This window comes from Alligator mississippiensis, chromosome 2 (assembly GCF_030867095.1).
Source record: "Alligator mississippiensis isolate rAllMis1 chromosome 2, rAllMis1, whole genome shotgun sequence".
Lineage (NCBI taxonomy): Eukaryota > Metazoa > Chordata > Crocodylia > Alligatoridae > Alligator > Alligator mississippiensis.
The window spans coordinates 13,684,921-13,828,346 of NC_081825.1; the positions used below are offsets into that span (position 1 = coordinate 13,684,921).

A 143,426-nucleotide genomic window follows, 5' to 3' on the forward strand; every position below is an offset into this window, starting at 1 on the left:
GCAAGAGGGCCACGAACTTTTTGTTCTAGACATTGTACAATACCAGACGGGAAAAGGGAGCTCTGCCATAAGGTCAGAGATGGAGCCAACCAAAAACATTTGGATATAAATAGGTCCTACAACAAGGCAAGATTTATTTTCATATGTCACCAGCCTCAGAAAATACTGACTACTTCTAAACTGCTGCTGAAAGAAGGAGGTTGTGAGCAAGGGAAAAAGGGATGTAACATGAGTTTAATATTTACAGCCAGGGTCAGTTAATGAGCTGCAGTAACTTTACAAAGACCTGAACAAGCTCTTAAGCTCCTCATCTGTGTGCCATCTGCATCTCCTCCTCTGCAATCAGGAGTCCCAGCCCGGTTCAGCATCCAAGGGTCTGGAGCAGACTTCTCTCTCACCGGCAGCAGTGCTGAAGCCCAAGATGCTGGGGATTATTACTGTCGCCAGACCCACCACAGCCTTCACTCAGACCACAATAAAAACCTGTCCATGTAGTTCACAGCTGCTTCCTCCACTTTCTCTCCATCTGTTCAGCAACTCCATTCTGGGCGAACTCTACCTCTGCTCTCCCTTCCCGTTCTCCTCTCAGCTGCCCTTCACTCTCAAGAGAAGCCCCCATCAAATGACTCCACACAAACAGCACTTTGGTAAGCCTGCCAATACTTCTTCCCATTAGGCTGGCTACTATCATCATGGTGATCCCGTCTCCTCCTTCATTCATCTGTGTGCAACCCTCTTGTCCCTTGTCTTATACTTCAAGTGTAGGTTTTTTTTCAGACAAGTCCTGTCTATTTGATCCATGGTCATACACTTCCCCCAACACAATGGGATCCTGGCCCATGATTCAGACCCTAGGACGCACAATAATATACATGATAAAGTGGCTAAAATAACTAGTGGGCCTAAGGTGTTGGACTTTAGAAGGGCCAACTTTAGCAAGCTTAGTAGGCTAGTTAGTGAGGGGATGCAACTCAAGAACATAGAGCAAATGGGGGTCCAGGAGGGTTGGAGGTATTTCAAGGGAGTGATCCTACGCGCTCAGAAGGAGTCTATCCCACTATGTAGGAAGGGAGGTAAGGGGGCAAAAAAGCCCCCTTGGCTGAACAGGGAACTCCAGGAGAGCCTGGGGGCAAAGAAAGAGGTGTATAGGCAATGGAAGCAGGGAGCAGCCACCAAGGAGGAATATCTCTCCCTGGCACGCTATTGCAGGGAATCATTGAGACAGGCCAAGGCGGGCTTGAGCTCAGGCTGGCTTCAACAATCAAGGACAATAAAAAGTCCTTCATCAGGTATATAGAGGGCAAAAGGAAAGCTCAGAGCAACACAGGGCTCCTGCAGGACAAATCAGGACAGTTGGTGGTTGACGTGGGGAAAAAAAGCAGAGCTCTTCAATGAGTCCTTCGCTTCAGTATTTCTACGTACCAACCAAGCCAATTCCCCCACCTCGATCACTGACGGATGCCCACATGGCACCAGTCCGCCTACGGTTAGTTCTGAAATAGTTAAGGAGCTCCTGGAGGACCTGGATAGGTACAAGTCAGCAGGCCCGGATGACCTCCATCCACGGCTGCTGAAAGAATTGGCCAGTGTCACAGCTGAGCCGCTGGCACAGCTGTTCGAGCACTCGTGGTGCTCCGGCCAGGTCCCTGAGGACTGGAGAAGGGCCAGTGTGGTGCCCATACTCAAGAAAGGGAGAAGGGATGAGCTGGGTAACTTTAGACCAGTCAGTCTTACCGCTATTCCTGGGAAAATGCTAGTGAAAATAATTAAAGAAGACATTTGTGCAGGCCCAGCAGGAGAAATGATGCTGAGGGGAAACCAGCACGGGTTTGTCACAGGTAGATCCTGCCTGACAAACCTTGAAGCCTTCTATGACCAGGTCACACACTGCCTGGACGTGGGAGCCAAGGCTGATGTCATCTTCCTGGACTTTAGGAAGGCCTTCGACACAGTTTCACACCCTATCTTCATTGGGAAGCTAGCAGGCTGCAGAGTGGATGCCTACACGGTCAGGTGGGTGGCCAACTGGCTTAGGGACCGCACCCAGAGAGTGGTGGTGGATGGCTCCTTCTCGGCCTGGAGGGAGGTGGGCAGTGGGGTCCCGCAGGGGTCGTTCCTCGGACCGATATTATTCAATATCTTCATCAGCAATTTGGACAAGGGCGTGGAGAGCACCCTCTCCAAGTTCGCTGATGATACCAAGTTATGGGGCAAAGTTAGTACACCGGAGGGCAGGGAGTAGATTCAGGCTGATCTGGACAGGTTGGATCAATGGGCAGAGAGAAATAGGATGCAATTTAATAAAGATAAATGTAAGGTACTCCACCTGGGAAGGAGGAACCCCCAGCACACCTATAGGTTGGGGAGTGTCCTTCTTAGCAGCTCGGAGGCAGAGAGGGATCTTGGAGTCATAAGTGACTCCAAGATGAACATGAGCCGGCAGTGTAACGAGGACATCAACAAGGCCAATCACACCTTGCCGTGCATTAGCAGGTGCATGACTAATAGATCAAAGGAGGTGACGCTCCCCCTCTATGCGGCACTGGTCAGGCTGCAGTTGGAGTACTGTGTCCAGGTTTGGGCGCCGCACTTCAAGAGGGATGCAAGGAATCTCGAGAGGGTCCAGAGAAGGGCCACTCACATGATTAGTGGCCTTCATGATAGACCCTATGGGGGGAGCTTGAGAGAGCTGAATCTCTTCAGTCTTCACAAGAGACGGCTGAGGGGAGAACTTGTGGCCGCCTATAAATTTATTAGGGGAGGTCAATGGGGCATAGGCGAAGTGCTGTTTACTAAGGTGCCCCAGGGAGTGACTAGGAATAATGGGTGTAGACTAGTTGAGAGGGGATTTAGGTTAGATATTAGGAAGAAATTTTTCACGGTAAGGGTGGCCAGGATCTGGATTCAGCTTCCAAGAGAGGTGGTGCTATCACCTAGCTTGGAGGTCTTCAATAAGAGGCTACATAGTCACCTGGTTGTTGTCACCTGACCGCAGTCATCTTTCCTGCCAGGGGGAGGGGGTTGGACACGATGATCCATTGTGGTCCCTTCCGACTCTACAATCTATGAAATTATGAATGATAATAGCACTCCAGGACAGCTAACGCATTTGACACAAGGCTATTTGTAGTCTGAGCAACCTGGTTCTCTGCGGTGAAAACGGACTTCTCCACTGATTGTACCTATGATCCAAGCTTAATACACATTTGCATGTTTTAAAAAACATCCCCTTTGCAAGTGTGGACAGGACTGCACTCCTGGACTGGCTTCTGATCAAGGTTCAAGAGCCCAATCTCCTGATCATGGAGTAGACCTCATTTCCACAACTCTTGGTGGCATTCCCTCTGCCAGGGATAAAACTAGCGCTTCCCTCCAAGCTGCTCTTCTCCCCAAAGCCACTGGCACCCTCGAGGTGGCCAGGTTATACAACTGCCACCCAGCATTCGGGGTTAACAGTGGCAGGTGGTACCGTCTACTATAAATTACAGTAGCAAGAGAAAAAGGCCTCATATCATGTTTCCATATCTTTATAGCTAGAATGTCAGGTATAGATCAAGGAAATAAATTAATGAACCCCACATTTTAATTAACACATCAATTAACCACACCTGTTAGACTAGGTACATGTTGGAAAAGGTGGTTAACCTTAGGGTTAAACTAGCACACCAGATGATAATCAGCTTCTACACTATGCCCAAGAGATGGCAGCCTGTATCTTATTAACTGGAGCATTGGCTATTCTGGCGGCACACCATCAGGACAGGAAACACAAAAATAGAAAACATTTTGCACGGTCTAACTATGCAAATCCCGTGCAGGATACAAGCAACTGTCCTGGGGCGTTATTCAGTTCTCACTTCAACAATGTTAATGAGTAAACTGAGATCAGGCTGAAGTCTAGTGACTGTAATGTGCAGTATTTAAAACTCTCCATAGAAAACACCAGTCCTTATACAGCAGATGCTGAGATGACCAAACCTGCATTGACATAACTGACTGATTTGTTTTTTCTCTGGGCAGCGAGGAATCACAACGCCTCCATTTTGCTCTGTGCTCAACACTGCACAGCTCAGATGCTGGAGAACATTCCTGTTACCACTATCATCATCTGTTGCTCACAGGGACAGACCATAAGGAAATGGGGCGGCACTGCTCAGTTCACTTTCTGAACAGTCATTTCCTCTGTGGAGCTATTACGCTCCGTGTCGTGTCCTTCTTGCACACTCACTTGGAGAGTCAGAGATCTCCCATCAGCCCACTATGCTCCAGTCAACGGTGCAGTTCCCAGTGAGCAGGTGCTCCAGATGGGTAAGGGGGTGGAGAAATCTCTAGTCTAATAAGGGAGTTTTCATGACAATGTGGAAGGGGTTGGTATTTATATTGTGTCCCATATAATTGTGGTGCCTGGGAAATTGTATCATTCCAGATCATCATGGATTAGTTACTAGACTTGGGCATTACTAGTATGATTCACGACTCCTTCCTCCTGGGCTGGAATAAAAATGCTGTGGGTCATCACCTCTTGCTCTTTTATTCAGAGCATTCATGACTCCCAGCTAAATCATTGAAAAAGATGATCTAACCTGAAACCCCATTTGCTTTGCTTTTTCACCTGGGAGATGGTTTGTGGGAAAATCAAACAAAAAAAACCAAAAAAAAAAGACCATGTGCAATGAAAGGGTCTTCCAGGTGAAAAATGATTTATATGGCTGGAAAATCCTCTAGAAGGGCCAAATTCATAAACTTCCTCTTTTCTTTACGTTATGCAAGATTTCTAAGTTGAAGAAAAAGAACAAGGAGCGAGGAAGTCACTTCCCCTATGGCTCCCCTAACACAGGAACATCACCCTAGTCACACTGTGTCCAGCAGGACATGTCTAATAGGAATTAAACACATTATCGCCCAAACAAGTATGAGTTCACAACCCTCTTCCCACCCACTTGTGACAAATATCAGCTCAGCACAAAGTGAAGGGGCTCCTGTGAACCCGCGGTGTCTGCCCCCTTCAACACCACGTGCCTTTCATAGCTTATTCTTAGATCACTTGCAAATCATCTCCGAGCCAAATTTGCATGTTTTACACCCAGTCAACGCCCTCCTCATGCTCGGCGCCAGTATAAGTGCTCCAGGCCAGTTTGTACCAAACGGTGATCGGTGCCAGGCCAGGCAGACGTACCAAGATGGTCTCACTAGCTCCCCTGCTCTGCCTCGTGGTGCTCTGGGTCCAGGGTAAGCAGTAAACGCAGAGGGAAGTTGTGTCATTATAGCAAAACCATCCTTTTTTCTAGAAGCAAAGAGCCCAAGGAATTGGCTTTCTCTGATGCTTGAAAATGTTCCAAGAAATGCACTGCCTTGGCAGGTAGGGACTGCAACCGAGACAAAAGACTGACTTAATCCCCAATACCAGGATCCAAAGCCCATTGGAGTGACCAGAAGTTTTTCTGGGGATTTCTAGGGGCTGAGGCTGTAACCTAGATGAGCAATAAAGAAAGGGCTGCAAGGAAAGAAGCAGTTCTGGCTGCATGTTAGCATTTCAGCCAGGAGAAAAACTCACTTAATTCTGTAATAATGAGCACAAGGAACATTGCTAAGGCATCCAGATTGTCTAGTCAGACTGGTTACTTGGCTTGCTGGAGGCACTATGTTAATTCAACTTTGGGGGTTTTTTGTGTTTTGTTTTCTTTTTACATCTAGTTTGCTCCGGGCAGATTGTGCTGACTCAGACCCCAGAGTCCCTGGCGGTGTCTCCAGGAGATCGAGTGACCATCAAGTGCAAAGCCAGCTCCAGCCTTATTTCTTATAGTAGCTCTGGGAATACCTATCAGGGCTTAGCCTGGTACCAGCAGAAACCTGGGCAAACTCCAAAGCTCCTTATCTATAACGCTGTCACACAGCAATCAGGAGTCCCAGCCCGGTTCAGCGGCAGTGGCTCTGGCACTGATTTCACTCTCACCATCAGCAGTGTTGAAGCTGAAGATGCTGGAGATTATTACTGTCAGCAGTACCAAAACTCACCTCACACAGTGATACAAACCCATACAAAAACCTGCCCTGCTGCGCAGCCCAGCACCACAGCTGCTTCCTGAAGAGACACGTGATCGGCACAACTGCTACACTCAATACCAGCTCCGGGGTTTCCCTGGGAACCAAACACGTCACTTGTTGAGCCACAGATACCGTCACGCTGCCCCTGCTGCCCAGCCTGCAGGACAGATCAGCCCAGGTGTGCGGTCCAGGGGAGTTTGCTTCTCAGACTTTTCAACCCACCTGAACTAGGGGTTCATTTCTTCTTCTAGCATAACATTTATTTGCACCCTGAAAACCAACCAATTCCTTTTCCTCCCAATGCCACAAACACCGTGGCAGGCAGGGCCAGCCTGGGGCTCTGCAAGCGGTGCTGCTGCAGGGAGGTGTGGCTCTTGGTTGGGACGGCTGCAGAGGCAGCAACAGAAAAGTCCACGATGCTCTCGTCACCCAACACAGCAGATGCATTGAATGCCATTAGCAAGGTAACAGGGAGGCACACACACCCTCTCTCCAATCCATGCAAGAAGGAATAGGGGCATGGACACTTTGGAGAGGGGAAGGGGCAGAAGATGGGGTATTGTTTCATCTCAGAGAGGTTGTGGTAGGAGTTGCTTTACTTGGGTCTCCCTTTTCCACCCTGTAGGACTGGTCTCTGCATCTCTCACCCTGCAATGAGTTTCTTCCAGCAGGCTGACTGCACCTCAAGAACGTAAATACTTGCTTTCCTTGGAGTATTTCTTCTTTTATACTTAGTCATTCAAGCCACTGCTCTGGGTTTCTTCTCAATGAGATTCCCCTCCTCTTCCCTCACCTCTCCCTATCCCCAAATCCTTTCAGCATGAAAGAGCTAGACACGGTCACAAGGCACATGTACCACTGAACTGCTGTTTTTGGGGGGCTTGGAGATACAGTCACAGGAGGTTGCTTCTCATGTTCCCATGGGAGAATACTGCATATTTCCAACATTCCTCCAAGCAGGCATCGCTGGTACCGTTACACACGGCAAAAGACTCAGACCGGGCTCTGTCACTCTAAACACCCCTCTGCCATCTCCCAGCTCTCTCCAGCATAGTGCTGTTGGCATAGCCAGGCTGCTTAGTCTACGGAGATGCGACTTGTGACCTATGCGATGTGATTGGAAGGGAGACACTAACACCCGTACAAAGGTGCTTTGCAGCCTCACTGCTAATAGCACCTGCATCTGCAATGGTTTCTCTCTGTTTGCACAGCATCCTACTCTAACTACACCAGGGAAGTGCTCTTAGATCAGACCTGACCCCAGTCTGCTTCTCAGATGCCTGAGGACCTGGGTTGAAAGAAAGTGAAGCCACAAAGGACAGATCAAGATAAAGAAATGTAAACTGTTTTACAGGGTACCAAATGGACAGTATAGCATAGGTCCATCACGTGGTATACAGGGGTAAATGGAGATTCAGGGCTTTAGGGTCAGATAGCACAACAGACTTGTGGACCCAAGGGAGAGATCTATACACTCCTGCTTAACTACTAAAATACCAGAGCAACCCAAGCCACCTCTGCTTCCTGGCAGAAGTCCTACTTCTGCACATGCCAAGAAGACTGCACAGCAGACACCCTTACACATAAGCTCAGGAAACAATTCAGAACAGATGAGAACATATGAATTGGGTAATTTTTGTATGAAATATCCTCTTTCTCCATTAAAAAAAAAAAATCAGAAGGATTCTATGAAAAACAAAATTCCCCCAACTTTTTTCCCCAACAGGGAAATGTGGTGTGAGTATAAAGCAAATCAGTTAGGAAATATTGGCTTAGCGATTGGAAAATAGAGAAATGGTTATACCAAGTTTGTCCTGTTTGAGAAACAGTCCAGTCAGCTCTAAATCTTCTGTAAACACGAAGATCACCTTCCGCCTCTGAGCCATGAGATGGTACCACAAGACTTTCCTTTGGACTTGAGACTGTCCCTTTTAGACCCTCAGGATCAGAAGTCCTTGCCCTTCTTGTATGCGGTACTAGAAACCATCCAAAAATTCAGGTTTAAGGTCTCCACAAGTCTGAGTGCATTAAACAGGTTGGCTAAAGTGTCGACTCAAAGCAGCAGCAATAAAGCCACAGGGCCTGACTTAGAGTTTCGCACTGCAGTGTTCGCCTAGGAAGGAGAGTCACAGCATTATCTGCACAAAAACTAAGCTAATTAAATGGAAATTGGTATTCAGGCATCGGTGCACAGATGGGAATAATTTCCTCTCTACCCCAACACCCATCCCTCCTTAGCTCACTCAGTGTTGGAAAATGCTATGTCAATGCAATGCAAGGAATAAGGACTGGGTGCTCCTATGTTTTTGTGCAGCCTTTACCACGTTCAGGCCCTGACTCGAATGGAGTCTGTTTGGCACTTCCACAGCGGAAGCAAGCAGTGAGAGCAAGAACAAGCCACCTGCTAACACAGCCTCCTGGGTTGATCTGTTAAACTTGGGTTGAACTCACCCTCCTATGCCCAGGCACCTGTCCACTCTACTCTGAATCTCTTCAGACAGGATGGAAATGTTCATATCTAACCAAGTTTGCATCTTTCGGTCCTGAATGACATCCCTGAGCTGCTCAAATCCCCGACTTGAATAAATCAGGCCGCTCAGACCTCTCTTGTTGTAATAGTAAGGGCTTTGCTTAATAGTCATAGCAAGAGTTTTGTATGCGGACTCCATAGTAGGCCAGTATTATAGCACGTTGCTTTTTGCTCTGTCAGAGTGACCGAACCATGAACCTCGATAGTCGAACGTTGTAATACAGCGGCTTGTGGTAAACACCAGGTGTGTAGGATCACGACTCATCCCCAGATTCTTAGCTTGAGATAACCAAATCCCAAATGGGTAGTTATGCGTTTCCCATGTGGTCAGAGGTGGACAATATCCAAAACCCCATAGAAATCCATGGGGAAAAAAAAAGTTCTGATCAGGCAACATTGAGGTTTTTTTCCAACTTATTTATCAAAGGAACAGATGCTGTGCAAGAGGTATAAAGAAAAGAACCATCTTTGTGCTACACTTTCATGAAGAACCTTATTTACAAACACATTTCCAGCCTTTAGTAAAGCCTTGGTCAAGAACATTTGTCCATTCGCTGGGTTACAGAAAAACTCCCTAAATGGGAACTCCAGCAAGAGCAAAAGGAAGGAAGACAGAAACTTTCACGTATAGCTCCCCTGCCTCAGGGAGCTCACCACAGCAACAAGATTGCAGAAGTTGGCTTCTGGTATAAATGCTACTAACTCTGCACCAGAAATCTGGATGTGCCCAAACTTCCTATCAACCGGGCTTCTCCCCGCGCCAGCCCCGGCCCATAGCAGTGGATCTGAAACTGAGTCCATCTCACAATCAACGGGGTTCAGGCTGAGTTTGTAGGAGATTATTACTGCCAATGTATACCCAACTTGTGATGGCAGGATTCAGTCACCTGTTTCCTAATTCTGGGAGGTAAGCCTGCACGTGTGTAGCATTTAGTATTTCACACAAGTCTCCTTATTCTGTACTTCCTTCTGGCTGGCCTTGGTCCCCAAATCAGGCCAATTTTAGGTGTTTAAATATGGAATTTGGCATCTAACCTCAGGCCAGCAAGTTCAGAAACCATTACCCCATGCTCAGGCCAAGACTATGTATTGTTGGAGATTCACAGCTAAGGTTACAGCAAAGCATCTCTTATTATACAGGGTTTCTGAGCAGGTTGTCAAGAGAGGCAGACAATGTTTCTTAGATCATAAAGAGGTGGTCCTAACGGCCTGCAACAGGGGAAATCAAAATATCCATGGCATCACAGGGAGATTTCGTATGCAATACTGAGACAAAGTAGGTTACCTTCAAACTAGCATCCAGGCATTGGTAATGACCTGGGACCAATGCTCCTAGTCAAACCTGACACCTACCCATCTTCAACCCACTTACAGTTGGAAAATGCCATTAAAATACAAAATGCAAAACAAGGAGCACGTGCTCCTGTGGGCTTGGCAGGTATCTACCACAAAGGAGCCCTGATCCTGTGTAAAGCCAGCTCCAGCCTTACCGACTCAGGAAATGGATACTTAGCCTGGTACCAGCAGAGACCTGGACGAGCTCCTAAGCTCCTCCTCTGTCTGCCATCTGCATCTCCTCCTCTGCAATCACGAGTCCCAGCCCGGTTCAGTGTCAGAGGGTCTGGAGCAGACTTCTCTCTCACCAGCAGCAGTGTTGAAGCTCAAGATGCCGGGGATTATTACTTTCACCAGACCCACAACAGCCTTCACTCAGACCACAACAAAAACCTGCCCATGCAGTTCACAGCTGCTTCCTCCACTTTCTCTCCATCCGTTCAGCAGCTCCACCTCTGGGCGCGCTCTACCTCTGCTCTTCCCTTCCCGTTCTCCTCTCAGTTGCCCTTCAATCTCAGGAGAAGCCCCCATCCAATGACTCCACACAAACAGCACTTTGGTAAGCCTGCCAATACTTCTTCCCATTAGGCTAGCTACTATCATCATGGTGATCCTGTCTCCTCCTTCATTCATCTGTGTGCATCCCTCTTTCCCCTTGTCTTATACTTCAAGGGTCGGTTTTTTTCAGAAAAGTCCTATCTATATGATCCATGGTCATACACTTCCCCCAACACAATGGGGTCCTGGCCCATGATTCAGACCCTAGGATGCACAATGATATACATGATACTAGCACTCTAGGTGAGGTAACGCATTTGACGCAAGGCTATTGGCAGTGTGAGCATGCTGGTTCTCTGCATTAAACAGGGGCTTCTCCACTGATTTCACCTATGCCCCAAGCTTAATAACCATTTGCATGATTTAAAAACATCCTCTTTGGAAGTGTGGGCAGGACTCCGCTCCTGGACTGGCTTCTGACCAAGGTTCAAGAGCCCAGTCTACCTGATCATGGAGTGGACCTCATTTCCACAACTCTTTGGTGGCATTCCCTCTGCCAGGGCTAAAACTAGCACTTCCCTCCAAGCTGCTCTGTTCAATAAATGAAAGGCCAGTCAAGAAAGAGAACTGATTAACTGAGACATTAACTGTGTGGTGGAGAGGTTATAATTAATTAATGACTAATCAAGAAAGGTAATTGATTAGTTAAAACGAACTATGTTACATGAGTTTCTTTTTTTTATTTAACTAAAGTCTGATCGAGAACTGTAAATTGATCCATTAGAGCACAAGACTGCGCGGGTGCTGCAATCACTTTCAGACTGGTCAAGGAAGATAAGAGATTGATTAGGGCAAGTACCATAAGCAACATTGAAATTCAGTGCGGATAACAAAATTGTTCCATTGACTAGAGAAGGACTCAGACTAACTTGTAAAATTGTCGGTGAGACCTTGTTCCTAGGGAAGGCTCAGGTGGGATAACTGAGCCAGGTAAGAAGTAATTTAAGGTAGTTTAATCCAGATCCTTCTGCCTAGCAAGTAACCTTCCTAGAGGAGGACCCAGAGGGTTACACCAGGAGGAAAATACAAGGTAAACCTTAGAGTTAAATCTGCTATCCAAAGAAACACCATTAGGGAGTGTGTTGGACCAGGGTGTAGGGAAGGAGAAGCCCTGAAAACACACCACAAGAACTTACATAGTACGACCCACTAACTGGACAGCTGCCTCCCCTTCTTGTCCATCCAGTATCATCTCAGTGCGGCGGGGAAAAAAAGAAGAGCAGAGAGGTGATAAAAGGGTCGATTAGTGGCTAATGGGGAACCCCTGTTACCTGTGTACACAGGCAATATTTTTGTACATACAATGCAACCGCCCACTCAATTATTGTCAGTGCAGTTTTGATTTGAGGCTTTTAAAGGTATTAAATCCCTTGGGTCTCTCCCTGGATTGCTCAATTCTCCTCTCACATTTCATAAGGGGAAGAGCAGGTCAAGGTCTTATTCTAGACTTACCAATTTCCTTTCAAAGGGAAAAAATATGCCCTTCCTAAAACCAAACCAGAAAATGGGGGAGAGAGCACTAGACTTAGACGCAGAGCTGAATTGTAGTTGGAGCAATAGGGTGGATGGATGGTCTGCGTTACTTATCATTTTGTTTGCATAGTCAGACTTTGAGCGGTTCATTTCTCTGATTTGGGCTCCAGAATCACTGGAGATCAGGTTTGTTTGACAAAATTGTTTTTCATAAATCCACATTGGCTGCTTGCAATCAGTCTTTCCTCCTCCAGATGCTTTTTAATGGACTTCCGGTCCCGCCCACCTGTCACATTTGCATTGAAGGGCGGTGAGCCTATATACTACTGCCTTCCTTAGGATATGCTCCAGTAACTTCCCTTGTACTGAGATGAGGCTAGCCAGTCTGTAGTTCCTCAGTTCACCCTTCCTGATTCTTTGGGGTTTTTTTTAAAGAGGGGCACTACAATGGCCCTTTTCCAGCCCTCTGATACCTGGCCCATCTTCCACAACTTCATGAAAATCATTGCCAAGGGCTCCAAGATCCGCTCTGCCAGTCCCTTCAGGACCCTGGGATGAAGCTCATCCAGCCTTGATGACTTGAATTCATTCAGATCCAACAAAAGCTCTCTGACTGGAAACAAGTTCTTCCAGACTGTGGACAAATACCAGGGTTTTCGCTTTAGTTGACCTAGGTGCTATTTCATAGATGACGGGACTTTCCACCTGGAGACCTGACAATGCTTTTTTCCTCATTGCTTTACAAACATCACATCGACAGCTCAGGTGTGCGTACACAGAACCTGATTTACTCCCTCCAACCCCCCCCCCCCACACACACACACCCGCCTATCTCCGTATTACAACTTTTTCATCAACTGCATTGAATAATCTCTTATCCTGCTGAGGCATCAATACATCCATTTAACCCTGGGAGAAGAGGGACTCTACATCCCAGCAGGCACAGATTGGCATCCGAGGAATTGCACGGCTTTCTCACAACTGGCTGTTTGCCATGGAGATGCTGGCAGCCTCATTGGACTTTCCTTTTCAGATCACCCATGCCCTGATCCCTAACAATCAGACACTGGTCCTCCAGCTAATGGCGCAGTTGTTTGGAGAGATGCATGCAAAGATCAAGGGTTGTGGACACCCCTGGGTTTGTGGTGCTACGCTGCACTCCACAGGATGCATTTCACAATGGATCTCCCTTGCCCACTGCATGTTGACTGGAGAGTTTTGCATATTCCACCTGGCCTGACAGTCCCCCAGGCATTGGAGCAGAAATCAGTGTTATGGTTTAATGCTTCTGTGGCTCAGATCAGGATCTGTAATTTGGGATGTAGCCAGATAACTGCTAAAAGCAGGTCTTCACTGCACACTGTGGCTGGCATAACTGTGAGAGGTCACTTGGGAACAACAAGACTGTGCCAGGCACACTGGTTATTCCAGCTCCAGAAATCCTTTTGATGTTTCCAGGAGACAGAATCCCTATGAAGCTTGAAGCCTGGAGCTGGCTTTCATCTCCTTTGCCTCTTAGCAACACAATCCTGTCCCCTCCCAACATCCTTCCTCTACAGCTCTTTCCCAAGACCATAACAGTAATGTACACCCAGTGGGCCCAGCCCCGACTTCACCCTCGACTGCATTGTAGACCCGACTCATCCAGTTATGCAACAGATTGAGACACACAGGCTACTTCTAGAAACCAGGGAATGGCAACCTCCCTTACAATATCAGTGACAATCAGAGACTAGACAAATGTTGATTTTCCATTAGATCTTTACTTGTATCTCCCATATCTCCTTCCCATGTGTGACTGTGTGTTCACATACACATATAGGCTCTGGATTTCTTCCTTGCCTTCTGACTCCTGCTCAGTCTGCTGCTCTGCTTTCCCCTCCTTGTCCTCTGTTGCTTTACTCCCTGCTCCCTCCCTGATCTCCTACATGCCACTCCCATAGTACACTTCCACGAGTTGGTCACCCCCAAATCTGGATGCAGTCAGGGAAGGCTAATGCACTTAACGTTACAGCTTCTTTTACACACACACACACACACACACACCCTAAATTTAGACTGAGCACAATGATTTCACTTTCTGCATTTCCTTTAATGCACTTTGCAGTCAGAATTGCAGATGCTCCAGGGTTGATTCATGACGTGTTGCCATAAATGTCATCCTCATTATCATATATATCTGGATCAAGCATATTTTAGAGAAACTGAGATGAGATGCTTTGAATAAATATATCTGACTTATCTTTCTCTGCCACACTGAATAATTATGAGGGTTTCAATCTCCTCTCTGTGCTTATTGATCAGCACTGGACAGCTCAGAAACATCAGGAAAATCTCATTGGCACAGGAATCAGAACTTGTGGTAGAGGTGATATCTTATATTCAACCAACTAGATACTTGGAAAAAAAAGTCTTTATCTGCAAGCTTTTGGATGAAGGCACCCTTCCTGCCTGCAAATAAAGATTTTTTTTTTTCCAAACATCTAGTTGGCCTTATAAAAGCTATAACAAGTAGATATCACCTCTACCACTAATTCCTTTTGCCTCTAGACCAATACGACTACAAACTGGATCATTGGTGCAGTTCACTTGCCTGTCAGTGCTCTGGACCCAGGGTATAAGTAGGTAAGTAGGGGCCACAAGGTGAGTCTCTCCCCCTGCCTTGAGTGCCACTCCAATCTTCCCCTGCTTTTTCTGCTCTGCTTTTCCCTGCCCTCTGCTCACTCCCCAATCTGCTGCTCAGCTTTCTGCTCCCTGTCGTATCTACACTGTGCTCCCTGCGCCCTCCCTCACCTGCTGCATGCCACATACAGAGGCTGCCTGAGCACTTGTGTCATACATATAACAGATTGGCCACCCCTGAAATAAAATAAGAGTAGGCGGGATGTAACAAGTTATAGCTGCTGCTGATGGTTTGAAAAGTTTAGAAGCACAGTGGAGTAAAGGCCCAGCATGACTTCAGGAGTGATACAAACCTTGGAGCCCTCTACTTCAATGCAACATTAATTCAGAGACAAAGTCCTAAGGTGAAATGTGTGCTACAATAAACTTGAAGTCCCATCTTCAAATAACACACACAAAAAAAAAATCAGGGGTTCGTATCAAAACTCAGTTTTCTTGTTGACACTTAATGTCAGGGGTCAAAAGGAAAAGGAATAAAATCTAAGTGGTTTTGCCGCCTGAAACCTGACTTGAGCAGATCAGGCTTTTCCCTAATTTGCTGAAGGCTTCAACACCTGTCCAGACAGAAAACTGGACGCGTTCTACCCAGTCTCTTTTTCAAAAAGAAAGAAGCACTTACACTGCTGTGGAGAGGAGACATCTAGTATAACACTGACACCAACCAGCCCTGAAGCAAAAACCATCAGCGGAGAACCGTTCCTGCAGCCCTGGCATGAGCCCTGAGAGCCCATCCCCAGGGATGGAGCTGGCCACCTTCACGAGGCTCCCTCCCCTTTGCCCACGACACGGCTCAGCAACGGACGTTCATCTCTGACCCAGATTTGCACAGTTCACAGGCACAGAGATTTCCCTGCTTCTCTGCCCTCTTATAAATGCTTTGGTGCAGTTCTTCTGGGCTGGATGATCAGTGCTGGGTGCCAGATGCATTATGAAGATGTCCCCAGCTCAGTTCACCTGCCTGGTTGTGCTGGATCCAGGGTAAGAGCAGTGCCCTTTTGGCTTGTTGTTCTCACTATTACTATTTGTGCTGCAATAACAGGAAGAGGGCCACGAACTTTTTGTTCTAGACACTGTACAATACCAGACAGGAAAAGGGAGCTCTTCCATAAGGTCAGAGATGGAGCCAACCAAAAACATTTGGATATAAATAGGTCCTACAACAAGGCAAGATTTATCTTCTTATGTCACCAGGCTCAGAAAATACTGACTACTTCTAAACTGCTGCTGAAAGAAGGAGGTTGTGAGCAGGGAAAAAGGGATGCAACACGAGTTTAATATTTACAGCTAGGGTCAGTTAATGAGCTGCAGTAACTTTACAAAGGTACAAACAGGAATATTTAAACAACCATAATGCCGTTCAAATTAGTTGTCTACTTCATACAGTGAATTATAATTTTTCCTCATGAATTCAGATGCCAGCAGGGACTTTGTACTGACTCAGATGCCACAGTCCTTGGCAGCTTCCCCAGAAGACAGATTCACCATCTGGTGCAAAGCCAGCTCCAGCATTACCTACTCAGGAAATGAATACTTCTCCTGGTACCAGCAGAGACCTGGACAAGCTCCTAAGTCCTCATCTGTCTGCCATCTGCAACTCCTCCTCTGAAATCACGACTCCCAGCCCGGTTCAGCGTCCGAGGGTCTGGAACAGACTTCTCTCTCACCAGCAGCAGTGTTGAAGCCCAAGATGCTGGGGATTATTACTGTCTCCAGACCCACAACAGCCTTCACTCAGACCACAACAAAAACCTGTGAACTGCATGGACAGCTGCTTCCTCCACTTTCTCTCCATCAGTTCAGCAGCTCCACTTCTGGGCGTGCTCTACCTCTGCTCTTCCCCTTCCCGTTCTCCTCTCAGTTGCCCTTCACTCTCAGGAGAAGCCCCCATCAAATGACTCCACACAACAACACTTTGGTAAGCCTGCCAATACTTCTTGCCATTAGGCTAGCTACTATCATCATGGTGATCCCGTCTCCTCCTTCATTCATCTGTGTGCATCCCTCTTCCCCCTTGTCTTATATTTCAAGTGTAGGTTTTTTTCAGACAAGTTCTGTCTATATGATCCATGGTCATACACTTCCCCCAACACAATGGGGTCCTGGCCCATGATTCAGACCCTAGGACGCACAATGATATACGTGATAATAGCACTCTAGGACAGCTAACGCATTTGACATGAGGCTATTTGCAATCTGCACACACTGGTTCTCTGCAGCGAACACGAACTTCTCCACTGATTTCACCAATGCCCCAAGCTTAATACTCATTTGAATGTTTTAAAAACATCCCCTTTGCAAGTGTGGACAGGACTCCGCTCCTGGACTGGCTTCTGACCAAGGTTCAAGAGCCCAGTCTACCTGATCATGGAGTGGACCTCATTTCCACAACTCTTTGGTGGCATTCGCTCTGCCAGGGCTAAAACTAGCACTTCCCTCCAAGCTGCTCTTCTCCCGAAAGCCACTGGCACCCTCGAGGTGGCCAGGTTATACAACTGCCACCCAGCATTCGGGGTTAACAGTGGCAGGTGGTACCGTCTACTATAAATTACAGTAGCAAGAGAAAAAGGCCTGATCTGACGTTTTCCATATCTTTATAGCTAGAATGTCAGGTATAGATCAGGGAGATAAATTAACGAACCTCACATTTTAATTAACACATCAATTAACCACACCTGTTAGACTAGGTACATGTTGGAAAAGGTGGTTAACCTTAGGGTTAAACTAGCACACCAGATGATAATCAGCTTCTACACTATGCCCAAGAGATGGCAGCCTGTATCTTATTGACTGGGGCATTGGCAATTCTGGCGGCACACCATCAGGACAGGAAACACAAAAATAGAAAATCTTTTGCACGGTCTAACTATGCAAATCCTCTGCAGGATACAAGTAACTGTCCTGGGGTGATATGCAGCTCTCACTTCAACAATATTAATAAGTAAACTGAGATCAGAATTAAGTCTAGTGACTGTAATGTGCAGTATTTAAATCTCTCCATAGAAAATACCAGTCCTTATACAGCAGATGCTGAGATGACAATCTGCATTGATATAATTGACTGATTTTTTTTCCCTGGGCAGCGAGGAATCACAATGGCTCCATTTTGCTCTGTGCTCAACACTGCACAGCTCAGTGGTGACAGTAATGTTCCCCAGCATCTATCATCATCTGTTGCTCACAGGGACAGACCATAAGGAAATGGGGCGGCACTGCTCAGTTCACTTTCTGAACAGTCATTTCCTCTGTGGAGCTATTACACTCTGTGTCGTGTCCTTCTTGCACACTCACTTGGAGAGTCAGAGATCTCCCATCAGCCCACTATGCTCCAGTCAACGGTGCAGTTCCCAGTGAGCAGGTGCTCCAGATGGGTAAGGGGTGGAGAAATCTCTAGTATAATAAGGGAGTTTTCCTGACAATGTGGAAGGGGTTGGTATTTATATTCTGTCCCGTATAATTGTGGTGCCTGGGAAATTGTATCGTTCCAAATCATCATGGAAAAATGCTGTGGGTCATCACCTCTTGCCCTTCTATTCAGAGCATTTGTGACTCCCAGCTAAATCACTGAAAAAGATGCTCTAACATGGCAGCCCCATTTGCCTTGCTTTTTTACCTGGGAGATGGTTTGTGGGAGAATCAAAACAACATACAAAAAAAAGACCATGTGCAATGAAAGGATCTTCCAGGTAAAAAATGCTCAATATGGCTTGTGGCAGGAGCGACGTCAGGGTTGCTGTGCTCTCCCGTCGCCTCCTTTACTGTGCCAAGCTTTGGACTTGCACCCTCCTATTCTTGCCCGCCACGACTTTGATTGTATATATATTTTTTTATAGGGAGGCTACCTTTCTTCTGCATGGCCACAGTTCTCCTGCTTCTAGTGTTGTGTACCCAAGCCTTGTGAGCTATGCGTGTACAACACTGTCTTGGCCTACACCCCTCTGGCGCTCGGGCCCTCCGTGGCCCCGTCTCTCACGGCGCTCCCCTCTGCAATGCTGCCCTCTCACAGGGCTCCCCGCACCACTTCCCCCTCTTCTGGGGTTTCTCAGCTGCCCTTCTCTGGAGCCGGGGTCCGTACACCCCAAACTCTGTGCCCTCACTAGGGCTGGGGTCCTCAATCTACTGTGAGTCCACTATAAGGCCTCTTCCATCCCCTTATAGCCTCACCCAAACCACTGGGGTAACAATAGGAAACATAAACACCAGCCTCTTGGCAACAACTTAAACATAAGTCACTAGCTATAACTATGCTCAGTCCTATCGGGTTTTCTCTCCTACCACAGTGACCAATGCTGCTCTGGCATTCAGGTTATTCCTCTCTTCTGGCAAGGAGCTCCTTTATCCTTAGCTGATGGGCAGGGAACTGCCTCTGGCCTCCTGCCTGTGCTTTATATAGGGGCCAGGCCCTGCCCCTTTCTTCAGCTGGCTAGGCAGGTGTAAGCCATTAGCTCCCTTTGGTTGCCTCAGCAACTGGCACCTGAAGGGTTATCCCAGCACTTCTAGTAGCAGGCACCCTAGTGCCCTGCTACATGGCTGGAAAATCCTCTGGAAGGGCCAAGTTCAGGAACTTCCTCTTTTCTTTACATTATGCAAGATTTCTAAGTTGAAGAAAAAGAGCAAGGAGTGAAAAAGTTGCTTCCCCTAAAGCTCCCCTAACACAGGAACATCACCCTAGTGACATTGCGTCCAGCAGGACATGTCTTATAGGAATTAAACACGTTGATGCCCAAACAAGTACGAGCTCACAAGCCTCTTCCCACCCACTTGTGACAATACCATCTCTGCACAAACTGAAGGGGCTCTGTGAACCCGTTGTGTCTGCCCCCTTCAACACCACGTGCCTTTCACAGCTTATTTTTGGATCAGCTGTAAATCATCTCTGAGCCATATTTTACACAAAGTCAATGCCCTCCTGATGCTCAGAGCCAGTATAAGTGCTCCAGGGCACTTAGGACAGCCTAGTGATCAGTGCAGGCCAGGCAGACGTACCAAGATGGTCTCACTAGCTCCCCTGCTCTGCCTCGTGGTGCTCTGGGTCCAGGGTAAGCAGCAAATGCAGAGGGAAGTTGTGTTATTATAGCAAAACCATCCTTTTTTCTAGAAGCAAAGAGCCCAAGGAATTGGCTTTCTCTGATGCTTGAAAATGTTCCAAGAAATGCACTGCCTTGGCAGGTAGGGACTGCAACCGAGACAAAAGACTGACTTAATCCCCAATACCAGGACCCAAAGCCCATTGGAGTGACCAGAAGTTTTTCTGGGGATTTCTAGGGGCTGAGGCTGTAACCTAGATGAGCAATGACGAAAGGGCTGGAAGGAAAGAAGCACTTCTGGCTGCATGTTAGCATTTCAGGCAGGAGACAAACTCACTTAATTCTGTAATAATGCACACAAGGAACATTGCTGAAGCATCCAAATTGTCGAATCAGACTGGTTACTTGGCTTGCTGGAGGCACTATGTTAATTCAACTTTTGGGGGTTTTGTGTTTTGTTTTCTTTTTACGTCTAGGTTCCTCCGGGCAGATTGTGCTGACTTAGACCCCAGAGTCCCTGGCGGTGTCTCCAGGAGATCGAGTGACCATCAAGTGCAAAGCCAGCTCCAGCCTTATTTCTTATAGTAGCTCTGGGAATACCTATCAGCTCTTATCCTGGTACCAGCAGAAACCTGGACAAGCTCCAAAGCTCCTTATCTATAACGCTGTCACCCGGCAGTCGGGAGTCCCAGCCCAGTTCAGCGGCAGTGGGTCTGAGACTGATTTCACTCTCACCATCAGCAGTGTTGAAGCTGAAGATGCTGGAGATTATTATTGTCAGCAGACCAGCAGTGCTCCTCACACAGTGATACAAACCCACACAAAAACCTGCCATGCTGCCCAGACCAGCACCACAGCTGCTTCCCGAAGAGACACATGATCGGCACAACTGCTACACTCAATACCAGCTCAGGGGTTTCCCCGGGACCCAAACACATGACTTGTTGAGCCACAGATACCGTCACGCTGCCCCTGCTGCCCAGCCTGCAGGACAGATCAGCCCAGGTGCGCGGTCCAGGGGAGTTTGCTTCTCAGACTTTTTAGCCAGCCTGAACTAGGGGTTCATTTCTTCTTCTAACATAACATTTATTTGCACCCTGAAAACCAAGCAATTCCTTTTTCCTCCCAATGCCACAAACATCGTGGCAGGCAGAGCCAGCCTGGGGCTCTACGAGCGGCGCTGCTGCAGGGAGGTGTGGCTCTTGGTTGGGACGGCTGCACCGGCAGCAACAGAAAAGTCCACAATGCTCTTGTCACCCAACTTGGCAGATGCATTGAATGCCATTAGCAGGGTAACGGGGAGCCACACACCCTCCCTCCGATCCATGCAAGAAGGAATAGGGGCATGGACCCTTTGGAGAGGGGAAGGGGCAGAAGATGGGGTATTGTTTCATCTCGGAGAGGTTGTGGTAGGAGTTGCTTTACTTGGGTCTCCCTTTTCTACCCTGTGGGACTGGTCTCTGCATCTCTCACCCTGCAATGAGTTTCTTCCAGCAGGCTGACTGCACCTCAAGAACGTAAATACTTGCTTTCCTTGGAGTATTTCTTCTTTTATACTTATTCATTCAAGTCTGGAAGGAAAGGAGGGGAGGGAAGGCACTGGGAGACCAAGGGGGTGTGTGGCTTTATCATGGAGGGTTGGCCACTGCTCTGGGTTCCTTGTCAATGAGATTTTTCTCCTCTCTCCCCTCTCCCTAAGCAAGCCTGGGCCCAGCTGGGCTGAACAAGGCAATCAGGGCAGCCCATCGCCTGGGACCACAGGCAGTCGCCCCTACCACTCCTGCCCTTAAAAAGCCAGGCCCAGCCCACAGTCTCCTTGTCCAAACAAACAGATGTACTTGCTGCAGTTCTCGGTGTCTTCCTTGCTTTCTCTTATCAGCTCTCTGGCTTTGACTCTTGGCCCCTGATTTCAGTCCCAACTCTGGATAATCCTTCTTATTCCAGTTTTGACATCGAACCCATCAGTCCCCGGGAACTCTGCCTCAATGTCATCCATGCTTCAGGAGACCCGCTACGAGACCAGACTGCCCATGCCCTGGTCCCTAACATTCACCTGCTTGTCCCCTAGCTAATGGCCCAGTTGTTTTAAGAGCAGTATGCAAGGATCAAAGTTTAGGACACCCCAGAGTTTGTGGGGCTTCACTACAGCCCACAGGATGCATGTCTCACAATAGGTCTGCCTTGGGTATGTTGATTGGAAAGTTGTATATATTCCACCTGGCCTGACAACCCATGTGCATCAGTGTTGTGGTTTAGTGCTTCTGTGGCTCAGATCAGGATCTCTCATTTGGGATGTACTCAGATAACTGCCAAAACCAGGTCTTCACTGCAGACTACAGCCAGCATATCTTTGCCACTCAAGAGTTAGTGAGATATCATTTGGGAGCAACAAGACTACACCAGAGACACTAGTTATTCCAGCTCCAGAAATCCTGTTGATGTTTCCAGGAGACCAAAACCCTATGAAGCTCAAAGCCTGGAGGTGGCTTTGACCTCCTTGGCCTCTTAGCAACATAATCCTGTCCCGTCTCAACATCCCTTCTCTACAGCGCTTTCCCAGGACCATAAGCCTGATGTATACTTGTTGCCCTGTGGGGTCAGGCCAACTCTTAGGATCTCAATATTGTGCTGTTAAACAGTAGGGTGTGACATAATTGCACATATATAAACACACAAATCAATTAGGTGCATACACACACACACACACACTATCCGCTTAGGCACATACACATCTAAACCAGCCTAGGCACATGCATACCTATCACCAATTCAAGCACATGCACTAGACACCCCAAAAGCTAGACAAAATCAATTGTCCATACCTGCACACTCAGTACACATATCACCAATCCATATATCATACACACAATGACACGCACACAACACCCACCTACACATAGGTAAGTTCCTAACTTGGATGGGACAGTGTGTATTTGTGTGCTTGGGGTACCTGGGATACTTGGGGGTAGGTTAAGATAAGAGAGATAGAGTGAAAGTTGCCAGAACTGGTGGACTAGAGAGAAGCTGACTGAGGAACTGAGGCTTGGGTTTACTTAAGGTAGATTGGGGCTGGACATCTGGCAGACAGCTGAGATATAGGGGAAGGGGGGGCACAGATAAGTGGCAGCAAGGAGGAGACAGCCAGGAAAGAGAGAGAGAGCGGCAGAAAGCTAGGAGCTTGGAAACAGACTAACAGCTTAGAGACTGGGGTGGGCAGATAAGTGGTGGCAAGGAAGAAACAGTCAGGAAACAGACAAAAACCCAACTCAGGATTTCAAAACAACAGGTGTATTAAACAGACAACACACTACACAGCTCCATGAAGTTATTGGTTCACACACACACACACACACACACTCAAAATGTCAGCAGGAGAAAGACTCAGTGGAACGGCTGGAGCCCAAGTAGGGGAAAAAAGCAAAGTCCAAGTCCTTGGTTGAAGAGGGTGGGGGGTGATAGCTACCTATCCAGGCTGGAAAGGGGTCCTTGTCCAGCAGGTGTTGTCCAGAGCAGGGGTCGCCAGCAGGGCCTCTGGGTGGGTAGGTTGTTTGGCATGCTGCTGGTCCAGATGGAGAGGACATCCCATGGAGTCAGTCTTCACTACCCCTTTTATGGGGCAGACTACCTCTGATCTCCTGTGGGGAGGGCCTGTCTAGGCAATGTCAGTCCTGTCCCAGAGGGCTCCAGGTGTTCTTACTGAGCATGTGCAGCCTGGCCCAATGGTAGGTTGCCTCATCTTTTGTTTCTTGAATGCTGAGGGTGGTTCCACAGGCTGGGTCGTTGGTCCAGGTATTGGTGTTGATAGTTTGGTCATTCAGAGGGAGCTATTTGTAGATGGACTGCCATTGTTCCTCAAGCACCCTCATTCATCCCCATTCATTCAGGAACCAAGTTACATAGAAGGGGTAGTTGTGAGTCATGGGTTACCCAACTGGGCCTGGGGACAGGATGGAGACTTGTCAAACAAAATGGAACTTGACATGACTTAAGCTTACTTGGATATGTAGGCCTAAATCATATAGTACCAGTAAAACAGTAATATAGAACAGTGAAAAAAAATCAATATAAACATAATAATTATACACTATAAAGAAGGAGAAAAAACAAAACAAATACAACTTGCCAACAAAATAAAAGGCTGAAGCTTATCCTATGTCTTAGCTCACTTATACTTATCTATAGGGAATAGAGAGGGAAAGAAAAAGTCAGAAATGGTTGGGGAAAGGGAGGGAATGCATTAAAAAAAACCCCAAAAAATGGGGGTTTTGCTACATACTCAGTGTGCCCAGCCCCGACTTCACCCTCCTGGTCTCATGGGTGTAAATGCTAGTTGATAAAGTTTAAACTCATACATTTTAAATTGCAACCTACCACCTTGTGTACAAGTTAAAAACATATAGCTATATATTCAAAACATTTTAGCTGTCCATGCTGAACCATATGCTTATAGCTAGACTTGGTCAACCATGTTTCCATTCAAGTGTTTTCCATCAGAACCATTTTCTTGAAATTTTAGCTGTAGATTTGCAGAAAAATAAATGGAATTTTATAGGATTCAATAACATAATGAACTATTTTAGTTCAACTTTGTTATGGCCATAATATATTGTTTTGAACTTAGGAAATATTTCATTTTGAAATGCTTTTTAATGTTCTAAATGGTATGGTAATAGCCGCCTTCAACTACCTGTAGTGGGGTTCGAAAGAGGATGGAGCTGGATTGTTCTCAGTGATGACAGAACAAGGAGCAGTGGTCTCAAGCTGCAGCAAGGGCAACTATGAGCTCCTATATAAATGCAGGGAGGCTGCCCTGCAGAGAGTCAGAGCAGACTCAATCAAGTCTGCTGGAGTGTGGTAATTACTGCACTCCAGCATCACATGCATCAGCATCCCCACACTGAAAAATGGCAGTGAGAGCCATGACCGAAACTTCTTATCAACAGGGAGATTTCAAGCACAGTAGTGAGACTAAGTACATTACCTTTAAACTAGCATCCAGCATTGGAAATGACCAGGGATCAACGCTCCCAGTCAAACCTGACATCTACCCATCTTCAACCCATTTACAGTTGGGAAATGCCAGGAAAATACAACATGCAAAGCAAAGCCCGCATGCTTCTGTGAGCTTGGCTGGCATCTCCCACAAAGGAGCCCTGATCCCAGCTGGACCAGCTGGGCATGACCACAAAACAGACAAGTAGTAACAGGAGCACCACAGCTCATCCAGTGCAAGGTGAGGAGTTAGGGAGCAGCTGGTAGCCCTGACAGGTTGGACTTGTCCTCTGATACCCCGGCCATCTGGCCCCTGCTTGTTTAGATCAAAGCAGGGTTCTCGTAGCTAACCTAAATTTACATACTTCATGCTCAAGTGACATCCCCTGTGCTGCTTAGAGCTCCTTTAAAGCCTCCCGCATCACTCGTTATACCCTGCTGAGCAGCTTTGGGCCAGTCACGCGTACCAAGATGATCTCGCAGGCTCCACTCCTCTGGCTGTTACTGCTCTGCATCCATGGTAAGGAGCACACCAAGAGGGAACTGGCTTCATTGCCAGTAAAAGTCTCTTGCAAAAAGAAGCTAACAGTCTAGAGCCTCCGCCTGACAAATCCTTACTATTCTCCACTAACCTCAAGCTGCCTGTGCTGCCACTAAAGAGAAAGACCTTCTCTTTTAGGTATTTGGGCCTGATGTCAAGCCCACAGAGGTGGATGGGAGTCCACTGACTGCAGTGGATTTTCAGGAAGTCCCTGAATGAACACGTGGCTGCCTTGAGCTGAAAATGTCAGCCCAGGGGGCTTTTTATAAAAGGGTACAGTACAGTGCATCCATGTAACTATATTCTGTTTTTTCCCTTCAGGTTCAAGTGGAGACCGTGTGATGACCCAGACTCCAGAGTCCCTGGCACCATCCCTGGGAGACACAGTCACCATCAAGTGCAAATGCAGCTCCAGCCTCACATCTGCAGGAAAGGAGTTCCTAGCCTGGTACCAGCAGAAACCTGGACAAGCTCCTAAACTCATCATCACTTTTGCTTCCACACGACAACCGGGAGTCCCGGCCCGGTTCGGCGGCAGTGGGTCTGGAACGGATTTCACTCTCACCATCAGCAGTGTAGAAGCTGAAGATGCTGGAGATTATTTCTGTCAGCAGAATTATGGTGCACCTCTCACAGTGATACAAACCAGTACAAAAACCTCCCGGCACTCTTCAGACCAGCATAGCAGGTGCTTCCTTAACAGTCACCTTCAGAGTACATGTGCTACACAGAGGGGCACGTTTTCTCCTTTGTTGAAATGACTGTAAAAGCCAGCTGAAGTCCACTGTGGATACTAAGTGGCATAAAAGCAATAACCAGGAGTCAGGACATGTACTCATTTACTTTCAACTCGGATAAATAGCACTGCAGCATAAAGTGAAGCAGCTCTGATGAGCAGTTAGCTTAAAACTGGTTTGTGGTCCTTTCTGAGCTCATTTTTTGGATCAGACATGTACTTTGCATATATTAAAGTAACTAGCACCCTTTGATGCTGTAACAAGTTACCATTAACACCGTGTGCCACTCAGTAGTGGGTTGATCAGCATCTGGTTGTTCACATGCATCACAATGATCCCAAAGGCTCAGCTCCTCTGACTGGTACTACTCTGTACCAAGGGGAAGAGACTCATGAAAGTAGTACTGGTGGGATGGAAAGCTGTATTTTAGGAGTTTAGGCATTTTAATCCTATATTTCTTATATGAACTTTTTAAAGATTATGTTTTAGATTTAAAAAAATTTAGCTATTAATCTATAAAACTTCACACTTTCCTCAGAGTGTTCTGCATTTCCTTGTGTTATTTCAAGAGCAGTTAGGTCCTGACAGTAAGTCCAGCATAGTGAATAAGAGACTTTCCCTGGGCTTCAAAGGCTTTGCATTAGGCTCTAAAGTGACTACCTGAAAAAGGGGAGAGAATGAAGGGGATAATTCAAGGATAGGAACTACATAAAGAGACATTTGGTAATGTTTATAAAAGATTAATTCCCTGGCGTTTACTTCTCTCACACACACGCACACCCCCGTGCACTATTAGCGTGCTGACCCATTCAGACTCAAATGGAAAGACTACCTGGGCTCAGACACCAGCATCCATGCTGGGGTCTCCAGGAGACAGAGTCATAATTCAATATAAAGACAACTCAAACCTTAAATTTTCAGTCTGGGATCTCATAGTCTGTAAGCAACAGAAACCTAGACCAACTCATCACCTATAGTGCCACCCTCCAACAACATGCCGTACCAGCCTGGTTCAACAGCACTGGCTCTGGGCCTGCCTCCATGCTCAATCAGCAGGACTGAAGCAGGACCAGCTGGATATTATTTCTGCCACCAGCCCTGTCTCACACCCTCACAAGGATACAGACTGGCACAAAATCCTGCTTGTGCTGTTCAGTTCAGTGTGACTGTTGTTTTGTGAGCAGACTTCTGAGCAGCAGCAAAGCCCATCGTGTGCCCCCTCCATTGCCTTCATCTTCAGCTTTGTCTTCACTTCAATAGCAAAGTCAAATCAAGTCATATGATATTGGCCGTAACTGCAGCAAGGGTCTCATAAGAGGAGAAATAAGTGCAGGTGTAGAGTGAGCTGGCACTGACTGTTTTAATTAAACATATTATCAAACCTCATTTAAATCCAGTCATTAACCAAGGGCATGTCTGAAGACACTGTAGTTAGTCCCAGGTAAGCTTACAGATAGACTTTCACATGCAAACAGCTGAGAGCATGAATTTCTGTGTTACAGTCAAGAAACGGCAGCCCAGAACTTACAGATTGGACCCTCGGTCATTCTAGAAAGGGCATGCAACAACCACCAAAACCACAGACTCACAGGGCAGGAAGGGACCACAGCAGGTCCCCTGCTCAGGACAGGAGCATCCATATGTAAACCTGATCATTCAAGTGTCTAACTTGCTCTTAAAAACTTCTGATGATGGAGAGGCAACGACACCTCTAGATTATCATTCTGAGGGCAGGTAAGTGTTGGAAGAGGCTATCTTGTTCCCAAGATCCAATTTCAATTTCCCTTGTTGCATTTTAGAGAATCACTGGGCACAATCGAGAAGAATGGAAATAAGTTGGTGTTAGGAAAAATAGTCTCTCTCTAGGATACAAGTGACAAACGCTGAACTGATTTAGTGTTCACTTCAACCAGTATTAATCCATGGCGTAAAACTGGTGCAATTCAGATGCCCAGTGACCTCAACTGAAATGGCCGCAGTCTTGCCATTCAGAAACTAATTCTTTTTATTTCAGAGCAGTGAGATGAGAGGATTGATGTGCTCCCAATTGACTATTTTTTCCTGCTGTACTAAGTAGTTGCTGCAGGCTGGTATTTTGTCCCCATGCTCCCTTGGTCAGCACTGCACAGCTCAGATGCTTCAAGACAATCTCACTGGCTCCACTCACCTGGCTGTTTGTGCTTTGAACCCAAGCTTAAATTAAACCAAGAGAGAAGTTGATGCAGTGAAAAGGAAGGTTGCTATTTTTAAAAAATCTTCCAGAAGGAGATTCAGCAGGAAATAAGACCATTCAGAGATCCTGCACTTTTCACTACAACCCAACGGCTCGCATCAACCCTGCTATGAGCATTGAGAGGTTCCAGTCTAGTTCCATTGGCACATAACTGGGGTTACTAAGAGCAGAAACTACCCCTTTGCCTCTACTAAAAAACTGTTTCAGGTTATAAAATGACCACACACACATATGTCCATGCCCCTTGTCACACCACAAATGCCCAAAACCTGTGGCCGTGACATAATGACACAAATTTCTACCACCTGTTCTGCTGTACGACAGGAGAGTGCAGGCAGCCCAGAGCTGCCCGTTTATGCAGCTGGCCCAGGCAGGCGCTCCCAGCGCTTCACTGCCCCATGCTGAGTGCACCGAGAATTCCCACTGCCAGGTAGTGCAGGGTCAGGCCCCTTAAAGCTCTGGGAGTGCCTGCTCAGGTTCCCTCATTTCCAGAGCTCTGCCTTGGGGATTCCCAAGCAGGGAATCTCCTGGTGTATATTGCTCTCCTCAGCCCCAACTCAAAGTACAACTCTGCCAACAAGGAGACCCGAGTTTCCCTGCATGCAGAGGCACAAACAGAAAGTCCAACTGGGGGCACATCTCTGCAAACAGACAAAGCCCAGGTTTCCCCGCTCACATAGGTGTACCCAGGCATTCAGACTCAGGGCACATCTCTGCAAGCAGGGAACCCCATTTCCCTGGGCACACCACTGTGTAACAGCTGAAATTATGTCTGTGTAATAAAGGTACTTGCTGAAGGCATTATGAAGATTAGACCAAGTGTTTTTCTGTCATATGTTCAGATATTAAGCTATATGTTGTTGCCCAAAGCCTAATTAAAGTTTAAGATGTAGTAAGGCCTTATATGAAGTAAGGCCTAGTAAATTTAGCAAACCCTTGAAGTAGTAAAGCCCTGTGGCATAGTTAAAATAAATCTTATCTAGGAATGCAAGGCTTGTACATTGGTCAGTGTAAGGACAGTTGAAGTAAAAAGAATCTGAATGCCTGTAAGTTATCAGCACAGCTCAGAAGTTATAAATTGGCTGGCACATCCAGAAATCATTCAAACGGAAGATACTGCTCTGTAAAAGGGACTAATTAGCTGTTGACGTGGATCAGTGGGCCCGGGGATCTCAAGGAGCTCAAAGACTAAATACCAGGGCCCTTCCCAGTACCTCTCGAACAGCACTGATCAGGGACGCCTGACTTCGCTGAGCTTTATGGAAAGAGAAACTTCTCAAACATCAGGCATCAGAGGGGACTGCTGATAACTTGCTGACGTGAATTATTATCATCTGTCATTATCTGTCTTAGTATACTACACGTAGTCGTGTTTTTGTTAAGACAATAAACCTTTCTTACCTTTCTACCCTCGACCAGACTCTCAATCCCAAACCCTCCAAAGGCGGCTAGGACGCACTGCAATGTTGGGGTTCCCGTTTGCAGAAATATGCCTCACCTTTCATCCCGCAGGATCAGGTCCCTGCCACTGCCGGGAGAAGCAGGGTTTTGACCCTGCTGAATAATGAGCATCTGTTCCACACACTGAAGTAAATCGCCTGTGCCAGGACACATCCCAACATCTGTTTACAGCCCATGAAAGCACATGAGGGCATTATGGCACAGGAGACTGTACAGGGTAGGGAAGTCCCCATCCTCTGCATGCAGCATTAAAGATGTGAGTTCTGGGGGGAGATTTAATTTAAGACTTTTTATAGACATTTGGACTGGAAGGGACCCAGAATTCTTTCCTGCCTATGCAGGGGTCGGACTCGATGATCTATTGAGGTCCCTTGCGATCCTAACATCTATGAATCTATGAACTTCTTCCTTATGTCCAGCCTTAAACGGTCATGGAGGAGTTTGTGACCATTCGATCTTGTCATCCCTTGGGGCGCTCTGGTGAACAGATGTTTCCCCAGATCCTGATGAGCACCCCGATAAACTTATAGGTGGCCATCAGATCACCCTGGAGCCTGCACTTTTCCAGGCTGAAGAGTCCCATGGCTCTCAGCCTCTCAGCATCAGGTCTGTTTTCCTGACCTCTTATCATTCATGTGGCTCTTCTCTGCACTCTCTCAAGCTTCTCCACGTCCTTCTTGAATAGTGGAGCCCAAAACTGGATGCAGTACTCCAGCTGCAGCCTCACCAAGGCCGAGTACAACAGGAGAATGACATGCCGGGATTCGCTTGAGAAGCATCTATGGATGCAACCCAGCATTTTGCTCACTTTACTAGTAGCAGCATCACACTGAAGGCTTATGTTGATCTTGTGGTCAATCATGACCCCCAAGTCCCTTTCATCCATAGAGCTAGCCAGCGTAGCACTGCCGAGCCTAGAAGCATGCTGCAGGTGTTTCCTCCCAAGGTGGAGAACCTTGCATTTTTCAGAGCTGAATACCAGCAGGTTCTCATCCACCCATTTCATGAGCCTGTCAAGATCTACCTGGATCACCCTTCTGTCCTCAGGTGTTGATGCTTTGCCCCAGAGTTTGGTGTCATTGGCAAACTTGGCCAGTCCGCTTCTGACACCAATTTCCACATCATTGATGAAGATGTTAAACAGTATAGGCCCTAGGACAGAGCCTTGAAGGCCCCCAGTAGTGACCGCACACCAAGACGATTGGCTTCCATCAACCACCACCCTCTGGGTCCTACCACGGAGCCGATTCCCCAGTCAGCAGATCATGGTGAGGTCAAGGCCACAGCTAGCCAGTTTTACGAAGAGGTGATCATGGGATACCAGATCGAAGGCTTTTTTAAAGTCAAGATATATGACATCAATCTCTTCCCCCTTGTCCAGGTGATAGGTCACCTGGTCATAAAAGGAAATGAGATTGGTCAAGCAAGACCAACCCACAACAAACCCATGCTGGGTATCCCTCAGGATATTGCCATCAGGCAGTATGTTAAGAATGGCCCCTTTGATGATCTTTTACAGACCTTCCCCAGGATAGAGGTCAGGCTGATGGGCCTGTAGTTTGCCGCATCCACTTTCCTCTCTTCCTTGAAGATTCACACCACATTGCCCTTCTTCCAACCTTCAGGCATTTCAGAGCGTCAGGAGTTCTCAAAGATCTGTGCCAGGGACTGGGCTATGATGCTAGCCAGCTCCTTGAGTACCCTTGGGTGTAAACCATCAGGGCCAGATGACTTGAAGGTATCCAGCCTGTCAAGGTGTTCCTTCACGAGGTCAGATTATATGGAGGGTAAGGAATCTCCCTCACCCGGGCCTCCCTGACCCAGAGTGGGAAGGGCCCTCCCATGGGACTGGTGAAAAGCATCCATTTAGCAAGTCTGCTTTTTCACAGGCATCGCTTGTCAATTTAGACATGTAGAAGGCTAACGAAACTAAGATTGTAGCAGGTCCAACACTTCGGATGCCTCCTTAACAGCCAACTTCATAGTACATCTGCTACACATTGGGTGCATCTACATGAGACGTTTACTAATAACTCCCACATCTGCTTCCCATGTATGTGTGTACACATATATGTATGTGTGTATATATGTATATGCTGAGACTCCTGCACGACGATATGACTGCCACCGCCCTGAGGGGAAGATCTGAAACTGATGCCTTCCGCATTCAGACTGGGGTCAAACAAAGTTGCAAGATCGCCCCCACCCTGTTCACCATCTACCTGATTGTCATCATCTACCTCATCCAAGATCATCTGCCATCCGGTGTCAGTATCCAGTATCAACTGGACAGGAAGCTTATCAGTCATGGGAGCTTATGGGCAAAAATTAAACTCACCACCAAGGACATCCACAACCTTCAGTTTGCAGACGATTGCTGTGTGGCAGAAAGCCACCTTCGTCTCTCCCCAAAGTCCCTGCACTGTGACAATTTGATAAGGAAGGGCCCAGCTGAGAGACACATCCTTACCCTCACTCTTTGGGTAACCTGAGCTGGATACATTCCTGAGGGAGGGGGGAAATGTGTTCCCTCTGCCTTCGTGACTGGCATCACATACCTGGGTGAAGAACTTCCTTCCTGGTGGGCTAGAGTCTGCCCAGCAACAAGTGATGTATTTCAAATTGGTTGGTTCACAGCCAACAGGAGCTGGCCTCCATTGGACCAGGTAAACGAGGTCACAAGGGCTATATAATTTAAGGACTGCCCAGGAGGAGGGGAGCAGCAGCCATGAGGGATACTCAGGAACAAAGAAGAGCTGGACCATCAGAAACTTGCTCTGTCTCTCAAAACTCATAATCAAGGAACTGCTTGCCTCCAGAAGGAATCTCCAACAGCCTCTGGATGATACGTGTGAGTAAGCTAACTGAGTTCCTACTAGATATATAGCATGCAGTAATTCAGATGAGAGATCAAAGGCTACCCCAGCCACAGGAGTTTGCTCTATGGGAGTTCTCTGATATTGCTCTACTGTGTACCCTATTATAACCCTACCCTCTGTAACCAATCAAGTTCTCCTTTGTACCTACTGTGGGGGACTTATTGGGAGTGGGTCTAGATAATGTCCAGGAGGCGCCTTGGTTCTGCAGACTAAGGGAGAGTATATTTTTGGCCCCTGACTTGGGGAAGTCCCCCAAGTTCTTGTATTGGGTCGAGTACCCATAGGACTATTAGATCTGTGTTTCCCCGAGGACACAGGCCCCAGACAGTCCCTCCTCAGGGTGGTGGCAGCACACGTTACCCCCAGACTCTGCGATTGGGATCGAAAGGGGGTCTGCCAGGTCTTTGGCACCCCTGGAGAGACACATGGAGTCCAGAAGATGGACAGGTGTAGTGAGGTGGGAAGCTTAATGCAGGAGCTCCCCCTACTGGCCCTCGACAGGCTGTGGGATGGCTCACTCTGCACAGGATGTGCAAGCGACCCTAGATCTTTTCAAAGCTTCATATAAGAGACTTGGCCTGTCCTTGAACGTCACCAAGATGAAGGTTCTCCACCCATCCTCCCCAGGCCAGCTGACCATCCCTCATGCTATGTACATAGATGGGGAGGCTCTGGAGTATGTGGAGCACGTTCTGTATCTCAGCAGCCACCTCTCTCAATAGGCTACCACTGATGAAGAAGTCCAGCACTCGGTCAACTGTGCCAGTGCCACCTTCAATCTACAATGTGTCTATGAAAATAGAGACCTTCAGAAGTCAACAAAGGTCTTGGTTAATAAGGCTGTCATGCTGACCACCCTCCTCTACTGCAGTGAAACCTGGACCATCTACCAATGCCACATTAAGACCCTTGAGAGCTTTGACCAGCAGTGCTTGCATCAAATCCTGAAGATCAAATGTGACCGCCGGACCAGTGTAAGTGTCCTCTGTGAAGCTGTGTCCACCAGCATCGAAGCCTTGCTCTTGAGAAATCAACTCCGATGGATGGGCCAAATGCATCCAGATGTCCGAGAACCACCTCCCTCGCCAGATTCTCTTCTCCCAGCTTTCCTTTCGCCAACATTCAAAGGGCAGCCAAAGGAAATGGTACAAACACACACTCAAGGTCACCCTCAAGCACAGAGGCATCAACTCCAATGGCTGGGAGGAACAAGCTGCTGACTGTTCAGTGTGGGACCACCTGGTCCACCAAGGCACGTGACATTTCGAAGCCCAATGACTCGAGAACAAGGGGGAACAGCAGAAGCAGAGGAAGGAGAAAGACCAACATAGGGCTGTGAATCCCACTCCTTCATGCAACAACATGCCCCCATTGCTTAAGAACATATGCATCAGGAACCAGGCTCCTCGGTCACCTAAGGACCCATCAAGTCCGATGGATGTCATCCTCAAATTCAAGGGACCACCAACGATGACACACATACACATGGGCTCTGGCTTTCCTCCTTGCCTTGCCTTCTGCTTCCTGCTCAGTCTGATGCTCTGCTTTCTTCTCCCTGTCCTCTGTTGCTTTACTCCTTGTTCCCTCCCTGATTTGCTGCATACCCCCCACCCCACCCCCCCCCCCACACACACACACACACACACAGAGTGCCCATGCCACTCGTGATACACTTGCCACAGTTTGGCCACCCCCGAATGTGGATGCAGTGAGAGAAGGCGAATGCAGTAAGCGTTACAGCTTCTTTTACATAAATACATATACATAAATATATACGCACACACATATATACACACACACAAACACAGATATATAATTTAGACCGATTTCTCTTTCAATATTTCTTTTCATTAACTTTGCACTCAGAATTGCAGGTGCTCCAGGGTTGATTCCTGACACGCTGCTATAAAGTTCATCCTAATTACTTGTATCATATAAATGGGCAAACCATATTTCAAAGACACTGAGATGAGAGGCTTTACATACATGTAGCTGACTGCTCTTTCTCTGCAGAACTGAATAATTATGAAAGCTGAATAATCCTCTCTGTGCTTATTGATCAGTTCTGGACAGCTCAGAAACATCAGGAATATCTCATTGACGCAGGAATCAGAACTCGTGGTAGAGGTGATATCTTATTAGAATAACTAGATGTTTGCAAAAAAAACAAAAAAACCGCAAGTCTTTATTTACAAGCTTTGGGCACAGGCACCCTACTTGCTTGCAAATAATGATTTTTTCTTTTGCAAACATCTAGTTGATCTAATAAAAGATATCACCTCTACCACAAGTCCTGATTCCTTTTGTCTCTAGACCAATACAGCTACAACCTGGATCATTGGCTCAGGTCACTTGACTCAGTGCTCTGGATCCAGGTTATAAGTAAACAAGAAGGGGTCACAAAGTGAACCTCTCCCCCTCTCTTGAATCCCACTCCAATCTCCTTCCCCTGTTTTATCTGGTCTGCTTTTTTCCCTGTCCAATCTGCTGCTCAGCTTTCTGCTCCCTGTCCTATCTGCACTGTGCTCCCTGCTCCCTCCCTCATCTGCTGCATGCCACATACAGAGGCTGCCTGCACACTTGTGGCATACATGTAACAGATTGGCCACCCCTGAAATAAAGTAAGAGAAGGTGGGATGCAGCAAGTTATACCTGCTGATGATGGTTTGAAAAACCTAGAAGCACAGTGGAGTAAAGGCCAAGCACGACTACAAGAGTGATGAAAACCTTGGAGCTCTCTACTTCAATGCAACATTAGCTCAGAGACTTGTGGGGTGGAGAAAACTATGAATAATTAAAGTTAGATCAGAACAAAATCCCTGCCTAAATCCCCATGCTAGCACCACAGAAATAAGAAGAGGAAGGATAAGCACTGAAGGCCTGATCAAAAAAAAACAAAAAAACAAAAAACCTCACTGACCCTCAATGGAAAGAGTGTCATTCACTTCAGGGAACATGGGATGTGGCCTTAATCTGGATGGACGGGTAAGAGGGAATACCATGGGTGAATAGTTTGCTCAACTAAAGTGCAGCTTGGGTTGGTCCTCAGCTGCTTTTTCATTCAGGCTGGATTTTCTGAACAGCTTTGTCCAAAAAAGAAAGAAAACCAAAAGGGAAGTGTAAAACCCATGAGCGGGGCTGGTCCTGCCTCTTCCTACTCAGCACCCTAGGACAAGGCACCCTCTGGGGATGCGGATGCTCTTGGCTCAAAGCCCTCACCTGCTGCAGGGGACTTGAACCTGCACCTCTCACAGCAGGCATCCCACAATTCAGCCCTAGCCCCCGTCTAAGTGGCCTCCAATCCATTTCCCCGGCCGGATCTGTTGCTATGCTTTCTCCGTCCTGCCCTGACCCTGGCCAATCTGCTGCTCTGCTTTCTGTTTCCCACCTGATCTGCTACCCTGCTTTCTGCTCCCTGTCCTATCTGCCACTGTGCTGCAATCCCCCTCCCCGATCTGTCACATGCCACACACAGGGGCTGACGGTGGTACTTGTGGCACCCATGCCACAGGCTGGCCACCCCTGCTCTGTAGGGTGGTCTGTTTGGGTGCCTCTAAGACCATCTTGCTAATGCTGCCCCTGTTTGTACAAAATATTTAAGCCATCCGTACAGCTGACTTGTGGGAAATATAGGTTCAAATCCCCTGGAGCAAAGGGCACCATAGTTTCATAGTTGTTTGGAGCTGAAAAGGACCTTACAGATCATCGGGTCCAGCCCCCGTGCAGCTGGGCAGGAAAGCTGCTGGGATCAAATGACCCCAGCAAGGTGGCCATCAAGACCAGCTGTGGTCTCACCAAGGCTGAGTATAGCGGGAGGATGACATCCTTAGCCTTGCTCAGGATGCAGTGGGAGATGCATGCTAGTGTTTGATTAGCTCTGCCAGCTAATCACCAACCCTCGCTCTCCCGCATGCCCCAAACTCTGAGGTGTGGGATACAAGGGGGATATGGCTGTCAGCTCCTCCTCGTCCTTTTGCTCACAGTGCCTAGTCCTAGCCCTAAACATCCATTTCTTCTGTTACAAAGTCCTAAAGTGAAATCTGGGACACAGTATTTGAAGATTTAGGGGGGGCGGGGAGTTACGCTGAGCACAAACCCCCCCCCCCCCCCAAAAAAAACCATCAGTGGTTTGTATCAAAACTCAGTTTTCTTGCTGACACTTAAATTCAGGGGCCAAAGAAAAAGCAATGAAAACCAAGTGGTTTTGCAGCCTGAAACTTGATACGAGTAAGTCAGGCTTCTCACTAATATGCTGAAGGCTTCAACACCTGTTCAGACAGAAACAGACCACTTCTAGCTAGTCTATTTTTCAAAAGGAAAGAAGCACTTCCACTGCTGTGGCGAGGAGAAATCTACTATAACACTGACACCAACCAGCCCCGAAGCAAAAACCATCAGCGGAGAACCGTTCCTGCAGCCCTGGCACGTGCCCTGCGAGCCCATCCCCAGGGACTAAGATGCCCACCTTCACGGGGCTCCCTCCCCTTTGCCCACGACACGGCTCAACAATTAATGTTCATCTCTGACCCAGATTTGCATAGTTCACAATCATGGAGATTTCCCTGCTTCTCTGAGCTGTTTTAAATGCTTCGGGTCAGTACTGCAGGGTATCCAGACTGTGGACTAAACTACTTCCAGAAGGTGCGATCACCTACCCTGGAGATCTTCAAAAGGAGACCGGACAGTCACCTCCCTGGGGTCACTTAATCACAGTTGTCTTCCTGCCTAGTGCAGGGGGACTGGACCCGACGATCTTCAAGGTCCCTTCCAGCCCCTCACAATCTATGAATATCTTTATAGCTACAACAGCAGGTATCAATCAGGAAGGTTAATGAAAAAACTCCCGCATTTTAATTAACACATCACTTAACCACACCTATTACGCTAGGTACATGTTTGAAGAAATTGGTTATCCTTAGTGTTAGCGTCACACCAGATGATAATGAATTTTGACACTGTGTCCAAGAGAGGGCAGCCTCTTACTCACTGGAGCATTGGCAATGCTGACTTCGCACTGTGAAGAGAGGAAACACAAGAACAGAAAACACCGGGCACGGTCTAACTATGCAAATCCTCTGCAGGATACAAGTAACTGTCCTGGAGTGTTAAGCAGATCTCACGTCAACAATCTTTGTGAGTAAACGGATATCAGATTTGAGTCTAGTGACTGTAATGTGCATTATTTAACTCTCTCCATAGAAAATAGCCATCCTTATATCTCAAAGACATTGCCATGACACATTCTGCATTGACATAATTAACTCATTTTTTTTCCCCTCGGCAACGAGGGATCACAATGGTTTCATTTTACTGTCTGCGCTCAGCACTGGACAGCCCATATGCTGGGGAATATTATTGGCACCACTATCATCATGTGTTGCTCTCAGAGACAGAGCTGTAAGGAAATGGGCCAGCACTGCTCAGTTCACTTGCTGAACAGTCATTTCCTCTGCGGAGCTGTTACACTCCATGTGTTGTGCCCTTCCTTGCACACTCACTTGGAGAGTCAGAGATCTCCCATCAGCCCGCTATGCACCAGTCAACAGTGCAGTGAGCAGGTGCCCCAGATGGGTAAGATGGTGCAGAAATCTCTAGTACACTAAAACAGGAGCTTTTCGGACAACTAGGGAAGGGTTGGTCTCTCTGTTCCTATAACTGTATGTCCTGCATCTCAGAATTGCTCTTACTACCCGCTCCACTTCAATCGTCTGAGTGGCTCCGGAAAATGCTGGCTCAGCCTTTTTGGGCCACATGGTCAGGAATGGACAGTATTTTAGGTTTGTAACAGGAATTACAAACTCCCTCTGGACAAGATGGGGAAGGTGAGATTCAGGGAATTCACGTGGAGAGAGGGCAGGACTGAAGGCACTCAGGAGCTACTGGGAACAATCCCATGGCCTGAGTTATGCAGCACATGAGGTGAGATGATCATAAGTATCCCTTCTCATCTCAAAATCTCTGAATCCATGGGCATGGATTCATCAAGTTACTGCAAAATAAAAGCAGGCAGCATGTCACTTCCCATGTTACCCCGTGGTACACCCACGTGCACACGCCACCCCTGCAGAGCAAGAATGCTGGCCAGCTCTGTTTTCATTAACAGCACCCCCACTTGCATTCGTGGGTCCAAAGCCTCTCTGTTCTTCACACTGACCTTTTCTTCAGCGAAACAGCTGCTTCCTCTGCCTAGTAGGAGTGCCAGCAGAAGAGATCACCAGGTCAACAGGGAACTTGAGTTTGGGAGCCCTTGAACTTGTCAGCCCACAATCCTGTTCTCTCATCATCTCCAGATTTCCGCAGTGAGAGGTGGTGGTGACTGTAATCATGATGGGAACTTGGCACTGGACGCTAAAGTCTTGTCTGCTCTCGGTTATACCAGCGTCAACTCCATTGTGGTATCAATCTGGAGCAGCACAGAGCAGGACCTGACCCTTCCCCTGGGCATGACACAACATACTTGCTGTGAAGTACTGTGTGTCAAAAAAGCAATGCTAGCACCTTACACGATGGCCTAAGACACAAAGAGCTGTGGGTTTGCCCCAAGACAGCAGCACATTAGATACAACCATGATACCCATGTGACAGCTGTCTCCCTCTCCTGCACTCCTCACGAAGCCAGGATCAGCTCGTGCCCCCACAGGTAGTCCCACATGCCTTGCTGGCAGTCACTGGGGTGCTGCAGAGACAACCAAATCGCTGGAGAAGCTCCTGAACTCGCACGCGGAGTCCATTTGTTACACTGAAGCCCCAGCCTGGGCCAGGACAGTCCATCCAGGGAGGATGCAGGGATGCCTCTCCCAGTCAGTGCGAGGTGCTGGACATCATTACTGTCAGGGCCAGGGACAGTGAGAAGTATTACTCATCTTTACCTATTTGGTCACACACATGCAGGGGCCTCAAAAGGTCGCTTCCTCCGACCCCTGGCTCAGGACATGATCATCCCTGTCTAAATCATCTCATCCGAGTGTTTATCCATCCTGCTCTTAAAACCTTAAAAGGACGGAGATGCCACAACCCCAGTCGGCAAGCTGTTCCACTATTTAACAACCCAGAGTGTGATGAAGTTGTTCCTCATCCCCAACCTCAATTTCGATTAGTGCAAATTAGAAATGTTACTTCTTGTCCTGCATTCAAGAGGAGGGAGAAAGTTTCTTGCTTTTGACATTTCCTTTCACACAAATGGTTTCTTTCACCCAATCGCAACAAGGTAGATGGAAGGAGGAATCTTTTTTCCAAGCAACATCATCAGTACAAAACCCTTCCTCCTTCCAACCACCTCACAGGACATTTAGTCATAGCAGGCAGCCAGGAACTCAGATCTACAAAGCACCGACTGCTATATCGCTGCTGCACCCGCTGCTGGCGGGTAATCCAGGCTGACCTGGACAAGTTCAGCAAGTGGGCGGACGAGAATCTGATGGTGTTCAACGCCGATAAATGCAAGTTTCTCCACCTTGGGAAGAAAAACCCGCAGCATCCTTATAGGCTCGGCAGTGCTATGTTGGCTAACACTATGCAAGAAAGAGACTTGAGGGTCATCATTGACCACAAGATGAACATGAGCCTGCAATGCGATGCTGCAGCTAGTAAAGCGACCAAAACGCTGGCTTGCATCCATAGATGCTTCTCAAGCAAATCCCGGGACGTCATTCTCCCCCTGTACTCGGCCTTAGTGAGGCCACAGCTGGAGTACTGCGTCCAGTTCTGGGCTCCACAGTTCAAAAAGGATGTGGAGAAGCTTGAGAGAGTCCAGAGAAGAGCCACGCGCATGATCAGAGGTCAGGGAAGCAGACCCTACGATGACAGGCTGAGAGCCCTGGGGCTCTTTAGCCTGGAAAAGCGCAGGCTCAGGGGTGATCTGATGGCCACTTACAAGTTTATCAGGGGTGACCACCAGTATCTGGGGGAACGTTTGTTCACCAGAGCGCCCCAAGGGATGACGACTAGGTTGAATGCTCATAAACTACTACAAGACCATTTCAGGCTGGACATAAGGAAGAATTTCTTTACTGTCCGAGCCCCCAAGGTCTGGAACAGCCTGCCACCGGAGGTGGTTCAAGCGCCCACATTGAACACCTTCAAGAGAAAACTGCATGCTCATCTTGCTGGGATCCTATGAACCCAGCTGACTTCCTGCCCTTTGGGCAGGGGGCTGGACTCGATGATCTTCCGAAGTCCCTTCCAGCCCTAATGTCTATGAAATCTATGAAATATCAACACCAACTCCCTGTCGCGTGCAGATGCAGGCTCTGCTGGAGATCCTGTACAAGGGCAGCTTGGGATTTCTTGCTATGTATCCCTGGTGGGGTGGGCAGGCTGGGTCTGTGAGAGGACTTTTGAGGGCCACTGTATCCTGAGAAGCGTTACCTCCCATTTTCAAAAGAGGAAAAAAGAGGAAAGCTATTTGAATTCCATGCTGAATTCATACATTTTGAAATACATTTTCACAGCTCGGCCTTCTACTTCATTTACACACATGTTCCTTGCAAATATGATTTTACTCACTACACTTTAGTGCAGGGGTGGGCAAAATACAGCCCGCCAGGCCATTCTATCCCACCTGCGGAGACCCTAAAAAATTTATAAAATGAATATTTATCTGCTCCTGGCTGCCTGTCATGTAGCTCTAGAGGGCTTTCCAAAACTCAGTAAGTAGCCCTTTGCCCAAAATAATTGCCCGCCCCTGGTTTAGTATCAGCTAAAACAGAAAACTCTTATAAATTTGGAGGAGGGTGGGACCTTGGGGGCCTGGCTACTGGATTTGGGACTTGCTAGTATGATTCATGATGGTAAATTTATTAGGGGCTGGAATAAAAAATGTTGTAGGTAATTAGCTGCCCTTTTATTTAGAGGAGCAAAGCATGCATGATTTGCAGAAATCTGTTGGAAAAAAAAAAAGCATAAAATCAGACCCCATTTTCCTTCCCATATTTCCTGGCAGATTTTTTAATTTTCGTTCTCACACAGACAAAGATAATAATGTAGTGAAAGTGCCTTCCTCAGGCAAAATGCTTCATGTCCTGGGAAATGTACTAGCAGGCCAAAGTTTGGGATCTTGCTCTTGTCTTCATGTTGCACAAGATTTCTAAGGTGTGGACTGATAAAAGGAGCAAGAAGGGAGGCAGTCACTTCCTCTATGGCTCCTCTAACACAGGGAGATCACAGCAGTGACCAAGTGTCCAGCAGGATGTGTTCAGTATAAATTTAACAAGTTGGCACCAAATAAGTGCTAGTTCACAACCCTCTTCCCACCCACTTGTGACAAACACCAGCTCAGCACAAAGTGAAGGGGCTCCGAGAACCCACTGTGTCTGCCCCCTTCAACACCACGTGCCTTTCACAGCTTATTTTTAGATCTCTTGCAAACCATCTCTGAGCCAAATTTGCAAGTTTTACACCTGATCAACACCCTCCTCATGCTCGGAGCCAGTATAAGTGCTCCACAGCACTTGGTTCAGACTGGTGATCGGTGCAGGCCAGGCACACGTACCAAGATGGCATCACTGGCTCCCCTGCTCTGCCTCGTGGTGCTCTGGGTCCAGGGTAAGCAGCAAACTGGGAGCTTCACTATAGTAAAACCATTCTTTTTACAAACATGAATAGACCTAGGAAGTGGGTTTTTGGGTGCTTGAAAATGCTCAGAGAAATGCACTCCCTTCACAAGGAGGGACTGCCATGGAGTCAAAAGACTTACTTAACCCCCATGACCAGCATCCAAAGCCCACTGCAGTGAACACAAGTTTTTCCGTGGATGTCCACGGGCTGAGGCTGTAACTCTAGATGAGCAATGAAGAAAAGATGAGAAGGAAAGAAGCACTTCTGGCTGCACATTAGCATCTCAGCCAGGAGACAAACTCACTCAGTTCTGTAAGAGGGCACACAAGGAGCATTGCTAAAGCATCCAGATTGTCTAGCCTGGAGACCTAGGTTACTTCAACTTTTGTTTTTACTTCTAGGTTCCTCTGGGCAGATTGTGCTGACTCAGACCCCAGAGTCCCTGGCGGTGTCTCCAGGAGATCAAGTGACCATCAAGTGCAAAGCCAGTTCCAGCCTTACTTATAGTAGCTCTGGGACTACCTATCAGCTCTTATCCTGGTACCAGCAGAAACCGGGACAAGCTCCAAAGCTCCTTATCTATAACGCTGTCACCCAGGAATCGGGAGTCCCAGCCCGGTTCAGCGGCAGTGGCTCTGGCACTGATTTCACTCTCACCATCAGCAGTGTTGAAGCTGAAGATGCTGGAGATTATTATTGTCAGCAGTACAAAAGCTCACCTCACACAGTGATACAAACCCATACAAAAACCTCCCTGGGCTGTCCAGCCCAGCACCACAGCTGCTTCCTGAAGACTCACTTGATTGAACAACTGCTATACTCAGTACCAGCTCTGGGGATTTCCCAGGACACAAACACGTCACTGTCTGACCCACAGACACCACCACGCTGCCCCTGCTGCCCAGACTGCAGGACAGATCAGTCCAGGTGCACAGGCCAGGGGAGTTTGTTCCCAAGTCTGAGATTTAACCTCCCCTGAACTAGGGGCTCATTTCTTCTTCCAGTGTAACACTTATTTTCTTCCTGAACACCAAGCAATCCCTTTTTCTCCCCATGCCACAAACTCTGTGGCAGGCAGGGCCAGCCTGGGGCTTTACAGGCGGTGCCACTGCAGGGAGGTCTGGGTCTAGGCTGGGACAGCTGCAGAGGCTGCAAAAAAAGTCCATGATGCTCTTGTCACCCAACATGGAAGATGCAGCGAATGCCACTAACAGGATAACATGGAGCCACACATAGCATTTCTCTGATGCATGCACGAAGGACTAGGGGCATGGACCCTTCGGAAGAGGGGAAGGGTCAGAAGATGTGGATTGTCTAGTCTAAAAGAGGCTGTGAAGGAGCTGTTTTATCCGGGACCCCTTTTCCACTTCATGGGGCTGGTCTCTGCATCTCTCACCCTGCAATGAGTTTCCTCCAGCAGGCTGACTCTACCTCAAGAGCATAAATACTTACTTTCCTTGGAGTATTTCTTTGTTTAAACCCAGTCATTCAGGTCTGGAAGGAAAGGAGGGGAGGGCACGGATAGTAAAGAAGCTTTTCCTGATGTCCAGTTGAAAACAGTCTTCTAGCATTGTGTGGCCTTGGACCTTGCCTTCTTTTGGGCTGCCCTGGTGAACAGATATTCTCCCAGTTCCTGGCACACACCCTTTATATACCTATAGGCCACCACCAAGTCACCCCTGAGCCTTTGCTTCTCGAGGCTGAAGAGTCCCGTGTTTCATTTTCAAATGTTTCTGATGTTCTAAAGCATACGATATGTATTTTATCCTGGAACAACTTCCACATGCTGACATTTTATCCGTGTTCATGACAAAACAAAAGTTTGAGCAGTGGGCATCTCCCGGGGATTTTCAGCCCTAGACAGAATGCAGTAGGTGATGAAAGCATTGAAGATGAGCTTCCAATTCATAGCCAACAAATAGCAGCACATCCCCTACAAATGCAACCATCTGAAATCCAAAGTGTCATTCAAAGTAAATATGATAAGAAGTTGCATACGTTCGGAAATATGAGCTCTGTGAATTAATTCTCTGCTGATCTATGCAGGATGCAAGTAACATCCACGGGACTGGATCCACATTTTTTCCCCGTTTATCAAATCCCCTTTCCTTCCAGTAGCTGCCATGGCTTAAACAAGCTAGTTAAACCAGAGCCAATCCCATGGACTAAAACAGCTTTCCTCACATCTTCCTCGGGTAGATTTAGTCCAGGACAAAGAGCTTGGGGCAAGACACCCAGGATATTTAGAGCAGGCTGATCTTTCTCTGTTGCTGTGAGTGGCTACAAATAAATTGTTCCCCTCTCCCCCATTTACTGAATAGCACCTGGTCTGGTCTGGAACTTGTGCTTGACATGCATCTGCAAACACAATCAAAGAATATCACTGGTTGCTAGTCCTATTATAGACTATTATATTCATGAGTCAAAGAAATGTATCATTGTAAAGGCACAGATCTAGGTGGCAAATGGAAAGTCAAAGGGTATTATTGTATTGCATGAAGCGCATTGTCCTTCTTTGATTATATCCAGTTTGCACCTCAGTCTTTAGCTGGGACGTCTTTATGAATCAGGATCCAGGATTCACATTAGTCTTTCTACAGACTCAGATGCAAAGCCAGTTCCAGCACTGATTACTTAGATAGATGATTACCAACATCTAGATCTGCCCAAAACTTCCTATGAACTGGGCTTTTAACCAGGTCAGTCCAGGCCAACAGCGGTAGATCTGGAAGTGATTTCATCTCAGTCAACAGGGGGAAGGCTGGGTTTGTAGGAGATATTTATTGCCAGTAGCATGACAACTTCCTGACCCAGATCCAGACTAAATCCCCCTGCACTGATCAATTCAATGTAAAAGTGATTTCCTGCCTAAAGTCACCTTCTCAAGGCAACTGCTGCCCTGGCTTTCGGTCCTAGTACTGACCAGCCTTTCAGCCCCTCTGCTAGAGGCAGCCGTCCCCCCGTGCTCCCACTTCTTCCTCTCCAACGAAGAGGAACCACTTTCAAGCCCAGGCATATCTGTTAGCAACCTCACACAGATGGGCTCTCTCCTGCTGCATGAGCAAAGGGGACATTTTCAGCAGCCACATCTTCAGCTCCAGACCTGTACTCTGACCACTAGTCACGCATTGTTTCATCACAACTAACAGTCAGGAATTCAGATCTACAAAGCATCAACATCGTATTAATAACAAGACACTGGAGGGGAGACAAAGACTGCTTGAGAACCTTTACCAGGATAACTTGGAGCATGACTTAGTGGGCAGGACGACATTACAATAGTCCTGTAGATCCCCAGCTGTGGGCATCCCATGCTTACAGTGAGATGTTGGGGATTGCCCATTTCTGGTACATTTCTTATACATTATTATACTTGGGAACTACTCTCATTATGTGCGACTTCTTCCCTCAGAAGCTTTAGAATAATTCTCTGCTGAGCTGCCTTCCACCTTTACATTTAGGGAATCAAAGCATCCAGCACTCCTAGAGACAGCCACAGAATAAAAGAAAAAACACACAAAAAAAAAATTACTAAAAAGATCATTTATGTTTTTGCCTTCAGAAGCATCTTAAGTGGTCATGATAAGTAAAACTTGTGGAAATACCCTCATGCAAAACCAAAAATTAAGAATATTGCTGGAGAAGGTACTTCTTCAGCTCTCAGGAAATTCAATGTTCAGAGTCTCATGGCACCGGGACTTCTAGCACAAGAATGAGAGAGGAGCAGGAGGTAAAAGGGTGACCTGCAGCTGCAGCACCCGAGCCACAGGGAGATCAAAGCAGTGACATCAGGTTGACAGACACAGTTATAACGTGAATGTAAGTATTGGCACCCGACAAATCACCAACCGAGCACACTTTTCCAGCCCGCTCTGGTAAATGCCATTACAGGAATCTAGCTCCTCAACTCCTTTTTTAATATGACAGCTCCCAGGGATCTGCTTCAGGGTTTCCCATGTCTGCTCTCAGGACGGACCTGGAATCTGGGCTACACTCACGCCAAGAAATCAGAGGGTGGGAATATCAATACTGCTGGGAAACCTTTCCAATAACAAGGGGAATTCAATTTTACTTATTCCAGGCAAAGGTGGACAGGGCAAAGGCTAAAAGAGCCATGTGAAACCAGCCACAGTGAAAGCTAGATGTGAACCAAAACATTATGGGGGGGTTGTAGGAGAATGGCAATTCAAATTATAACTTACATTACATGGCAATTATTATGTCCCACTTTCCCTAAGGGCTAAAGGATATTACCAGCTGATCTGTTAATTAGCTCCAAAATGCCCAAGGCGGACACTGTTCTGTCTGCCCTACACAGATACCTCTCAGCATTAGCTAGCATAACACATGCTGGCTACGATCCGTGCGGGGGGAGAGGGGTCAGGCAGATCTCTGCTGGAGCTCCAGCCAGGGAGCAGAGAGGTGCGACAGCCCTGCCCTGGAGCAGACAGTCCTGCCCAGAACTGCAAAGCTTCTGGGATCACTTCAACTGGTTTATGTGTAATGTCTGCCCTAGCCTAAATGACTAACTGAAAACAGGGAAAGAATGAAGGGGACTATTGAAGAATAGGAATGATATAAAGAGGCACGAGGTAATGCTGATAAAAAAAATAAATCCCCTGGAGTTTCCCTCTCATGTGTACACACCCCCACACCCATTCACTGTTAAATTCTTTACCCACTCAGACTCAAATGGAAAGACTACCTGGGCTCAGACTTGACGCTGGATGGAGCACAGGTGTGGAGTCTGAGTCCAGATAGTCTTTCTAGAACAGAGGCACCCAGCATGACAGAGGTGTACCAGTACCGACTGGCAGAAAAACCTGTTTGTGCTGTTCAGTTCGGTGTCTCGGGTGTTTTGTGAATAGACTTCTGAGTCGCAACAAAGTCCATTCTGAGACCCCTCCACAGCCTTCATCTTAGGCTCTCTCTTCATCACAATAAGGAAGTAAAGTCTGGTGACATGATGCTGGCCCTGATTGCAGCAAAGGTCCAATAAGAAGAGAAATAAGTGCAGGTCTAGAGTGAGTAATGACTCCCTTTTTAATTAAGCGTATTATCACACTTCATTTAACTCCAGTCATTAGCCATGGGCATGTCTGAACACACTGTAGCTAGTTCTGGGTAAGCTTATGGGTAGACGATCACATGCAAACAGCCGATAGCATGGACTTCTGTGTTATGGCCACGAGGTGGCAGCCCATAACTTACACTCTGGAACCTCTCATTCTAGAAAATTAATGCAACAAGAAGCAAAACTCCAGACTCGCAGGGCTGAAAGGGACCTCAGCAAATCCCCTGCTCAGGACAGCATCCATATTGAAACCTGATCGTTCATGAGTCTAACTTGATCTTAACAAATTCTGAGGATGGAGAGGCCTTAACAACTCTACATAGCCTCTTCCAGTACTTAACTGCCCTCATAGTGATAAAGTTCTTCCCAAGATCCAATTTCAATTTCCCTTGTTGCATTTTAGAGAATCATTGGGAACAAAGAGTGCAAAAGAAAGGAAATAAGTTGGTGTTAGGGAAAATAGTCTCTCTCCAGGATACAAGTGACAAACACTGGGCTGATTTAGTGTTCACTTCAACCAGTGTTAGTCCATGGTGTAAAACTGGTGCAATTCAGATGCCCAGTGACCTCAAAAATGGCTGCAGTCTTGCCATTTGATTGCCATATGATTGATGTCATATATCTTGACTTCAAAAAAGCCTTCCATCTGGTATCCCATGATCACCTCTTGGCGAAACTGGCCAATTGTGGCCTTGGGTCCACCACGATCCACTGGCTGGCGAATGCTGTATGACAGGAGAGTGCAGGCAGCCCAGAGCTGCCCATTTATCCAGCTGGCCCAGGCAGGCGCCCCCAGCACTTCACTGCCCCATGCTGAGTGCACTGAGAATTCCCACTCCCAGGCAGTGCAGGGTCAGGCCTCTTAAAGCTCTGGGAGTGCCTCCCCGAGTTCCCTCATTTCCAGAGCTCTGCCTTGGGGATTTCCAAGCACGGGAATCTCCTGGTGTATATTGCTCTGCTCAGCCCCAACTCACGGTACATCTCTGCCAACAAGGAGACCCGAGGTTTCCTTGCTTGCAGAGGCACAAACAGAGAGTCCACCTGGGGGAACATCTCTGCAAACAGACAAAGCCCAGGTTTCCCCAGGCATTCAGGCATTCAGGTGCACCCGGGCATTCAGACTAAGGGCACATCTCTGCAAGCAGGGAATCCCATTTCCTTGGGTACACCACTGTGTAACAGCTGAAATTATGTCTGTGTAATAAAGGTGCGTGCTGAAGGCATTATGAAGATTAGACCAAGTGTTTTTTCTGTTATTTGTTCAGATATTAAGCTATATGTTGTTGCTAAAAGTCTAATTAAAGTTTAAGATGTAGTAAGGCCTTGTATGAAGGAAGTCCAAGTAAATTTAGCAAACCCTTGAAGTAGTAAAGCCCTGTGGCATAGTTAAAATTAACCTTATCAAAGGAATGCAAGGCTTGTACTGCTATTGGTCAGTCTAAGGACAGTTGAAGTAAAAAGAATCTGAATGCCTGTAATGTATCAGCACAGCTCAGAAGTTATAAATTGGCTGGCACATCCAGTAATCGTTCAAAAGGAAGATACTGCTCTGTGAAAGGGACTAATTAGCTGTAGACCTGGATCAAGATAAAGAATCTCCCTCACCCGGGCCTCCCTGACCCATAGTGGGCAGGACTGTCCCATTGGACTGGTGAAAAACTGATGCAAAGTACCCGTTTAGCAAGTTTGCTTTTTCATGGGCATCAGTTATCAGTTTAGACACGTAGAAGGATAATGAAACTAAGATTGTAGCAGGTCAGTCTGTGCCAGAGGACACAATGGAACAAGCCATCAAGATGGAAGTAGAAAGAGGAGAAGAAAGTCAAGATAAGTTAACTTGAGAGACAGAAGGATGTAGAGCACTACAGTTACAGACCTGGCCCAAAGTGAACAGGGCTTAAATGCCAGGTTGGGAACCGGAATCAGATATTCAAGGGGTATCTGAATGGGAGGTTGTATACTGTGGTTGATGGACTTTCAGTGGCTGGTTTTTGCCTTGACTCTAGGGAGGTGACATGACATTTAGAGAAGCCAGGCAGAAAAGCATATGATTTGGATGAAGACTATCGTGAATTTGCCATCCAGGCAGAAAGAACACATTTCTATTCTGCCATGTGGGGAAAAACAGTAGGATTTGGACATAACCTTGAGGGGAAGAAGGAGAAACAGCACCATCTGATACCCTGAGCCCAAATAAAGGGAGAGATGCAGATGCTGTCCACAACCAAAGAGAACGAGGAAGTCACTGAAGAAGAGAAAAAACAGCACTGTGTTAACCACACTGTTTTGACACAGGAGGGAGGATAGGCTCTCTCAGGAGCCCCACATGAACAGACATGCTTCACTTGGGGCTGCAGGATTCACACTGGCTGCCTAAGCCCCCAGACAGGGGCAGCATTTCAGACATGCCTGTCAGGGGCCCTAACAGGCACCTCATCCCGGGCTCACTGTCCTCTGGGCCAGGCCTGCCTGGGGATCTCCAGGGCTGCACTGGCCCAGCTCATGGTCTATATTGCTATCACACAAAAACCGGGAGTCCCAACCTGGTTCGGTGGCAGTGGGTCTGGAACGGATTTCACTCTCACCATCAGCAGTGTAGAAGCTGAAGACACCAGTGATTATTATTGTCAGCAGCATTATGATACCTCTCTCACAGTGATACAAACCAGTACAAAAGCCTCCCGGCACTCTTCACAGCAACACTTCGGGTGCCTCCTTAACAGCCAACTTCATAGTACATCTTCTACACAGAGGGTGAATCTACATGAGATGTTTACTAATATCTCCCACAACTGCTTCCCATGTATGTGTGTACACATATATGTATGTGTGTATATATGTATATGCCGAGACTCCTGCACGACGATATGACTGCCACCGCCCTGAGTGGGAGATCTGAAACCGATGCCTTCTGCATTCAAACTGGGGTCAAACAAAGTTGCATGATCGCCCCACCCTGTTCACCATCTACCTGACTGTCATCATCCACCTCATCCGAGATCATCTGCCATCCGGCGTCAGTATCCAGTATCGACTGGATGGGAAGCTTTTCAATCTTGCGCACTTATTGGCAAAAATTAAACTCACCACCAAGGACATCCACAACCTTCATTTTGCAGACGATTGCTGTGTGGCAGAAAGCCACCTTTGTCTCTCCCCAAAGTCCCTGCACTGTGACAATTTGATAAGGCTGGGCCCAGCAGACGCACATCCTTACCCTCTCTCTTTGGGTAACCTGAGCTGGATACATTCCTGAGGGAGAGGGGAAACCTGTTCCCTCTGCCTGGGTGACTGGCATCACATACCTGGATGAGGGGCTTCCTTCCTGGTGGGCTAGAATCTGCCCGGCAACTAGTGATGTATTTCAGATTGGTTGGCTGACACCCAACAGGTGCTGGCCTCCATTGGACCAGGTAAATGTGGTCACAAGGGCTATATAAGTTAAGGACTGCCCAGGAGGAGGGGAGCAGCAGCCACGAGGGATACGCAGGAGCAAAGAAGAGCTGGACCATCTGAAACTTGCTCTCTCTCTCAAATCTCATGATCAAGGAACTGCTTGCCTCCAGAGGGAATCTCCAACAGCCTCTGGATGATACGCGTGAGTAAGCTAATTGAGATCCAACTAGATATACAGCTTGCAGTAACTCAGATGCAATATCAAAGGCTACCCCAGCTACAGGAGTTTGCTCTATGGGATTTCTCTGATATTGCTCTACCCTGTACCCTATTCTAACCCTACCCTCTGCAACCAATAAAGTTCTCCTTTCTATCTAGTGTGGGAGACTTATTGGGAGTGGGTCTAGATTGTGCCTAGGAGGCCCCTTGGGTCTGCAGACTAAAGGAGACTATCCTTTTGGGCCCTCGATTTGGGAAAGTCCCCCAAGTTCTTCTATTGGATCGAGTACCCATAGGACTATTATGTCTGTGTTTCCCCAAGGACACAGGACCCAGATAGTCCCTCCTCAGGGTGGTGGCAGCACACATTACCCCCGGACTCTGCGGTCGGGCACAAAAGAGGGTCTGCCAGGGCTTAGGTGCCCCTGGAGAGACGCGTGGAGTCTAGAAGGTGGACAGGCGTAGCGAGGTGCGAGGCTCAACGCAGGAGCTTCCCCTACTGGTCTGCCACACACTGTGTGATGGCTCACACTGCACAGGATGTGCAAGGGACCCTAGATCTTTATAAATAGAGACCTTCAGAAGTCAACAAAGGTCTTGGTTAATAAGGCTGTCATGCTGACCACCCTCCTCTACTGCAGTGAAACCTGGACCATCTACCAATGCTACACTAAGACCCTTGAGAGCTTTGACCAGCAGTGCTTGCATCAAATCCTGAGGATCAAATGTGACCGCCGGACCAGTGTAAGTGTCCTCTGTGAAGCTGTGTCCACCAGCATTGAAGCCTTGCTCGTGAGAAATCAACTCCGATGGATGGGCCGATGCATCCAGATGTCCGAGAACCACCTCCCTCGCCAGATTCTCTTCTCCCAGCTTTCCTTTTGCCAACACTCGAAGGGCAGCCAAGGAAATGGTACAAACACACACTCAAGGTCACCCTCAAGCGCAGAGGCATCAACTCCAATGGCTGGGAGGAACAAGCTGCTGACTGTTCAGTGTGGGACCACCTGGTCCACCAAGGCACGTGACATTTCGAAGCCCAATGACTCGAGAACAAGGGGGAACAGTGGAAGCAGAGGAAGGAGAAGGACCAACATAGGGCTGTGAATCCCACTCCTTCATGCAACAACATTCCCCCATTGCTGAAGATTGTATGCATCCAACTAGGCTCCTCGGTCACGTAAGGACCCAAAAAGCCTGATGGATGTCATCCTCGAATTCAAGGGACCACCAACGATGACACACATACACATGGGCTCTGGCTTTCCTGCTTGCCTTGCCTTCTGCTTCCTGCTCAGTCTGCTGCTCTGCTTTCTCCTCCCTGTCCTCTGTTGTTTTACTCCTTGTTCTCTCCCTGATTTGCTGCATGCCACACACACACACACACACACACACACACACACACACACAGTGCCCATGAAACTCGTGATAGACTTGCCACAGTTTGGCCACCCCCGAATGTGGATGCAGTCAGAGAAGGCGAAAGCAGTAAGAGTTACAGATTCTCTTACATAAATACATATATTAAAAACATATACATAAATATATATGCACACACATACACACACACACACACAGATATATAATTTTAGACTGATTTCTCTTTCAGCATTTCTTTTCATTAACTTTGCACTCAGAATTGCTGGTGCTTCAGGGTTGATTCCTCACAGGATGAACTTTATGGCAGCATAATTACTTGTATCATATAAATGGGCCAAGCATATTTCAAAGACACTGAGATGAGAGGCTTTACATACATGTAGCTGACTGCTCTTTATCTGAACAACTGAATAATTATGAAGGCTGAATTATCCTCTCTGTGCTTATTGTTCAGCACTGGACAGCACAGAAACATCAGGAATATCTCCTTGACGCAGGAATCAGAACTCGTGGTAGAGGTGATATCTTATTAGACCAACTAGATGTTTGCAAGAAAAACCAAAAAACACAATTCTTTATTTACAAGCTTTGGGCACAGGCACACTACTTGCTTGCAAATAATGATTTTTTCTTTTGCAAACATCTAGTTGATCTAATAAACGATATCACCTCTACCACAAGTCCTGATTCCTTTTGCCTCTAGACCAATACGGCTACAACCTGGATCATTGGCTCAGGTCACTTGACACAGTGCTCTGGATCCAGGGTATAAGAAAACAAGAAGGGGTCACAAAGTGAACCTCTCCCCCTCCCTTGAATCCCATTCCAATCACCTTCCCCTGTTTTATCTGGTCTGCTTTTTTCCCTGCCCTCTGCTCACTGCCCAATCTCCTGCTCTGCTTTCTGCTCCCTGTCCTATCTGCACTGTGCTCCCTCCCTCATCTGCTGCATGCCACTTACAGAGGCTGCCTGCACACTTGTGGCATACATGTAACAGATTGGCCACCCCTGAATTGAAGTAAGAGAAGGTGGGATGCAGCAAGTTATAGCTGCTGCTGATGGTTTGAAAAACCTAGAAGCACAGTGGAGTAAAGGCCAAGCACAACTTCAGGAGTGATGCAAACCTTGGAGCTCTCTACTTCAATGCAACATTAGTTCAGAGACTTGTGGGGCCGAGAAAACTATGAATAATTAAAATTAGATCAGAACAAAATCTTTGTCTAAATCCCCATGTTAGCATCACAGAAATAAGAGGAAGGACAAGCACTGAAGGCCTGATCTAAAAAAAAACAAAAAACAAAAAACCTCTCTGTCTCTCCATGGAAAGAGTGTCATTCACTTCAGGGAACATGGGATGTGGCCTTAATCTGGATGGACGGGTGGAGGGAATAGCATGGGTGAATTGTTTCCTCAACAAAAGTGAAGTTTGAGATGGTCCTCAGCTGCTTTTTCATCCAGGCTGGATTTTCTGAACAGCTTTATCCAAAAAAGAAAGAAAACCAAAAGGGAAGTGTAAAACACATGCGCGGGGTTGGTCCTGCCTCTTCCTACTCAGCACCCTAGGACAAGGCACTCTCTGGGGATGCGGATGCTCTTGGCTCAAAGCCCTCGTCTGCTGCAGGGGACTTGAACCTGCACCTCTCACAGCAGGCATCCCACAATTCAGCCCTAGCCCCCGTCTAAGTGGTCTCCAATCCATTTCCCCGGCCGGATCTGTTGCTATGCTTTCTCCGTCCTGCCCTGCTCCCTGGCCAATCTGCTGCTCTGCTTTCTGTTTCCCACCTGATCTGCTACCCTGCTTTCTGCTCCCTGTCCTATCTGCCACTGTGCTGCCTGCCTCCTCCCTGATCTGTCACATGCCACACACAGGGGCTGACGGTGGTACTTGTGGCACCCATGCCACAGGCTGGCCACCCCTGCTCTGTAGGGTGGTCTGTTTGGGTGCCTCTCATACCATCTTGCTAATGCTGCTTCTGGTTGTACAAAATATTTAAGCCATCCGTACAGCTGCCTTGTGGGAAATATAGGTTCAAATCCCCTGGAGCAAAGGGCACCATAGATTCATAGTTGTTTGGAGCTGAAAAGGACCTTACAGATCATCGGGTCCAGCCCCCGTGCAGCTGAGCAGGAAAGCTGCTGGGATCAAATGACCCCAGCAAGGTGGCCATCAAGACCAGCTGTGGTCTCACCAAGGCTGAGTACAGCGGGAAGATGACATCCTTAGCCTTGCTCAGGATGCAGTGGGAGATGCATGCTAGTGTTTGATTAGCTCTGCCAGCTAATCACCAACCCTCGCTCTCCCGCATGCCCCAGACTCTGAGGTGTGGGATACAAGGGCGATATGGGTGTCAGCTCCTCCTCGTCCTTTTGCTCACAGTGCCTAGTCCTAGCCCTAAACATCCATTTCTTCTGTTACAAAGTCCTAAAGTGAAATCTGGGACACAGTATTTGAAGATTTAGGGGGGGCGGGGAGTTACGCTGAGCACAAAAAAAAAACCAAAAAAAAAATCCATCAGTGGTTTGTATCAAAACTCAGTTTTCTTGCTGACACTTAAATTCAGGGGCCAAAGGAAAAGCAATAAAAACCAAGTGGTTTTGCAGCCTGAAACTTGATAAGAGTAAGTCAGGCTTCTCACTAATATGCTGAAGGCTTCAACACCTGTTCAGATGGAAACAGACCACTTCTAGCTAGTCTCTTTTTCTAAAAGAAAGAAGCACTTACACTGCTGTGGCGAGGAGAAATCTAGTATAACACTGACATCAATCAGCCCCGAAGCAAAAACCATCAGCGGAGAACCGTTCCTGCAGCCCTGGCACGTGCCCTGCGAGCCCATCCCCAGGGACTGAGCTGCCCGCCTTCACGGGGCTCCCTCCCCTTTGCCCACGACACGGCTCAGCAACCAATGTTCATCTCTGACCCAGATTTGCATAGTTCACAGTCATGGAGATTTCCCTGCTTCTCTGAGTTGTTATAAATGCTTCGGTTCAGTACTTCAGGGTATCCAGACTGTGGACTAAACTCCTTCCCATGGTGGTGCAATCACCTACCATGGAGATCTTCAAAAGGAGACCAGACAGTCACCTCCCTGGGGTCACTTGACCCCAGTTGTCTTCCTGCCTAGTGTAGGGGGACTGGACCCGCTGATCTTCGAGGTCCTTCCAGGCCCTCACAATCTATGAATATCTTTATTGATACAACGGCAGGTATCACTCAGGCATGTTAATGAATAAACCTCCACATTTTCATTAACACATCACTTAACCACGCCTGTTCCGCTAGGTATATGTTTGAAGAAATTGGTTATCCTTAGTGTTAGTGTCACACTAGATGATAATGTATTTTTACACTGTGTCCAAGAGAGGGCAGCCTGTGTCTTATTCACTGGAGCATTGGCAATGCTGACTTCGCACTGTGAAGAGAGGAAACACAAGAACAGAAAACACCGGGCACGGTCTAACTATGCAAATCCTCTGCAGGATACAACTAACTGTCCTGGAGTGTTAACCAAATCTCACGTCAACAATGTTTATGAGTAAACGGATATCAGATTTGAGTCTAGTGACTGTAATGTGCATTATTTAAATCTCTCCATAGAAAACAGCAGTCTTTATATGTCAAAGACATTGCCATGACACATTCTGCATTGACATACTTAATGGGGTTTTAGGTTCGGAACATGAATTACAAACTCCCTCTGGACAAGATGGGGAAGGTGACATTCAGGACATTCCCATGGAGAGAGGACAGGACTGAAGGCACTCAGGAGCTACTGGGAACAATCCCACGGCCTGAGTTATGCAGCACGTGAGGTGAAATGATCATAAGTATCCCTTCTCATCTCAAAATCTCTGAATCCATGGGCATGGACTCATCAAGTTACTGCAAAAAAAAGCAGGCAGCATGTCACTTCCCATGTTACCCCATGGTACACCCACGTGCACACGCCGCCCCTGCAGAGCAAGAACGCTGGCCAGCTCTGTTTTCATTAACAGCACCCCCACTTGCATTCGTGGGTCCAAAGCCTCTCTGTTCTTCACACTGACCTTTTCTTCAATGAAACAGCTGCTTCCTCTGCCTAGTAGGAGTGCCAGCAGAAGAGATCGCCAGGTCAACAGGTAACTTGAGTTTGGGAGCCCTCGCACTTGTCAGCCCACAAGCCTGTTCTCTCATCATGTCCAGATTCCCGCAGTGAGAGGTGGCAGTGACTGAAATCATGACGGGAACTTGGCACTGGACTCTAAAGCCTTGTCTGCTCTCGGTTATACCAGTGTCAACTCCATTGTGGTATCCATCTGGAGCAGCACAGAGCAGGACCTGACCCTTCCCCTGAGCATGACACAACATACTTGCTGTGAAGTACTGTGTGTCAAAAAAGCAATGCTAGCACCTTACAAGATGGCCTAAGACACAAAGAGCTGTGGGTTTGCCCCAAGACAGCAGCACATTAGATACAACCATGATACCCATGTGACAGCTGTCTCCATCTCCTGCACTCCTCACGAAGCCAGGATCAGCTCGTGCCCCCACAGGTAGTCCCACATGCCTTGCTGGCAGTCGCTGGGGTGCTGCAGAGACAACCAAATCGCTGGAGAAGCTCCTGAACTCGCACGCGGAGTCCATTTGTTACACTGAAGCCCCAGCCTGGGCCAGGACAGTCCATCCAGGGAGGATGCAGGGATGCCTCTCCCAGTCAGTGCGAGGTGCTGGACATCATTACTGTCAGGGCCAGGGACAGTGAGAAGTATTACTCATCTTTACGTATTTGGTCACACACATGCAGGGGCCTCAAAATGTCGCTCCCTCCAATCTCCTGGCTCAGGACATGATCATCCCTGTCTAAATCATCTCATCCAAGTGTTTATCCAATCCTCTCTTAAAACCTTCCCAGGATGAAGATGCCACAACCCCTCTAGGCAAGCTGTTCCAGTACTTAACAACCCGCAGTGTGATGAAGTTGTTCCTAATCCCCAACCTCAGTTTCTATTAGTGCAAGTTAGAAATGTTACTTCTTGTCCTGCATTCAAGAGGAGGGAAAAAGTTTCTTGCTTTTGACATTTCCATTCATGCAAATGGCTTCTTTCACCCCATCGCAACAAGGCAGATGGAAGGAGGAATCTTTTTTCCAAGCAACATCTTCAGTACAAAAACCCTTCCTCCTTCCAACCACCTCACAGGACATTTAGTCATAGCAGGCAGCCAGGAACTCAGATCTACAAAGCACTGACTGCTATAACAACACCAACTCCCTGTCGCGTGGAGATGCAGGCTCTGCTGGAGATCCTGTACAAGGGCAGCTTGGGATTTCTTGCTATGTATCCCTGCTGGGGTGGGCAGGCTGGGTTTGTGAGAGGATTTGCAGGGTAGTGTATCCTGGGAAGCGGTACCTCCCATTTTCAAAACAGGAAAAAGAGGAAATCTATTTAAATTCCATGCTGAATTCATACAATATGAAATACGTTTTGACAGCTCGGCCTTCTACTTCATTTGCACACACGTTCCTTGCAAATATGATTTTACTCACTACAGTTTAGTGCAGGGGTGGGCAAAATACAGCCCGCCGGGCTATTCTATCCCACCTGCGGGGCCCCTAAAAAATGTATAAAAATTAATATTTATATGCCTCTGGCTGCCTCTCAAGTGGCTCTCTAGGGCTTGCCGAAACTCAGTAAGCGGCCCTCTGCCCAAAATAATTGCCTGCCCCTGGTTTAGTATCTGTTAAAACAGAAAACTCTCATAAATTTGGAGGAGGATGGGACCTTGGGGGCCTGGCTACTGGATTTGGGACTTGCTAGTATGATTCATGATGGTAAATTTATTCGGGGCTGGAATAAAAAAAAATGTTGTGGGTAATTACCTTCCCTTTTATTCAGAGGAGAAGAGCATGCACGATTTGCAGACATCTGTTGAAAAAAAAACCAAAAAATCATACCGCATTTTCCTTACCATATTTCCTGGCAGATTGTGTGTGTGAGAACCAAAATTTAAAAAGATAACAATGCAATGAAAGTGCCTTCCTCAGGCAAAATGCTTCATGTCCTGGGAAATGTACTAGCAGGCCAAAGTTTGGGATCTTGCTCTTGTCTTCATGTTGCACAAGATTTCTAAGGTGTGGACTGATAAAAGGAGCAAGAAGGGAGGCAGTCACTTCCTCTATGGCTCCTCTAACACAGGGAGATCACAGCACTGACCGTGTGTCCAGCAGGACTTGTCCAGTACGAGTTTAACAAGTTGGCACAAAATAAGTGCTTGTTCACAACCCTCTTCCCACCCACTTGTGACAAACACCAGCTCAGCACAAAGTGAAGGGGCTCCATCAACCCGCTGTGTCTGCCCCCTTCAACACGACATGCCTTTCACAGCTTATTTTTAGATCACTTGCAAATCATCTCTGAGCCAAATTTGCATGTTTTACACCCGGTCAACGCCCTCCTCATGCTCAGAGCCAGTATAAGTGCTCCAGGGCACCTGGTCCAGACTGGTGATCGGTGCAGGCCAGGCACACATACCAAGATGGCATCACTGGCTCCCCTTCTCTGCCTCCTGGTGCTCTGGGTCCAGGGTAAGCAGCAAACTGGGAGCTTCACTATAGTAAAACCATTCTTTTCACAAACATGAATAGACCTAGGAAGTGGGTTTTTGGGTGCTTGAAAATGCTCAGAGAAATGCACTCCCTTCACAAGGAGGGACTGCCATGGAGTCAAAAGACGTACTGAATTTCTATGACCAGCATCCAAAGGCCACTGGAATGAACACAAATTTTTCCGTGGATGTCCACAGGCTGAGGCTGTAACTCTAGATGAGCAATGAAGAAAAAATGAGAAGGAAAGAAGCACTTCTGGCTGCACGTTAGCATCTCAGCCAAGAGACAAACTCACTCAGTTCTGTAAGAAGGCACACAAGGAGCATTGCTAAAGCATCCAGATTGTCTAGCCGGGTTACTTAGCCCAATGGAGACCTAGGTTACTTCAACTTTTGTTTTTACTTCTAGGTTCCTCCGGGCAGATTGTGCTGACTCAGACCCCAGAGTCCCTGGCGGTGTTTCCAGGAGATCAAGTGACCATCAAGTGCAAAGCCAGCTCCAGCCTTGCTGATAGTAGCTCTTGGAGTAGCTATCAGCAATTAGCCTGGTACCAGCAGAAACCTGGACAAGCTCCAAAGCTCCTCATCTATGGTGGTTCCACACAGCAGTCGGGAGTCCCAGCCCGGTTCAGCGGCAGTGGCTCTGGCACCGATTTCACTCTCACCATCAGTGGTGTTGAAGCTGAAGATGCTGGAGATTATTACTGTCACCAGTCCCGCAGCTCACCTCACACAGTGATACAAACCCATACAAAAACCTCCCCAGGCTGCCCAGCTCAGCATCGCAGCTGCTTCCTGAAGACTCACTTGATTGAACAACTGCTACACTCAATACCAGCTCTGGGGATTTCCCAGGACACAAACACGTCACTGTCTGACCCACAGATACCACCACGCTGCCCCTGCTGCCCAGCCTGCAGGACAGATCAGTCCAGGTGCACAGGCCAGGGGAGTTTGCTCCCAAGTCTGAAGTTTAACCTCACCTAAACTAGGGGCTCTTTTCTTCTTCCAGTGTAAAGTTTATTTACTTCCTGAACACCAACCAATCCCTTTTTCTCCCCATGCCACAAACACTGTGGCAGGCAGGGCCAGCCGGGGGCTTTACAGGCAGCGCCACTGCAGGGAGGTCTGGGTCTAGGCTGGGACGGCTGCAGAGGCTGCAAAAAAAGTCCCTGATGCTCTTGTCGCCCAACATGGAAGATGCAGCAAATGCCACTAACAGGATAACATGGAGCCACACATGGCATTTCTCTGACGCATGCAAGCAGGATGAGGGGCATGGGCCTTTTGGAGGAGGGGAAGGGTCAGAAGATGTGGATTGTCTAGTCTTGAAGAGTCTGTGGTAGGAGTTGTTTTATCCAGGTCCCCTTTTCCACTTCATGGGGCTGGTCTCTGCATCTCTCACCCTGCAATGAGTTCCCTCCAGCAGGCTGACTGCATCTCAAGAGCATAAATACTTGCTTTCCTTGGAGTATTTCTTCATTTACACCCAGTCACTCAGGTCTGGGAGCAAAGGAGGGGAGGGCACGGATAGTAAAGAAGTTTTTCCTTATGTCCAGTTGAAAATGGTCTTCAGGCATTTTGTGACCTTGGACCTTGTCTTTTTTGTCTGTTCACCAGGGCACCCCACTTCTCCCAGTTCCTGGTGCACACCCTTTATATACATGTAGGCCACCACCACGTCACCCCTGAGCCTCCGCTTCTCGAGACTGAAGAGTCCCATGTTTCATTTTCAAATGTTTCTGATGTTCTAAAGCATACGATATGTATTTTATCCTGGAACAACTTCCACGTGCTGACATTTTATCCGTGTTCATGACAAAACAAAAGTTTGAGCACTGGGCATCTCCCGGGGATTTTCAGCCCTAGACAGAATGCAGTAGGTGATGAAACCATTGAAGTTGAGCTTCCAATTAACAGCCAACAGACGGCAGCACTTCCCCTACAAATGCAACCATCTGAAATCCAAATGTCATTCAAAGTAAATATAGTAAGAAGTTGCATACGTTCAGAAATATGAGCTCTGTGAATTAATTCTCTGCTGATCTATGCAGGATGCAAGTAACATCCACGGGGCTGGATCCACATTTTTTCCCCATTTATCGAATCCCCTTTCCTTCCAGTAGCTGCCATGGCTTAAACAAGCTAGTTAAACCAGAGCCAATCCCATGGACTAAAAAGCTTTCCTCGCATCTTCCTAGGGCAGATTTAGTCCATGACAAAGAGAATGGGGCAAGACACCCAGGATACTTAGAGCAGGCTGATCTTTCTCTGTTGCTGTGAGTGGCTACAAATAAATTGTCCCCCTCTCCCTCATTTACTGATTAGCACCTAACACCTCAGAGCCCTGCAGATGATCACATCATTTTAGTTCATCTGACTGCTGGTGGCTTGTGTAAGCATTCATATTAACAAGGTACTTGCCTTACAAGGCCGTATATCATGGTCTGGAACTTGTCTTTGACATGAATCTGCAAACACAATCAAAGAATGTCACTGGTTGCTAGTCCGATTATAAACTATTATATTCATGAGTGGAAGAAAAGTATGATTGTAAAGGCACAGATCTAGGTGGCAAATGGAAAGTCAAAGGGTATTATTGTATTGCATGAAGCGCATTGTCCTTCTTTGATTATATCCAGTTTGCACCTCAGTCTTTAGCTGGGACGTCTTTATGAATCAGGATCCAGAATTCACATTAGTCTTTCTACAGACTCAGATGCAGAGCCAGTTCCAGCACTTATTTCTTAGACAGATGATTCCCAACATCTAGATCTCCCAAATCTTCCTATTAACTGTCCTTTTAACCAGGTCAGTCCAGGCCAACAGAAGTAGATCTGGAAGTGATTTCATCTCACAGTCAACAGGGGGAACGCTGAGTTTGTAGGCGATGATTATTGCCAGGAGCATGACAGCTTCCTGAGACAGATCTGGACTAAATCTCCCCATGCTGATCAATTCAATGTAAAAGTGATTTCCTGCCTAAAGTCACCTTCTCAAGGCAACTGCTGCCCTGGCTTTGGGACCTAGTACTGACCAGCCTTTCAGCCCCTCTGCTGGAGGCAGTCATCTCCCCGTACTCCCACTTCTTCCTCTCCAACGAAGAGGAACCACTTTCAAGCCCAGGCATATCTGTTAACAATGTCACACAGATGGGCTCTCTCCTGCTGCATGAGCAACGGGGACATTTTCAGCAGCCACATCTTCAGCTCCAACACCTGTACTCTGGCCACTAGTCACGCATTGTTTCATCACAACTAACGGTCAGGAATTCAGATCTACAAAGCATCAAGATCGTATTAATAACAAGACACTGGAGGGGAGACAAAGACTGCTTGAGAACCTTTACCAGGATAACTTGGAGCGTGACTTAGTGGGCAGGACAACATTACAATAGTCCTGTAGATCCCCAGCTGTGGGCATCCCATGCTTACAGTGAGATGTTGGGGATTGCCCATTTCTGGTACATTTCTTATACATTATTATACTTGGGAACTACTCTCATTATGTGCGACTCCTTCCCTCAGAAGCTTTAGAGTAATTCTCTGCTGAGCTTCCTTTCACCTTTACATTTAGGGAATCAAAGCATCCAGGACTCCTAGAGACAGCCACAGAATAAAAGAAAAAACACTGAAAAAAAAGGGTCTCTTATGTTTTTGCCTTCAGAAGCATCCTAAGTGCCATAACGAATAAACCTTGGGGAAGTATCCTCATGCAAAACCAAAAATTAAGAATATTGCTGGAGAAGTTACTTGTTCAGCTCTGAGGAAATTCAGAGTTCAGAGCCTCACGGCTCCAGGACTTCTAGCACAAGAATGAGAGAGGAGCAGGAGGTAAAAGGGTGACCTGCAGCTGCACCTCCCCAGCCACAGGGAGATCAAAGCAGTGACATCAGGTTGACAGACACAGTTATAATGTCAACGTAAGTATCGGCACCCGACAAATCACCAACCGAGCTCACTTTTCCAGCCCCCTCTGGTAAATGCCATTACAGGAATCTGGCAGACAAGTTTCCTTGGGTGAATTTAATATCTTTTATTAGACCAACCCAAATGGTTGGAGAATAGTTATTAAGCAAGCTTTCAGGTCAAAAACCCTTCGTCAGGCTAAGGAAGCTGCAGCAGTGGGTGTGTGCTCTTCCTGGATGGGATGACAAGTGAAGAAGCCAGGGGCTGGGGAGTCAGTTGCCAGGCAGATTGTAATGTATCAAAAATCCAATGTCTATGTTTAGTCCCTGATCTCTAGTATCCAGCAGGTCGATGAAATGGAGCTCATAGGCTCGTCTCTGGGATGTGTTGTGTAAATTTCCCTTGAGGATCAGGACTGAGAGATTGGAGAGAGAGTGGCCCTCCTGTGAGAAATGTGCCCCCACCGGTAATTGAGTGTTTCTGTCTTTGATGGATTCCCGGTGTGCATTCATTCTGGTGCGCAGTTGTTGTCTGGTCTCTCCTACGTATCTTCCATCAGGGTATTTGGTGCATTGGATGAGGTATACTACATTTCTGGAGGTGCAGCTGTAAGATCGTGGGATGCTGATGGCTCTGTTGTGGGGTGTAGTGATAGTGGGGGTGGTGGAGATGTGGGGGCAGGTTTTGCATTTCTTGTCCTCGCATGGTCTGGATCCTTTTGGTGTGTTCTGGGGCCGAGGAAGTTTGCTTCTGGTGATGAGGTTGGCGAGGTTCAGTGCTTGTCTGAAGGCTAGGATGGGTGGCTCTGGGAAGATCTTTTTAAGAATAGGGTCCCTTTCTAATATGGGTTGCAATTTTTTGAGGATTTTCCGTACTGGTTCAAGGGATGGGTGATAGGTCATAACCAGCGGTGTGCGATTTGTGGGTGTTTTTCTTCTGTACTGCAGCAGTTCTTCACGTGGTATCCAGGTGGCTCTTTCAAACGTGCAATCTACCTCTGTGGAGGAGTGTCCTTGCTGGGTGAAAGCCTTTTTAAGATTGGTGAGGTGGCGATCCCGGGTGTGCTCTTCAGTACAGATGCGGTGGTATCTGAGGGCTTGGCTGTATATCACAGCTTTTTTGGTGTGTTTAGGGTGATTGCTGGTTCTGTGCAGATATGTATGTTGGTCTGTGGGTTTCTTGTATACTGTGGTCTGTATTTTACCCTTCTGGATACTGATCATTGTGTCTAAAAAGGAGATGTTGGTGCTGGAGTATTCTAAAGAAAATCAGATGGAGGGATGGTGACTGTTGAATTTCTGGTGGAACTCAATCAGAGATTGCAGGTTCTCAGTCCAAATGATGAAGATGTCATTGATGTATCGTAAGTGCAGAAAGGGTTTGGTGGAAAAGGAATCTAGGTCCTAAACTCCTTATTTACAACAACTCCCATGGATCTGCTCCAGGGCTTCCCATGTCTGCACCCAGGTAGGGCCTGGAATCTGGGCTACACTCACGCCAAGAAATCAGAGGGTGGGAATATCAATACTGATGGGAAACCTTTCCAATAACAAGGGGAATTCAATTTTACTTATTCCAGGCAAAGATGGACAGGGCAAAGGCTAAAAGAGCCATGTAAACCAACCACAGTGAAAGTTAGACATGAACCAAAACACTTTGTGGGGATTGTAGGAGAATGGCAATGGAAATTATAACTTACACTACGTGGTAATTATTGTGCCACTTTCCATAATGGCTAAAGAATATTACCAGCTGATCTGTTAATTAGCTCCAAAAAGCCCTAAGTGACACTGTTCTGTCTGCCCTACACAGACACCTCTCAGCATTAGCTAGCATAACACATGCTGGCTACGGACTGTGAGGGGGGAGAGGGGTCAGGCAGGTCTCTGCTGGAGCTCCAGCCAGGGAGCAGAGAGGTGCGACACTCATGCCCTGAAGCAGACAGTCCTGCCCAGAACTGCAAAGCTTCTGGGATCACTTCAACTGGTTTATGTGTAATGTCTGTCCCTAGCCTAAATGACTAACTGAAAACAGGGAAAGAATGAAGGGGGCAATTGAAGAATAGGAATTATATAAAGAAGCACGAGGTAATGCTTATAAAAAAAAATAAATCCCCTGGAGTTTCTCTCTCGTGCGCATCACCCCGAAACCCATTCACTGTTAACTTCTTTATCCATTTAGACTCAAATGGAAAGACTATCTGGGCTCAGACTCGATGCTGGATGGAGCACAAGTGTGGAGTCTGAGTCCAGATAGTCTTTCTAGGACAGAGGCACCCAGCATGACAGAGGTGTACCAGTACCGACTGACAGAAAAACCTGTTTGTGCTGTTCAGTTCGGTGTCGCAGGGGTTTTGTGAACAGACTTCTGAGTCGCAACAAAGCCCATTCTGTGCCCCCTCCACAGCCTTCATCTTAGCCTTTCTCTTCATCACAATAAGGAAGTAAAGTCTGGTGACACGATGTTGGCCATGATTACAGCAAAGGTCCAATAAGAAGGGAAATAAGTGCAGGTCTAGGATGAGCAATGACTTCCTTTTTAATTAAGTGTATCATCACACCTCATTTAACTCCAGTCATTAGCCAAGGGCATGTCTGGACACACTGTAGCTGGGTCTGGGTAAGCTTTTGGGTAGACGATCACATGCAAAAAGCCAATAGCATGAACTTCTGTGTTATGGCCAAGAAATGGCAGCCCATAATTTCTAATCTGGAACCTCTCTCATTCTAGAAAATGAATGCAACAAGAAGCAAAACCCCAGACTCGCAGGGCTGAAAGGGACCTCAGCAGGTCCCCTGCTCAGGACAGGAGCATCCATATCTAAACCTCATCGTTCAAGTATCTAACTTGGTCTGAAAAAATTCTGAGGATGGAGAGGCCCTAACATCTCGAGATAGCCTCTTCCAGTACTTAACTGCCCTCATAGTGGTAAAGTTCTTCCCAAGATCCAATTTCAATTGCCCTTGTTGCATTTTAGAGAATCACTGGGAACAAACAGTGCAAAAGCAAGGAAATAAGTTGGTGTTAGGGAAAATAGTCTCTCTCTAGGATACAGAGAGAGACTTTTTCCTCTAGGGAAGGCAGCTTTTTACACATAAAACCCAACATCTCCAACAAGGAGATACAGCAGGAAATCAGACCGCTTGGAGACTCCGCACTTTTTCCTATAACCCTATTACCTCAATCCCAGGGAAGGTCTTAGAAAAGTTTATTAAAGAGGCCATCCTTAATGGACTGGCTGATGATAACATCCTGAGGGATAGCCAGCATGAGTTTGTTGTGGGTAGGTCTTCCTTGACCAAATCTCATTTCCTATTATGACCAGGTGACCTATCACCTGGACAAGGGAGAAGAGATTGATGTCATATATCTTGACTTCAGAAAAACCTTCAATCTAGTATCCCATGATCACCTCTTGGCAAAAATGGCCAATTGTGGCTTGGGTCCACCATGATCCACTGGCTGGGGAATTCACCTTTGGTTGGACCCAGAGGTCAATCATCATAGTGCCCTGTGACCTGTGGGGTACCCCAAGGCTCTGTCCTTGGACCCATATTGTTCAACATCTTCATTAATGATGTGGACATCGGAGTCGGAAGCAGGATGGCCATGTTTCTCGATAACACCAAACTTTGGGACAAAGCATCCACACCTGAGGACAGGAAGGCGATCCAGGCTGACATTGACAGGCTCAGGAAGTGGGTGGATGAGAACCTGCTGGTGTTCAACACTGAATAATGCAAGGTTCTGCACCTTGGGAGGAAAAACCTGCAGCATCCTTACAGGCTCGGCAGTGCTACGCTGGCTAGCACTACGGTAGAAAGAGACTTGTGGGTCATCATTGACCACAAGATGAACATGTGCCTTCAATGCAATTCTGCAGCTAATAAAGCAACCAAAACACTGGCTTGCATCCATAGATGCTTCTCAAGCAAATCCTGGGACATCATTCTCCCCTTGCACTTGGCCTTGGTGAGGCCACAGCTGGAGTACTACGTTCAGTTTTGGGCTCCACAATTCAAAAAGCACAGGCTCGGGGGGGACCTGATGGCCACCTATAAGTTTATAAGGGATGTTCACCAGGATCTGGGGGAACGTTTGCTCACCAGAGCACCCCAAGGGATGACGACGTCAAACAGTTATAAACTACTGCAAGACCATTTTGGGCTGGACATAAGGAAGAATTTCTTTACTGTCCAAGCCCCCAAGGTCTGGTATAGCCTGCCATCAGAGGTGGTTCAAGCACCTACATTGAACATCTTCAAGAGAAAATTGGATGCTTATCTTGGTGGGATCCTATTACCCCAGCTGACTTCCTGCCCTTCAGCAGGGGACTGGACTCGATGACCTTCCAAGGTCCCTTCCAGCCCTAATGTCTATGAAATCTATGAAACCCATCCAGCTCTCAGCGACCCTGCTATCAGCACTGAGAGGTTCCAGTCTAGCTCCACTGGCACAAATCTGGGGTTACTAAGAGCAGTAACTGGCCCTTTGCCTCGACTAAAAAACCTGTTTCTAGTGGCAAAATGACCACACACAGACATCCATGCCCCTTGTCACACCACACTCATGCCCTGGAGCAGACAGTCCTGCCCAGAACTGCAAAGCTTCTGGGATCACTTCAACTGGTTTATGTGTAATGTCTGTCCCTAGCCTAAATGACTAACTGAAAACAGGGAAAGAATGAAGGGGGCAATTGAAGAATAGGAATTATATAAAGAAGCACGAGGTAATGCTTATAAAAAAATAAATCCCCTGGAGTTTCTCTCTCGTGTGCATCACCCCGACACCCATTCACTGTTAACTTCTTTATCCATTTAGACTCAAATGGAAAGACTATCTGGGCTCAGACTCGATGCTGGATGGAGCACAAGTGTGGAGTCTGAGTCCAGATAGTCTTTCTAGGACAGAGGCATCCAGCATGACAGAGGTGTACCAATACCGACTGACAGAAAAACCTGTTTGTGCTGTTCAGTTCGGTGTCACAGGGGTTTTGTGAACAGACTTCTGAGTCGCAACAAAGTCCATTCTGTGCCCCCGCCACAGCCTTCATCTTTGGTTTTCTCTTCATCACAATAAGTAAGTAAAGTCTGGTGATATGATGCTGGCCCTGATTGCAACAAAGGTCCAATAAGAAGGGATAAGTGCAGGTCTAGAGTGAGTAATGACTCTGATTTAATTAAGCCTATTATTACATCTCATTTAACTCCAGTCATTAGCCAAGGGCATGTCTGAACACACTGTAGCTGGGTCTGGGTAAGTTTATGGGTAGACGATCACCTGCAAACAGCCGATAGCATGAACTTCTGTGTTATGGCCAAGAGATGGCAGCCCATAACTTACTTACAGCTTTTGGCCACAGGCACCCTACTTGCTTGCAAATAATGATTTTTTCTTTTGAAAACATCTAGTTGGTCTAATAAAAGATATCACCTCTACCACAAGTCCCGATTCCTTTTGCCTCTAGACCAATACAGCTGCAACCTGGATCATTGGCTTAGTTCCCTTGACACAGTGCTCTGGATCCAGGGTATAAGTAAACAAGAAGGGGTCACAAAGTGAACCTCTCCCCCTCTCTCAAATCCCACTCCAATCTCCTTCCCCTGATTTATCTGGTCTGCTTTTTTCCCTGCCCTCTGCTCACTGCCCAATCTGCTGCTCAGCTTTCTGCTCCCTGTCCTATCTGCACTGTGCTCCCTGCTCCCTCCCTCATCTGCTGCATGCCACATACAGAGGCTGCCTGCGCACTTGTGGCATACATGTAACAGATTGGCCACCCCTGAATTAAAGTAAGGGAAGGTGGGATGCAGCAAGTTATAGCTGCTGCTGGTTTGAGAAACCTAGAAGCACAGTGGAGTAAAGGCCAAGCACAACTTCAGGAGTGATGCAAACCTTGGGTCCCTCTACTTCAATGCAACACTAGTTCAGAGACTTGTGGGGCCGAGAAAACTATGAATAATTAAATTTAGATCAGAACAAAATCCCTGCCTAAATCCCCGTATTAGCATCACAGAAATAAGAAGAGGAAGGACAAGCACTGAAGGCCTGATCTAAAAAATAAATAAATAAATATAAAACCTCACTGACCCTCAATGGAAAGAGTCTCATTCACTTCAGGGAACATGGGATGTGGCCTTAATCTGAATGGACGGGTAAGAGGGAATAGCATGGGTGAATAGTTTACTCAACAAAAGTGCAGCTTGGGTTGGTCCTCAGCTGCTTTTTCATTCAGGCTGGATTTTCTGAACAGCTTTGTCCAAAAAAGAAAGAAAAACTAAAGGGAAGTGTAAAACCCATGAGCGGGGCTGGTCCTGCCTCTTCCTACTCAGCACCCTAGGACAAGGCACCCTCTGGGGATGTGGATGCTCTTGGCTGAAAGCCCTTGTCTGCTGCAGGGGACTTGAACCTGCACCTCTCACAGCAGGCATCCCACAATTCAGCCCTAGCCCCCGTCTAAGTGGCCTCCAATCCATTTCCCCGGCCGGATCTGTTGCTATGCTTTCTCCGTCCTGCCCTGCTCCCTGGCCAATCTGCTGCTCTGCTTTCTGTTTCCCACCTGATCTGCTACCCTGCCCATCCAGGGTGGATGCAGGGATGCCTCTCCCAGTCAGTGCGATGTGCTGGACATCATTACTGTCAGGGCCAGGGACAGTGAGAAGTATTACTCATCTTTACTTATTTGGTCATATCTACTTCCCTTGGATTGGCACAGGGAGGTGGTTCGTTCAGTCTAAAAAGAGACACAAGCCTTTCCTCTGCTGGCTCTGTTGTGTCTGAGCACACAAGGCAAAGGACAAAAGTCTGTCACATAAGTTTCCACTACTTACATTGAGCCCTTGATAGTTCAGGGATGTTTTCAGCCCCTTCTCTATGGCAGGGAAGCTGCACACTCTTAAACAGGGTACTACATTGTCCAGATCACTAAACATACCCCCTCCTCCTCTACAGCATCCAGAGACTGTGTTTGGGCCACGTGCATGCACCGGCACCGAGACTGCTCTTACACGAGCCTGGCAACTGGCTCTTGCTTTCCCACAGGGGAAGGCAAAAACCCCACACCAATCCTGACTGGAGAAGACATGTCCCCTGACCCCATCCTGGTAACTGGAGTGACCCACAGAGCATGAACACCAGCTGGGCACATAAAAGGCCTCTCAGGACCACGCTGAGCACCAGCACATGTGCAGGGGCCTCAAAAGGTCATTTCCACCAATCCCCTGGCTCAGGACATGATCATCCCTGTCTAAATCATCTCATCCAAGTGTTTATCCAACCTGCTCTTAAAACCTTCCCAGGACGGAGATGCCACAACCCCTCTAGGCAAGCTGTTCCAGTACATAACCACCCACAGTGTGATCAAGTTGTTCCTAATCCCCAACCTCAATTTCTATTAGTGCAAGTTAGAAATGTTACTTCTTGTCCTGCATTCAAGAGCAGGGAGAAAGTTTGTTGCTTTTGACATTTCCTTTCATGCAAATGGCTTCTTTCACCCCATCGCAACAAGGTAGCTGGAAGGAGGAATCTTTTTTCCAAGCCACATCATCAGTACAGAAACCCTTCCTCCTTCCAACCACCTTACAGGACATTTAGTCATAGCAGGCAGCCAGGAACTCAGATCTACAAAGCACTGACTGCTATACCAACACCAACTCCCTGCCGCGTGCAGATGCAGGCTCTGCTGGAGATCCTGTACAAGGGCAGCTTGGGATTTCTTGCTATGTATCCCTGCTGGGGTGGGCAGGCTGGGTCTGTGAGAGGACTTTGCAGGGCCAGTGTATCCTGGGAAGCGGTACCTCCCATTTTCAAAACAGGAAAGAGAGGAAATCTATTTGAATTCCATGCTGAATTCATACATTACAAAATACGTTTTGACAGCTCAGACTTCTACTTCATTTGCACACACATTCCTTGCAAATATGATTTTACTCACTACAGTTTAGTGCAGGGGTGGGCAAAATACAGCCCACCAGGCTATTCTATCCCACCTGCGGGGCCCCTAAAAAATTTATAAAATGAATATTTATCGGCTCCTGACTGCCTGTCATGTGGCTGTTGAGGGCTTGCCAAAACTCAGAAAGGAGGCTCTCTGCCCAAAATAATTGCCCAACCCTGGTTTAGTATCTGTTAAAACAGAAAACTCTCATAAATTTTGAGAAGGGTGGGACCTTGGGGCCTGGCTACTGGATTTGGGACTTGCTAGTACGATTCATGATGGTAAATTTATTTGGGGCTGGAATAAAATATGTTGTGGGTAATTACCTTCCCTTTTATTCAGAGGAGCAAAGCATGCACGATTTGCAGACATCTGTTAGGAAAAAAAAAAAAAAAAGCATATAATCATACCCCATTTTCCTTACCATATTTCCTGGCCAATTGTCTGTGTGAGAACCAAAATTCAGAGAGATAATAACGCAATGAAAGTGTCTTCCTCATGCAAAATGCTTAATGTCCTGGAAAATGTACTAGCAGGCCAGTGTTTGGGATCTTGCTCTTGTCTTCATGTTGCACCAGATTTCTAAGGTGTGGACTGATAAAAGCAGCAAGAAGGGAGGGAGTCACTTCCTCCATGGCTCCTCTAACACAGGGAGATCACAGCAGTGACCGTGTGTCCAGCAGGACTTGTCCGGTACGAGTTTAACAGTTGGCACCAAAATAAGTGCTAGTTCACAACCCTCTTCCCACCCACTTGTGACAAACACCAGCTCAGCACAAAGTAAAGGAGCTCTGTGAGCCTGCTGTGTCTGCCCCCTTCAACACGACATGCCTTTCACAGCTTATTTATAGACAACTTGCAAATCATCTCTGAGCCAAATTTGCATCTTTTATACCCGGTCGACACCCTCTCCATGCCTCAAACCAGTATAAGTGCTCCAGGGCACTTGGTCCAGACTGGTGATCGGTGCAGGCCAGGCACACGTACCAAGATGGCATCACTGCCTCCCCTGCTCTGCCTCGTGGTGCTCTGGGTCCAGGGTAAGCAGCAAACTGGGAGCTTCATTATAGTAAAACCAACCTTTTCACAAACATGAACAGACCTAGGAAGTGGGTTTTTGGGTGCTTGAAAATGCTCAGAGAAATGCACTCCCTTCACAAGGAGGGACTGCCATGGAGTCAAGACTTACTTAATCCCCATGACCAGCATCCAAAGCCCACTGCAGTGAACACAAGTTTTTCCGTGGATGTCCATGGGCTGAGGCTGTAACTCTAGATGAGCAATGAAGAAAAGACGAGAAGGAAAGAAGCACTTCTGGCTGCACATTAGCATCTCAGCCAGGAGACAAACTCACTCAGTTCTGTAAGAAGACACACAAGGAGCATTGCTAAAGCATCCAGATTGTCTAGCCGGGTTACTTAGCCCAATGGAGACCTAGGTTACTTCAACTTTTGTTTTTACTTCTAGGTTCCTCCGGGCAGATTGTGCTGACTCAGACCCCAGAGTCCCTGGCGGTGTCTCCAGGAGATCAAGTGACCATCAAGTGCAAAGCCAGCTCCAGCCTTGCTGATAGTAGCTCTTGGAGTAGCTATCAGCAATTAGCCTGGTACCAGCAGAAACCTGGACAAGCTCCAAAGCTCCTCATCTATGGTGCTTCCACACGACAGTCAGGAGTCCCAGCCTGGTTCAGCGGCAGTGTCTCTGGCACTGATTTCACTCTCACCATCAGTGGTGTTGCAGCTGAAGATGCTGGAGATTATTACTGTCAGCAGTACTTCAGGTCACCTCACACAGTGATACAAACCCATACAAAAACCTCCTGAGGCTGCCCAGCCCAGCACCACAGCTGCTTCCTGAAGACTCACTTGATTGAACAACTGCTACACTCAGTACCAGCTCTGGGGATTTCCCAGGACACAAACACATCACTGTCTGACCCACAGATACCACCACGCTGCCCCTGCTGCCCATCCTGCAGGACCGATCAGCCCAGGTGCACAGGCCAGGGGAGTTTGCTCCCAATTCTGAGATTTAACCTCACATGAGCTAGGGGCTCATTTCTTCTTCCAGTGTAATGTTTATTTTCTTCCTGAACACCAAGCAATCCTTTTTCCTCCCCATGCCACAAACACCGTGGCAGGCTGGTCCAGCCTGGGGCTTTACAGGCGGTGCCACTGCAGGGAGGTCTGGGTCTAGGCTGGGACGGCTGCAGAGGCTGCAAAAAAAGTCCCTGATGCTCTTGTCGCCCAACATGGAAGATGCAGAGAATGCCACTAACAGGATAACATGGAGCCACACATGGCATTTCTCTGACGCATGCAAGCAGGATGAGGGGCATGGACCTTTTGGAGGAGGGAAAGGGTCAGAAGATGTGGATTGTCTAGTCTTGAAGAGGCTGTGGTAGGAGTTGTTTTATCCAGGTCCCCCTTTTCCACTTCATGGGGCTGGTCTCTGCATCTCTCACCCTGCAATGAGTTTCCTCCAGCAGGCTGACTGCATCTCAAGAGCATAAATACTTACTTTCCTTAGAGTATTTCTTCATTTACACCCAGTCATTCAGGTCTGGGAGGAAAGGAGGGGAGGGCATAGATAGTAAAGTTTTACCTTATGTGCAGTTGAAAATGGTCTTCTAGCATTTTGGGACTTTGGACCTTGCCTTCTTTGTCTGTTCACATGAATCTGCAAACACAATCAAAGGATGTCACTGGTTGCTAGTCCTATTATAAACTTATATTCATGAGAGGAAGAAATGTATGATTGTAAAGGCACAGATCTAGCTGGCAAATGGGAAGTCAAAGAGTATTATTGTATTGCATGGAGAGCATTGTCCTTCTTTAATTATATCCAGTTTGCACCTCAGTCTTTAGCTGGGACGTCTTTATGAATCAGGATCCAGAATTCACATTAGTCGTTCTACAGACTCAGATGCAGAGCCAGTTCCAGCACTGATTACTTAGATAGATGATTACCAACATCTAGATCTGCCCAAAACTTCCTATTAACTGGGGAACGCTGAGTTTGTAGGAGATATTTATTGCCAGTAGCATGACAGCTTCCTGAGACACATCCGGACTAAACCCCGCCCGTGCTGATCAATTCAATGTAAAAGTGATTTCCTGCCTAAAGTCACCTTCTCAAGGCAACTGCTGCCCTGGCTTTCGGACCTAGTACTGACCAGCCTTTCAGCCCCTCTGCTGGAGGCAGCCGTCTCCCTGTGCTCCCACCCCTTCCGCTCTAACGAAGAGGAACCACTTTCAAGCCCAGGCATATCTGTTAGCAACCTCACACAGATGGGCTCTCTCCTGCTGCATGAGCAACGGGGACATTTTCAGCAGCCACATCTTCAGCTCCAAGACCTGTACTCTGGCCACTAGTCACGCATTGTTTCATCACAACTAACGGTCAGGAATTCAGATCTACAAAGCATCAACATCGTATTAATAACAAGACACTGGAGGGGAGACAAAGACTGCTTGAGAACCTTTACCAGGATAACTTGGAGCGTGACTTTTAGTGGGCAGGACAACATTACAATAGTCCTGTAGATCCCCAGCTGTGGGCATCCCATGCTTACAGTGAGATGTTGGGGATTGCCCATTTCTGGTACATTTCTTATACATTATTATACTTGGGAACTACTCTCATTATGTGCGACTCCTTCCCTCAGAAGCTTTAGAGTAATTCTCTGCTGAGCTTCCTTCCACCTTTGCATTTAGGGAATCAAAGCATCCAGCACTCCTAGAGACAGCCACAGAATAAAAGAAAAAACACACACTAAAGAAAAAAAAAAAAAAAAGGATCATTTATGTTTTTGCCTTGAGAAGCATCCTAAAGTGGCCATAATGAGTAAAACTTGGGGAAATATCCTCATGCAAAACCAAAAATTCAGAATATTGCTGGAGAAGGTACTTGCTCAGCTCTGAGGAAATTCAGAGTTCAGAGGCTCACGGCACCGGGACTTCTAGCACAAGAATGAGAGAGGAGCAGGAGGTAAAACGGTGACCTGCGGCTGCAGCTCCCCGGCCACAGGGAGATCAAAGCAGTGACATCAGGTTGACAGACACAGTTATAATGTCAACGTAAGTATTGGCACCCGACAAATCACCAACCGAGCACACTTTTCCAGCCCGCTCTGGTAAATGCCATTACAGGAATCTAGCTCCTCAACTCCTTTTTTAATATGACAGCTCCAAGGGATCTGCTTCAGGGCTTCCCATGTCTGCACCCAGGCAGGGCTTGGAATCTAGTCTACACTCACGCCAAGGAATCAGAGGGTGGGAATATCAATACTGCTGGGAAACCTTTCCAATAACAAGGGGAATCCAATTTTACTTATTCCAGGCAAAGGTGAACAGGGCAAAGGCTAAAAGAGCCATGTAAACCAACCACAGTGTAAGTTAGATGTGAACCAAAACACTTTGGGGGGGTTGTAGCAGAATGGCAATGTAAATTATAAATTATAACTTACATGGTAACTATTAAGTTATGTGCCACTTTCCCCTAACGGCTAAAGGATATTACCAGCTGATCTATTAATTAGCTCCAAAAAGCTTTAAGCAGACACTGTTCTGTCTGCCCTACACAGACACCTCTCAGCATTAGCTAGCATAACACATGCTGGCTACGATCCGTGCAGGGGGAGAGGGGTCAGGCGGGTCTCTGCCGGAGCTCCAGCCAGGCAGCAGAGAGGTGCGACAGCCCTGCCCTGGAGCAGACAGTCCTGCCCAGAACTGTAAAGCTTCTGGGATCACTTCAGCTGGTTTATGTGTAATGTCTGCCCTAGCCAAAATGACTAACTGAAAACAGGGAAAGAATGAAGGGGACTATTGAAGAATAGGAATTATATAAAGAGGCACGAGGTAGTGCTTATAAAATATAAATCCCCTATAGTTTCTCTCTCGTGCACACACACCCCCACACCATTCACTGTTAACTTCTTTACCCATTCAGACTCAAATGGAAAGACTACCTGGGCTCAGACTTGACGCTGGATGGAGCACAGGTGTGGAGTCTGAGTCCAGATAATCTTTCTAGGACAGAGGCACCCAGCATGGCAGAGGTGTACCAGTACCGACTAGCACAAAAACCTGTTTGTGCTGTTCAGTTCGGTGTCACAGGTGTTTTGTGAACAGACTTCTGAGTCGCAACGAAGCACATTCTGTGCCCCCGCCACAGCCTTCATCTTAGGCTTTCTCTTCATCACAATAAGGAAGTAAAGTCTGGTGACATGATGCTGGCCCTGATTGCAAGAAAGGTCCAATAAGAAGGGAAATAATTGCAGTTGTAGAGCGAGTAATGACTCCCTTTTTAATGAAGCGTATTATCACACCTCATTTAACTCCAGTCATTAGCCAAGGGCATGTCTGAACACACTGTAGCTGGGTCTGGGTAAGCTTTTGGGTAGACGATCACATGCAAACAGCCGATAGCATGGACTTCTGTGTTATGGCCAAGAGATGGCAGCCCATAACTTACACTCTGGAACCTCTCATTCTAGAAAATTAATGCAACAAGAAGCAAAACCCCAGACTCGCAGGGCTGAAAGGGACCTCAGCAGGTCCCCTGCTCAGGACAGGAGCATCCATATCGAAACCTCATCGTTCAAGTGTCTAACTTGGTCTGAAAAAATTCTGAGCATGGAGAGGCCCTAACATCTCGAGATAGCGTCTTCCAGTACTTAATTGCCCTCATAGTGATTAAGTTCTTCCCAAGATCCAATTTCAATTTCCCTTGTTGCATTTTAGAGAATCACTGGGAATGAACAGTGCAAAAGAAAGGAAATAAGTTGGTGTTAGGGAAAATAGTCTCTCTCTAGGATACAAGTGACTAACACTGGGCTGATTTAGCGTTCACTTCAACCAGTGTCAGTCCATGGTGTAAAACTGGTGCAATTCAGATGCCCAGTGACATCAGAAATGGCTGCAGTCTTGCCATTCAGAAACTAGTTCTTATTCCAGAACAATGAGATGCGAACTGATGTGCTCCCAACTGACTGGGTTTTTTTCCTGCTGTCCTAAGCAGTTTGTGCAGGCTGGTATTTTGTGCCTGTGCTCCCTTGGCCAGCACTGCACAGCTCAGATGCTTCAAGGCAATCTCACTGGCTCTGCTCACCTGGCTGTTTGTGCTTTGAATCCAGGGTAAAATTAAACCAAGGCAGAACTAGGTGCAGTGAAAGGGAAGGCAGCTATTTAAACAAAAAACCCAACATCTCCCACAAGGAGATACAGCAGGAAATAAGACCATTTGGAGACCCCACACTTTTTCCTAAAACCTTATGACCTCTATCCCAGGGAAGGTCTTAGAAAAGTTTATTAAAGAGGCCATCCTTAATGGACTGGCCGATGCCAACATCCTGAGGGGTAGCCAGCATGGGTTTGTTGTGGCTAGGTCTTGCTTGACCAATTTCATTTCCTTTGACGACCAGGTGACCTATCACCTGCGCAAGGGAGAGGAGATTGATGTCATATATCTTGACTTCAAAAAGCCTTCGATCTGGTCTCCCATGATCACCTCTTGGCAAAACTAGCCAATTGTGGCCTTGGGTCCACCATGATCTGCTGGCTGGGGAATTGGCTCCATGGTCCAACCCAGAGGTCAATCTTCATAGTGCCCTGTGACCAGTGGGGTCCCCCAAGGCTCTGTCCTTGGACCCATACTGTTCAACATCTTCATTAATGATGTGGACATTGGAGTCAGAAGTGGACCGGCCATGTTTGCCAACAGCACCAAACTTTGGTACAAAGCATCCACACCCAAGGACAGGAGGGCGATCCAGGCTGACCTGAACAGGCTCAGCAAATGGGCAGATGAGAACCTGATGGTGTTTAACACTGAAAAATGCAAGGCTCTCCACCTTGGGAGGAAAAACCTGCAGCATCCCTATAGGCTCGGCAGTGCTACGCTGGCTAGCACTGTGGAAGAAAGAGACTTGAGGGTCATCATTGACCACAGGATGAACATGAGCCTTCAATGCAATTCTGCAGCTAATAAAGCAACAAAAATGCTGGCTTGCATCCATAGATGCTTCTCAAGCAAATCCTGGGACATCATTCTCCCCTTGTACTAGGCCTTAGCGAGGCCGCAGCTGGAGTACTGTGTCCAGTTTTGGGCTCCACAATTCAAAAAGGATGTGGAGAAGCTTGAGAGAGTCCAGACGAGAGCCATGCGCATGATCTCAGGTCAGGAAAACAGACCTTATGATGACAGCCTGAGAGCTATGGGGCTCTTCACCCTGGAAAAGCACAGGCTCAGGGGTGATCTGATGGCCACCTATAAGTTTATAAGGGGTGTTCACCAGGATCTGGGGGAACATTTGTTCATCAGAGCGCCCCAAGAGATGACGAGGTTGAACAGTTATAAACTACTGCAAGATCATTTTGGGCTGGACATAAGGAAGAATTTCTTTACTGTCCCAGCCCCCAAGGTCTGGTATAGCCTGCCATCAGAGGTGGTTCAAGCACCTACATTGAACACCTTCAAGAGAAAATTGGATGCTTGTCTTGTTGGGATCCTATGACGCCAGCTGACTTCCTGCCCTTCAGCAGGGGACCAGACTCGATGATCTTCCGAGGTCCCTTCCAGCCCTAATATCTATGTAATCTATGAAACCCATCCAGCTCTCAGTGACCCTGCTATCAGCACTGAGAGGTTCCAGTCTAGCTCCACTGGCACAAATCTGGGGTTTCTAAGAGCAGAAACTGGCCCTTTGCCTTGACTAAAAAACCTGTTTCTGGTGGCAAAGTGACCACACACAGACATCCATGCCCCTTGTCACACCACAAATACCCAAAACCTGTGGCTGCAACAATGGCAATGCCTCCCCAGGTTCCCACATTTGCAGAGCTCTTCTTTGGGGATTCCCAAGCAGGGGAATCTCCTGGGGTATATTGCTCTGCTCAGCCCCAACCCACGGTACATCTCTGCCAACAAGCAGACCTGAGATTTCCCTGCTTGCAGAGGCACAAACAGAGAGTCCAATTGGGGGCACATCTCTGCAAACAGAGAAAGCCCAGGTATTCCCACTCACATAGGTGCACCCAGGTGTTCAGACTCAGGGCACATCTCTGCTAGCAGGAAACCCTATTTCCCTGGGCACACCGCTGCACTGCTAGGGCTCCCTGGTTTGCAGAAGCATGCCCCACATTTCATCCCATAGGATCCAATCACTGCCACTACCGGCTCTTGACACTGCAGGATGGTGAGAATCTGTTCCACTCGCTCACAAGCAAGTCAGCTGTGCCAGGACACATCCCAACATCTGTTTACTAGAGAGCACGCATAGGGGCATTATGGCATGGGAGGCTATGCAGAGTGGGGAAGTTCCTATCCTCTGAATGCAGCATTGAAGATGTGAGTTTTGGGAAAAGATTTAAATCAAGACAAGTGGAAAGCTCATGAAACTGAGAATGTAGCAAGTCACTCTGTGTCAGGAGACTCCGTGGAAAAGCCATCAAGATGGAAGTAGAAAGGGGAAAATAAAGTCAAGATACTTCAACTGGAGAGAGAAAAGGATTTAAAGCATGCCATCACTTAAACAATATTCAGTATAACACACCGGGGTGAGGTTTTCCCATTTTTTTCCCTGTGAACACATACTAAGAGGTTGGAAGTGAGATCATACCCAATGAGGTCAATGCCTCAGTGAGGTCACTTTCGGAGTGAAGGCCATTGGCTCCATGCTTCCAGATGTGGAGCAGAATATCCACAGGATCCGCAGTGCTTTCAAGATCATTGTTTGCTTTTATCATCATTGTTGTAGATAATTATTTTAGATGCCTAAATATGGACTTTGGGGTTTAACCCCAGGCTGCAAAATTTAGAAACCATTACCCCATGCCCAGGAAAAGACCAAGAATTGTCAGGAGATTCACAGTTATGGATCCAAAAAAGCATCCTCTATTAAACAGGGCTTCTAAACTAATCCTTGAGGGAGACAAAAGTGCTTCTTAGGTCAAAGACGTGTGCTCCTGCTGCCCCCAACAGAGAAGTCACAGTATTGATGGCATCACAGGGAGGTTTCCAGTGCAGTTGTGAGATTAGGCACATTGATTTAAACTGGTATCCAGGCACTGGGGATGACCTGGGACCACTAATCCCAGGCAAATCTGACATCTACCTATCTTCAACACGTTGATGGTTGGCAAATGTCATTTCAACATAAAATGCAGCGCAAAGACCACATGCTCCTATGGGCTTGACCGGCATCTACTACAACAGGGCCCTGATCCTCACTGCACCAACACAGCATGACTACAAAGAAGCAAGCAGTAATAATAGCATCAAAACCCATTTTAGTGCAAAGGGAGGCAGTGAGGGGAGTGTGGCTGGCTCTGCCTGGTTGCACTTCTCCTCTGATACGCCGGCCATCTGGCCCCTGCATGTTTAGATCAGAGGGGCGATCTCGTATCTAACCTCAACTTGCATACTTCACGCTCAAGTGACATCCCCTGTGCTGCTTAGAGCTGGTTTAAAACCTCCTGCATCTCTCATTGCAGCCTGCTGATCAGCTTTGGGCCTGTCACAGGTACCAAGATGATCTCGCAGGCTCCACTCCCCTGGCTGTTACTGCTCTGCATCCACGGTAAGGAGCACACCAAGAGGGAATTGCACTAATTGTCAGGAAAGCTCTGTTTCAGAAAGAAGCTAAAGGCCTAGAGCCTCTGCCTGCCAAACCCTCAGGCTGCCTGTGCCTCCACTGGAGAGACAGACCTCCTTTCAGGTTTTTGGGTCTGATGCCAGGCCCATAGAGCTGGGTGGGAGTTTAGAAATTCCCTGAACAGTCACACAGCCACCTATGTTACAAGAGCCAGGTGAATGTACCCAGAACGCTTTTTATGAAGACAAATATCACTTGGTTTAACAAAGTGCATAGAAAAATGCAACAGCATAAATACCCTCTGATTTTACCTTCAGGTTCAAGTGGAGACCGTGCGATGACTAAGACTCCAGAAGCCTTGGCCGTGTCTCCTGGTGACAGTCACCATCAAATGCAAATGTAGCTCCAATCTTACTTACTCAGGCAGAGAATACTTATCCTGGTCCTGGCAGAAACCTGGACAAGCTCCTACACAACTCATCTATGATGGTGTCACCCGGAAACCCGGAGTCCCAGCCTGGTTCAGTGGCACTGGGACTGGCACCGATTTCACTCTCACTGTCAGCAGCATTGAAGCCACAGATGCTGGAGATTATTACTGTCAGTATTATTACAACTTCCCTCTCACAGTGCTACAACCCACAGTACAAAAACTTCCCTGTTCTCTTCAGACCAGTGTTGCAGGCGTTTCCTTAACAGTCACCTTCACGGTACATCTGCTACACAGAGGGGCACATTTGCTTCCTTGATCAAAACTGTACAACATCAGCCTCTAAATATGACCCTTAGCAGATACCTCATCCACTCTCTCTTTCAGCAACAGAGAAGAAAACGGTTGGTGCAGTCAGCGACAGCACTGTGATTATGAGGACCAGACCGAAGTTCATCCTTTTAAGTTCACTCCCCGTTTTTACCAGGCAAATGACCCTTAGCCTTCTCTTTGATACGCTCAATAAATTGAGCTTTCCCTGTATGGCATGCTCTCCAACCTAGTAACCATATTCATGCCTCCACCTCAAGCCCTCCGTAATTTTGTGACCGCCTTCCCTAATTGTGGACATCAAAACTGCATGTGCAGTTTTCCAGTAGCCATCACTCCAGCATCAAACACAGGGGTCATCTCACTACCTTACTCCAGCTCAAGCTGCCCCCTTTATACAGTCAAAGAGTATAGTAGCCCTATAAGCCAGAGTCAAAACCAGAGTTTACTGTTAGGTCTTTAACCACCAGGCCTGCAGAAGGATACCCTTACATACTGCTGGGCTTCTGCCTGAGCAGTGGTATTGCTTGTGTGTTCAATCAATTCGGATTTGAGACTGGAATGGGATCGCTGATTGTTTAATTCCCTTCATGCCACCCCTTAGTCAAAATTAAGTGCAACACACCCAGCTGAGGCTTTCCATTTTGCTCCTGGCAACATATACTAGGAGGTTGCAAGTTCATGTATGGCACTGCCTCAATGAGATCTCTTTCTGTGCAAGGACCATCTGCTCCACATCTGGAAGCACGCAGCTAAATTTCCACAGGATGCTCCATGCTTTCAAAATCAGGGTAATTATTTTTAGATGCCTAAATATGGACCTTGGGGTCTAACCCCAGGCTGGAAAGCTCAGAACCATTACCGGATGCTCAGGAAAAGAGCAAGAATTGTCAGGAGAGTCACGCCTGTGTAGATGCTGACAGAGCTGGCTGGGGCACAAGATTGCTTCAGTGCAGGGACTGCCTGCTAGCTAGCCCCACACTGGAGCACCCTCATGCCCCAGCCAGCCCCTCCATAGCACACTGAGATGGATAGAAGCAGCCCTGGACCAGCAAGCTGACCCCCGCCCCCCAGCCCACTGCCAGCCACAGTTGCTCTGACTCAGCCCAAAGTGCTGCAGTCCTCGGCACATGTGTAAACACAGTGCCCAGGAGCAATTAACTCCAGCTCAATATGCACCAGAGTGCATTGCTTTGCATTAATTGCACATGTCGATTCACTCAGAAGGGTACATTTTTCCTTGATGAAATGACCTTACTCCTTCAGTTTCCTAATGTGACTCTTGCCAGCTGCCTCATCCATTGTGAGGATCAGCACCAATCTCTGTATGCAGTGGTAGCATTGTGATGCTGGGGAACAGACCAGATAAACCCAAATAAACCCTTTTATGCCAGTTAAACCTCCTTTAGCCGTTCTTCTGAAGAATTAAATAAATTGAGCTCTATAAGTCTTTCCGCATATGCCTCTTTTTCCAACCCTGTGATTATGTTCATGGCTCTTCCCTGAGCTCTACCCAATTCTGCAACCTCTTTCTTGAATTCTGGACACCAGGTCTGTATGTGAAGGATTCAGGTAGCAATCATATCACATATCCCTACCCCACTCAGTAGCCACAGTTATACAGCCAAGGGGTATATTAGCCCTGAAAGCCAAAGGGTCAAAACTGGAACTTACAATTAGCTATTTATTTGCCTGGTCTCATCCGTTACCCATCACGATTATCCTCAGGCTCTTTAAGTGCCTGCCTCATTTCATACTGTACCCTGCATTCTTGTCTTGCTCGTGCTAAGCCTCCCACAGGAGCCAGACTACTCTTTATCAGATGTCCCATCCTAGTTATTAGTTACCATTCCCCCATGGGTCATCTGAAGACTTTGGGGTAATGACTTGATATTTTCATTCATGGCAGATTTTGTGGTGTTTTTTTTTTTTTTTTTACAAGGACCACTCAAGTCCAGTAAGGACAGTACTGGCATCCAAGCAATAACAGAAAGGAAGACACTTACACACTCACTTTCACCTGAGACACACATCAAAATGAGGAAGATTACAAAAAAAATCAGACAGCTTAACATTTATTTGCATCTTTCTGAATGTATTTTGGGATCAGTTTGCATAGTTCACACCAACTGACATCTTCCACTTCTGCAACAACAAGCATCGAGCTGCTCAGATGCATCAAGAAGACCTCATCATCTGCTCATATGTGCCAAAAGGATCTCTTACCTGTTCAGCTGCTCTGCCTTTTAGTGCTCTGGATCCAGGCTAAGGAACAAACCAAGATAGCACTGGCTTGATTTAAAGTCAAATCATGTCCTAGGATTACATTTTAAAATATAAATTAATATAATATCATTACAAACAGTTCACAGAGTATGACACTAACTTCCCTGCATGCTTCCGATATTTCAAAAGCAGTTAGGTTCTGATCTAGCAAAAGACTGATTTAGTACACTGACCTCATGATCAAAACACTGTTAGCCCCAGTGACTTCACTAGGAATAATTGCAGCCTTGCCATTCAGAAACCAGTCCTTCTATATCTGAGATTATTAAGACGAGAGGTTTAGTGCACTCATAACTGACTTTTCTTTTCCTGCTGCACTTAGTTATAGGTTGCATTTTATTCCTCATACTTCATTGATCACCAAGGGACAGCTCAGATGCAGCAGGTCAAATCTCATAGGCGTAGCTCATCTGGCTGTTAACACTCGAGTCCAAGGTAAAACTTAAATGAGAACTAAACACATTAAAAGGGATTTCTACTATTTAAAAACTCCTCCACTGAGCTATAGCAAGAATCAAAACCACTTGGGGAACTCAGCACCTCTCACTAAAGTCCAACCTGCTCCAAGTCGTACTGCTGTAAGTGTAGAGCAGAAGCACCCAAACGTTTTGCCCTGTGGGCCAGATGGGCAGTGCCAGCTCCATCCACACGCCAGATCCAGCTAGCAGACCCAGTCTGACCCATGGTCCAGGCATGGCACAGGAGGCAATCCGATGCAGGGAGTGGGTGCAGCCATGGCCTGATCCAGCTACTTAGCAGTGCAGGCCCCAATCCCATTGCATACCAATGGCCCAGACATGATCCATCCTCATGGCAGCAACCTGGGCCGGATCCAACCACATAGGGCTTAGAAATTTACTGGAGGGAAACGATGGCAGTACTAGCTGCCACCACTCTCTACTGCCAAATTTCTCAACCTGTGGGGAGCCCCAAGGGCTAGATTTGGCCTGTGGGCCAGGGGTTGAATGCCCTTGGTGCAGAGAGTTTCCCTTAGTCATACTGGCACATATCTAGAGTTCCTGAGGGCAGAAACCAGCCTAACTAAAAAAGGGTATTTTCTTTGAATGACTGAAAATAAACACAGGAAGTCTCCACTCAGTTGAAAGAAAAAGCTCGTGCCACATGTTGTTGCAAGGAGAAAACTGGTGCAAGACTGACACTAGCCAGCACCCAACATGAACCATGAACTGAAGCCATTTATTCCCAGTCACCTTTGACAAGTGCCATTTGAGCCCAAAGCAAGGAGGATGCCTGGGGTTGAACTTGCCTCCTTCACTGGGCTCCTCCCCTCTTGTGCACACACATGCCGATGAGAAATGAATTGCCATCTCTAACCCAGATTTGCATGTTTTACATTCAAGTAGCATTTCTCTGCTGCTCTCAGCCATTATGAATTGCTCGTGTCATTTGCTTTGAGTGTGTTGACCACACTGAGCCAGTCAAGATGATTTCCCCAGCTCTGCTCCTCTGGCTGCTAGTGCTCTGGATCCAGGGTAAGTAGTAAAATGAAAAGGAACTGACTTTGGCGTCTTATATATAATCCACTTGCTGTAACACCTACGGGGCTACACAAGAACTAGGGCCAGCTGTCTTCTGGGCATTGAGAAATCACTATGGGGGAGGATCCCCATTGGATATGGGGCAAAGCAATGGCAGTCAGGAACAGGGTGGAAAGTAGGGCTGTGTGAAATAGATTGATAGATGCTAGGGTCGGAAGGGACCTCAATAGATCGAGTCCGACCCCCTGCATGGCAGGAAAAAGTGCTGGGTCTAGATGACCCCAGCTAGATGCCTATCTAAACTCCTCTTGAAGACCCCCAGGGTAGGGGAGAGCACTACCCACCTTGGGAGCCCATTCCAGACCTTGGCCACTTGAACTGTGAAGAAGTTCTTCCTAATGTCCAATCTAAATCTGCTCTCTGCTACCTTGTGGCCATTGTTTCTTGTAACCCCCGGGGGCGCCTTGGTGAATAAAGCCTCACCAATTCCCTTCTGTGCCCCCGTGATGAACTTATAGGCAGCCACAAGGTCGCCTCTCAACCTTCTCTTGCGGAGGCTGAAAAGATCCAGTTTCTCTAGTCTCGCCTCATAGGACTTGGTCTGCAATCCCTTAACCACACGAGTGGCCCTTCTCTGGACCCTCTCCAGGTTATCCGCATCTTTCTTGAAGTGTGGTGCCCAGATTTGCATGCAGTACTCCAACTGCGGTCTGACCAGCGCTCAATAGAGGGGAAGTATCACCTCCTTGGATCTGTTCATCATGCATCTGCTGATGCATGATAAAGTGCCATTAGCTTTTCTGATGGCTTTGTCACACTGCCAACTCATGTTCATCTTGGAGTCCGCTAGGACTCCAAAATCCCTTTCCACTTCCGTGCCACCCAGCAGGTCATTCCCTAGGCTGTAGGTGTGCTGGACATTTTTCCTCCCTAGGTGCAGCACTTTGCATTTCTCCTTGTTGAACTGCATTCTGTTGTTTTCTGCCCACTTGTCCAACCTGTCCAGGTCTGCTTGTAGTTGTTTCCTGCCCTCCAGCGTGTCCACTTCTCCCCGCAGTTTTGTGTCATCCGCAAACTTGGACAGAGTACATTTCACTCCCTCGTCCAAGTCACCGATGAAGACATTGAAGAGTATCGGTCCAAAGACCAAGCCCTGCGGGACCCCACTGCCCACACCCTTCCAGGTCGAGACCAACCCATCCACCATGACTCTCTGGGTGCGTGCGACCCTCCAGCCAATTCGCCACCTGCTGGACTGTGTAGTCATCCAAGTCACAGCCTCTTAACTTGTTCACCAGTATGGGGTGGGAATACTGTATCGAAGGCCTTCCTGAAGTCTAAGTATACGATGTCAACCCCTACTCCTGTGTCCAGGTATTTTGTAACCTGGTCATAAAAAGAGACTAGATTGGTCAGGCATGATCTACCTGCTACGAACCCCTGCTGGTTTCCCCTCAGCATAATTTTTCCTGCCGGGCTCTCGCAAATGTGAGCCTAGATAATTTTTGCAAAGACTTTGCCAAGGATGGAGGTGAGACTGACTGGCCTATAGTTGCCTGGGTCCTCCTTCCTCCCCTTCTTGAAAATGGGGACCACATTGGCCCTTTTCCAGTCCTTTAGGACCTGGCCCATGCACCATGAGTGTTCAAATATTCCCACTCTCTGCAATGACGTCAGCCAGTGCCTTCAGTACCCTCGGATGGAGCTCATCCGGGCCTGCTGACTTAGACGCATCCAGTTCCTCCAAGTGCCTCTGCACCATCTCAAGGTCTATGCTTGGTAGCCCAATTTCAATGGGCGTCTCATTTCCAAGCTGTTTCGATGCATTTCGAGGTTGAAACAATGAAGTTGAAACAAAACAAAAAACTGCGAAACAGCTTTGAAATGAAACAAGAGCACTCAAAACGTTTCAAGTTTTGAAGCTGGGCTTGCTGCAGGGAACTAAAGAGAGGGAGGGGGAACAGAGGGGAAGGACTTTTCTGCGATTGACCTCTAGCTCCCCGTTGGATTCCTCAGCTCTCTGATCATTCCCCCAGCTTTTCCCGGGAGGCGCGGACCCCTGATCTGCACACCGAGAAGAACTGGGGAAGCGATCAGAGAGCTGGGGAAATCGAACAAGGGGCTGGGGGAAAGATCAGGTCCCTGAACATTCCCCCCAATTCCCAGTTGGATTCCCCAGCTCCATGATCTTTCCCCCAGCTCTCCAATTGCTTCTCCCCGCTCTTGCTGGGTGGTGTGAACCCCCAGATGATGCGAGATGACAGCAGGCTGCTGCTGCCAGCTGGGACCAGTGCTGGGTGCAGCCCATGCCGAGTGCTGGAAAGACTAGCGCTGGTGCTGGCCCCATCAGCAGCGGCAGCATGCGGTTATCCTGCACACAGATCCAGGGACCCGTGCCCCCTGGGAGGGCTGTGGGGCTGTGCCAGACTCCTTTCAGGGGGCGTGGACCCCTGGATCTGCACACAGGATGACACCAGGCTGCCATTGTTGGCTGAAAACGGCCCTGAGTGCAGACTGTGCCGAGTGCTGGAAAGCATGGTGCTGGCACTGGCCCCAGCCAGCAGTAGCAGCATACTGTCATCCCGCGCACAGGTCTGGGGGCCCAAACCCCACAGGAGGAGTCTGGCACAGCCCTGCAGCCCTCCCGGGGGGTACAGGCCCCTGGATCTGCACACGGGATGGCAGCAGGCTGGGGCCAGTGCCGGCACTGGGTTCTGCCTGGTGCTTGGTGCAGGCTGCGCCAGGCAGACTCAGGTGCTGGCACTGGACCCAGCCAACAGCGGCAGAATGCTGTCATCCCACATACACATCCAGGGACAGCTATACATGAAAATGTAAGAAATGTTGTCAGGGGCAATCACTAGCTTCTGAGGAAATTAGTTTTATTTCACCCATCAAAATAAAAATGAATGACTGTAAGAAAGGTTTGAGTGATAGAGAAAAGGGTTTAGGGATGAGAAAGCATGGTAATGTACAGTACTAGTACCATGCAGTAGGCTGCAACAACTGCCTATGGGTGTGTAACAGGTATCCGTTCTGGAGCTAAACTGTGACCTGCACACCTGTTCCTGAGGCAACTGCCCGCCTTCTCGCCTGTCATGCCTTACTGTTAATTAATTAGTTGATGTTAATTAGCAGGAGGCTGCCATTGTACTGCTCCATTGCCAGGGGGCGCTATCTGTGGCTCCTGTCCTCCCCAATACCGCAGCCCAAGCCTCGCTGATGGAATAGCTGTTATGTCTTGGCCTTTTCTCAATCAGGCCCCTCTGTGGGCCTTCTCAAGTGTCTCCCCCTCCTCTGGGGCTCGCCACCCCCACTCTGGGGCTTCTCAACAGTGCCCCCCTCTCTGGGGCCAGGGTCTATGTACCCCATACAGTGCACCACTACTGGTGCTGGGGTCCCCACACTACTGTGGGTCCCCTATGAGGCCTCCTCCAACCCCTAACAGCCTCACCCAAACCACCAGTTCAAACAACAACAAAACACAAGCCTCTGGGCTGTAACATAAACTGAAGCCACCTGGCTAAAACAACATTGCTCCAGCATCTTGGAGCTGCTCCCCTTTTCTGCTAATGGTACCTCCGGTCAGGCTTCTCCTCACATCATTGCTCCCAGAGCTCCTGCCTCTCTGACTGCTGGCAGGGAACTGCCTCTGGCCTCAGCTCCTGGGCTTTATAAGGGCCAAGCCCTGCCCCCTCTGGTCAGCTGACCTTCCCTGGTTGCCCTGGCAACCTACAGCTGTGCTCCTTAGTCACTGCTAGGGCTCCTTCCCTAGCAGCTTTCCCCTCTTCAGGAGCAGGGCACCTCAGTGCTCTGTGACAGGGTGTCAGTGGTATATTTAAGCAAGCCTGGTATGGTTACAGGCAGACAAGGTTCCTTGGGTGAATTTAATATCTTTTATTAGACCAACCCAAATGGCTGGAGAATAGTTATTAAGCAAGCTTTCGGGTTCAAAAACCCTTCGTCAGGCTAAAGAAGCTGCAGCAGTGGGTGTGTGCTCTTCCTGGATGGAATGCCATTTGGGTTGGTCTAATAAAAGATATCAAATTCACCCAAGGAACCTTGTCTGCCTATATCCTTAGACCAACACGGCTACAACCTAAACCCCTGGTATGGTTACATACATACTGACTACACATCACATTATTAATTATATCACATTCATGAATTCAGCTGCCAGAGGGGACATTGTGCTGGCTCAGACTCCAGAGTCCATGTTGGCATTTCTGGGGGACACTGCCACCATCCCCTGCAAAGCCCACTCCAGCCTTGTAGGATTTAAAAAGCACAACTAACTTAACCTAGCACCAGCAGAAACCTGGGAAAGTGCTTAAGCCCCTTGTCTATTTTCTGGGTTCCTCCCTTGAATCCAGAGTCCCAGATTGACTCTGTGGCGGCGGGTCTGAAACCCATTTCACTCTCACAATCAGCAACACTGAAGCTGAAGGTGCTGGAGATTATTACTGTCAGCAGCACCTCGCTGTCCCTCTCACAGTGCTAGACCAGCACAAAAACCTCCTGAGCGGTTCTGGTCACAATAGTAAATATTTCCTAAAGCATCCTCTTTTTCAACACAGTGACTACCTTTATTGAAGGGCACCACACACTGCACTCATGATGCATTTTCCTGAAAACATTTTCTTCCTTATGAAAGTATCTAATTCACCTACATTTTCTCCTGGCTAAAATGACTTCATTCCCTCCGGTTCTGACATGATTTTCCAGCAGCTTCATGAACTCCGCTTGTCACCATCCAAAGAAAAAGTGTTTAATGGCAGCATTGTCATGTTAAGGGACAGACCCCATGGCCTCAGGGCTAAGGAAACCAGGGAGGGGAGGACTCTAGAGACAGCCAATTTTAACTCAGGAGGGAAGGAACAACTCACTGCACTTTATGGAGACCCACTGTGACAGATCCAGGGCCTGTCACCGTGTCCTTTTCTGCTAGAGGGCCGTCAGCAGCCCTGCAAGGCATAAGGGGAAAGCTAGGCTACATAACACTTTAAGGGTCAGAAAAAAGGTGGTTTTCATGATTCTTCCATAAGTTACTTGATTTAGATGATAAAGGAACTGGAAGCCTGAGCGTAGGATTTCTATAAATCTTGATTTTAAGGTTATTGGGTATGATCTCCAGCCTAACACAGGAATCCACAGCCCAATGAAGCTCGCTGCAAAGAGAGAAATTTTCTCTGACCAGCAACAGGCCAGGACTGCATATGAGGACCTGGGCTTGAACGAGATGAGATAAGCAGGAATCACAGGACAGCAATGATAACCCACATGGTGGGGGCACCTCCATGGCAGAGGAGTGGGAAAAGGCCTTCTTTCTTCATGGTGCCTGTATTTTTACATTTGAGGAGTGGGACTGGTTCTGTCAAGCTGAACTTTAAGATGGAAAGTTGCGACTGAAGTGAACTAAAGATCTCTATATGGATGCTGGGTGTGTTGTACCTACTAGCCAAAGCCAGACTGCCTACATCCCTGCCTAACTCCTGGTACTCTGACTCACTAGTAACTGTGACCCTTGGATCTTGGGCTTCCCAGCCTTGTGTTCTTACCCCTTAATCCTAACCCCACCCCCATACCTGGGTTGTGCCTAAGACAAGACATGAGTAGGCCCTTGTCCTAGTCAATGCATGCAAGGGCAATGCATGAACTGGCTTTGTAAGGAATCCTCCTAGGGATTCTCAAACCCGATGGTGCCTCAGCTCAACCCTGAACATGCAAACTAAATATCAGCATGGATTTCCAGTGCACTTCTGTCAATGCAATAAGCCACACTGACTTTCCATTCACCACCTTGACTTGTGTCTTTAAACAAAGTCATATGCTTTGCATAGTTAGTCACATCATTTGATTTGAATCTGCAACAGTATGATCAAAGTGTCACTCATTTGGTGTTAAGCACAAGCTAGAGGACCATGACATATGATCCTCTGAAGTCAGTGCTCATTGACCTTGAGTCTTGCCCTTGACACAGCCACCAGCTGTTTCTGCACTGCCCAGTGCTGATCAGTTAATCGGGGATTGGAGCACATTTATAGTGACTGAAATCACGGAGAGAGATTGCTCTGCCACAAGTGTAAAGAGAATTTGCTTCCAGTTGATCAAATTCCACCAGGCCAAGATCCGCAGTTCCCATCCTATGTCTATGGCACCAATTAAACTGTGGATTAAAGTGCAAGATGTTGTCTCCTGGAAGTAAGTGGGGTTAAACAAATATGAGAGAGAAGAATTGAACTCACTCAGTGTTATTTGCATCCTGTAGAGGAGAACCGCAAATACAGAAATCATCTTTCTGTTGTTTCACTTGCGCAATGATTTTTTTTTAATTGTCGTGTGAGTGGCATAAAGTTTCAGACGGTCCCATTCAAAGGGCTAGTGCTGCCATCTGTTGACCACTGTCTGAAAGCTCATCTTTATTAGCCAAAGTGCCCTACTATCGTCTTAAGAATCATTTTGGAAATGCAGTTTCTAGTCCAGAGAATCCCAGCTCTTCAGGGGTTGTTTATATCAGGAGTAAAGCTAAAATGCCGAGATCCTGAAATTTTACATAAGACAATTAAAAAGGTGGACATGGAAACAGGTATACAGGTGGTAGCCATGTGCTCTACAGGCAAATGTAAAAGTAAAAAGTTCCAGTTACTTTTGGACATGGAAACACCCTCATCAACATGAAACTCAGTTCCAAGTCCAAGTAAAACCTAATGGCAAAGAGAAGAAAGTTGCAGCGAGGGAGAACATGTATGTACATGCATGCACACACACACGGGCACATGAGAAAAATTTGAAAAGCAAAGAATTAATTTTTTAGTGATACTTTTGCCAAGCTCTGCATGTAGAACCACTAATTTGTGAAATGAGTATTTTGAAAGGGGAGACTAGCATCAAAATCTTTTTAATCTGTTCTAGCTATAAGCATAGGCTTAACATTAAGGGCAAAAGAGCATGCTATCCTCACAGGAGAAACGCTAGGAAGTATTGTACAAGAGCCGTTTGGCTAAACAACAAGCTTTCCAATGACTTCAGACTTAAAATTCAATCTTATAAAATATGAAAGTTTGGCCATGTTAAGGGTGGGTGCAGTACATGGGGAGGAAAATCAAGAGGGTCAAGGAACAAGGTGAGTTACAGATAGCAAGAAACACAGGGCAAAAAAAAACAAAGCACTCTATACATATATTACAAGAAGGCAAGAAAAGCTTAGGCCTCCTACTAAGGAAAATAAAGCAAAAAGATAGATAAAGCAGAAAAGGCTGAATCATTCAATGCCTGTTTTTAGTTGAAAGCAGTAGGTATTGAGGATGGAAGGAGAAAGACCTAGCCAACATGATGCTCTTCTCTGAAAAGGCAGCAGGTTTTGTGGGTAGGGGGAGAGCAGTGGATATAATATACCATCTCTCAACTTTAAAAAGTTTTCAACTCTCTCTTATGACATTTTCACCATTCCCCTGTTGCCAGATTTCCAGACCTGTAGGGACCCCCATGTGGCAGAAAGCCACCAAAGTCTCTGCTTTGTGACAATTTGATATAGCTGGGCCCAGCAGAGGCACATCCTTACCCTATCTCTCTGGGTAACCTGAGCTGGATACATTCCTGAGGGAGAGGGGAAACCTGCTCCCTCTGTCTACATGACTGCCATCACATACCTGGGTGAGGGGCTTCCTTCCTGGTGGGTAGAGTCTGCCCGGCAACTAGTGATGTATTTCAAATTGGTTGGCTCACAGCCAACAGGTGCTGACCTCCATTGGACCAGGTAAATGAGGTCACAAGGGCTATATAAGTTAAGGACTGCCCGGGAAGAGGGGCGGCAGCCATGAGGGATACTCAGGAACAAAGAAGAGCTGTACCATGTGAAACTTGCTCTCTCTCTCAAAACTCACGATCAAGGAACTGCTTGCCTCCAGAGGGAATCTCTAACAGCCTCTGGACGATACTTGTGAGTAAGCTAACTGAGATCCAACTAGATATATAGCTTGCAGCAACTCAGATGTGAGATCAAAGTCTACCCCAGCCACAGGAGTTTGCTCTATGGGATTTCTCTCCCCTGCACCCTATTCTAACCCTACCCTCTGTAACCAATAAAGTTCTCCTTTGTGACTGGTGCAGGAGATTTATTGAGGGGTGGGTTTAATTATGCCTAGGAGGCCCCTTGGGTCTGCAGACTAAGGGAGACTATCCTTTTTGGCCCCCGACTTGGGGAAGTGCCCCCAGTTCTTGTATTGGGTCAAGTACCCGTAGGACTATTAGGCCTGTGTTTTCCCTGAGGACACAGGTCCCTGACAGTCCCTTCTCGGGGTGGTGGCCGCACACGTTACCCCAGGACTCTGCAGTAGGGCTCAAAAGGGGGTCTTCCAGGGCTCAGGCACCCCTGGAGAGACACATGGAGTCCGGGAAGGTGGACAGGCGTGGTGAGGCAGGAGGGTCAATGCAGGAGCTCCCCCTACTGGCCTGCCACACCCCATGGGCCACATAGCACAGCCCTGTGCACTGGATCAGATACACAGGGCAGTACAGGGCTTGATACCACACTATGTAGAAGGGACAGAACTGGGAGGAAAGGTGGGGGGGGGGGGTTGGCCTCTATGTCAAAGAACAACTCACATCATCAAGAATTAGCTTTGGGGCAGAGGAAGGTCAGGCAGAGGCACTATGGGTCAAACTTCAAGGGGGGGGCAAAGCAAAATGGATCTTATGGTGTGTGTCTACTATAGACCACCCTGCCAAGGGGTTGAGCTGGACCAGGATTTCTCAGTACTGCTTATGGAGGCAGTTGGGTCTAGGAATGTCATTGTCATGGGGGACCTAAACTATCTGCTGGGAGGAGCAGTCAGCCAGGTCTGACCGTTTGCATAGATTCCTAGCTAAAATACAGGACCTCCACCTTATCTAGGAGATGCACAGCCCCACTAGGGGTGATGCCTTGCTGGACCTCATCTTGGCCACTGGGGATGACCTGGTGAGGGGACTGCAGGTCCTTGACCACCTGGGTGACAGTGATCATCACCTGCTGGAATTCACCATCCAGTACAGGGTGTTGAGGGCTTATACCAAGACTAAAGCCCCTGACTTCACAAGGGCCAACTTCAACGAATTTAGGAGATTAGTGGGGGAGGCACTGAGGGCCCAAACGGTAGAGGATATGGGAATCCATGAGGGATGGTCGACCTTAAGAGGACGATCCTCCAGTTGCAGAGTGTGACAGTCCCCAAGAGAAAGAAAGGGGATAAGAGAGCTCTGAATCCCCCATGGCTCAGCAAGGGCATTCAAGAATGCCTGAGAACCGAGAGGGAGGTGTACACCTGCTGGAAGAGAGGGGCCATCTCCAAGGACTCCTCCTTGGCCCATGAGCATAGGAGGGCCTTTAGGAAGGCCAAGGCGGGGGTGGAGCTCAGGCTAGCGACCAGGATTAAGGACAACAAAAAGTCCTTCTTCAAATACATTGGGAGTAAGAAGAGGGCACCAGGTAATGTAGGGCCCCTGCTAGACTCAAATGGTAATCTTGTGGCTACGCCAGATGAGAAAGCTGAAATTTTTAACAAGTTCTTTGCCTCGGTCCTCTTTGACAGGGACCAGGACAGCTCTCCCACCACAGGCAGGGGCAATCTTGGGAATAGCACTGCCAGGCCTTGGGTCTGTGCAGATGTAGTTAGGGATCTTCTGGAAGGGCTGGATGTTTTTAAATCTGCGGGCCCTGATGCCCTCTAGCCATGGGTGTTGAGGGAGCTGGCGGGGGTCATTGCTGTGCCCTTGGCCTGGCTGTATGAGTGATCATGGTCCACGGGTCAGGTGCCCAGAGATTGGAAACTAGCTAATGTCCCCATTTATAAGAAAGGGAGAAAGGAGGACCCAGGAAACTATAGGCCCATAAGCCTCACATCAGTCTTGGGGAAAATCCTTGAAAAAATTATCAAGGATCACATCTGTGGGGGGCCTGCAGGGGAGATCATGCCCAGGGGAAATCAACATGGGTTCATCAAAGGCAGGTCCTGCCAGACCAACCTGATTGCCTATTATGGCCAGGTAAATAAATCCCTGGATGATGGTGTCACTGTGGACATAGTCTTTCTGGACTTTAAGAAGGCCTTTGACACCGTCTCTCATCCCATTCTCATTTATAAATTGAGAGACTGTGGCATTGATTCCTGCACAGTTGGATGGGTCAGAAATTGGCTGATGGTGCGCACCCAGAGAGTGGTGGTGGAGAGGTTGTACTCAACCTGGTAGGATGTGAATAGTGGGGTCCCCCAGGGCTCGGTCCTGGGACCTACACTGTTCAACATCTTCATCAACAACTTGGACAAGGAGGTGGAAAACATGTTGTCCAAAGTTGCCAATGACACCAAGATGTGGGGAGAGGTAGGCACGCTCGAAGGGAGAGAGAAGCTGCAATTAGATTTAGACAGACTACAGAAGTGGGTGGATGATAATAGGATGGAGTTCAACGTAGACAAATGCAGGGTGCTGCACCATGGGAGAAAGAACCCACAGCATACATACAAGCTGGGGAGCTCCCCCCTTGTGAGCACAGAGGTGGAAAGGGATCTTGCAGTCATTATTGACTCCAAGATGAACATGAGCCACCAATGCCAGACCACAATCAGCAAAGTCAACCGCACCTTGTTGTGCATCCAAAGGTGCATCTCAAGCCAGTCCAGAGAGTTGGTACTCCCCCTCTACGTGACATTAGTCTGGCCTCAATTGGAGTACTGCGTCCAGTTCTGGGCACCTCACTTTAAGAAGGATATGGCCAGCCTGGAGAGGGTTCAGAGGAGGGCCACCTGCTTGGTTGGAGGGCAAAAGGGCAGGCCCTATGAGGAGAGGCTGAGGGACCTGAACCTGTTCAGCCTCAGCAAGAGGAGGCTGAGGGGGGATTTGGTGGCTGCCTACAAACTCGTTAGGGGAGATCAGCAGCACATAGGAAGGGCCCTATTCCCCCCAGCAGTACCTGGGGTGACGAGGAACAATGGTCAGAAGCTGCTGGAGAACAGGTTCAGGATAGAGATTAGGAGGCACTATTTCACTGTTAGGGTGGCTAGGATCTGGAACCAACTTCTTAGGGAAGTGGTTCTCGCTCCTACCTTGGGTAAATTCAAAAAGAGGTTGGATGAAGACCTGTCTGGGGTCATGTGATCCCAGCGTGTACTCCAGCCAGTGGCGGGGGGTCAGACTAGATGATCTATTTAGGTCCCTTATGACCCCTAACTACTATGAAACTATGAAACCAGTGCACAGGAGGTGGCATGGAATCCAACCCGGCATGCAGGGGCCAGGCAGGTGTGGTGCAGGGCCCAGTCCTGGTACCTGGACCATGCCACTCTTCTGGCCCATGGAGCCAAAAAGTTGAGCACTATTAGTTTAGATTAAAACCATCTCAGACATTTGTATATCTGCTGCTTAGTATTCCTCAGGGATCATTTAGCAAAAAATGAAAAAGAAAATAAGATTTACTTAAAACACAGGTTCTCGATCCAAAATCCACTTAAGTGAATGGGAACAGGTTAGAAAGGAAGCAGCACTTTTGGCTGAACATTAGCACTTCCATCAGGCAATAAACTGTCATAGCCACATAAAGAAGGGCATGGAAATAGTGATAATAGACACGGTATTGTTTCATTTGTGTGATACAGTTAAATTAGACAGAGGAACACTATTAATTTTGTTTACATATTCAAGTGCCAAGGGGGATTTTCTCTTGATTCAAGACTCCACAATCCTTGGCATTATCTCCAGGAGACACAGTTGCTGTTTGATGTAAAGCCTGTGCAAGCTTTACTTATTTTGTCTATTATAGCGATAGCAGTTAGAAGTTAGAAAGGCTCCCTAACAGGCAACTGAGGGAGCTGAGAATTGGGAGATGCAGATACAAACTAGAATCAGTCAATCAACTCAGAACTTTTCATTAAAGCTAAATCTACTCTCAGTTATACAGGCAGAAGTCTATTCTGATGCCCTTGGACTCTACTCTGGAGTAATCTGGGGGCAGAAACTGATCCTTCACCTTTCCCATGAACTGTGCTGTTGGGTAATCATCCCAGCTTCTGTGCTGCTTCCACCCAAAGTAAGGCTTTAGCCTAGGTCACAGCTAGCCTGCATGGGAATGAATACACCACTTCAGTCAACAGTGCCAACACTGCACATGTTCATGAGGTTATTGCAGCCAGGCATGGTGCCACAGACCAGTATGAACTCCTCCCCTTTTTTTAGTATATTATTCTCCGTTAATAATTTGTCTATTAGTCACATTATGACTATGACCCCTGCACTTTTAGCTATTAACCTGATAGGTATTCATCCTGCATGCTGCTCACTTCATTTTAAGCCCTTTTCTCATTAAAGTGCAGGAGAAAATGCTGCCAGGGGAAGTCTACTCCCGAGCCTCATTTCCTGACTAAGAGGAACCCCCTGTAACACCAAGAACAGACCTGGCTCATCACCAGAAGTGGCTGCACCTGCGCTGTCCCAGAGGTGTCAATAAGGAGGCACAGGAATTCACGGTGAGACATCCCAGTGACAGCAATGGGCTTTGGCGCATTAAGGAGGCTACTCGTTTTTTTACTGCTGTTAGCTGAAGTCTGGCCCTGTTTGAATCTGCCCTTCAAAAAGCAACCCCAGGTCAGCATCCCTACCAGAAACAAGTCACATCATGCTGAAGTGCCAGTATCACTGGACTACACGTGGGCTGGGCACATCTATGGATAAGCTTGTGAGACCAACTTCCCCCAGGAAACCCTGACCAGTGGATTCCTGGGGCTAAATTTGCCTAGTTCACCTTGCCCCCTTTCTGCACATTTATGAATCAGATATACATTTTCATCTCTGACCCAAATTTGCATATTTCACATTCACATGGCATATGTCTGCTCTGAGCATTGTGTTTGGCATGTCATTAATTACAGTCCATAAATTGGCACTGGACCAGTCAGACATATCAAGATGACCTCTTAGACGCAACTCCTCTGGCTGTGTTTGCTCTTGATACAGGTTAAGTGTAAAAGTAGGAGGTTAACAACTTCAAAAAACAAAATCTCAACCTGCATAATTTGATGGTCATATCACACCCGTTCCACCCATTTCCTTGATCATTTACAGCAAATAAAATTATTTTTATGAACAAATACTATCGTTCAGAAAGGTGACTACAAGTAATGAGTGGAAGCATGTGATGATTTAGTTGATAACAACTGAAATTCACTTTTATTTTCATTTTGTTCATAACTTCAAACACCAGCGGGGACATTGTACAGACCCAGACACCAGACTCCCTGTGAGTGTCTCCAGTAGATAGAGTAACCATCAAATGCAAAGCCAGTTACAGAGTTACTCAGAGTATTTATGATCTCTTATCCTGGTACCAACAGAAACCTGGACAAGCTCCTAAGCTCTTCAACCATCATGCTTCCAACCTGCAATAGGGAGTACCAACCCGGTTCAGGGGCAGAGAGCCTGGAATTGGTTTTAAATCTCACTATCAGCAGTGTTAAAACTGAAGATGCTGGAAGGTATTATTGTCAACCAAGTTAGTTTACTGCACACAGTTATGTAACCCAATATAAAAACTCCTATGTGCACCTGAGTGCAACAGAGCTGTCATAGAGTCATGACTGCAACTGTTAGGTGTTTATTGCCAGTTTGTCTGTTGTTCAGCCCCTCATTGCTGAGACCAGCAATCTCTCTGTGCTTGTATGCTTCTTCCATTGCCAAAATAAGTATAAAATTACAACATAAAAAAATTGCTGCTAGGGATATTTCCTTCCACACAGGAGAGTTTAAATTGTCTGAATTAGGGATCATGGTCTCCTGTATCAAAAGATTTTATATCCTGAACCCTAAATATAAATTTTCACTGGCTGATCTGCAAATTCTGGGCGCATTCCAGGATTATTCACTGATAGAGGTCAGACAGATGCAAGAGAGCAAAGCTATCAACCCTGGATAACCAGGAATTCCTCCTTTGCTATAGAAAGGACGCAACTTAAGACCTTCAAGATGTAGGAAGCAGCAAGACACAGCAGTGAGGAGAGACACCATCTCCCTTCCCAGGTAGATCAAAAGTATGAAAAAGGGATCTGATCCTTTTTCCAGGGAGGGCATAAGTAAGATCCAGTGGACCCTCACAAGTGTTTCACATAATTGAACCAAAGACACATTTCCTGTCTCATTGATCCAGACCTTTCTTCAACTCTGTGACTTCACCAGCAAACACAGACAAGTTTCTTTGGGTGAATCTGGTATCTTTTATGAGAACAACTTAAATAGTTGGGAAATTTTTTCTTAGCAAGTTTTCAGGTTTAAAAACCCTTCATCAGGCTGAGGAAGTCTCTGCAATTGGTGTGTGCTCTTCCTGGAGGGAATGAATAGTAAAAAGCCAGAGGCTGGTATGCATGTAAGAAAGGCAGTCAGTGAAGGTGTAAACTGAGGACTCAGTGAGTGAGAGACAGGCTGGGGGGAGGAGGAAAAAAAGGAGAAGGATGATGAATGTAGCAGATGAATAGTGGAGAGGTACCTGGGGAGTCAGACGTCAGGCAGGTTATAATGCATCATAAATCCACTGTCTATAATATAGTCCATGATTTTTTGTATACAGTAGATTTATGAAGAGAAGTTCGTAGGCTTATCTGTGAAAAGTCTTTTGTAAAATTCCCTTTGAGAATTAGAACTGAAAGATTGGAGAGAGAGTGGTTTTCTTGTAAGAAATGTGCCCCCACCGGTAACTGGGTATTCTTGTCTTTGATAGATTTCCGGTGTGCGTTCATTCTGGTGCACAGTTGTTGTTTGGTCTCTCCTACATAACTTCTAATCAGGGCATTTGGTGCATTGGATGAGATACTGAATTTCTGGACTAGTAAGCCAAAAAGCACCTCTAGCATCCCCTCTTTTCCCTATCAAGACACTGCTAGACTGCAGTCAAGGCCCCTCTCCACCCAACTTTCTACAAGCCACACAAATTGAATCACTGAAAGCAACCCAAAGATACAGGGAAATCTATGGGCTTAAAAAAAATAAAATAAAATAAAAAAAAAAACAATGGGTTCCTGGTTAATACATCTCAAGGGCACCCACAAAACTAAATGTCATCTCACCACCCACTCTGCCATTTACAACAGGCAAATGAAAAGTCCACAGGATCCTAGGGCCTGGGCCCTCAGAAGACAGCTGAGAATGGTATCACCTCATCATCCACCAAATTAGTCTCTTCAGTCTGTACTATACCAACAGGCATTTACATCCCTTGGTCAAGATCTCAAGTCTGCGCTTACTGATGTACATGCTCATTTCAATTCACAGATTTTTCCCTTTAGCTCATACACGACTCATAGGCAAGGGCACCATTTGGAAGCACTGGTTGCTTCTTCCCTGGGTTTCCAGATATGTTCAGGAAACCTGGAGCAGCTCTGCCTGCGATTTCCCCCATCTGCAGGGTGATGTTTCTGAGCTATGCTGTCCCTGGACAGCTTTCTTTGCTTTTCCCCATCAATCAGCAAAATTGGGCATAGGAGGCCTGTTGCACTTCACACAAGGCCAAACCACTCTGCTATGTATGACCTTATTGCATCAGTGCAGTCACATCAGTTTGAAATGGTGCTGATAAGTTTTCTGTAGTGCTTTGCTTTTGGCTTCACCCTTGAGCTTCTCTGCTCAAACCCAGTGGGAGGATCTCTATACTTCTTTAAGGGTGCTTCCCCTTTAAGGCACCTGCCCTCAGAGCACTTATTGGGGCTTCGGCCATCCCAGCCTCGGCCCACTTTCCTTCCGGCCAAACCCTCCGCCCAGGTCCGTTGCCTCAGACCTTCGCATCCCTGTGTGCAGCAGGTCTCATTCTGCAGAGTCCACCTGGCACATGGCTGCCAAACCAGAGCTATTACCCAAACCTCTGGTCAAACTTGGACACAAAACACCAACCCTGCAAACAGATCTAGCTCAAATATAAATTCCTCCTTGGGTGCCATTTTCCTCCAGCCCTCCCACTTAGGCAGGCTTGCTTCCCCCAGCCCACCAGGTACCTCACCTGGGCTGGCCACACTCCAAATGGCAGTCTTTTCAAAGCAAAGATCCTCATCCTTTAGCAAAGTCAGGCTGTCCCCTCCATGACCAGAAGCTGGGCTTATATGTCCCCAAGCCCACCCTCCTCCCTTCGGTCTTCTGACCCAGCTCTCAGCACCCAGGTGGCATTGATTCCCTCACCAGTAACCTGGCTTTCTGAGACCAGCAGCTCAATTTACACATGCAGCTCACACCTGCTGCCCTTTGCCATCTGGCTTTCTGCAGTCTGTCCTCGCTATGTTCCCCTTTCCCAGTAGAAGTGGTAGGGGTCCTTTGTAGTCACTTGATCTCTTTTGTTCCTGTGGGTTCTCCAAGGCAGAGACTATCCCCTCTGATCTCCATTTGCTCAGTGCCCTGCACAGTCGTTTCCTGGTCCCCGAGTCAGGCTTCTAACCACTACTGCAATAACCATAGCAGCAGCAATCACCACCACTCTTGATGGGGTTGCCCTTAAAAAAGCACTGAGGTGTGCAAGCAGTGATGCAGATATCCACTGTGCATTGTGCTGGACCAGGCAGGAATGTGCATGTCTGGGTGACTATTTGCCTGTTAGACATATGACCCACCTGCCCCATGTTACAGGGTACAGCTGTTCACCAGTTGCACACCAGTCAGACATACCAAGATGACCTCTTGGGCTCACCGGGCTGCCGGTGCTCTGGATCCAGGATCTGAAGAACTGAAAAGCTCTGAGTTGTCGATATTTTGAGTCCAAACTATCCCCAAAGAGTTGCCATTGCCAGAATATCTTTGTCACATGGTGATGGCAGGCAGAGCCAAAAACGTGCTTAAAGCATCTGAGCCTCATTCAAAGCCCACTGAGGCTGTAAGGAGGCTTTCCAGCTACTTTCACTGCCTTTGCATCAGCCCCAAACAAGCTGAAAGGGAATTTAAAAAGCTGCCTGGATCTGTCTGTTGTCACTGCTGTCAGGTAATGAGAAACAGCTGCCGAGAGGCACATGGCCTTCCAGGTATAGGCGCACCATCATTTCGTTTCCATGACCACAACCCATGAACAAGCACACATTTGTCCATTCAGATTCAGGAGACCACTCAGCACAGCACCCCAGCACAGAGACCTGCAACGAAGGTGGCACCTGCCTGCAGTGAGCACTTGATCCGACGCCACGCCATGCTAGTGAGCAAGTTCACTGTATCACCTGTCTCCCTGGAGAAATCTATCCAAACTTCCTTGGACACTTTCTTTCAGAAAGCAGACAAGACTTCAGCAAAACCTGCAGCCAAGACCCCTGAGAAGACCCCAGCCAAGAGCCCTTCAGAAAGTCCAACCAAGTCACTTGAATCAGCTTCTTGCTGATGTGACCATGAATCAATATAATCTTCATCATGACCAGTCTCTGAAGCAAAGCCCTGCCCTGAACTCTTATAATGATGTTACCTGCAGACAGGAACCTCTTCCTCTTCTAGTTCACAGTGAAGAAAACCGAGATGAATTTCCTCATATTACCAGGGGATGGCAATGTTCTCTCTCTCTCACACACACACAAGCACATTCAGCCTATTTATTTTTTATTTATTAGATTTACATGCCGCCTTTCCCATCAAAAGCTAAAGGCAGTTTTGTTCAGAGAAAAAAATTAGCTTCTAAAGCAAGACAACAGAATAAGGGACAAAATAAGAGGAGCATTAAAATAAAATAAAATATGGAAAAACCACCCCTGCACTAAAGAATACCCCATGAGTCAGTATAATCTCATCTTAGCTTTCATGCTACACACCTGCCCAAATCAGAAGGTCTTACAGCACTTTCAGAAGATGTCCAAGCTCATGCTGCGCTAGGCCACAAGGAGGGGAGGTCTCTCGCTGAGGAGCTGCTACAGAGAACAACCTCCCATGCACATTCACCAAGCAAACCTCAAGGTGCTTGCAGAAGATTGTTTGCAGATGACCTTTGGTATCACGATGGGGCGCAAGGCAGATGGCCACCCCTTCTCTGAGAAGGCATTACTATTAATACCCTGCTGTTTTAATAAAGTCATAAGTTAGCAAGTATGTTGTCTATATAAAGACAAGGTATTCTCCAGAGAACTTGCCTCTTGCAAGAGTTTCTCCACTGTATGGAACGATCTATCAGCATCAGCCTAGGGCTTGGTAAGAAAATCAGGTGTAATGTCCTGATTCCCTTTCACACACACACACATGCATGCACATGCACGCACATGCACACACACCACTTAGGCCCCCTTACACCTATGCTTCCTTCCAGCACTTTGATCATAGTCCAGACTAGTGGCAGTGGGCCTAGCACAGATTTGACTCTCAGTACTCTCACTGATTTTAACTGATGCTGTTGTTAGGGCAGCATCTGAAAATGCTGGGGTTTGTTGTTGTCAGCCAGGATTCATTCTCTCTAAGTGACGCAGACTTTTTCTCCATTATCCCCTCAAGTTTCACAAGAAAAACAGCTGCTATATATGCACAATCACAGTGTCCATGCCTCAGGGAATACCTGAGCTGGGTCCAGTGCATGGGTCCATTCCTACCTCTTCAGCCCCAGCTGTGTTAACATGAGTCCATCCCACATCCCCAGCTAGAAGGCATGTGCTAGCAATGCAATCACTAGAGATACTCCACTCCCACCATGCTCCTGTGTGGCTCTTGGGGCTAGAGCAACTTTTCTTTGCGTCCCAAAATAGATGCCTTTGCTGTCCATACTAAAGGATGGCTACTTGGAGTGTGAGCAGCTGAAACTGTGACCAGTGGTTCTCAACAGGGTGCCCGATCACCCTGGTTGAGAATATTAGCACTGTTAGGGATGCAAACACGAGTCACAAGATAAACAGAGATTTCAAATAGGAATCCATCATGGTAAAATCATTCTGCCCTGTCATGGGCTTTCGGAGTCCTTTGCAACAGCAGAATTGCTCTATTATTTTTCTGTAGTCAAAAATAAAGTGCAAATTAAGAGCTGCAGAGGTGTAGGTTGTAGTCGTGTTGGTCTAAGGACATAGGCAGACAAGGTTCCTTGGCTGAATCTGATATCTTTTATTAGGCCAACTTAAGTAGTTGGAAAAAAATATTTTAAGTGAGGTTTCGGGTTCAAAAACCCTTCATCAGGCTGAGGAAGTTTCTGCAGTTGGTGTGTGCTCTTCCTGGAGGAAATGAACAGTAAAGAAGCCAACGGCTGGGCTGGTATGCATACAAGACAGGTAGTCAGTGAAAATGTAGATTGAGGAGTCAATGGGTGAGAGACAGATAAAATAATTTCTTTAATTGCAAGCTTTCTTGTAGGATTGTCTACTTGTTAAGCTAGTTCAATTCAGGGTTCCAGGATTTACTATCGAGCCATTCACCATACACTGTTGTTGAAGCACCCTGAGCAGATTTTCATCAAGCCAAAAAAAATATTCACTGCAAGAATTGTTTTTCTGTAACATTAAGGACAACACAAAACTATTCGCATATTAAGCCACGCGCATGCTCTATTACCTGGCTGAATCAGGGACAAAGTGAAGGCCTGCAAATTGGATTTGTTGCCACCAGAGGGTGTTGCAAGCTTTCTGTTAAAGATACTTGCTGAGCTTTGTCAGAGAAGTCAATACTTGCTGTGATGGGCCAGCCACAGACAGGTCCAATCTTCAGCTTTAAACACTAGACTCACAGTGCACAAGCCCAGCTTTGCATGGCTACACCCAAGCAATACACCCCTGCTTTTCTGAACAATTTTAATTAATACAATTTGCCCTTTTTACTATTTACATGTAATTTTTTTTTATCTAGTTTAACCAGTATAGGTTAATCAAGTTGATTTCACTTGTTTCATGGATCAGGTTTCTAGAGCAGATAACAAGGGGGGGAAATAGATACATGTAGAAATTAAAATAAAAAATTTTTATTCCTCAGCTTTAATTTTATGTATTGTAATGCCTTTCTGTGCATAAAGAAATTATGAAAATATTATACAAAAATGAACTAGAGACAGACAGGACCAGATGCCCAAATGACTCAAATGGACAATGCTTCACTAAATTGCCAGTTTGACCTTAGTTTAAGTAGTTAATAGTTTATTTTGACTGATACAAAAGCTTTCATAGGGTAGACCAGAGTGATTCAGATTATGGAAATCATGTCAGTGCATGCAAAAAATAGGGTTACTATAAAGCTGCAAAGCTGTAAGTCTATATACAGTAAAAGCTTTGTTATATGGCACCCATGGGGAATGGGGGATGCCAGATAATAAAATATGCCAGTTAACTGAAAGGGGATATAGCTATAAAGCTAAATGTTCGACATTTGTTTTTTGATAATAATAGAGTAGACTCTGGTAGCTGATAACGATTCTTTCTTCTAGACTTACTGACACAGATTCTAGAGTCCAAATCAGCATCGTTTGTTCCCTGGAGACTGAATTTAAATCAAGTGCTAAGGAAAGAAAAACGTTCAAAATCATAAATCTGTTTTGCGTTTTGCACGAATTCTTTGCTTAAGAGAAACAAGCATAGATGTGTTATAAATATTTGTATAACTATGGTATTGCATTAATAGTTACACAAACATAACTGGAATTTAAATAAATTCATTAAAAATCATAGTCATTTTTACCTATTGTTTCCCTGAACCCAGATCTTGAGCATGGGAAAACAGAAAAGCTGAGTCCCTGGCATCACCTTGCTATGCACTAGTTAGTCCTTGCTGATCAGTGAACTATAACAAGTCAAATGGTCCATTTTCAATTCATTACATGATTGTGCATTGTTCATGATGCCTCATTTGGGTATAAATCAGTAAAAAAGATGGTGTGGGTTTTGGATGCACTGTTTTAAAACAAGCAACAGATTATGTTGCTGTATGGAAGAATAAGTGCCACTGCTATAATCTTCAGCGATAGTCACGGTCAGTACTGTGTAGAGCATAAAGCATTAGCCTATTCAGATCTCCCTCTGGTGGCAATAAGGATGCTTTGCACAGCTTCTGGTTTTAAAATCTGCTGAGGTTTGAAATACTGGACATTAATAACTAAGTAGAATTTAGGGAAATTAATAACAACAAGAAGTTAGGACAGTGTTATCTATATTAATTGAAAAAAGTCCTAACCCTAAAACATGCTAAATGTACGTGCATTATCAGACAAGACATTCGTGATACAACAAATTTACAAACTGAGCCAAAGCCACTTAAAATAGTTAAACTGCTGCACTCCTAAAACAAAACTTCAAATATCTCAAGAGAACACCTATATAAGTGTAAGATAGGAGGTTTCTCTATTTAACTCTTGTGCAGTTGTGGCAAGCGGAAGAGTTTGCGTCTTTTCACTGATTCATTTTTCAAATCTCTGTGATAATGGCTGCCTTTGTTAATGCTGCATGTATGTGTAGAGTATTTTCTGATTGATACATCTTTACAAATAAAAACAAATAAAATATACCAACGCACGCCGATAACTGTGCAAGGTTCCAACCTCAAGGTTTTTCTGTATAAGAAGCTGTGAAGTACTCTGGTCATCACTAGAGGGAGGCATACTACAACTTATTCTGAATATGGGATCCCTATAAACTGTAGACAATGATAAATTACCCACATTATTCTACAAACTACTGCAGGGTGCCCTGATTGCCGCAAGATGGAACCATAAGAACGCTGTATAATGAATGTACAGTGTATAGTCTATGTGCATGGTGACGATTGTGAGTGGCACTGATAGGAAATAGCCAGGTGAATCACACACCCCACCATACACACGCACACGCACACACACACACACACACACCCCTAACCACACCTCCCACCTAACCACACCTCCCACCCCACCACAATATACAACAGTAAGACTTTATTTTTGAATTATTGTGCAATCCCCTCTACACACACGGACACACACCCCTGCAACCACACGCCACACCCCCACCACAATATACAACAGTAAGACTTTATTTTTGAGTTATTGTGCAATCCCCTCTACACACACACACACACACACACACACACAGCCACACCCCCACCATAAAATACAACAGTAAGACTTTATTTCTGAGTTATTGTGCAATCCCCTCTATATACACTATGCAAACACAAATCATGACAAATATTTTTTGTAATAAAATTAAAATGTTTTATAGTAGGTGTTTGACTTTTAGTGTATGATTTGGTTGGATCGGTTCTATAAGTGCAGTCTCCAAGAAATTCTGTCATCTAGCCAATTACATAAAAAATAGACAAACAGAAGCTGCATTTCTCTCCCAGGCCACTACTGCAATCTCTTTTTCACTGCCTCCCCATCAACTGATTCAATGAAGGTGAACTGTAAATCTACTGGAGGAAACGGAAATGGAAATCCATTTCAATGTATATCACTCTATGATTTAAATGTGCAGTTGCCTGTTGTGTACTGAAAGGGAGTTGGGTGACTATGAAACAATTAAATAGTAAAACTGTTTGAGCTTCTGATAGTCCTACAATATACCTCCTGCTATAAACCAGCTCCTCCTGCTTTTCGTTGTGTCCTCCAGGACCTGAGATCGGGGCATTGCATTTCTCCTGCACAAGTAAGAACATCACAGCCACCTACGTCACAACCGATGCTGCAGCCCCCGGGCCGGACTGACTCCTGGGCTGTGACAGCAGAACCCAGGTGCAGGGGGAGCAGATGTGGAGTCAGAGCACAATGGCACGAGTTGCCTGCCCCCTCGCTGCTAGAAGGATCAACCCTTATTGCTGCAGCGCTGAAAGTGGATGGGCGTGGACAGGAAGTGGCCATTGTTCAAGAAATGCACAAAGGCAATAAAGCACCAGCCAGAGTTTACAACTGTTGCCATCAACAGATCCCTTGGATGGAGAGACCAGTGCTGCTGGTCTGAAGGAACCAGGTGAGCCAAGTGTGTACCCATGTATGTAGCCAAGTACATTACCTCCGCTGTGAGAGAGCACACAAGCAGAGCCCATCCATCCCAAAGCCTGAGACTAATGAGATTAGCTCGCCTCATTGAGGTTATATTAATTAACCAAGGCAGAAGACCAACCTCTTCTATGAGAGATAACATACAGGATCATGCTGCAGATGATCAGGCAGGCAGCAGTTACCCCTCTGAACGCACCACAAAGGCAGGTTGGAGTCAAAGACCCATGTGTTGCTCATGTTGTGCCAGCTGAGCCTGAAGGGTGAGCACAAGAGCCCTAGGGAAACAGGTAGCTTACCTGCAATGCTGGTGCCATGATCGTGCAGATCCACAAAACAGACACGTTCTGCGGTCCAGGCAGTGTACGCATGGCTGGCAGGAGTCCCACAGCCCGCCACACACACAAGGGCAGTGCTTGATTGCTCTGCTGGGCACCCACAGGGCCCCTCAGGCATCCAGCTGTGGCTTCCTTCCTAATAGCAAGCTGGAAAGGAGGGAAGCCTGTGTATACAACTGTATGGGGGGTGTCAGGTGGCACTGCCAACTGACTATCCGGGGAGCACAGCTTGTCTGTGTTGTATGGGGGGCTACCTGTCCATGAGCAGGGACTGCTGCTGTGAAATAGTTCATATGAAATATGAAAATGCATATGCATTATATTATATTGTACATGAAAGTGTGCTGTTTGTATGTGAGGTCCTGACTGTATGTGCAGGGTCACTGCCTGTGTATGAAATGGCACCCCTGTGGGTCACGGGCTGACTGGCCGGGAGGTGGCATAGACCCTGTGACGTGGCATGGCCTGTGCGCGATGTGCTGGTTGCGCTGATGGACACGTCAGTGCGGGGGCACTGACTTGTATACAAAAGGCTCGGTATATGAGAGGGAGTCAACGGTGTGTGAGGGGCTGACTGCCTGAGCGGCAGGACAACATGCGTGGGAGGAGACGGTGTGCGAGAGGCTCACTATGTGTGCAGGGACACTGTAGAAAGGGCTTGTTTTTGATCAGGGGGAGACTGCCTGTGTGGGAGGAGTTGACTGTACAAAGCAACACTGCTTGTACACTGCTTGTACAATTAAAGACATGTTTTTGCAAAAATCTTGTTGGTCTAATAAAAGATATCATCTCTACTACAAGTCCTGATTGCTTGTACATGAGAAGCTTAGTGTGTCTCAGGGTTTATTGACTCCATGAGTTGGCCAGTAGCATAACTAGGGGTCAGTGGGAAGGGCACCAACCCCAGGTGCCAACTCAGGACTGCAAGAATGGCAGCCGCTGACATTACCAGTTCAGCCATTGCTGGTCTGGTTTCTACTGCCATTGCCACTAGACTGACAACCACCACCCGTACTGACTAGTTAAGCCTCTGGAGGTGACACTGGCCATATGTAATGGGTTGATTGTATTTGGGAGCCCATGTAGAGTTGTAGATTGTGAGGGGCTGGAAGGCCCCTAGCAAGATCATTAGGTCCAGCCCCCCCCAAAACAATCTTCTAAGCACAGGCATACGCAACAAGGATGGGATTCAAACCCATACATACAAAGCACAATGGATTAATAGTCCACCCACTTAACCACCTTGTGAAGGACTACCAGCCAACAGAAAGACTTAAACTGGCAACCTTCTAGTTACCAGCTCACAACTCAGGCCCTATAGGCGCAGAAGATGCCATGAAGTGCTGGCTGCATGGGAGGGGGAACTGCATGTGTGTGAGGGACAGCACCCGTGTGCAGTGGGATTGTTTTTGTAGGAGGTGCTGCCAGTCTGCAGGGAGGATTTCCTGGGCATGAAGGTGTCAGGTGGGGGCAGAATTTGTGAATCGGGGAGGGGTGGGGAGCTGTTTCGGTGAGAGATGCACAAGCAATGTTTGTGGGAATGGGGGAAGACAGCTGTAGGTATATGAGTGGGGGAGACTGTGTGAGAGAAAGAGGTAGGCACATTTTTGTGGAGAAAAGAAGACCATGTGGAGATACGGGATCAGAAGTGGTGATAACTTTCATGGCGGGACAAAAGGGCCTGAGCCAGGGAGATTTTTGCAAAGTACTTAGCAGAGCATGTCTGTGTGGTATTTCTAAGCCATGCAGGAGCATGAGATTTGGGAATGGGAAGCAGGAGAGTGCATGGAGCAAGGAAGAGTATGCAGAGGCTGCCTTTACACCATTTTTCAGCATCCCTGGAGAAACTCCAGTACAGGTCCAGGTTTCCCTTGATTTATGCGGGTTCTTTATATGAGAATTTGCTCTTATGCGATGAACATATTTAGACCCATAATTTGTTATATGTGAGATAAATTCACTCTTATGCAATCAGCATAGAAGCGTTCCCCCCCCCCCCCAGCAGGTAAGCCTGTGGGGGGAGGGGAAAGGGCCATGGCCCCACTCACACCAGTCCCGGGTGCAGCAGCCCCGGGAGTGGCCAGTGCCAGCTGCCTGCAGCCGCTGGGCTGCCCTGTGCTCCACCTGTCCCCCTGCGCCTGGGCTCACCCCAGCTCCTAGGCTGTGCTGTGCTGTGATGCAGGCAGCTGGTGTCAGCTCCTCCTGGGGCTGCTCCAGCACAGGCTGAGTTGAGTGCGGACAAGGGGAGCCCCAGACAGTGCAAGGCACTGCACTCACCCCAGCCCTGGCTGCAGCAGCCCCAGGAGCAGCCGACACCAGCTGCCTGCACCAGGGCACGGCGCAGCCCAGGAGCAGAGGTGAGTGGGGACAGAAGGAGGACAGTGCAGCCCAGCAGCTGCAGGCAATTGGCACTGGCCGCTCCCGGGGCCGCTGCAGCCGGGGTTGGGTGAGTGTTTCTCTGTTCCCTTTGCTTTGCTGCCTTGTACAGCCCTGGGAGTGGCACCCCTTCCCTAGTCCCAGCCTCCCTCCCTCCCTTACCGCCATGGGAACCTATCCCTATTTGTTACATTGTAAAGTGGATTCACTTTATGCAAATTTGATTTATGCGCCGTTATCTGGGAATGCAGGTACAGCATAAATCAAGGCAAACCTATACTAACAAGGGTGCATGAACTAATGGATGTTAGTCTGGAAATAACTGAGCATCTAATCTACATGCAATGGGGCACCAATGCAAAAAAAACCTGAAGTGATATATTTGCTATCGTAGACAGCTGCAGAGTAAGAAAACAGAGATGTGTTTGGCTAAAGGAGCAAGAGACTGACAGTACGGCTGAAGGAGAGAAAGGGCACGGCACAATGAGAAAGGACGGAAAAAGAGGAAACAGTGACATTGTTTAAAAAATAACATAAAGATGGAGGGAAATATAACCAAGGAGAAAAGAAAGACACAATGCAATGGCAGAGAAAAGGAACAAATATAAGCTTCAAAAAATTCTGAAAATGTATCTGAGACTTATTCTGAAACCCACCACTGTAATATCCAAAATAAATAAAATGACTATAATAAATCATCAAGGGCCTGATCCCGACCCCCCTGGAGTAAATAGGGAAATTGTCATCGACTTAAATGGTTTTTGGATCAGACCTTAGATGTTTTATGTAGCCAAGGCTGAGGCAAAAATTTTCCTCTGTTCAGACCCAGGCAACCTGCCTCAGTCCCCCACTCTTAATGCTCTTTTGTACTTAAACAAAATTCTCTCTCTAGGTCCTACCCAGCTTCTACAGCTTTGAAAGCTGAGGTTTTTAGACAACCTAAGGGAGTGAGGAACCCAGATTCAATAGGCATTGGGCACTTAATTCCCTCTAATGTGTTCGAAAATCCCAGCCTAAGCACAGCGGCACGTCTGTCAAAAGGACCCGTCAGAAGAGCGTTGGTCTCTTGCTCCATCAGTTCCTCATTTGCATTTTCCATGGTAACATTTTCATGCTTGGATTGCATTTCTTCACTCACTGGTTTGCCACAATCCTCCAGAGGCTGGTGAAAATGGCAAGAATAGCCGTCCCTAGAAATGACATGCCTGCCACGTCTGTTTTGGAAACTGTTATGTGATAACAACAGGTCAATGCGTTCCTCCACTTACCTGGAACGGGGAAATCGTTGGTTCCACCAGAGGCGTGGTGTACGTGGGGACTAAGAACCCTGGCCCCCCTCAGGAAGACGGCTGTCACCTGAAATGCATAAAACTTTCCACATGTCCTTCATTATAGCCCTCCTCCCCTGCCATGGAAAAAATAAAAATCAGTGCCTATGGGTTCCACTAATTGTCCTACAATGTCATTACCTCGCTACATCTGTCTATGGTGATTTCAAATTATTTCTATTGTTTTGACATTCAGGTCCTGATTTAGCAAGTTGCTTATGCGTGGGACTAACATTATACGTATGAGAAGCCAACCAGGGGCAAATCCAGAGGGGGTGCAGTGGCACAGCTGCATCCCTCTTTTGGACTGGACTGGACTGCAGGAGTCTCCAAGGGACTTTAAAAGATCTCCTCTTCCATCCTGTGCTCACAGACATGTCTCCTCCCCTGCCCTTCCTCCATCCCCCATCTGCCATGGCTGCTTTCCCTGCTCTCCTCGGGGTGGGGCAATCTTCAGAGCTGCTCCTGCCCATTCTAGCAGAGTAGGTTCAGCCAGGGCAGCAACAGTGGCAGTGGCTTTCATCATCTGCTCGTGGGGGACCAAGCACTGTGGGGGAACCCACCCCTCCCCATTGCCACTGCCACTGTTCCCAGCTCCTGCACAGCTCTGCTGGAGCAAGCAGGAGCAGCTTTGAAGCTTTCCCCACCCCCAGGGGACAGTGGGGAAAGCAGCAGTGACTGAAAAAGGAGAAGACAGAAGGGGAGAGGAGAGGACATGTCACCAACGGAGGAGAAGATGGGGATGCCCAACAGCTTTAAAAGCTTTAACAAGTTCCCAAAGGCTCTTACAGTGCAGTCTGCCTGCACCAATGGGTTGGGAGCAGAAGACTGAGAGCAGGGTTGCAGCCACCCTTGCAGCACACATGTCTGCTCCCACAACCTCCTTTGCCAAATCCTGGATCTGGTCCTACAGCCAGCTGTGTTACCTGGGTCCACCTACTTAAGGATTTTCTAAATTGGAGCCAGATCATAGTACTTTAACCCCATGGTTCTCAACCTTTTTAGACTCAAGGCTCCCATTGGAAAATGTCAGTTTTTACCTTGCATTCATTTTTTGACTGCAGAAAATAATAGAGCAATTCTTCTTTTTCAAAGAACTCAGAAAGACCACAGCAGGTCAGAACATGGGATTCTTGTTTGAAGCCCATATTCAAGAAATACTAACACTAGGGATATTCCCCCCAGCAGGAGACGGTGAAAACCAACGATATTCCCTCCAGAGCTCAGGCCGTAGCGCACAGTTTTCTGTAGGAAGGTCTGGTAGCTCCAGATGCAGTCACTGAGTATCAGGGCTAATATATTCTCTAACCATTGTCACCCTCAGCATGTAGAAATACAGCTTAGGATGGGACAAGCTGAGTTTTTCTATATTTATCTCTTACCTTTAGCTATTGTCATTAGGATCTTAAACTAAGCATAACATGAGGAAGAACATGAGAAGAGGAAGACAGAGTTATTCTTAGGCACCGGCAAGTTAGACTCAGTCTGGAGACACCTAGCATGCTGTGAGCAATGTGTTTCCTTTCCGGGCTGCAATGGAAATACAATCAGTGCTAATCTCTTTAGGGCACTGCATAACTTTGACCTGAGTCCTTGCTGGTTTTCAGCCTAGAGGAGAGGGTTTCAAGCATCCTGGTTATGACAGGAGGAAAGGTGGCCATCTTTGGGTTGGAAGATAGTTACTTTTGGGCACATCTTGCTGCTGTGCAGTGGTTACTCCGAGTTTATTTAGTCTTTGTATAATCAAGTATTAAATAAATGCACAGTAATCAGAATTACTGTGTGGTAGTGCCAACAAACGTCTTTTTAATGATGCTACTGCATAGTAATAATGCAGTAATAACACAATAATAACAGTAATAATACTGTCCGTGCTGTGACATGCTACTGAGCAGTATTATTCGACTACTGTGCAGTCAGCATCTCATGTAGACACAGCCTTTATGTTCTTTGTCCCCTTGAAAATTAGAAGTGCATCTAAAAAACACCCTACAGCTCATCAGACATATTAAAGAATCTAGAGTATCACAGCGGTTTCTTGCTCAGAGACTGATGATGTATCAGCAGCACTGAAGCGGGCTGCATGGAGATCATTGGTACAGGAAGCACCAGTGGTATTGATGTGACGGCTGGTGTTGAGTGCAATAAAGATACTATAACTGCATACGTCCAAGCCCCTAACTCAAAGTCCTATTATACTATCTATCTTAGCTGCAGGTAAACAGTGCCTAACTTGGTAGCCTTTGGCCACTACTTTGCTAAACTTTGCTACATTCGTGTCCTGTGCACCATGAAAGCCTGAGATCATCCCTTACCAAGACCCCAGGCTGAGTCCTTCGTTCCGGTCATGATTTCCATTCCTCCATTCTCGCCAGGGATTTCTAGGCCCTCTGTCTGTCCATGGCCTGATACTGAAAATATCCAATACATTCCATTCTAAATCAATGGCTTCTTTGTATGAAACATTTTCAAAGCCACATCACTGGAAATGTCTCTATATGACATCTCTCCCTGCTGGACTTCATTCTGATCTCACACCAGGTTCACCATGGTGAGACTCCAGTCATCCTGATGGAGTTATTCTCATGGTAGGCATAACATTAGGGAAAGCATGAGAAAGAACCTGAGAAGAAGGCATAGCAGAATTGTCATTAGGCACAAGCAAGTTCGACTCAGGAGATTTATAGCTCTGCAAAGGAGAGCAAAAGCAAAACCAACCCAATTGTCCTTTTCACACCTTGCACAATACTTTAGGTTAAATTAAAGCCAGCAAATTGCACAAAATCTGGGTCAGGTGCTCGGTATTATGGCTACATTTTCTAGAGTTGGAGTTGAACCAATATATACCCTGAACTTCAGAAAATTTGGGCCTAGCTCTTAACTTTGCAGTTGGGCCCATCTCTAAGAGCTTCAGAATTTATGCTTTTAAGGTAATGCAGCCAATGGCTTCGGGTTCCACCTCTTGTAAATGAGACTGATGGGCAGCGGGACAGGAGATCATGTAGGATGCATGGACCCTAGCTTATCTACTGTCTAACCCTTTTCTGGTGCTGTGATTATGAAACCAAGGTCACTCAACCTAGCACTCCATTCTCAGTTTCGCACAATGAGAGGAAAAAAACATTTTTGTAAGGGAAGCAAGCCCCAGCAAGTGAACCAAACCTCCCTTCCCCTTCTGCTGTCAGGTTTTTGTACAGGGAGGTGATAGGAACTGATCGTTGTGGTGGACGTTCGGTAAAGGAACCAAGGTAGAAATCAAACGTAAGTATATCCTGATTTCTCTGTTTTCACGGTCTACTCTGCTTTTAAATCCATATTCGGGAACGCTGAAATTTTCAAGCAAATTGGAAGGAGTGTTAGACACTGTAAGTGAAAAATGTTGTGAAATGATTCCAAATGCAATAGGAAAAGGTGCATGTGAGGAAAGTAGGACTTTGCATTTTATTTTGGACTGGAAAAACTACTCGGTAAAGATGAAAAATGGTCTGGTAAGGCCTTCAGCAGGTTTAAATAAGCGTAGTCCTCTCCATTGTCAAATATTGAGGCGCCGATGTACTTAACGAGTCTCTGGGCCAGTATTTCTATGCAACACATGCAGTAACAGCCCTCGTTTAGGGGAAGTGAGGTTTTTGTAAAAGAGCCGGGTAGAAGGGAAGCACTGTGGTACAATTTCGGCAAGGGGACCCGGCTAGAGATCAAACGTAAGTACACTTTTTCACTGCTTTTCATTATCGGTTGCCACATTTGATCATTTTTGTGTTTGTTCAGTGTGTTATTGCAATTGATGTGATGGCAATGCTAAAAGAGTTCTTGGAGAAGGGTGATGCAAGTAAAATGTAGAGTATAAACCAGTACATAAGGGTAAAAACGCCACCATCTCCTCGGGTGGATTTTTAGAGCTACCTTGTTATATCGGAGGTAAATGAATCCACCTAGCCAAGTGGGACTCACTTAGTTGCACAGTAAATAAGTTTTTGAATGAGAGGAAGTTCATAGGCAACCACTGTGGTACACTTTCGGCCAGGGGACCCGAGTAGAAATCAAACATAAGTACCTTTCTTCCCTGCTCTTCATTCTTGCTTGTCGCAATTGTCCATTTTTGTGAATTTTGGGTGTTTTGGTGTAATTGGTAGAATAATGTCAAAACAATTACTGGAGAGGAGAAGGGTAAGGAAAGTGAAATGTGTAATATAAACCAATCTTCAAGGATAGAAAATACTGTCACCTCCTCAGGCAAAATTTGTAAAGCTTAATTGCTACATTTGAGGCAAATTAATCTACCTATCCAAGGGGGCTCATTTAGTTGCACAGAAAATAGGTTTCTGTATGAGAGGAAGTTCATAGGCAACCACTGTGGTTCACTTTCGGCGCGGGGACCAAGCTGGAGATAAAACGTAAGTGCATTTTTAAACTCTCTTCAGCTTCTCTCTATCAAATTTGTCCATTTCCATGACTTTTTTGTGAGTTGGTACTTCTTGAAATGAGAGCACTGAGAGGATGGCAGGCAATGTAGATACATAAAGAATATATTTGTCCTCAGAGGTGGACAACTACCTCCACTGACCACTATAGAATTTGGATTAAACTATTACATATTATATAAATGATACCTGAGAGATCCCTTAGTTGTACAACAGAAAGGTTTCTGAATGAGAGGAAGTTCATAGGCAACCACTGTGGATCACTTTTGGCAAGGGGACCAAGCTGGAGATAAAACGTAAGTGCATATTTTAACTCTCTTCAGCTTCTCTCTATCAAATTTGTCCATTTCCAAAATTATTTTGTGTGTCAGGACTGAATGAAATAGGAGTGCTGGCAGGATGGCAGACAGTGTAAGTTTGTACAATGTATTTCCACCTTCAGACGTGGAAAATACCGCCACTTCTCTTGCGAGAATTTGGATTAAACTATTATATTTGACATACAATATGTTTGAGCCCTCCTGTAGTTATACAGTAAAAAGGTTTCTGTTAAAGAGGAAGGTCATAGTTAGTCACTGTGGCTCACTTTTGGCAAAGGGACCAAGCTGGAGATAAAACGTAAGTGCATTTTATTTGCGATAAATCCTCTCTCGCTTTGATTTTATCTAATTTAATGCACAGATATAGAAAAATGCTGTTCTTCCCTTTGTCCCTTTCTTTGCCCACCTGCCCCACTTCCAATAACTAGCAGTAAAACTCTAACCTTTAATTGTGAGAAAAACAGCTAACTGGAAATGTTTGTAGAAAAGGGTAATTTTATTAAAAAATGAGAATATGATGCCTGAGTTGTTGGATAGTGAGAGTGTCGATCCTGGGTCTTCATCTGAGGATGCTGACACTATTAGTAACAATTCAGTTCTTGCCTCTAGTCTGTACATTTTCAGTGAAAGAAAAACCAACATTATTAACTAGGTCTTGATCTAGCACCAAATGAAGTCAATGGAAATTCTTCCAATGAGTTCACAAGAATAGGATCAGTCCATACAGGATTATTTGTGTTTATTTCAGCATTTTAATAGTACATCCCATTAGGGGAAATTAGAAATTGCCTTTAAAATAATGTAAGTGGAGTGCCGAGATGCCAAAGTGATTAGCATACTAAAAACTAATTTAACGGGCAAGACAGAACTCGATTGATAAAGTAGATCAGATGAGGTAGATGCTGTCAAATATCAAGTTTAAGAAAAGGAAAATACTAAAAACCTCCCTAATGAACAGACAAGCATTCATTTTAAAATACTAATTTTCCTGTAATAAACTAGGTTAATTGTAAAACATCATCACAAGCAGGCTATCAGGAGGAAAATGTAAGCTACTCAGCAGTTAATGTATGGCAGAGTCTGACTGAATTGTCTTCATTTAACAGCAAAACAGAGTAGCAAATTAAATTTATTTAATTGCATTTTGTCACAGGAGAAATCTGATATCTGCCCTAAAAATTCTGCTAATAGAAAAATGTGATGGGCTCATATATTTAAAACTTTTGCTTTATTGGTTATCTTAGGCAAGACTTTTGCAGTTTTAATTACAATTAAAGCTGTACTTATTTTGAGCTGTTCTGGCGAACATTAAGAAAAAACTGTTCTCTTGTTACTTTGATAATACTGTTGTAGGTGATCATCCAAAATGATTTTTTTTCTTTTAAAATGACTGCTTCCAAATATTTGTAAATGCCTTTTAGTCCATATATTATTTTTCTCAGAAAATGTTTGCAAATCTGTTTTAGCTTCATATGTCATATAGATGTGATTGCCTATTTTATATAATGCATAAATATAGAGAGAGAATGTGATTCTCCTCTTTGACGGGTGTCAGTCGCCCCACTTTACCTCTGATGTTTGTGAAGTTATATTAATTTGGCATTGGTTAAAGGAAGAAATTAGGTCTACAAGCTATAAAAAGGTAGTGTATTTGCTAAATTAGGGGTCATACATATTTTGTATGTAAAAAGTTTTATTTCTGGTAGCATAAGACACTTAAAAAAATCTGAATGCTGATTCTGTGAGAATGTAGCACTTCGAACCGACTACAGTTAGACTGTAGAGCAGAAGAGTAGGAGGATGAACGAACTTAGGGAACTAAAATAGTTTTATTCCAGTTTTCAAAGATGTGATCTCTCTATTCCTTTCTTCAGCTCTTTACTGAGTTAGGACCCAAACTTGCAAGATTTGTTCAGACAAAACTGCCTCCAAAATCAGTGGGGGCTCTTGTCTGGATAAGGTCTTCAGGGCCAGGTCCTTACTCCCCAAGAGTCTTGCTGCGGGTGCACTCCGCTAGATTTCTTCCCAGGGACATACATCATTGTCCCAAGATCACAATTTGGCTCATGAAGTGATTACGTGGCATAAAGTGAGGTACAACAATACTCGAAGCAGCTAGACTAAGTGTTACCACCTCCTCAGTTGACATCTGTCCCTGATTGCAGACTGCTTCATTTTGCTATTTTTAAATAACAGGTTTCATGTCTTAATATGAGTGCTTCAGTAGGAGAAATGTTAATAAAACACTAAGGGTCTGAACCTGATTCTCCCCTTCCTTCCCCCAGCATAGTTTGGGAGTAACAGCCAATATCACCGAATCCCACTGGTGAGGAGGGAGGAGGACTGGTCTCTAATTTTAAAAGCACCAAGTGCTTGCCTCTCCAATTGACTTCAGTTGGAGGGAAGTGTGCTCAGCACTCCTGGAAAGAGACTTTAAGGAATAGCACAGCTCAGGGGGCAGGCAGCACGTCTGGAGGGAAATCCTGTCCCAGTGATGTCAATGGCAAAACTCACATTGACTTCAACGGGCCAAGATGTCACTCTTTGGTCACTAGACTTCAATGAAGCGCTCAGTGGAAAGGGGCATTTGTGTTGCAATGTGCATGGCATCCGTTAGCACCCATCTGGCAGTCTCAGGAGAGTGACTGGCAGTTGAACTTGAAGTACTGTCTTTCCTTCCTAGGCATCCTCTAGCTCAGAACAGAGAAACTGCTTGGGGGGAGATGGGGGGACGTGCACTGGTGTTGCTTTCTGAACTGTTTCTTGTCCATGTATAAATGAAATGCCAGCATCCAGAGGTTTCCTGCTGGCATCTCTCAGTGGCGCCCCTTCCAGGCATTGCAGGACCCTTAAAGATGAGCGAGCTGGTACCTTTTATCAGGACTAGGTTCATTAACTTCCTCTCATGCAGTGCCAACAAAATCACAGTGGATATTATGGCACTGGATATTATGGGGCAGATCCTCAGCCATATAACATGATGCAGGCTGGGGAGCTAGGGTGATTTATACTGCCTGAGGCTCTGGCCCTGTATTTATCTACAACAGAAATGATATATTGGGTGGTCTAAATTGGTATATTGGGTGGTCTGCATTGATTTTTGGGTGGTCTACAGAGGGCAACTCCCTCTGTAGCCTCTTGTGGGATCTGCCATTGACTTGCTTCGTCTTTGGGCAGGTCTCTTTATCTTCTTGTGCCCTTGTCTCCCCTTATCGAAAATGGAAATAAATAGGGGTATTTTGAAGGTGAATTAGTTGATGGACTGCATCTGCCTGGTCTCAGTGACTCATCAAGGAACTAATCCTATAAACAGAGCAAGAAGGATTTGACCTCATGTGTGTGAAGTGCGGCAGGCACAGCATTATGGTCTATTCATGCATGGGCTGTCATCACTAACACCACGCTATGTACTTCCCTTTTCTACAGGCAGAGAAGATGCTGCACCTACGGCATCCATCTTTCCCCCGTCGGCTGAGCAGCTTAAAGGGGGAAGTGCCACCGCGGTGTGCCTGGTCTCTGGCTTCTACCCAAGTGATGCGGGCGTGACCTGGAAGATGGACGGCACCTCCACTAGCACTGGTGTCCTCACCAGCACGGTGCAACAGGATGCTGCTGACAACACGTACAGCAAGAGCAGCACCCTGACAATCCCGGCATCCGAGTACAACTCTCACAACCTCTACACCTGTGAGGTGACACACAAAACCTTGAAGACACCTCTTGTGAAGAGTTTCAAGAGGACCGAGTGTACGCAGTAGGAGGACAGCAGGGGAGGGTCCCTGCTTCCTTCTGGCAGCCTTTCTTATGCTTTCTTTATGAAACTATCCTTCTTTTCCATTTGTTTCCATCCCAGTATATGATGATGGAGATCTTCATGACCTCCCGTCCTTCCTTGCCCCTTGCTAATTATACCGTATAACTGGGCCACCCTGCCTCCTCTCGCCCTACAGCCTAACACTGTTTCCTGCTCTTATCATGTGTCAAGTATGAAAAATTCATAAATAAATGGAATGAGTGAAAAGGCATCTGTTTTCTCACTGTGTTTTTAATGTGATGATCAAAATAAAGTGAATTCAGGTGAAGTACATGAACTGAGTGTCATGCAGTTTACTATGGGGAGCTGGGGTAGGGGTACGGGATGAGTCACTGGCCTCCACTGAAGGGACACTAATATCCCATGGCACTTTTCAGGCAACAGTTGCGGGGAGGAGGATCGTTGCCCAACATGTCCCCCCCTCCAGTTTGCAGTCTGTTCTGCAGCCTTTTCCCCATGTTGACAGTCCCACTGACATCACTGGATTGGTTCACATGTGTGGGGTCTGCAGGACTAGTCTGGATCCACCAGAATACAAGGAGCTGTGGGATATTATTATTCAGACCACTGCATCAGAGTACCCTACGTGTCAAGCAGTTTTTGGCCATATCCTGCCAGATCTGCCAGCTTACTCTTACGTTACATACAAAGGGTCTAATTTCAACCTCACTCACACTAATATACAACCTGAGCAAATCCACCAGAGTCAGGGGGACTTGTAGGTCTCTCAGCATCTGTGAAAATCAAGTCCTTTTACTTAAATGTGGATGTAATCATCTTAGTGCAACGTGCTACATTTAAAAACGCTGTCTGCGCTGTGGTTTCTAAGGAAAGATCAATGTAACGTGAGTTCAGTGAAAAATATAACCTCATTATTATGAAACATATAAGGGGTTAATCCCTTTTGGTGAAAAAAAAGTTATCATCTAATAATAATAAAAATAAATCCAAGGGTTGGAGGCCTTCCTACCCCATGCAGTGACTCATACCTAGAGATTAAAGGCATCCAAAGACCTTGTGCTGGCTGCCTGTATAGGAATGAATGTTACCCACTGAAAGCTTTGATGCCGGCTCTATAGGATCAGCTATAGAAGCAGATGCTATGTTCTCCATCAGTCCCCAGCTGTTTGAAAAACAACTCTAGATCCTGCCTTTTTACTCTGACTTTCTGATATTGTCCATGGATTTAACATTAAGGACTGCTTCCTGGTGTTTTAAACAGGTCAGGCTTCGTCAAGTCTGGGTTTCTGAAAGGCGCTTCAGGTATCCAAACCCCCTGATGTTCAGTGGAAGTTGCTCGTGCTCCTAACTCCCTGCAATGAAAAATGCAGCTTTGCTGCTAAAGCAAGGCACTAGGAATCAATATACTGAAAGCACTAGTGATGCACTCCCTAGCCTCATGCAGACACAAAGGAAAAACATGTGCAATATTTGGGTGCATCCATGTCTAAATGCCTGTCTTGAGACCATGGGGGCCTCATTTCTCTCAGGTGCTGAGCTGACTAGCTCTGACTCCACTGGGAGCTAAAGATGCTTCATAGTGGCGACCCCATCATTAAGGCACCTAAACTGAGTGCCTACGGTACAAATGTTGGCCTTATTCTCTCTGGGTACATCTACATGAGACACTTATTGCACAGAAGACTAATTCGACTGCACATTAGGGAGGCAGGCAAAGCCTGTGTTAATGTGTTAATGCGCAGTAGATTTAGTCTAATGCACAGTAGCATCACAAAAAACCTGTTCATCTGTCCTAGTGCACAGTAGCACCACTTACAGTGCATTAAGTTAGTACCTGTCATTAAACTTAATGCACCATAATTATAGTGCATTAATAAACACATCAACATGCCCTCTGTTCCTCAATTTCCCCCTCAGTGGGCATGTCTACATGTGCATTAATGTGCCATAATTACAGTGCATTAAGTTGAGTACCTGCAATAACAGGTACTAACTTAATGTGCAGTAATTGATGCTGCTGCACATTAGTGTCAGCGTGAGTCTTTTAAGTGATGCTAATTAGCACGGCTTTCACTGTGACACGCTAATGCATAGTAGAATTAGACCACTGCGCTTTTAGCATCTCGTGTAGATGCTCCCTATAAAAAGAAAAGTATAATCCCTATGTCTTTCATACAGGGACAAGTATCTTGAGCCTTAATTGATTAAGGCCAGATTCTGATCTGCTGTCCCTTTATTCACACACTGAATAGCACCTCACTTCACAAGTAGGCTCACTGAAAATTTTGAGGCTACCGCAGAGCAGAGCAGAGCAAGGTGAACTTCTTCATGAGAAAGGGACCTTGGCCTTAATGCTTCACAAGTCCTTTAAAATCCTTGGCCTCTGGTGCTACATGGGCACATATTCAAACCCTATAGGCATCACCCTCTCTCCTCCAGATGATGAGACGGGGTGGCTTTCCTCCACAGCATGGGGATGATCCTTTTCCTATGATCTTCTGGGTGTATAGTACCTAATTACTTCTCTGTTCCAGTGCAGGACTTTGGACATACCCTCATCTCCCCTGTTTATACCTGTGGCTCTTAGTGTTTCAAATATTGTTGCTTGTGGTTGTAAGTGAGGATTTACAGGTGTGTTTGGGGGATTCCTTAGGTCAGTGATTCTCAACCAGGGCACAGCGGGATCCTTTAAAAGGTGTCACAAGGTGTGAGGAAATAAGCAGGGTGTGAGGAGATAAGCAGATAAGACTTGTCCCTGCCTGGCCAGTCTCCCACCCCCACTGCCCAGCCCCTCTGCCAAGAGATAAGCACTGTAATGTAGAAATTAGTTTTTTAAACTGGTGCCACTCAATTCACAAAAGGCATGGAGGGGTGCTGCAAGCCCAGTGAGGGGGGCCTCAAGCACAAAAAGGTTGAGTATCACTGTCTTAGGTGAGCGACTGGCTGTGAATGCCAGCACCTGGACTCAAAGGCCCAGGAGGCTCCTGCCAGTCCTATATGCCTAACTCTGAACAACAGCAACAGACCACAGGTTTCCCCATTAAAAAGCTTTGAGCACTTAAGGATATTATAGTGCAGCTTTGTCAGTTCTTGCAGAGGCCAGAATCCCCCATGCCCCCTGGTATCCTCGGGATTTGCATTTAGGACTGTAATAGGGGTAAGAATTACACCCGTGCAGCAGGTTCCATGTTTATGTGGCAGTGCAGCTCCTATTTTGCTGGCTAACATGAAATGTAAGTGCTAAGTAAACTACTGCTGCCCTCTGCCCGCTGCACGTTTCACTTGGGATGAGCAGGCAAGGGAATCTCTGGAGAGAGGGTCATGGGGCTCCATAGAAAGCTTTGCAAAACAGGTTGTACCTATCCTTGAAAAATACTTTATTTGGCTGATAAGCAGAAAACTACAGACTTCAGGTGGTGATATTTGGGTCATGTCCTCCTCTACCTCCCATTGGAGCAGAGGAAGAGCTCCAGGGATGTCACCAAACCAAAAGAGAAGTCCTGAGGATCCCAAGTATCCCTGGAGGCCTTGTGCATTCCTGACTACCTGGCAGGTTTAAGGCAAACTAGAGTCCTACACCTAGCAAAAATATACCCCTTATACCATCATCATCTTATAGGGCCATTGCACCCACACCTAAGGAGACTTCATGGTCATAATGGTGGGCTGGAGCTGGGATATTATTATGTGATTCCCAGAACCAGAATCTGAGGCCAAGCACTAATATCCAACCCGGCCAATATTTGCAAATTCATGCCTCTGCTCATGTCAGGACTTCTTACCCACGGCTAGCTTGTATGAACCCATCTTCCAAAGGACCTGCAGGTACAGAGCTGGAACATGATGAATTTAGTGGAGTAATTCCTCTGGATTTCCATGTAAAATTAAATAGCAAATGATCTCCCTTACCTATAATGCTTTATTATCAAGGACCACAGCCTGTAACATGCTTCATTGGTTCACCTCTGCAAAACAGATTTGCAATATATTGGGCTGTAATCAGTGAAGTGCAAAGAAACAAACAGCTGTGGATATTTGTAGTGTTGCCTACTGGTAAGAACAGGAGGATACCAGTTCCCTGCCCAAGGTCTCAGAGCAAGCTGGCACAGAGTCAGCTATAGAACTCATTTCTCTAAATCCCAGAGTCCATGTTCTCACAATCACTGCTCATTTGGGATCTATACTTGTTATGGCAAAAATCCTATTGACTTCAGTGATGCAGGACCAGAGCATCAAGCCAAACCATTATTATTTTAGCCGTTGCATCAACTAAAGAAAATTAAGGTCACTCCTTTCCAAACCAAACCCAAGCAATCAGACACTAGGATACGATCTGCAGAGCGATCACAGAGTGCTGGTCCTTCGCAGCCACTAGAGAGGACTTGAAGGCTGTCCTCAGGGACAGTCATAAAGGTTGGATGGTGCTGTGGGAGGCCAGATTACAACCTGCATGATGGCTGTGGGTGTCTCTCCCTCGCACTACACAATCAAAAGCCCTCTTGTTCCTCCAACATGCAGAACGAGTACAGCAGTCTCTTTAGGTGCTCCTTACTGTTGCAATCCCATCCTTTCTCTGGGGGGTCCTTGGATCATTAGCACCACACAATCGTGGATTCCAGTCCCAGCCTCCTAAAATGAGCCCTGTCCTATTCACAGCTAGCAGAATAGAGGAGTTACAGAAACTCTTCTGCACAGCCATTCCACCCATACCCTTCCCTCAGCAACATTACACGGTCTGGAGGTCTTTACAGAGGTATAAAAACATAGGGGGTGTTTATACACATGCTCTGGGAGGTGAGGGGCATGGAACGAGCTTTATTAAAAGCACCCCTGCCACCATTTTTCAGCGCAGGGATGCTGACATTTGTGATGCTGGAGTCTACTAAAGTGCAATAATCGCCACACTCCAACAGACTCATTTAATCTGACGCATTGTAATTACAGCGCATCAAAGCAGCCTCGATGTACATGTATAGGTGCCCAAGAAGTTCCAGACTGGGTCAGACCAAAGGTCCTTTTATCCCAGTACTCTGCCTCTCTCAGTGGTGGGCCTAGGCCTGTGCTTCTCTGGGCAGATAGACCTCTCTCTCCGAAGGTAGCAAAGAGTGGTTATGAAAGACAAGGATATTTATGCAGAGCCTGTCCTGACTGATCTATCCCCTGCTCCTTCCCCCTACAGCTTCCAGCATTCAAAGCCTAAAAAGTCTTAATTTTGAGGTTGTCCCCCTATTACATATGATCATGTTTACTACCCACTGCTAGAGCTATCCTGCATGAATTTATCCAATCCCCTCTCGAACCAGATTAAATCAGCACAACATCTTGTGGCAATGAGTTCCACAAGATAATCACATGTTGTGTGAAAAAAACACTTCCTTCTGGTTGTTTCACTCCCTGGATAAGTAAATGTCACAGTGGCAGGTGCATGAGAGACTAGATTAGACACAAAATGAAAGCCATCTCCAATTATGAATGCAGGGGATCTGCTGATTTGTCATGGATCTATTTATTAAGATGTGCCCATGCTTAGGTATCATGGATGAGATCCTTCCCCACTGTAGTCTTAAGAGCTCTGCCATTAACATACACAGGGTTAGCATTGTACCTCATTCATTTCCCTGATCCCAGGGAGAAAATCACAAGGTATAAATCACATTCACTTTTATTCTGCTTAGAGAGTAGTCATAGATTTGTTTCGCTTAAAATGAGAGTACGAGTGCAAAGTCCTGCACTTAGGATGGAATGATTGTATGCACAAATACAGACTGAGGAATGACTGGCGAGGCTTCAGTACTGAATGTGGGAGGTACAGTGAGCTACATGAATCAAAAGTGCTGCGAAAAAAAAAGCTGCAGCATCCTGGGTTGTATCAACAGGAATGCAGATGAAGGGCAGTGATTCTTTGGGGGATTTGTATTGAGGTGTACCAATGATCCTGCTGGGACTTAAAGCCAGGGTTTCTTGGTTAGAGGGTCTTGCCCCTCTGCTCAGGGTCAGATCGATCACCTTATTTGGGGCCAGGAAAGAATTTTACTCCATGGTCAGATGGGAATGGGCTGTGGGGGTTTTGTCTGCCTCTGTAGTGGGGGATGGAGTATTAATATATTCTTAAAGTGTATATTAATAACCTTTTATAGAAGCAGGACACTGGAAAGACTGAAAAAATTATAAATAGATTGGAAAGAGTCCAGCAGAGAACCACAAAAATGATTAATTTTCTGTGGCTGCAGGGAACACGACTAGGAGCAGTGGCTTCAAACTGTATCAGAGGCAATGTAGGTTGGAAATTGGGAAGAACTTCCCGGTGGTTCTTCTGGGTGGTCAAGAATTGGAATAGGCTGCCTGGAGAGACTGCAGAATCTCCACCCGGGGAATTATCAAGAATAAGTTCGACAGGTACTTGGCTGGGATAGCATAGCCCAGAGGTCAGCAACATTTTTGGGCAGAGTGCCAAAAACACCCAAGACCTCGACTTGTAAGATGTTGGTGTGCCAGGGGCAGACAGCAGGGGAGCTGTGAGGGGCCCAATCCTTGTTGTGTCAGCACAGCCCTGGCCCTGAAGTGCACGTGCCAAGTAAAATGCCTCTGTGTGCCATGCTCTGGTACCTGTGCCAGGGGTTGCCTACCCTGGTACAGTCATAGATAACCATGCCTCATGCGGTCCCCTCCAGCCCAGCTCTCCTATGACCCTAAGAGCATAAATAATTCATGTTTCCATAGACTCCTGTGGATGAGACATAGTGGAAGTCTGCACAAGCCCAAAGCCAGATAAATTATTTGAACTTCAGTGGTCTCAGGTGGGACTCTATAGCATGGAACCTAACCAGAGGTTGAATAAAAGTAGCCCTTTTACAATTTCTATATGCATTTCCAAAGGGAACTCCTGTGGCACACAATATAGACTTCTAGAATATAGCAACAAGTGTGTTTCCTTTCACTGCCTCTAACTAGCTACATGGCTGACATTTACCCTTGAAAAATCACCAGATGCCATTTTCCTGGTCCAAAATGACATGCTGAAGAGAGATTTTCAGTGAATTTTGGTACTAGTAAGAGATGCTGGGTTGAACACCATGAAAAATGCATTTCTCCAGAGAGCTACTCTGAAGTCAGCAATAACAATACTTTACAAAGATCCTCACATTGGGGGTCCACATAGACTTGTTATAAGGCTATAGATGAGGAATCAAAAGATGTGTCTCTGTCTTTCAGGGTCCAGGTGCCCTCTTTCTCTGTTCCAGTTTCCTTATCTCTAAAGTGAGGATAATAATACTGACCTTGCTCTCAAAAGCACTGGCTAGATCTGATGTCGAAATGTGTTATATGACCTTGATCCTTGGTCTTTCAGTCAACTTGAGTGAGCTTTAGATATGTCCTTATAAAAGTGAGTTACGATGATCTTGAGAACAGCCAGCACTCAGCATGCCTAGTTCTCCTTTTCTTTCTCTCTGTCTTCTTTCAAGAAACTTTTGTGACTGTCCTTACCATGCTAGGATGTTGACGCTTACCCCCTTGCTTTACCTGGCCCAAGTTAAGATGTATTTGATGTTTCAGGTATTGTGTCTGGTAGATGCATGAGAGTGTTCTTCTCAAAGTTTTTAGGAATAGCTTGGACAAATGCTTGCTTAGGACTGTAGATATAGGGCTGATCGTGCCTTGGGCAGGGGGGTGGACTAAATGACCTCCTGAGGCCCCTTCCAGCCCTGTTTTTTATGATTCTTTGCTTCTATAACTACAAGTCAAAAAATCACCCAGTGTCATGATAACTAGAGCGAAAAAAAGTCATTGTCAGCCTGGTAAATAAACATGAATATCTCCACTGCAAACAGAAGTTATTCGTCAAAACAGGAAGTATTAATCCAGGAGCCTGCATTGCTCTTGCTAAATGCAAACCAATATAAATTCCTGTTGGAAAAGCAGCTATGTTCCACAGAACTGCTGAATAATAAAGTCTCTCTCTCCCAAGTAATGTCTTAATAGCTTCTGTAAAGCTGGGCAAATTAAAGGGTCTTGCGGGGTGGGGAGTATTTAGTTAGTTAGTTAATTGGTAAATTAATTAGTTTTTTGTGTTGCTTTTTTATTGTTGTTGAAGAATATTCAATCAGAAATTTGGGGCATAAATAACCATTAGTCCAATGAGCGCAATTCCTCCTTTTCAGCATCTGAATGCAGCGATAGCCAGAGTCCAAGGCCCCCCCAGAAGTCATGGGCATTACTTAACCAACCAAAATATTCCAAATGAGATACCTCAAATAAGCTCCTAAATCCTTATTTAGGCACCTCAATAAAAGCAGCCTGACTTTCAGAGGTAACGAGCACCCCAAGCCCCTTTGAAAGACAATGAGAGTTGAAGTTGTTCCAAATGTCCTCTTCACACCTTCCCCTTCTTAATTTGCATTCGTATTCCTCAGTCCCATTGTCATCCGTGCACATCCCAAGTTCACTAGATGGCCTTCATGTGGATTTGTATCCCATTATTAAGTAATCCTCCTTAATCATATCATTTAGCCAACAGGCTGTCAGGAGCCTTCAGCAATAGCTTAGAGAAAATAAAAGAAAAAATAAGGAAAAGGCTCACTCTTTAAATCAAAGGGAGACAAAATCATGATGGGGTCAGAGTCCTTTCCAATGAGGAGTCTAAAGAGACTTTTTTTTCTGCTGAATTGCAAACTTGTCTCAGGAATTTTGTTTAGAGCACATAAGTAGTTTAGTCTTTTCCACGAGAAATTTTAAGCTGCACAATAATCAAAGAGTAAAATCTACCAGCTTGTGGAATACACACTGTCTATAAAAAGCTGGACAAAATTGGAGTGGGCAAAACTTTAAATGCATCCGGGGGAAAAGCACTGGGAAATACCTTACAGGAACAGAGGAATAGGAGCAATATCCTGATAAACCTTTCCAACTCCAATTTCTATGGGCCAAACTCAGATAGACTTTTTCACATTGCATCAGTGATGAAATGGGACCACTTACAGAATAATGCAAAAACTTACTGTAAATGTGTCAGAATCTGTCCCAGTGGTGATTAAAGGGGAAACATAGCTCTAAAAAGCCAGGCACAAGAAAGGCTGTGATGAAACACCATTTGCAGAAATAGAGATATTTAAAACCTACATGTTTCCCCCTGGAAAATGAACGATACATTTGTGGCACCTCAAACGTGCCCATATGGCCTGCCACAAAGCCAGATCTATTTTTACAGGAACTCAAAGTTAAGTGAGTAGTATAACAAGGTGGGTATTATCCAACCAGATAAATAAAATAGGAAGGTTTTAGGGTAGTATTCAATAAGAATTCAATTATAATACGTGGCCAAATGCTGCTGGCACCTTCCAGCTGTATGGTACTGAGAGTAAAGAAACCTTTTTTTCTAACGGTGTTTTCTAACTGATGGCACTTTCTGTTGTTGAAAGTTTCATGCTGACTTGTTTTAAAAGCTATAAAAAGCAACTAGCACTTTAAAGGGAGAGCCCCATTGACCAAGATAGTTATTGCCCAGGCAACAGTATCAGTCCATGCTCCATTTTTGAGGAACTGAAACCAGAACCTGCCCCGCACCTGCAGGCATCTCAAGTAGCAAACATGTCTGCTACGCTAGTCTCCAGTAATAGTTTCCATCTGAGCAGGGTGAAAGACTGCAGCTGAACTACTGAGATTCAGCTTCCTGGCATTGCTAGTTTAATGCAGACGTGGCAATCGGCCTTGGAAACCAAGCCCCAGAGCTCAATAAGCCAGGGAGGCTAAAGTTCAGTCTTTACAATATCTGTATTAATACTTTACAACCTAAGGGCAAAGAATGGGACAGGGCATGGATTGGAAATTGCTCCAACTGCACCTGAGTATAAACGCACGAGGTGAAATCTTGGCCCCACTCAAGTCAATGGCAAAGCATCAACTTGAGTGGGGCCAAGATTTCACTGGGCCCAGAATTCAGCCATCCTTCAATGTGGGAGGGAGATTGGGCCAGACAGACCTGAAAGATGCTTTAATTGATCAGTAATCACTCTCAGATAAGAAGATAAACCAAGACTCAGAGGGACTTATTGAATCAAAAACACCTATTTATATTCAGATTGCAAAAACAAACCTTAGAAGGTGAATAATAAACTCTGTGCTACAAGATTGTCCCCAGAGTCTCCCAGACACCCAAGAGATACAGCTAAAGTAGGGCAAGGTTGACTAGTCTTACCACGTGACACTGAAAACAAGACAATATTGAAAAAATATATATTTTACCCTCAAATAGTAGCATGGCTTCCTTAAACACAAGTAATATGAGCTAAATTATGCTTTCATTAGTGCCGGGCCATGCAGCTTTTTTAACTATATTTCCAAACCATTTACTGGTCATAACTACAATGTGAATGATGCTCTGCCTTCTTACATCTATTTACAAGTGCTAATAGAGAGAATTGTTTCCCAGATCTTCGCCTAGTATCATCCTTAAACTCCAAATTACAGGCGATAGTGCTTCTGTCATTCCATTATATATATATCTCATATATATATGGCATATAGATAGATAGATAGATAGATAGATAGATAGATAGATAGATAGATAGATAGATAGATAGATAGATAGATAGATAGATAGATAGATAGTCTCTGCCAGTGCCAGGCAGTGTAATCCTTCACTTATTCCCTTTCAAGAGCCAAGTTGGAAAATGTAGCTCAAGTACCAATCGGTAGCCTAATCTAAGGGAAGAAAAGAGACTGCAATGCCTACAGCACCCAATGTCTTTGCAAACACCATGGGCAAATACAGATTACCTTTGTCCTGTGAGAAAGGGAAGATAGCACTCTAACACCGGCACAAGTCCAAAGAAACTCCATTGGTTTCAGTTGAGTTACTTGGAAATTATAGTCTAGGGTCTGCATTCACTGCTGGAACCATTGGAAGGCTAATGGAAAGAGATTAGCCTTTGTTCTGCTTGATTCCCATTGAAGATCCCGGTTTAGTCTCTGAGGCTAAGCCTCAAGAGAAAACGAATGAGGTGGTTGCAGCATGGGTTGACAAACCCACAGTAGCTGTAATCTAGCTGGTGAAGAAGCCCTACCATGGATTATAGCACAGGCCAGCATCAACCCAGGGTCACTAGTGCGCTTGTACAACCCATGGTACAAGCTGTATGGCATGTTTTCACTGCTCTTATGAGGAGAAACCGTATTAACTATGGCCTGAGGAAAAATCCACAGGAAACCCAAAACTGTTAAGAGTTCCACAGAGCAGTTCCCTCCAGATCATTATAAAGGAGGGTATCTGAGGAGTGGTTGGTCAATAATGAAACACATTAGCTCTGACATCCTGGAAAAGAAACAGGCATTTATCTGCTTAAGTTCCACAAACCCACAACAGGGTTGGGGGTTTATGCAATAAAAGACTTTGTACCCACACAGAAGCTCTTTACAACACTTGGTTCCAGCAATTTAGTGGCATAGTCCTAACAGAAATGCATTGTCAGCTACCCCCTGCCCAAGACAGCCCCCCAGGGGGAATTTCTACAGCAGAGAGGTGAGAGGAGAAATCAATGCAGCTGAAGGCCAAAGCAGCTGACTCCCACATTTTGCATGAACAGATCCACACAAGGACCTAGCATGGGAGTTAAACTATCCCACATGTTGATGGTCATGATTAAATGATGTGGTTGCCTACAATCCAGTCTATGAACTAGTAATAAGATTTATTTCTTCTTTCTAGATGAATACCTCAAAGCTCTTTACAAGTGAGTATGCCTCACAACACTCCGGTGAAAGACTCTCATGGGTATAACAATAGACAGATGGACCCAGAGGTTTGAGCTAAGTTGCCAATTTGGCTGCCTATAGTTACTCAAAGAACCTTGCCAGCCTATAGTTAGACATCTATCTAAATCCATATAGTCAAAAGTTTCAGTTTCTAGTTACTCTCAGCTCAGCAACTCTGCAAATCAGCCCCCTTATTCAGATGCTTTAATATATCTTTAGGTGCCTTAGGGTAATCACACACATTTGGAAACAGTGGCCCAGATAACTTGCTTAGGGTCATGTAGCGAGCCAATGGTGTAGCTGTAAGTGGAACCCCAAAATGCGAGTTGCCAGCTAGCTAATCCTGACCCCATGCTGTAAGTAGAGTAGCTGAGTTAGTGCTTAGCCATTGAAGTGACTAAGTGCTTTAAAAGCATGAATACAGACAGAAAACTTGTAACAAAACACACTAAAATGGAATGACCCTTAGCAAAACATTCAGTGAAGATCTCAAAAACATGATCATATTAAAGGGACGTATTGCTTGAGTTCTCAAGCAAGAAGGAAGAGGAGCTTTCAGGAAACGTCATGATCCCACAGCGTAGCTGTGATGCACACATGTGAATTGGAGATAAGACTGCAAGTGATTTGGGGGTCAAATGTAAGTGGATCTTTTAGCAAAGAGATCAGTACAAAGACTTTGATACAACACATGCAATAAAGAATTAGATAAAATATGCTGACGCTATCCTAGAGCACTATCATGTGGTTACCAAAGTAATGCTGTGAAAATTGCCTTATCCACAGAACAAGTCTGAGTAACACCAGTTTCTCCACAGTTATATACCACTCTGTTTCAGCCATGATCTGGGGGAGTCATCTCTTAGATGTCCTCCATGCCCTCTCTGGTGGCTTAGTTCATGCCATTTGCAGCAATTGGGTTAATGGTTCAAAGACCTATCTACTACCATAGATTAAGCTGAGACCACCAAATCATTTCACCCAACAGCCGTGACAGCTCTTGGTCATTACTAACTTTTTTACATTTTTGAGGCTCAGTGAGAGGTAATGCGTCCACTATTGAAATGCTAAGCGGAAAAGCACAATTAAGAGGGCAGCACACTGCAAGAATAAGCTGTAGTTTATACCTTGCTCAGAAATGACAGTTTCACAAAACTTCACATTTAATAATATTACTACTTTGCAAAAAGATCACAATGGACTGCATAATGTCTATAAGCTTGGACAATGGACTGCATAAAGCCTATAAGCTGTAGACAGAAAAGGGGATTCTGGATTTTGAATAGGAATCTTCCCACCAGCTACAGATAAAAAGGCAATGTTTTAATACATCCAATTTTAATAAATCCTATTAGCTCTATTATCTCAATTGTAACAATATCTGGAGCCAACTACCAAAGGAAGTGAGGGATTTGCCCTCTCCTGATGTCTTCCAATCAAGACTGCAAGATATGCTTTAGTCAAGCATAAATTACTGCATTACACTTTGTACAAGAATTAACCAGATGGGATTCTTTAGTCTGTCAAACAGAAGACCCAACTACATGATCTAATGTTCTGCTCTGACCTTCAGAAACCTTAAGTTAGTGAAATCATATGAGGTATCCACCAGTATAACTCCAAGCAGAATCAGACCCTCTTCATATACTGTCTTTCTAAACTAGTTGCTCAACAATTGTAACTGCAGCCTGAATGATTTCTCTGACGTGGCTTAGCAGCATAACCACCAAGCATGCCGAATGTAGGGCTTGACCCAAACCCATTAAAGTAAATTGGCATCTGCCAGTCCCTTTATCCCCTATACTGCATGTACAATACAGTCTTAATAATGAACAAAACCTAACAGGGAGGGGGAAATATAAATAAAATATGAAGGCATTGTAACTGCTTCAGTTTTACACATTAAAAATGATCACATACTAACAGAACAGCAGTAAGTAAAACCAAGTCTTTGTTCCCACAGATGAGCCTTACTAGACTTAATTTCATGTCATGAGTATCATTCCCTTCAGGGAACATAAAACCAAGACAATTTTGGACGCTTGCTTATCTTGCAAACAAAATGAAACAGATAAGTTACAAGCTTTAAGACTACTTAAATCCTTGTCTTATGTGTGATATAGAGGTGTTCAAAACAGTTTGACTGCTCTTCAGTCGTTTTGCAGAACCAGAAAATAGATTTTGGTTTTACATTCATTTTGAGGTTTAGAACCAACGTATTTTGATTTTAGATCAACTATCCTCAATGTCCATCAATGCATATCCCTCTAAATGTGCTTCTTCTTAAGTTTCATCTAAACCTTCTCAACTGTATTCATATTTTGTGTACCCCAATGAAACCAATGGTTATTCATCCAGAAAGAATTTCTCCAATTCTTTTTAGACTTTTTTTTTAATGAAACGACTGAAGTGTGGCACTTACTATAAAAAGTAACAAGAAAATTCAGTTTTATACAGTATCTCTCAATATTTTAGCTACAGTATGTTTAAAAATGAAAAGGGAATTAAAAATAGAGTTTCCAAGAAGGGAACTGGAAGATTTACAGTGAACATCTTCTACCAAAAAAGACCTTTGAAGTAATATGATTTCTTTCCTACTTGGTGGCTGCTTATGCTGACGTGTACGATGTAGATATATCAGAGTTACTGCATATATCAATAATTCTGAGGATGAATAATTGAAAGAGAAATGTTATTCTGTAGATTTAAAAACATCCAACATTATTCAGTGCTGTAAAGAATTAGATAGTTTAAGAATTAGTTACAAAGAAAATAACAGCAACAAAAAAAACTCCATTCATAATGATTAAAAGCAGGACAGACTAATTTCACACAGAAGTGAGATTGGGAAAAAGTAGCAACTAATCCACTTGAAAACTGGACTGTTTAATCTATAGAAATACATAGAAGGGCTTCTAAAATTAATTTGTTACAGAGAAACATGTTCAGTCCGGGCTGAAATGTACTGATTACTATTACTTCTGATTTGTATTGATTATTGCTTACACAGAGCTAGTGGGAAATCAGCTATGTGCTCTTAAAATTTAAGCTTTGAAAATGATTGGGAAGAATTAAAGTTTCACTTGTGGTTTATATTTTTTAAGGGCTCCCTTATGGCCTTGGTCAAGATGATTGGAACCAGCTTGAATTATGTCGTTGTAAGCAGAAAAGATCTTAGCAAATCCTTGTTTAGCTATTTGCTATTATAAGAACATATTTTAGCATTGGGAGGTTCCCACAAAGTCATGTTTTAAATTCAAGGCAATGCTTACAAAGGACACAATTCAGATATTGTGACACTGTACTCAGCAAATTCATTCTAAATATGACTGAATATTTTTTAGCAGGATTTAACCCCAAAATGCACTTTGTGCTTATATGGTGACTAACTGGATTCCTGGTATAGACGTGAAAAGCTAAATCTGGGTGTTAAAGTATGGGGCATTTAGATAGCTAAAATTCTTTTAGCTGCATTAGAAACTGTTTCATACAATCACAATTAAGAAAGTACTGACCACTGTCCTCAAGACCCTTGAAGCTGTTTCCTGCTAGAAAGAACCACAATTACTAGTCACTCTTCCCTTGCTCCAAGATTTCCACTTTATGTCTTGAATCCTGGAACTGAGATGCAAGATCACCAGCTGCAAAAGTTTGCAATTGCCAAGATTTGTGTGAAAATAACATTTTAAAAACCTATCTAACATTATTGCAAAGGAAATATTTTATAATCTATTTTATATTCTTTTTAATAAAAAGTAATAACTTAATCTGACTTATAGTCAAAGCTGCCCAAGGAGACACTGATTAGCACAATGCTTAGTTTATTGAATTGACTTTGGCATACTGAAAATGTTGATGCGTGGTTGTAAGCGTAATTAAGGAAGTTTACTGTGTCTGCAGTTGCAGACATACAAAGAAAATGCAACTGAATTGTAAGCACATTAAATCTTTTCTAATTATTTCACATTGGAACTGAAGTTACACAGACTGGTCCAAAAAAAAACCCAGCAGGGACTTTACATGAATTTAGAATTTATTACAAGTTCATGTCCTGAGATAACAGATGTTGGATACGAGAGGTCTGTAAGAAGTTACCAGTGAAATGTTATCATCAAGCAGTGGCTGCTTATGAACAGATCTGATCTTGCTGGGATAAAAGAGCAAATCCAAAGTCCACTGAAGTTAATAGCAAGACTCCCATTCACTTCAGTGGTCCTTGATTCAGGCCTTAGGGAAGATTTATGAAAGATGCTGTAGTTTTATGCACAAAACAGTGGCAAGTTATTTTTAACCTGCATTAAAGAAAAGAATGTACATTAAACAGAAGTTTTTGGCAGGGGCTCTCAATTTATAATCTTTTATCTGCATATGCCCAATGAACTATTCAATCACCAGATTTCCGATATCGTGTTGTGCAACACAAATCATTTTATTCAACATCCAAATACAGATTCTTCTTTCATTCTACAGGGCACATGGCGATTCCCTTTGCACAGACACAGCATGTGAAGCAGGAAGGCACAGAAACCCTAGAGGAATTCAGCAGCATGATGCTAAATAAATGTGAAAACAATTGCCTTGAAAATGAAGATTTGATTTCATTTCTCTCAAAATCACTTACAATTTTGAAATGTTAGCTCCTTTGCAGACTTCTTTACATGCTGGGGTTAATATTTTCTCTGGAGAACCCGGCAAAAATCTGGAATAACATTACTGATTTCACTACCAATTGCCTTTGGGGGTCAATACTGTATGTAGTTCCTTCAGCTTTACCAAGATTTACTGAGTAGAATTTGACCATTGATATGACTCTGATCCTACTCCTATTAAAGTCACTGGAAAGGCTTGCACAGCCCCCACATTGGAGTTAGATCAGACCTCACGTTTTCAATAATACCGATTGAAGATACTTCTCTGAGGCAAGGTTTTTTTTTCAGCAAGTGACTAAGTTGTTCTGATTTTCTCCTAATCATTTTAGTTAATGAAATTATATGATGTGCCAACTAAACATAATCACTGCATTCTGTTCAGTTATTTCCTTTCTTTTTATGCCAAATTTTTCAAAGGCACCATGAGATAATAAAAATGAACTCTAAAATTGAAAGATCACATAAGATATAGTGAAATACATTTCAACATACATGCTTTGGCTTACTGGGTTGTTGCTTTATTTTATCAAGATTTTTGCTCTGTTTTAATTAAGTCAAATGGTGTAACTAATGTTGATCGGATTAATTTATGTCTTTGATTAAGGCTAACTCATTGCACTTCGCTGAATTTAATTTATTTTGCAGGAACAGGTGTTTTATTTTATTTTTCTCGATTGCTAATTTGAGTATCACTATTGACCTTTCTTGTATTGTTTGTGTTTACTCCGAAGCAAAGTTAATTTGTGATTCGATGCTAATTATACACCCGTCACTTGTTATGTTATGCACGAGATTAAAAAAAGTTACCCAGAGTTAATGTGCAGGAGGAGGGTTATACTTGCTCACTGTGGTAAACATCAGGTAATAAGAACCTAATGGACCAGAAAATCCTGAATCATACTATATGCACAATGTTAGAAAATCCCAAATATATGTTATGTATCTATTATATACATCCATTCCTTGCTTCATTATTTGGATTGACATTTTGCAATTCTTCACAATACCCACTTTCTTATAATAATGTGTTCAGTGTTTTATGCTTTAATAGAGTAGCCTGGAAGAGAAACAGCAGCTCCATTTCTCAAAGAGGTTAAAAGAAGATTGACAGACAACAGCAAGTCCTATATTCCAAGTTGACCAAGCTGTTAAAATCAGGATTTGACTTCCAGAATGAAAGGTGATAAGCCAGAAGTCCAAAACGACTGGGAGAAGTTAATTGTGGAAGATGTTACTTGGTGGTTAAAGATGAACCCTCCTTAGATCCAGAAGGTACACTATTTATAATGAATGTTCATACTTGAAGTGTAACTCTCGTGTGTTTAGTAATTACCTTTTAAGATTGGCCCTGCAGCTAGAGCCTACACAGGAGTTTGGGACTGACCTTGACACCAGCTAAACAGATCGTTGTAGGCATCAAAAGCTGATTCATCTTTGCTGAGTTCAGGTCGGCGTAGCTAACCCTCACCCTTGTCTAAAAGATGGCAAAACAGCACTTTCTGCTACCACAAAAACTGGGTCATGGTATTGGAAAGAGTTAACAACTTAGTAATGCAGAGGGAGATAGAAAAAGTCAGATCTTCCCAGGTGCTGGTTTTGATTTCACACATGCATCAATTTTCAGTAACGCCACGCACACATCAAAGTGCTAGCTGCTTCCTCCTCTTTCCCCCTAGACAGAGACGGAGCCAAGAAGCAGTGTGGGAGCAGGAAGCTAGGACAAGGTTCATAGAGGGATCTAGGGTGAAGATTCAAGTCACGGACTCCCGTTCTTCAAGCACGGGAAGATAAGGGCTGCGTGGAAAGCCTTGAGTGGCCAAGATACGCTATTCTGGAGCACCCCCTGATGGCCTCTGTGAAAACAGGCAGTGATTGAAAGGGACATGTTGATGGACAGGACATGACAAATTTGACCTTGGTTCCACTGGCACAAAATTCGAACAATTCCACCCAAGGCAGGGGATCTGCTTGGTATATATTCCCATTCAGGTGACAGACCTGAGGCTGCTGCTTCCCCACCCGGAGGGAAGGAGTCTGAAACCCTTTGGAACACAGCTCTGGTCACTTATATTGCAAGCCAAGCTCACGCAGCATCTTCCTGCTGGGACAATTTATCCAGATTTCACTCCAGCATCGACAGCAGTTTTCAGCTGTGCTACCGCTAGCAAAGTGCATGTCCAAACAGTGGTAATACTACATAGTGCTAAGCAAGAGGTCACCCTGAGCCGCTATGCTTATCCCGTCACTCCCCAGCCACCTGCACCCTCGGGGAGAAGGATGTGCTCTGCATGGAAGTTGGAGATTGCCTGTTGTTGCAACTCTGTGGCACAAGTTTCACCCACCAAGGAAGGATGCTCAGTCACACACATCGGTTTTAGCAACTCTTGAACATTACTTTGCAAAGTGCACTTGGATGGATCCTAGAAAGCAGTGGTCGCCTGATCAAACTAGTTGGCACCAACACAATGGGACTGGGGTATCACGGTGGGAGAGCTGATGGCCAAGACAAGTTGTGCTAAGATCCTGAGTTCAACTAAAGCTGTTGCTTTGTCTGGGACACTTATGCAGCCCCCATAATCATACTATCCCAACACTTTGCACTTGCTAAAATATTTATCCTCTCACTTCTGTAAGGCTGGGAAGAACCATCAACTCCAACTCCCCTGACAGGCTGTACCAGAGCTATGGACCACAGAAGTCTGGGCTGCTGTACAGCCAGATGGGTGAACTGGAAGGACACCAGGAAAGAAACTTTTAGGACGTTTGTACATGTGACAAAAATTGTATGCGAGCTTTTGGTGATTTAAAGGATTCTGCATCATCATAAACTAATCCCCATCCTCATGTAGTTTAGTTTGCGACGACACAACTTGGATCAGTGCAGCCATTAATCCGTCACGTGTACATGTTAATTCATTGAATGCCGTGTGGTGAGCCCCTTTGTTCATCAGGTGTCGCTACAATGTTTGTGTAGTGAGCCACTTGTCCATCTAGTGTCACTACAATTTGCAGGTATTTCTGTGTAATGAATGTTTAAGACACCAGGAGAGAGCCCTGGTGAACCCCACTGACCGGCGCCAAAACTTGCAACAGTCGGAAAGCATAGCTCCTGTATGCCCTGCAAAAATCCCGAGACTTTGCCCAGCAACCCTTGTGAGGAACCCCTGCTCCCATCCAGCCTGCACCTCTAAAAATCCCAGCTTGCTGCAAGATAATTATCTCCTTAATGCCGTTAATTTGCTCACCAGTTTTACTTAAACTTAAGAGAAGTACTGTGAGCCTGCATGACCATTAAGCGCACCCACTTTAGAATAGCAGGTGACTTCTGCCAGCATTTATGCCCCCACCAGCTATGTCTGAACTGCTGAGCAGTTCAGACCATGTCCTGCTGGGAGCAGGGTCTTGACACATGGGTCACTGGGTAGCCTGCTGTTGTGCCATGCCCCAACAGGGAGCCTGGGGGTGCCCAGGGCAAATGGTGGCTGTGGCACTCTCAGTACAGGGCTCATTGGGCAGCCTGCTACTGTGCCATGGCATACACAGGGCCAAAAGACCTAGCAGGGCTTCCTGCCTTGACCCTGCCTGGCGCCAGCATGTCCAATGTCTAAACTTCACCCAGCAACAACAGGGTGGCAGGAGAGTGAATTTCCCTTGGCCCTGTCACCTCAAGACTTATAAATTGAGTGAACGGCTCCTCAGGGTACCCCTTATTGATCTGAGATGTCTGATGGTGAGAGAACGGAGCAGACCAGGGCATGTAGGTCTAGGACCAATTGGACCTTTGCAGAAACAAAGAGCCTGATGTGGGTACTTGGGGATCCTGAGGTCGCACGCCAGCTCGTCTGCAGCCAACTGGCACATCTACCTTGATGTTGCCAGGAGAATGGGTGATCAGGGGCACAACAGGACGGCGGTCCAGTGTCACGTCAAGGCAAAGATGCTGCGGACTGCTTTCTGCAGGGATGTCGCCAGAGCACAGCGGCAGGGCACCCCACTGCATGGCATGGCCCATTACAGACACTTCCAGCTGCAAATGAAGGCAGCAGGGTCCTAGTCATGTCACCTGCTGCTTCTGAAGAGGAGGATAGCCCGTGGAGCTCAACCTCCACACCTGGCATGTGAAACCCCAGTGACCCTTTAAGACACCTGTCTCCTGAACTGGCAGCTGCGATTAGGCTTGGCTGTGAGGTGAAGAGGGGGTGGGGGTGGCGTAGGACAGTGTTTTAAAGACCATGGGAGTTAGCGGGCAGTGCAGGGAGGTACAAGGCAGGGAGGCACATTGGTGGCCAAAGCAGATGAGCACTTGTTTGCAGCCACTCAGAGCCTGCTACCACCCGCAGCCAGGCATCCTTTCTCAGCCATTTTGGGCCAACCACTTCTTATCTGCACACAAGATTTACTGAATGTACTAATGGGATTTATTCAAAAAGAGCCTGGCGACCTCACACCCACCTTTCTTCCACGGCCTTTGCCGGATTGGAGGTGCTTGCTGGGCTGATACTTCATGGCAGGTCTAGTCATTGTTCCACTAAGCGCTATTATCTGCAGCCCTGGGCAGATCATGGGTTTCTGGAGTCATCAGACTCCATGAGTTTTTACAGGAGGGGTGGTTACAGGAACCTGAGCTGTGTAGGAGCTGAAATGTAAGCAGCATAGCTGTTATAATGCAGGGACACATTCGTGCACATAGTCTTACTGCTGTCACTGCACACTGAACACCAGGACACTATTATACATCACCCCATCACACCAGAGAAGAGGGTGTGCCATAGCCATCATGCAGTTGGTTGCCCCCACTAGCCTCCGCTTCATTGGGAACCAGTTCGGCTTGGCTCCCTTCATGGCTAGGGTGAAGATATGTGAAGCATGCTAGCTGCTGCAGGACATTGTGGCAAACAGAGTCATCTGACCCCATGACCCCAGGGAAATTGTTGAAGGCTTCAAGCCCATGGAGCTCCCTAACCACATACATGCATTGGACAGCACACACATCCCGGTCCTATCCCCATATCAGGGGAGCCAGTCGTTCACCCACAGGAAGGGATTTGCCTCGGTGATCCTCCAGGCCATAGCTGATCACTGAGGATGGTTCCCAACATTTATACAGGGTGGGCAGGAGGCAGGCACAATGCACATCTTTTGAAACTCACCACTGCCTGGTATGATGGAAAAAGGCCAATATGTGCCCTGGGTCCCTGATGCAGTGATTCGGGGTGTTGGCATGCCCCCACTTATCATAGCGGACATAGCTTACCCCCTTCTGCCTGGCTCAGGAAGACATATGGAGGACAAGTTACTGCCTGGATGACTGTTGCATGAGCCTTTGACCATCTGAAAGCACGGTGGAGGTCACTGAACTACAGGCTCGAGGTGGGGCCAGAAAACATTATGGCATTCATCATGGCAGCCTACACGCTCCACAATATTTGCAGACCAGGAAGGAGGTATTCAGCAAGTCCTGGTCTGATGAAGTGTGGGAGGCAGCAGCCAAAGACATGGACAGGCAGGGCATGGTGCCTCCTATGACCAACATGCAAAGGCTAGTTGGGGAGCCAGATTGTGCAAAACTGCCTGGCCGCACACATTCTGGCTGCTGCAAATGGTCAGGGGGCTCTGTAGGCCACCAATCAATCAGCACTGAATGGTAGACCATTCAGCAGTTAGTGTTGAGTGTTTCTATAAATAAAATAAAAAACATTGTTGCAACACTTCTGTCCGTCTCATAAGCACATTATCTCTAGTGGGAGGGGGAAGCAGGCTGCAGTGATGGGGGGGGAACAGGGAGCTGGAGAGGGCTGACGTCTACAGGTTTTCCTTTGCTTTGTGTATATGGGGGGGTTAAATGTGGCAAAAACATTAAAATGCATTACCTACCACTGGTCACATTAACTCGATGCCCAACATGCATGCGAAGAAATAAGAAAATAATTGGGTGCCAGTTCATGCACATTATAAGTGCTCAGAATTTCAGCACCCTGTTCGGAGAAGGGGGAGGTGAAAATGAAGTGACTCTCTGCTCCCAGGGGGGTGGAGAGGGTTTGTCTAGTCATACGGCCAGGGTCTCTTCTTAGCCAGGGAAGAGCCTGGATGGTTGGTATGTGGATTTGAATTTGGTGAGTAAAGCATGGGGGACAGCCTGAGGAAACCAGCACTTGGGGGGCTACGGAAACACAGACCCAGAGATGTGGCAAAGTGTCTGGAGATGGAAGGGAAACATTGAATAACAAAAAGACCCTCAACAGTGCAAGAATGGGTGCAGAATGGGGGTTCCAGGTGTCTTCTGGGATTGGGACCCCCTGTGAGATAGTGCAGGGAGCACACTATTGGAGATTGCACCACAACACTCCAATATGTGCATGCAGATTATATACATACATAATATACGTACGTACACACACACACACAGGATAAGAAATTCATGGCATGCAGATTTGTGCGCATATTATAAGCGCTCCGAGAATTTCAGCGCCCTGTTTGGAGGGGTGGTTGTTTGAGTGAAATAAAAAAAAAAAAAATGTGGATTCACACACAAAAAGGTTTGCTTGATGACATAGAAATAGGAAAATAAAAAATAAGTTATAAAAAAAAATAAAAATAAAGATAGGAAGGAAAAGAAGAATAAAATAAAATTAAAAAAATTTAAAATACTGGTGTAAAAAAAAATTTAAATAATGTGTAAAAGTATGTGTAAAGATTAATTAGATTAATGAAACTAATGAAATGACACTTAAGTAAATCAATTCAATTAATTCAATTAAACTTGAAGCCTGCATGGAGGGTGTATCTACTGGGTGGACTGGAGAAGAATTACAGGCTCAATTCCCACAACAAAGACAATTAAAAGATGACCATTTTCCCACCTGGTTGTGAAGGGCTGAGCTCTTCATTCCAGACCCAGG

At 46.2% G+C, this 143,426-nt stretch overlaps 2 protein-coding genes, 1 pseudogene and 2 gene segments (V, D, J or C); all 5 read left to right on the top strand.

Moving 5' to 3' along the window:
* Positions 1–19,610: 19,610 nt before the first annotated feature.
* LOC106740047 (immunoglobulin kappa variable 3-11-like) lies at positions 19,611–20,620 on the top strand (annotated as a pseudogene).
* Positions 20,621–25,090: 4,470 nt separating this feature from the next.
* On the top strand, positions 25,091–26,050 carry LOC106737804 (immunoglobulin kappa variable 4-1-like). The segment is given in 2 exon segments: positions 25,091–25,159; positions 25,502–26,050. Coding segments are annotated over 2 exon segments (489 nt in total).
* A 15,917-nt stretch (positions 26,051–41,967) lies between these two features.
* LOC132248479 (immunoglobulin kappa variable 4-1-like) lies at positions 41,968–43,040 on the top strand. The segment is given in 2 exon segments: positions 41,968–42,033; positions 42,447–43,040. Coding segments are annotated over 2 exon segments (627 nt in total).
* Positions 43,041–58,625: 15,585 nt separating this feature from the next.
* On the top strand, positions 58,626–72,358 carry LOC102571982 (immunoglobulin kappa light chain-like). Its single transcript, XM_059721152.1, has 4 exons — positions 58,626–58,674; positions 59,104–59,429; positions 60,749–60,755; positions 72,003–72,358. Exons 1-4 carry the CDS (start codon positions 58,626–58,628, stop codon positions 72,356–72,358), a joined length of 738 nt encoding a protein of 245 aa, XP_059577135.1.
* An 8,109-nt stretch (positions 72,359–80,467) lies between these two features.
* Positions 80,468–120,446, top strand: LOC102577082 (immunoglobulin kappa light chain). Its single transcript, XM_059721450.1, is given in 4 exon segments — positions 80,468–80,511; positions 80,513–80,734; positions 115,263–115,315; positions 119,782–120,446. Coding segments are annotated over 4 exon segments (651 nt in total). The 3' UTR covers positions 120,114–120,446.
* The last annotated feature ends 22,980 nt before the right edge of the window (positions 120,447–143,426 follow it).

Coding starts and splice junctions, on each gene's coding strand:
- LOC102571982 (XM_059721152.1), top strand. CDS start 58,626: ATGGCATCACTGGCTCCCCTTCTCTGCCTCCTGGTGCTCTGGGTCCAG. Junction 58,675..59,103: donor CCTGGTGCTCTGGGTCCAGG/GTAAGCAGCAAA, acceptor TTTTACTTCTAG/GTTCCTCCGGGCAGATTGTG.